Source organism: Indicator indicator, chromosome 23 (genome assembly GCF_027791375.1).
Source record: "Indicator indicator isolate 239-I01 chromosome 23, UM_Iind_1.1, whole genome shotgun sequence".
In the NCBI taxonomy this organism is placed as follows: Eukaryota; Metazoa; Chordata; class Aves; order Piciformes; family Indicatoridae; genus Indicator; species Indicator indicator.
Window position 1 is genome coordinate 436,317 of NC_072032.1, and position 139,398 is coordinate 575,714.

General features: G+C 50.1%; 4 protein-coding genes across 5 annotated transcripts; 2 read left to right on the top strand and 2 right to left on the bottom strand.

The window, feature by feature from the left end:
- Positions 1-10,083: 10,083 nt before the first annotated feature.
- Positions 10,084-41,149, top strand: KDM3A (lysine demethylase 3A). The gene is made up of 26 exons (XM_054391703.1): positions 10,084-10,170; positions 10,479-10,667; positions 13,138-13,293; positions 15,381-15,491; positions 16,557-16,659; positions 17,308-17,432; positions 17,918-17,990; positions 18,075-18,160; positions 20,279-20,430; positions 21,447-22,012; positions 23,197-23,398; positions 26,507-26,721; positions 29,915-30,067; positions 30,257-30,352; positions 31,277-31,404; positions 32,950-33,136; positions 33,555-33,724; positions 34,489-34,725; positions 35,417-35,588; positions 36,479-36,569; positions 37,117-37,247; positions 37,932-38,051; positions 38,146-38,285; positions 39,486-39,662; positions 39,745-39,879; positions 40,558-41,149. Exons 2-26 carry the CDS (start codon positions 10,497-10,499, stop codon positions 40,636-40,638), a joined length of 3,978 nt encoding a protein of 1,325 aa, XP_054247678.1. The 5' UTR covers positions 10,084-10,170; positions 10,479-10,496; the 3' UTR covers positions 40,639-41,149.
- Positions 41,150-43,529: 2,380 nt separating this feature from the next.
- CHMP3 (charged multivesicular body protein 3) lies at positions 43,530-60,738 on the bottom strand. 2 transcript variants are annotated; one of them, XM_054391399.1, is made up of 6 exons: positions 60,658-60,738; positions 55,601-55,661; positions 50,347-50,456; positions 46,542-46,613; positions 45,485-45,599; positions 43,530-44,025 (listed from the first exon to the last, which is right to left on the bottom strand). In XM_054391399.1, exons 1-6 carry the CDS (start codon positions 60,700-60,702, stop codon positions 43,892-43,894), a joined length of 537 nt encoding a protein of 178 aa, XP_054247374.1. In that variant the 5' UTR covers positions 60,703-60,738; the 3' UTR covers positions 43,530-43,891. The 2 variants fall into 2 exon arrangements, with proteins under 2 accessions (XP_054247374.1, XP_054247373.1); XM_054391398.1 differs by having other exon boundaries at positions 46,542-46,663; positions 50,277-50,456.
- Positions 60,739-73,826: 13,088 nt separating this feature from the next.
- On the bottom strand, positions 73,827-92,603 carry RNF103 (ring finger protein 103). The gene is made up of 4 exons (XM_054391411.1): positions 92,378-92,603; positions 89,431-89,570; positions 77,369-77,484; positions 73,827-75,363 (listed from the first exon to the last, which is right to left on the bottom strand). Exons 1-4 carry the CDS (start codon positions 92,601-92,603, stop codon positions 73,827-73,829), a joined length of 2,019 nt encoding a protein of 672 aa, XP_054247386.1.
- A 7,277-nt stretch (positions 92,604-99,880) lies between these two features.
- Positions 99,881-130,733, top strand: RMND5A (required for meiotic nuclear division 5 homolog A). Its single transcript, XM_054391493.1, has 9 exons — positions 99,881-100,022; positions 104,883-105,025; positions 114,768-114,902; positions 115,038-115,138; positions 121,125-121,291; positions 122,528-122,693; positions 125,050-125,152; positions 127,337-127,491; positions 130,088-130,733. Exons 1-9 carry the CDS (start codon positions 99,881-99,883, stop codon positions 130,149-130,151), a joined length of 1,176 nt encoding a protein of 391 aa, XP_054247468.1. The 3' UTR covers positions 130,152-130,733.
- The last annotated feature ends 8,665 nt before the right edge of the window (positions 130,734-139,398 follow it).

Sequence of the window (139,398 nt, forward strand, 5' to 3'; positions counted from 1 at the left end):
TTCTCCTTCTGCAGAGGGCCCACACGTCCCCTGGCCTTCCTTCTATCACCCACCTGCCTATGGAATCTTTCCTTACTGCCTCTGATGTCCCTGGTCAGTTTCTACTCCAGCAGGATTCTGCCTTTCCTAATCTGCCCCCTGGCTGCTCAGGCAGTTTCTCTGTACTCCTCCTAGGCTTGCTGTCCTCGCTTCCTTTTTGTGTTTGAGTTTCTTCAGGAGCTCCTTCTTCATCCTTGCAGGCCTCTCACAGGTTTGGCCTGGCTTCTCCATTGGGATGCATTGCTCCTCAGCTTGGAGGAGGTGATCCTTGAATATTAAGCAGCTTCCTTGGGCCCCTCTTCTCTCCAGCACATGATCCCTGCCAAGCAGGTCCCTGAAGAGGCAAAAATCTGTTCTCTTGAAGTCCAGGGTGAGCTTGCTTTGTGCCCTCCTTGCTGCTCTAAGGATCTTCAACTCCATCTTTTCATGGTCACTACAGCCAAGGCTGTCCTTGAGCACAGGACCTCTCCTCAGCTCCTCTATCAATCACCCAGAGAAGGAAGAGCAGAGTATGGCTACCATGAGGGGTTTGCAGTCTGTTGTGAGGCTTTTGCAGGTCAAGCTGATTACCAAAGAGCAACTTTCCTCACTTCATTAAACATCTGAGGGGTGGGGGTCAGGATGAAGGGGCCAAGCTCTGGCTGGTGGTGCCCAGGGAGAGGACAAGGAGCAATGGATACAAGCTGGAACGCAGGAGGTTCCACCTCAACATGAGGAGAAACTTCTTTGGTGTGAGGCTGCTTGTGCTGGTTTGGGGCCAGACAGATCCTCTTGCCCCGAAAGGGACAAAAGAATGAGACTCACTCAAGTGGATTGGAGAGTAATGGAAAGTTTAAATGGAAAAGCAATTGGTGAAGCTACAGAGAACTACAAGCTACAAAGCATAGTGACAAAGAGTATCCCAAAGCGTGCAGAACCCCTCACAGAATTCCCAAAGCTTCCCAATCCTTCCCTTCTTCCCACCTGAGGGTAAACCCAAACCCCCCAGGGCTCTTTCTTCCCCCTCCCGCTGCTAGGCAAGTCTCAGGCTGGCCAGGTCTGAGACTGCCCCCCCCTCCATTCTCCTCCTGGCATTAGGCCTAGACAGGCCTAAGAGGCCTTGAGGATACTCCCCCGGCATTACCCGATAAGAGAGGACATCTCCCGTGGGAGCAGAGAGGGAAGAAAGAGGAAGAGAATGACTTTGCAGATGGCCTTATAGGGTGCAGGACTTATGGGTAGAAATACGTCGTTTCCTGTGTCCACCCCTGTGGGTGGGCACCCAGGACACCAGAGGTGTATCTCATGCGGCAGTGGCAGGGGGCACCCAGCCTAAACTGCCACACTGCTGAAGGCCTGGAGCAGGCTGCCCAGAGAGTTGTGGAGTCTTCTTCTCTGGAGTCTCCTTGTTTTGGAGACTCCAACCCCACCTGGATGCATTCCTGGGTGCCCTGCCCTGGGTGCCCCTGCTCTGGCAGGGGGTTGGGCTGGGTGATTCGGGTGATTCTGGGTGATTCAACAGGCACAGGGACAGGGACATGCTAGGGAGACTCCAGTGGAGGCTATGAGGATGCTGATGGGACTGGAACACCTGTCTGGTGAGGAGAGGCTGAGAGCCCTGGGGCTGTTTAGTCTCGAGAGGAGAAGGCTGAGAGGGATCTGATCAATGTCTATAAACATCTGAAGGTACCAGTCCCCTTTCAGTGGTGTCCTCTGACAGGACAAGGGGCAATGGCTGCACACTGGAACACAGGAGGCTCCACCTCAACACGAGGGAAAGCTTCCTTACTGTGAGGGTGCTGGAGCTCTGGAGACTGCTCTGGGTGTCCCTGCTCTGGCTGAGGGGTTTGACTGAATGATCTTCAGAGGTCCCTTCCAAGCCCTACCATTCTATGACGCTATCAGGTGTGCTGGACCTGAGAAAAGAGCTCAGCCAGGAGTGCTGGACCTGAGAAAGAGCTCATCCAGGCTTTCACCTTTTCATATGAGGTGTCCCTGCCCATGGCAGGGGGGTTGGAACTGGATGAGCCTTGAGGTCCCTTCCATTCTATGATTCTAGGGCTCTGCCTGAGAATGAAGACCTTCAAATGCAGAGAAAGGAAAACACAGCACACAGGAGACCTTACACTGGTCAGTATTTGTTGGATCTGCACACCAACTTGTAGCTTGCCTTGGAAATGCAGGGGTGCCTTGAAAAGCAGCCTGCCTGCACCTACCACAGAAAACACCTCCTGAGAACACTCTGCCATGGGAGCTGATGTTGACTACCGGCCCTGCTTGGGGTGAAATGTCCCTTTTGTGCCACGTGCCTGTGACTGGTGACAGCAAATACTTCTAGACAGTGAGTGTCATGGATTGAGTTGAACCTGCTGCTGTTATCCACACCATGCTGCAGTCATGCCAGCTCCAAAATGAAGTGCTGACTGGAGCAAAGTATGGTGGGGCTTGAAGTTCAGATTGCAGCAGGGGAGGCCTCCTGTTCCAGTTGCTGTTTCTGGGTTCCAGCTTCTTGGGTGTGATCTTTCTTTCTGCAGACATGGCAGCAGAAAGAGTGGGAGTTGGGTGGCTGCTGGGTTTGGGTTTCTGTTTTATGCTGGGGTTTCCCCCTGTATTTCACTGCACTGCTTCTGCAAATAGGCTAAGCTAAGGTTATCATGCATTGTATTATTGGATTAATTATATCATTTGCTAAGGTAATTACACATTGTGCTTATGATATCTTATGTTACATTAAACTCTTACCTCTTTATCTCAGCCCTGAGTTGTGTTGCTCTCCTCCTCACTTTTGTGTTGTTAGCCCTTGTGCTGCACCCTTACAGTGGGACACACCCAGGTTTTATTTACAGAGAAGCAGCTCACACGTTTGAGGCACTGCTGGTTCCAACATTGGCTGTAGAGCTTTGTCACGTAGTTTGTTCAGCCCCAGCTGCTCTTCACACAAAGCCTCTGACACTTTTTCCCCTGTCATGCAGAGTTCAATTGCTGCTGTGGCACAGTGGCTGAAAGGAGGAATTGATTCAGGTGTGTTCTGAGTTACTGGTTAAAGAGCTCTGTTTGCAGAGACTGCTAAAGGCTTACCTTTCAGTTCAACCCAGCAGGTAGAGCTGGCTGCATAACACTAGGTTCAAGAGTCCTTGTGGGCAGAAGAAGAGGTTGAAATCTGCTGCTCTGGAGGCTAAGCAGTTCTGCACATTCTGGCGCTGGCTTTGTGCACAGAATCATGGAATGGGTTGGGTTGGAAGGGACCTTCAAGATCCTCCAGTTCCAACCCCCTGCCATGGGCAGCGACACCTCCCACCAGCCCAGGTTGCTCAAGGCCTCAGCCAGCCTGGCCTTGAACATTTCCGAGGAGGGAACATCCACAACCTCCTGGGCAGCCTGTTCCAGTGTCTCCCCACCCTCATACTGAGAAATTTTGTCCTGACAGCCAATCTACATCTACCTCTTTCTTTAAAAACCCTTCATCCTATCACTACACTACCTGAGCAGAGTCCCTCCCCAGCTCTCCTGGAGCCCCTTCATGTGCTGGAAGACTGCTCTAAGGGCTCCCTGGAGCCTTCTCCAGGCTCAACAACCCCAGGTCTCTCAGCTTGCCTCCACAGGACATATGCTCCAGTCCCCTGGTCATGTTTGTGGCCTCCTCTGGCCCTGCTTGAGCATGTCCATGTCCTTATGCTGGGGGTCCCCAGAGATTAACACAGTAGTCCAGATGGAGTCTTGTGGGAGAAGAAGAGGGAGAATCACCTCCCTTGACCTGCTGGGCAGGTTTTTGGATGCGGTTTTGCAGGTACTTCCAAAGGCATTTTGTCTGTCAGATCCAGAGTGAGGTAGCTGCACCTGTGCCATTCTCCCAGGGTTGGGCTGAAAGTGAACTCTGAACATTTGGATTTTCTGTTGCCACAGAGAGTGAGGGTGGGCACAGATACCCACAAACTGTCCAGCAGACATCAATTTTGGGGGAGACTATTGTGAGTGGTGATAAAATACACAGGGAAGAGAAACAGTGGCATTTATTTTATCTGCATTGTATGGTTATAACTCTGGGAAATAACAGGACACAACAAATTCAGAGATGTTTGCAGTCACAAATTAAAGTTGTAGATCTTTGATTTTTTTGATGCAGGACTTCACCTCTAAACCAGAAACTGTAACTTTTCAGACAGCTAGATAATTAAAAAAAAAAATTGCTCCTGATCTAGCTTCTTCAGGGAATGAAGAATCCCAGGGAAGTAAAACAAGTAGCTAACTATCTTATGAGCTTAACATTTAAATACCTCCAACACCTTCAGATATCTGGCTTTGATCACTTCTGCTCTCTCAGGACCAAAACCTTGTTTGTACCTTGAGTGCTTGATTTGTGTCCAGGTTCCTGGCAATTTGCACTCTGTCTGCCTCACCATCTTCCCTTCTAGGGGTGAGAACACACACAATGCTTCTCTTTGACCATATGGCTCTCCTTTGGCCATCATCTCCTACACAAGTTCATTTTCAAGGTCACTCATGGCTATGTCACTGTAAGTATCAACCCTCTGCTTACTCTCTTACTCTTGGCCCTCCAGGCATCTGGGAGCTGCTCATTCACAAAGCCTACTTGGCTGTCTTTCAAATCTCTCCTGACAGTACTGTGTCCAGTGCTGTGTCCAGCTATGGGCCCCCAACACAAGAGAGACATGGACCTGCTGGAGAGGGTCCAGATGAGGCATGAAGATGATCAGAGGGCTGGAGCAACACTCCTATGAGACAGTCTGAGAATTGGGGCTATTCAGCCTGGAGAAGAGAAGGCTCCAGGGAGACCTTAGAGCTGTATTGCAATATCTGCAGGGCAGCTAATGGCAGGCTGGGGAGAGACTGTTCAGAAAGGGCTGTGGGGATAGGACCAGGGGCAGTGGTTTGAAACTGGAGCAGGATAGAGGTAGGTTGGACATCAGGAAGAAGTTCTGCACAGTGAAAGTAGTGAGACACTGGAACAGGCTGCCCAGGGAGGTGGTGGAGGCTCTGTCCCTGGAGACATTCAGGATCAACCTGGATGCATCCCGGTGCAGCCTGCTTTAACTGGAGGTGTCCCTGATGCCTGCAGGGAGTTGGACAAGATGCCCTTCAAGGGTCCCTTTGAACCCACCTGCAATCTGTGACTCTGTAAAGCTTTCTTTTCCTCTGGTGCTAATGGAGCAAACCCCTTACCATTAGGTAACTGGAGTGCTACCAACAGCTTGATCTGCTGCCTCCATTACCACTGCTTCCTTACTGCCTAACCTTGCTCTTCCTGGATGCATTCATCAGCCACCCTTTGAGGCAGGGCTGTGTATGCATCGAAACCAAGGGCTTCAAATAAGGAAGGTATTGGGAGCAGTGACCACAAAATAATTGAGTTTTCAATATATGGTGAAACCAGGAGGGGCAGCACCAAAACCTCCACCCTGGACTGCCGAGGGGCAGACTTTGGCTTATTCAAGGAACTAACTCGGAAAGTTCCTTGGGAAACAGCCCTTAAAAACAAAGGGGTCCAGGAAGGCTTGACTTACTTCAAGAAAGAACTCCTGAAGGCACAGGAACAGGCTGTGCCCATGTGCCAGAAGAGGAGCCGACGAGGGAGACAACCGGACTGGATGAGCAAGGAGCTTCTAAAGGAATTAAGGGAAAAAAAGAGGGTGTATCACCTTTGGAAAAAAGGGGAGGTATCCCAGGATGAGTTTAAGGACATTGCTAAGTCTTGTAGGAAAAAAAATAGAGAGGCAAAAGCCCATTTAGAACTTAGACTGGCCATGGCCATAAAAGAGAATAAAAAATATTTCTACAAATATATTAATGGCAAAAGAAGAGGCAAGGACAACCTCCACTCCTTATTGGATGTGGAGGGGAATATATTAACAAAAGATGAGGATAAGGCAGAGGTACTTAACACCTTCTTTGCCTCAGTCTTCAATAGTGGGACAGGCTGTCTGCAGGACAACTGGCCTCCTGAACTGGCAGATGGAATCGGGGCCAGTATAGTCCCCCTGTAATCCAGGAGGAAGCAGTAAGGAACCTCTGAGCCACTTGGATCCTCACAAGTCCATGGGGCCTGATGGGATCCATCCTAGGGTGCTGAGAGAGCTGGCAGATGAGCTGGCCAAGCCACTCTCCATCATTCATCAGCAGTCCTGGCTCACAGGTGAGGTCCCTGATGACTGGAGGCCGGCCAAGGTGATGCCCATCTACAAAAAGGGCCTGAAAGAGGAACCAGGAAATTCCAGACCTGTCAGCCTGACCTCGGTGCCAGGCAAGGTTATGGAACAGGTCATCCTGAGTACAATCACACAGAACCTGCAAGATGATCAAGGGATCAGGCCCAGCCAGCATGGATTCAGGAGGGGCAGGTCCTGCCTGACCAACCTGATCTGCTTTTATGATCAGGTTACTGTCTGGTGAATGCAGAGCAGGCTGTGGATGTAGTCTGCCTGGACTTCAGCAAAGCCTTTGCCACAAGAAGCTCCTGGCAAAGCTGGCAGCTCGTGGTTTGGACAGATTCACTCTGAAATGGGTCAAGAACTGGCTGGAGGGCCAGGCCCAGAGAGTGGTGGTGAATGGTGCCACTGCCAGCTGGCAGCCAGGCACTAGTGGTGTCCCCCAGGGATCAGTGCTGGGCCCTATCCTATTCAATATCTTTATTGATGATCTGGAGGAGAGAATTGAGTCCATCATCAGTAAGTTTGCAGATGACACCAAGTTAGGAGCAGATGTTGATCTGTCGGAGGGTAGAAGGGCCCTGTAGAGGGACCTGGACAGGCTGGATGGGTGGGCAGAGGCCAGTGGGATGAGATTTAACAAGGCTAAGTGCAAGGTTCTACACTTTGGCCACAACAACCCCAAGCAGTGCTACAGGCTGGGGACAGAGTGGCTGGAGAGCAGCCAGGCAGAGAGGGACCTGGGGGTGCTGGGTGACAGCAGCTGAACAGGAGCCAGCAGTGTGCCCAGGTGGCCAGGAGAGCCAATGGCATCCTGGCCTGGATCAGGAATCGTGTGGCCAGCAGGACAAGGGAGGTTATTCTGCCCTGTGCTCAGCACTGGTCAGGCCACACCTTGAATCCTGTGTCCAGTTCTGGGCTCCTCAGTTCAAGAGAGATGTTGAGGTACTGGAAGGTGTCCAGAGAAGGGCAACGAAGCTGGGGAGGGGTCTGGAGCACAAACCCTATGAGGAGAGGCTGAGGGAGCTGGGGGTGTTTAGCCTGGAGAAGAGGAGGCTCAGGGCAGACCTCATTGCTCTCTACAACTACCTGAGGGGAGGTTGTAGGCAGGTGGGGGTTGGGCTCTTCTCCCAGGCCACAGCAGCAGAACAAGAGGACACAGTCTCAAGTTGTGCCAGGGGAAGTATAGGCTGGATGGTAGGAGGAAGTTCTTCACAGAGAGGGTGATTGCCCATTGGGATGTGCTGCCCAGGGAGGTGGTGGTGTCGCCATCACTGGAGACGTTCAAGAGAAGCCTGGATGAGGCACTTAGTGCCATGGTCTGGTTGATTGCTTAGGGCTGGGTGATTGGCTGAACTGGATGATCTTGGAGGTCTCTTCCAACCTGGTTGATTCTATGATTCTATGTATATAACACCTGTACTGGATGCTGGATGTGGTTTGGTGTTGACCCTTCAGTGCTGGGTCGAGGGTTGGACTGGATGAGCTTGGAGGTCTCTTCCAGCTGGATTCTTTCTGGGATTCTGTGTTGCACCACTCCTGCTACAAAAGCCTAATACCTACAATGAAACAAGAGATTTGGTAGTGTGAGGTACAGCTTGCCTTATAAAATATCCCAAATCCCATTTCCTAGGTCAGCTCTGTATATTAAATATTTAGAGCTGAGAAGGAAATGTGCCTATTTTTCCTCCCAGTGCCAGCTGACCAGCACTTTTTCAGGTCACATGCATTTCCTGAATCTTTAGACTCATTTTCTGTTATTCAGTTTTGCTTGGTTGGTTGGTTGGTCGCCCTGTGAAAATGCTGCACCTTCCCAGGCTGCTAGGAACTAACAAAGAGGACTTGAAGTTTTCGAGGAATTTGGGATACCTGATTTGCATGCATCCTGAAGAACAGGAATCCCTCATTGTGGCACACAGGGAAATGTCTGCCTTTAGATTTCATGCATGAATGTGTTTGCAGCAGCAGAAAAGAGGCCATGGAGACCACTGAAGCAACTCGGTGAGGAAAGCTTTTAAAACACATTTTCAGGACTGGCTCGATTGAGAAAATGGAGGATGAGAAGAGAACGTGGCAGGAACATCCCAGAGAGTGCCCACTGCTGTCTGCTGGGGATTGTTGGAGCTCAGGCAGCTCTTGTGATGGGACCCCAGAGAAAGAAAAGGTGCACACACTGGTTTCTACCAAACTAGACAACTCAAAAGCTGCTTGGCCTTGGGTACTCTATCTTCTTCCTCCTACAGCTGCTAGTAGGAAACTCTCCTGGTAGAAGATGACTATGTGTCTTGATAGACCACTGTAGAACATGTTCAGCTAGCTTGGCAGCACATTCTACCTACCTGGTTGTCTACAGCCTTCCATAAGAGCATGCAGGTCCTGCATGAAAGGAAGCCCTATGAGGAGAAGCTGAGGGAGCTGGGGGTGTGTAGACTGGAGAAGGCTCAGAGTAGACCTTATTGCTCTCCACAACTCCCTGAAGGGAGGCTGTAGCCAGGTAGGGGTTGGGCTCTTCTCCCAGGCAACAGTGACAGAAGGCACAGTCTCAGGCTATGCCAGGGGAGGTTTGGGCTGATGTGAGGAAGAAATTCATCCCAGAAAGAGAGATTGGCCATTGGGATGTACTGCCCAGGGAGGTGGTGGAGCCACTGTCCCTGGAAGTGTTTAAAGTAAGACTGGATGTGAGGCACTTAGTGCCAAGGATTAGTTGATTAGCTGGTGCTGGGTGATGGGTTGGACTTGGTGATCTCGAAGGTCTTCTCTCTGTGATTCTGTGAATGAGGGATCCGACATGGTGGAAGCCATGTGCTTGTAGACAGAACTCCATAACCCAGGTCAACTGCAACCAGAGCTTCCCTGAAGACTGCCAGCCTTGCAAGGGTGCTCCAGCACATCTTTTGGCCGCTGTAAGGCCTGGTGTCACGCAGCAGCCTACCATTCCCTCAGCCTTCAAGGCCACCAAACAAGATGGTGCCCGACAGCACTCCCCGGCCTGGCTCCGCCCATCCGTGGGCGCCGCCGCGCCCCAACACGCAGGCGCAGAGGCGGCGGCGGGCAGGTGCCGGGCACTGCCCTGGCTGCGCAGAAGGCGGCGCGCAGCGCCCCCGCAGGTGCCCGCTGCCGACAGGCGCCTGCGCAGAGGCGCCCGCAGGTGCCCCCTCCCCCTGTGCTATATCTGAGTACGCCGCGAACCGCACGTATAAGGGTCGGTTCACGCCTTTTGCCGCCTTTAGATCCTTCCGCTATCTCTAAAGGCGCTCCTTAGGGCTTAAGGCTGTAGCCGGCCTACGGCAGAACCCTAAGCCTGCAGGCGTGCTTGGGCTCTCGAGCACGCTGGCTTTTGGCCCCATCTTTGGGTTCTTCGTGGATGTGGGCGAGCTGCCGGACTCCTTCACTCGACGCTCTGCGGAAGGATACTTCACTTTTTTTTATCCGCCATCTGCTGAGCAACGGTTTTGGGGCGTGGCCGGGGTGCGTGCACCCTTCCCCCCCCCCCACAGGCCAATCGCAGCGGAAGGCTGGCCATGGGCCCCGCCCGGTTGGCGAGGAGGAGCCAATGGGAGCGAGGGAGAGAGCAGCGGGGGTGGGCTGCCAGCCGGGGTAGGGGCGGGCGCGCGCGGTGAGGGGGTGTGCGCGTGGGGTTCAGCTGTGCGCAGTGGCCGGAGCCGAGGCAGCGCCGTGTTTGCGGGGCTCGCCGACGGGCACCGTGTGGCCGCGGGGTGCGCCGGGGGGAACAGCAGCGGGGGCCGGGGAGACCGGGTGACGGAAGGCGCAAGGCTCCAGGCTGTCTGGGCGGGCGGGAGGGGGTGTGGGTGAGGCGGAGAGGAGTCCGGAAGGAGCTTGGCCCGATCGGCTCCTTCCCTGCTTCGCCTTCAGCTGCCGCCTCGCGCTCCTGCTCCTCGGAGGGAGGAAACAAAGAGTCGGCGGGGGACAGGCTGAGGGCGGCCGACCGGGGTGGAAGTCGCTGCGAGCTGCACTGCAGCAGCTTTTGGTATTTCTTTACAGCCCTCCAGACTGAGGCAATGGTTAACAGGACCGTGGGCAAGGAGGCGTCCTGTGGGTGTTCGAGGGCTCGGCTGGAGCCGCCTGATGAGAAGCGGCGGAGGGAGGCGGGAGGACGGGAAGGAGAAAAAGGAAACACGGCTGCTCCCGCCCGCCTTGGCCCCTGCGGGTCCCTGCGAGGAAAGGCGGGCGCGGGGTGAGTTGCGGGCAGGGTTGGGAGCGCGGCCTGCCAGCTGATCGCCGCCTTGCTGTGTTTTGTTTCTTTCTCTCCTCCTTCCGTCGACTTCCTCTCTGAAGGCCTCCCGATGAGTTAAAATGGTGCTGAGGCTCGAGGGGAGCTGGTCGCTGCTCGTGGGAAAGAAGTTCCTCAGCCTGTCGGAGGAAGACGACAGGCCCTGGGACGTCAGCCGCGTCTTGGAATGGCCCTGGAAGTCAGGCAGGATCCGAGCAGTTTCGCACACGGACATATCTAAACAAGACCTAAAGGTAACAGGCAACTTTCGAAGAGACCTTCTAAAACGAGAGTGCTTACCCTGTGCTCTGGGAACTTGGTGTGCGTGCACACAACTATATATACACGCAGTTGTTGGGGTAGGGAGGCCCTTCTTGGTCAACTTGCCTACTTAACATGCTTGAAAACGTGCACCCCTGGCTAAAGCCCGGACTGTGGTGCACCTAATGCTGGAAACCGCGTCAAACTAATGATAAATCTGCTTCCTTCCACTAGCATTTTGAAAACGTAAGGTTTTTTTATTGTGTCCGTTGTGCCTACCTTTTTATTTATGTGTATTTCTTAAATGGAATTTAAGGTCTGGTCACATGTGAACAGGTTTGTTTTTTTCCCCAGAGATGAAAGTGTAACACTCGTGTTGTTGTGCTTGGTGACCTTTCTCAGCCTTTGGAGTAGCTAGTAATGAACAAGTACTTCAACTGTCTTGAAAGATGTACCAATTCATGTGTGGTGGTGGAGGTATTTTGGACTCTTCTGGTATGGTGGCCACTTAATAATCATTACTAACTGATTTTAAACAATCAGTTACTGCAAGCTTCGTGTAGTTTAACTGTACTTTGGGTGAAAGTCGAGTGATAATTGAGTTGGACCGTGAAGCTCTTGAGAGGCTCCCTGGCAACTGTAATCAGTGAAGCTATCCAGCCATGTCTGGGCAATTACTGTAGTACACAGTGAGCTCTCTAAGGGCATCTTCTGCGTGGTCCTTTTGCTTGTTTCTACAGCAGACTTTAGTGGTAGGCTGTTCTATGACAGCACCATCTTCCAATTAAAATGGTTTAATTGCCCGTTTTTCTTTTTTTTAAGGGAACTCTATGGCCTTTAATTAGCTGAAGAAACATCTGCTCATTGTGAAACAGATATTGTAGGCGTTTCTAACTCCTTTTTGGAAGTGTAACTTTAGGAAGTGTAAACTTTGTTAGGAAGAGTTGTTAGAGGCCGAGCTTCTTGTTGTGGATGTGCGGTAGGGGTGGAGCTTTCTCCGTCTTTGGTCAAAGGGGCTGTCTCTGTGCCGTACTTGGAGTGAGGGGGAGGAGGATAGTGCTGCTACAGAGAGCTCTTCTTAAGGTCCTTCTCTGGGACTTAAAAGGAGAAGCAGCAGATGCGGTTGGAGACTTCACTGTGAGCCTTGGAACTGGTTATGGTTCTGCCAGAAGCCATTGGCTTAATGCATTCCCCAGGAAAAGTGTTCAAGAAGTTGCCAAGTAGCAAGCACATGCCTGCTACTTTCCTCTGGCGCCTTGGGGGAAGACTTAGACCCAAACCACTAATGGATTGGGAGAGGAAAATGTTTCTAGTTAGTCCTTCAAACTTTGCTTTTTGTATATCATCAGGAACAAGCTATAGGACAGAAGGACTGTCAGCTGCCTTTGGAAGTATTTTCTCAACTGTATTGTCCTGCTTGTGCAGTGCTGATGCTACAGACAAAACAAGCCATTCTGGTTCTGGCACTTGCCTTGTTTGCTTATCTCTTTCCTTGTTTCCAGGAACTTCAAAATGACTAATTTCTGTACCCTCCTGCCTGTGGGAACATTCCTATTCATGTGCTTTTACTTGCCTTTCCCCTTAGAGGGAGAAACTAAGCAAGAGATTCACTCAAGTGAGGTTTCTCTGCTGTTAGGGTAAATTAAATAGGTGTGGATTAGACTGTTGCATTTTATGGGAAGACTCGAGTGATTTTAAAAAAAACATACGTACTATTTTTTTAATTATCTTAGTATTCTTTTCCTGAGAAGTGTGCTTTACCAAGATATTCCACTTCCAAAGTTGTGTTTGATCTTTACAAATCCTTTCATAAAGCAGCATGGAAAAATCAGCAAAGAAGGGTAATGCCATCCCAAAGAAACTGGTTGAGTCACCTTAATTTTCCCAAGAGTTGATCATTCCTTTGCTGTTGAAGTTTGTGTAGATGCTTCAGAGTCATAAACACCTGTTACAAGCAGGCAGCAAATGACCTTCTTCACATGATGTTAATGGAGCACTCTGCTGGCTTCCTGTCACTTGTGCTTTCACCAAGTTAACTAAAGTTATATTCTTTGGGACTCTTTGGAAAAATGCCTTGTTTGTTCAAGTGCTCCAGAGGAGAGTGGCAAGTGTGTGGCAAATGCATTGACATTACAGTGTACAGCCCTTGAGAGTTCTGAGGAATTGTGCTGTGGCTTTCCTTAGTTGTAAACAGTGGTGGCAGACTTAAGGCATTGAACTGTCCTTGATCAGCAGACGACTTTTTGAGATGAGAACACTGCAGAATGGAGTGACTGTCACTTATCACATACTAGGTCAGCCTGGGATGCTTTAGTGGTTGTGCTTGACAGAAAGGCAATAATCATGTTCATATTATAAAGAACTTTGATTTCTTTATTTCCAAGAAAATTGTTTATTATTCTTTTTCATGTTGTCTGTGTATTTGATGGTCAGTCACTCCTTCACTTCATTTCCTTTCTGTAGATTTGTATGGAGTTTGATGATGAGCCATGGGAAAAGAGGAGATGGATAGAAGTCTACAACCATAGAATGAAAGCATTCCTGGTGGAGCAAAAGCTGGTCCTGGCTGAAAGAAAATTTCCAGCCACTTCTATGTCTCCTGTCCAGTGGCCTGCAATGGCAAGTATATACTTGGCCTAAATCACTTTGCCTTTGTAGCTGTGTCTTGTAAGGACAGTGTTGATACAAGTGTGGATTTCTGAAGTACAGCTTCACTCCTGTGCTCTTAAATGTGATCTGAAGGGAGACTAAGTATCTTTGTACAGCTAGAGCTAGGCAGAACTTGCCAGCAGTGGAAGTTGGTGTGTAGTGCCTGGCGGTATTATTTGTATGAATTTGCTTCCTTCCCAAGCCACAGTGTTAATTCCTTCTCCCTCTGGTTTCTTCCTGCTTGCATGAAGTTGCAGTTGCAACCAGAGAAAAAGGGTGAAGGACAGGTTCTGAGTATATAGCCAACACTTGTATCTTGAATTCTTGGTTTACTCTGCCTTGGGTACTGTTGATTCTTCAGTGCTTCTTGATCTAAGATAGACCCTTCTGCAATGGCTGCCTGGCACAGGTGATTGGTGGGATTTGGATTTTGTCTATATAAACGCTGGAGCTTCACTGCACAAGGCAGAGAACCAAGCTTTCTGTAAGCACCATGCATGGCTGGCTAGGCAAATCACCTGGCAGAGGTGAACGGGGAGCATTTTGTGCTGTATCTCAGCTGTGTTTGAATACTTCAGATACTACTGCTGATCAGAGTAGTTGTGAATTAAATGGAGATGTAAACTTGCTGGGCCTCAATTATGCTGAAGTTGTGCTGCATGTTTTAATACTCTTCAGCAGGTACAACACGTGCAGTGCTGCATTTCAGCTGAGGTCTTTTCTTCAGCAAAGCTAATCTAAACAGATATTGGAAGTAGGGCCAAATAGGATGGGAGAGGAACTAGAAAGACAAATCCTCAGTTCCTGACCTGTGCATTAGTGTCAGCAGTTCACTGGTAATTTTGCTGGTGCAGTGTTCTGAAAGCCTGCAATTTAAACTTAGCTGTTGTCCTTTTCCAAGTGTCTGAACAATTCTTGCTGGATGCTTTGTGGTGCATTACTGTTCCTTCATGATATCTTTGAAGAACCAGTTCATGCACTGTGCATCTTTAAAAGCTCATCTATCAAGGAGCCACTTAGGCTAAAGTAAAGCACAATACTGGAGCTTGTCTTGGCAAAAAAAATAAAAAAAAGACTTTTCCTCCCTTTAACATCATCACACAAAACAAAAAAGAAGGGGTCCAAAAAGAGGTGTGTGGATTAATTTGTTTTAATCTTGAGCATGTATTTTTGATGCAAGAGAGATGGAAGAGCACTTCTGCCCAGTCACTCCCAGACACTCCTGCTTCTCTTCTGGTGATGCTGCCCCTTTGCCAGTCCTGGTCGTAACTGAAGTGAAAATAGTAAAGGGAAAGGAAGTCTTTGCTTGATCAGTCCTTTGGAAACCCAAGCACACACTCTGTCAGACGGGGGTTTGTTTTTTCCTTTAAATGGGGCACAAATGTGCCTTTTACCCAGGGAGGAGTTCTTGCCACTTGTTCCAGGCTCCTGATGCCTACCTACTCAGAGCTGTTACTGTACGGCTAGACATTGTTTAACTGTGGACGTATTAGGAAGAGTTCAAAGGCTTTTAAAGGAAATTGTTGTTTCTTGTCAGTTCTTACAGCCTTGGGTGTACCCGGGCACAGGTCCATCACTGCATGGCAGTGCTGTAGCGGCTCTGAGGCACAGCTGAACTGAGTGCATTCTTATCTTTGTTACCAGTGTTCCTGAGCTTTGGGAACTTGAGCGTAAGCTGTGCAGCAGGCCTTTCTTGATCTGCTAGTTATTCTCCCAGTCTGCCATGAGGAGGGTGTTTCATTAACATACCCACAATTAGAACTCTTAGCAACTCTTTGTATTGAGATGAATGATTCATGGCAGCCACCTGAACTAAATTCCTATCCTAGCTCATTCTAATAATTAAGGATATGAGTTTCCAGTAGAGTCCAGTGACTCCTTTATTTAGGCCTGCATTAGAAGTTGTGTTAGAAACTTGCTTTGTTGCAAGAGTTGCATGTAGCTGTGGTACATTAGCAGAGGAGATGATGCAAAGCTAGAGTAATTTCTTTAATGCAAATGAGGAATAGTGAGATCTTCTTACTCTAACACAATGCTTTTGCTTTTCACTCTTCTAGACTTACAAATCCTTGGTGGACAAAGCTGGTTTGGGATCAATTGTTTGCGTGCGCTATCTTGGGGAGGAGAGATGTGTTTTCATTTCTAAAGACCTTCTGACACCCATTCAGGTAACCTTGGGAAGATAAATCTTTCATCTTGGGATTTGAGATATGTCAAGTTAATATATTGTAAATGCAGTCCTTCGATGCAGGTTTTCATGGCTCTAACTCATAGATACCAGTTCTGAATGTAATGTGTCTGCTGATTTAAAACCTTCTGATCGTGGTCATTTAAGAGCATTGGGTGAGGAAGTGTGCTGGGGCAATTACTCAGCTCAGGTGTCAGCTGTTGTCAGGTCAATGGTGGGAATAATCTGGAATAGTTTCCTTTTGTTCTTGCCGACACAATAGCCATTGCTATGTGCGGAGTTGCAGGCATGTCTGGAATAAATCTTGGTTTTCAATTAGAACTGCAACACTTCTAATTCTAAACAAATGATGAATTGGGCAGGATGTAAATGAGATGGTTGAATTATAGTCCCTTTATTGAGGAGGAGAAATTGTTAGTGAAAATTAGGCAGAGGGAGAGGTTGGAACAATTGCCCTGGTCAGGCCTTTTGAAAACGAGAATCTACTGATGCTAAAGAATTCAGGAAACTGCTCATAAGAGCTATAAATAGTCTGAATGAAAGAAGTAATGGATGCCCCATGCTCCCAGTGGCATCAGTACTGTTCTGCTTTGACTTTTTAGCAGTCAGTAGATAGGCAAAGGCTCCAAGAAACTAACAAAAGAATCACTTAATGCTAAATTTGAGTTGTAGATTGTTGTCTTGCTTGGGTTGGCCCAGAAACTGAATAGAGATTCCTTTATGTAGAAGCCTTATCTCAGTACTACAGTGTAGAAGATTAATTTTCTGGCATCCTGAATAGCAGTTTCTTGACTACTAGTTCATCAGCCTTCTTTGCGCAAATGGCAGGGGAGAAAAAAGGGGAGAGCTCACTTCAGCTGGACTTCCAGATAGTTGATCCAGATTAGTGGCAAGGAAATGAGTACAAAAATACAATATCCTGGTTGCTGAAGGAAATCAGCTAGGAGAAGCTTGTTGAACTTGAATGAATTGCTGCTGTCTTGCATTATGGGACTTTGTTAATAATTTTCCTTATTAGTTACCTTTTTTTTTGTTTCCTAACCAGGATGTAGACAATTCCAGGCTTCCTCTTAAGGATGATCAAAATGTTAATGAGGAAATTCAGGCTTTGGTTAAGAAACACCTAGATGAAACACGCTTGGTTCAAGGTACATGCTGTGTAGTGGAAAACTCTAGCAATAAATACCCAAAGCAAAAGGGAAGTGGTAACAGTGGTGGTGTAAATGACAGGAATCTGGCTTAGGGATAAAAACTTTTTGAAAAATATTGGTTCCAGTTTCTTTTGCAGCAGTGAATGCTTTACTGAGCAGTACAGAGATTTAAGTTTTGAGTATTACCTTTTGTATGAGTCAGTACCTAATTTAGGCACATATAGGTGGTCTGGCACTTGTGAAAGAGAGCAAATTCCTAGCAGTCATCCCTGAAATTATTTGGAGTTGTTAGTTTCAAGTAACTTTGATTTTTCTTTTAATATTTTTTTCCTGTCTGCTACTTGTTTATAAAACTTCCAAAGTTTTAGAGTTGTCATTTCCAATACTCTAAAGAAAGGAAAAAGTGACATTTAATCATTGAATCTTCATTCCCATGTCACTGAAATCTGGAGGTCAGTCTGGCCTCTGCTCCATGTCTTAACCTCTGAAAAACTTCACTGAACTGTTACAGGAAGGAGGTAGCTGGGACCTGATAGATTTATCACATTCTCTGTTTTGCTTACTTGCACCTTGCATGCAGCACTGCCAGCAATGTCATGTTGGTAACTGAGATGTTCATGTTCACTATCTTTTTTTTTTTTTAAGGAGGGAAAAATATCATTGGTTCAAAAATTAGAATTTATAGCCTAGATCCATCTACTCAATGGTTCACAGCTGTTGTTGTCAATGGCAATCCAGCTACAAGAACCCTAGAAGTCAACTGTCAGGAGGTAAGAATCAGTTGCTGTGGCTTTACAAATGGAGATGGGAATGGGTGAGAACTTGAAATTATATCCCCACCAGCACTACTTTTAATTCTGTCCTTACACTAATAAGCTCATAAAAATGGGGGCCAGTGTAGTGCAGAGTAAAGATTACCTAAAGGGTTTCCCTGTGGTGCTGGTAGAATTGTCAAATCACAAATGGCCTTCTGCACAAAGTGAGGGAGACCTGGAATCCTTATTGGAAGGGTGAGGCAAGCTTCTGATCCTGCTTGCCTTGCCTTCTATGCTGCATAAACAGCACTCTGAAGCAGCATTTCGTGTTTGGGCTTTCATTCATAGACACTGTCACAATAATCTATTGCTAAATTCAGCTTGGCATTCAAAGAGCATAGAAGCAAAGTGTCTGTACCACAACACCTAAGATAAATGTGTCCCAATGGGAACTTCCACCTCTTGACATGGCTCTTTCTGTGTTTTTGTTCTTTTCCAAGATTCCAGCTTTAAAAACTCTGGATCCAGAGTTAATTCATGTTGAAATCATATATGACAACAACGGAAAGTGTGGTAAGAGCTGTTACTCTTTGTCCTTCGGGCACTAAGTAGCATGTTTGTGATGAATGGACTAATCCTGTTCACCTTCTCTTCCAGATAAGTCTAAAAGAATTGGGGCGGTGAAAAGGAAGTCATCTGAGAATGGTGGAAGCATTGATGCAAAGCAGGCCAAATCTTCTGAGGTAACACCTTCCTGCGTTACATATGACTGTTGCATAATGGCTGTGTTACTTCTCAAAACAACCTGAAATGAGGATTAGAAGGAGAGTGGAACAATAAATATAATCCCTTGGAGGGTGTGTTGAGTACTTTGAAACTTGTCTGGGCATGGGTGAAAACATCTTGCCATGTGATAATGGAAGGAAAAGTTACTGAGGCTTGAAGGTCGTTGGGTTGGTTGTTTTCAGTGGTGGTGGTTGGTTTGGTGGGGTGGTGTTTTTTTTTTTAGGTGTGCTTTTTGCCCCCACCTGCTTAGGAGTTAGCCTGCCTGGTCATGTATTCTACAGTGGGAGGAAATGCAAAGCACTTCTCAAGTTTATAACCTTGGCTTTGCACGTTCTTTTAACTGTTTTGTATCTAAACCCAAAAGCTTCAGGCAGCACTCAGGTGTTTTGAGGATCCAAGCTGCACAAGCAGAAGTCTGAAAAAATACTGTTTCAGTACAAAAAATGCCCATGACTACTTTCCTAATACTTCATGTCTACACTTACTTCCTTTGTGAGTGAGCCCCCAAGTATCACTGATATCTAAGAAAACTGTCTCAACGGTCAGAAGACTATCTGGGAAATACAAGCATAGAAATGCAGATGAAAACTAACAGCTTTGCTAAAGAGCAGTACTTCAAACTTGCCCTATCATTTTGCTCCAGTGTTCCAGGCTAGAAATTGCATTTGAGGCAAGAGTAGCTTTCTGGAATCTCTGGAGTGGTGGTGGGGTGGGAAGGTTGGGTTTTGTTTTTTTGGCTTGGTGTTCTTGACCTGTGTGCTGAGGCAGCTGTGTAGATCTGGCTAATTACTGGGTACCATTATTAGCAATTGTTAATGGCTTCTCGGATGCAGTGTGAAGGAGGGAGGTACAGGGTAGGATTCCTCGCTGAAAGGAGTTCTCTGGCTTGCAGTTAGTGCTAAGGAGAAGTGTATCCCACTCAGCATGCTACAGACATATCCTGCTTGTGCTGCTTCTGTAACTCCTGCTTGAGCACCTTGAGTGCCTTTTTGGCTGCTCAGTCACTGTTCTGTAGCCTTCTGCACATTCGACCATTGAGCAGCCTGCTTGATACATGCAAAGCTGCTCTTTATTCTGTATCCTAGTGTCCTGCAGAAGAGTTACTGTGATCTGAATTCATAGCTTTTTTTCCTGCATCATTGATCACTTTTGTTCTCTTGGGGAAGTGTCTTACAATTATATCCTCACAATGGTAAAGTGAGTGTCCTTTCTGATGAGGGTAGCAGCAGGGTACCTGATGCGGGAGGGTTCTGATGAGGGTAGCTTTCCTGGTTTCCATGGCTGTGGAGCCATAAGCCAAAGCCTTGTTGTGTTTACTTAGTCTCTGATTTCTAAGGAGGAGTTAATTCCAGCATTTTTGTGAGAGTTTATCTTGATGCCTGCCAGCTGTGCTCTATCAAAGTAGAAAGGAAATCCTTTGGAGCTGATACTAACAAGTCTGGTTGAGCATGTGGGAGTGGAATATGGGTGATAGAGCTGAGGAGGGAGCCCAGAGAAAACAGGTTTTAAAGATGCTTGCTAACTGGGTAGGTCTCTTGTGTTCCTAAGAACAGTGGCAGATTTGTAAGACTGCTGATTCAGTCAGCACAGGATTTCTTTAGTTAACACTTTGTAGAATCCTAGTACAAGGATTGTTCTTGCTACAGGGAAGTGCACATCTGGAGCTCTGGTGATGTTTTCAGACTATCACCACAGTTTTAATTTTCTCTTCAGAGCTCATCTGAGAATCTTAAAGCTTTTTCCAAATTCTGATTACTGCAGTTATTTTGGAAAGATCATTTCCCTGTCAGTTATGAAGAGCAGAGCTCTCTGTTTCTTCCTTTCCACTTTCTTAATATACCTTTCTTCCCCCCTGCCCAAGTTTAATTGAAGAAAATTAATTAGCATGAGCAGTGTTTAATAGAACCCATAAGGTTTAGAAGGATATGAAAGTCTTTCCATCTTGCAGATTGAGCAAGGAACAGTCTTCACTGCTAAGAAAGGCATTGATGTATTTTTTTTCTGTTGAGCTGATGCCTGCAAAGCAGCATTTCTGTTACCCTGAGTTTTCCTAGCTGTTGAAATCTCTGTTACAGGTTCCTCCCAGTCAGGGACATGTGCAGTCAGTACCAACCGTGTTGGGTGAAGCATTGTTAGGATGTACTCCTGCTAATAAAGACCAAAGGCACCAAGGCCTGCCCCTGCCAGCTAACTCACCACCCAACCTTGGTGCAGAAACACCTCAAGGGTAAGGAAGCAGTTTGCACCTATGCAGACTTATTTTCTTCTAAGAATACCTCCAAACCAAACTCAGGTTGTTTTAAAGATCTGTGGCAAATAATCTGCTGTAATATTAGCAGAGAAAAGTGGTTGACTTAATTGCCCTGGATACATAATTTACTTGCTTATGCCTTACATATATAGCTGCCCTTCACTGTCACAGGCCAATGGCAGAGCTTCACTGTACCCATCTGTAACCTGCTGGCCTGCGTGTAGGTGTGGTGCCTGCTTTTTGCCAAATGCATTCCTCCTCTGCCCCAGGAAAAACACAACACATCGAGGCAGGTGTCTTATACACTGGCTCCTTGCAGATCAGTTACAGGTCCTCAGTTATCTTTTGAACACTGTTGACTTCAAACCTCCGTGTTCCTCGTGATTCTGTTACAAAAATGAACATCATGGTAGAAACAGTGTGACAGGAAAACAGATTTTGTGTATTAGCTTGAAAAGAAGAGGAAGAAGGGATTTTATACTTAGTTTTGCATATGTATATCACAGGATAATTTGAGGGGGAAAAGGACTTTTTTTTAATTGGAGCTGTTTGTGTGGGAGCAGTTTTACTGTCTGCATTACAGACCTAGAGTGCTAGCCAGAAGTTCCTTGAGTGTTAGAACCCTCTTGGGCAGACCTGCAAGTGAACTGTTGGTTGTTGGTTGTGCAGCCTTTCCTGGAGACAGTGAAGCAGGAGCTGCTCACTTGAGAAGGCAGCAAGGCAGCTGCAGTAGCTGAGTTTGTGTGTGTAACTTTAGCATTCTTGCCCAACTCTAAAAAAAAAAATAAAAAATTCAAAACCGAAAAACCACCCCAGAAAACTAAACAACTCCCCCTCAGAACTCCAACACTGAAAATGCTGAACATCAGAACTCAAAGGGCAGGATTAAATTTCTTCTTCCAAGATTCAAATGTTCCTGGATTGAGCAGCCGATGCCCTGATTTGGTGGACTCCTTTTTCTTTGTCTGATTATTGCATCTCATGTGTTTCAGCACATGCAGACGAAGCTTACCAGAAACTCATCCTTCTTGTCTTAGTGCTGGAATGAAACCATTGAAGGAAAACCTGACTGCCTTTCCCAAGGTGGGGTTTGTGTCTAAAGAACAAAACCTTAGCAACCCAAACGCTAAATATACCTCTTTGACACCCTTGAGATCTTCATCTTTGGCTGATTCAGCGAATGAGAAAGGAACCAACCTGAAAAATACAAAAGAACCTCTCCTGAAGCCTGCAACAAACTTTTCAAAAGAATGTGTTTCTGTAAACCAGTTGCAGCACCTAAACCCTTCCACAGCCATACCCAGGGGCAGTAGCGCTGTGGAGCTGCAGCGGACTTTGGACTGTAGACCCTCGACCTCAGATGCTCATCTGCTCCCTTTTGCTGACTCTGGAGTGAGATCACAAAGCAGCTGCCATAGCCAGAACAGCCACAGAGCAAACAAGATAAATGAACTCACAGACATGGAGTTTTTTATTCGAAAGCATTCAAATGAGATTCTTTGTGACAGAAATGAAAACGAAAGCTTTTGGACTGGGAGTGCCAAGGTGCAGGATAACAGTAAGTGTTCTTCACACTTTGTGAAAGTCCTTGCTGCTGTGTGACTGCAGACAAGTAGGTCCTTTGTAATGTATGCAGGATTAGCAGTGTCAGTTGTGAGTGAGTCTTGAATCTGAGTTGTTTGTGGGCTCTTTTACAGAGGCCAAGAAATAAATTTGAAGAAAGTCCTTCCTTGATCAGGGAAAAGGACTCAGTAATTTCTGGAAAGAAGTAGTTACAAAACGCATGCCAGAACAGAACGGCAAAATGAATTACAAATGCAAGGATCTGTTTGGAATGCAAATGCTGAGGGCATAATGAGACAGCTTTTCCAAAAATTAAATTTAAATTTTGTAAGCTAGTGAGATGTTCTCAACAAAGCATTTTTCCAGTGGGGCTGTCATTAAATAACTGTTCTGAAAACAAACAAATACCCCAACTAACAAAAAAGAAACAACCAACAAAAAAAACCCATATCCACCTACTTTCTGGTTTTGTTTTGGGTTTTTTGTGTGGCCCAGTTCCACTTGGTGAGCTCTTCAAGCTGTCCCCATGGGACAGAATGGCAAAGGCTGTAGTTGTTTAAGGAGCTGGGGTCCTGATTTCATGTCTTGTGCATCAGGCATTACAGCTGATCACTCGGAGAGCTGGAAATCTCCTCACACCCCCACATCTTCTTGCTTTCCAATCTCGTGTTGCTTGTCTTGGTTTCCCATCTGCTGTTCCATCATTAACATGGGTACACAGCCAGCTGAGCAGCCACAGTTGTGCCCTGCTGGGGCTCAGCCACAGTTTGGGAGAAGGACGTTTGGCATTTACTAAATGAAGTGCTAAAACGCATTTTGCATCGTGAGACTGAGAAATGGCCAGGCTGCGCTTCTGTCTTTGTGACTTGTGGATCGTGGGCTGCTCATTGCTCAGGTACTGCAGCCCTGAGGGCTCAAGAGCTTTTGTTAAAGCCAAATGCTCTTTCAGAATGGAGGGGAGAAAGAAGTTGTTAAACTTGGCTCCACAGACCAAGACTCCAGTGCAGCTATAGCTTAAGAGTTCTTGCTGGCCTGCTGCACCTGCTTTAACAGAGCTTTGTTGCAGTGTATGTGAGAGTGGCAGGAAAGCAGCTGCACCTCTGTCACTGAAATAGCTTTGCTTGCACTCTGTATGAGAACCTGAAGCCTGTCTCGTTTCCACTGCTCTCTTCCCTTCAGTCATTGTTCGCAAGTCCATTCTAGCGGATGCTTGCAAAGTGAAGAAGCTGCAGCAGAGCGGAGAAGCCTTTGTGCAGGATGGTTCCTGCAACAACATCGCTCCGCACCTGCACAAGTGCCGGGAGTGCCGCCTGGACAGCTACCGCAAGAACAAGGAGCAGAAGGACTCCACTGTCTTCTGTCGCTTCTTCCACTTCAGAAGGTACGAGCAGCTGTGACTCTCTAAAAGCTTTGATCTTCTTTAGAGCTGAATGATGTGCCCTGTGTCCAAGGCAGACCTCTGACCTCTTTGGCTCTTCTGCTGTTAGCTTCCAGCATGGACTTCATCTGCTAGGACAGATGAGAAAACAGTTCCTTAGGTGTCTGCCTCAGAAATCTCAGTGTCACAGTACGTTAGAGGTTGGAAGGTACCTCCAGAGATTGTCCACTCTAAACCCGCTCCCAAAGCAGGATCATGTAGGGTAGTCTGCACAGAAATGCATCCAGGTGGGTTTTGAAAGTCTCCAGAGGAAGAGACTCCACAACCTGAGCAGCCTGTTCCAGTGCTCTGTCACCCTCATTGTAAACGCAATTTACTCCTCATGTTGAGGAGTACCAACATGCCTCATGTTGAGGAGTACCAACAAAAACATTGCTGGGCCTTGGTGTGTAGCTGTTGGTCAGGCTGGCACATCTGGCTTATGAGAGGTTGTCTGTGTTATTTTTAGCCCTTAGAAGTTTTATAACTGCTTGATTTGAGTAGAAGGTATTTTGGCAGGACTCTAAGCTGTTTATTTTGCTACTCTGGACTGAGTGGCAGTGGGATAACGTTAATTTAGTTTGAGTGGTACAAGTCAGTAGTAGTGGAGATAGCAGTGAGAGGCTGGATTCCATGCATGTCTCCTAAAGGTGAGCAGTTGGACACAAAATGTTAGACAAAAGCATGGCTGCAGAAGAGCCGCAGTAAGTGGCCACTGGCTTTTGAATGGAGTCATGGAATAGCAAAGGGCAAATCCATTGTGTGGCTCAGTTCTTTATTCCACTTCACACTCGAGTTTGTACTGCTTCTTGAAGCTCTCCATAGAAGCCTTTAATTGGTACCTGCACTGGGGTTCAGGAGCACAGACGTGGAGGGACAGGAAGGCAAGGCTCAGGAAGCTGAGTTCTGAATGCTGGCTGGTTTTCCAAACCTGATCTGCAGCTTCAGATCTTTCACCCCACACCTGCACCCCCCCCAGAGCCTGAATCTTGGGTGAACACTGTCTTCCAGTGATAAAACATATTTAGTTAAGGCTGTGAGAAACCCTTTCACAGAGGGTGTAAAACTCACCAGGGTGGGTGCTGTCAGACTGCACTGGCTGGCTGGTTTTTAACATATCCTTTTGTTTTCAAGTTGTGTACATTTTTCACATGAACTGTTTGATCTCACATCCAGATGTTGTTGCATGCTTCTTTTTATTTCCCCCTGCACTCATTTAAGCTATAAGGCATGGACTCTGTTATTAAAGAAGCCCCAAAAAGCAGGTTGTGTCAAGGGAGATGGGAAGTTTGCTTCTTCTCATTTTTCCTTTTGATTTTCAGAGGAGTGACTTTCTTCTCAATAGAATAGCAGAATTCATTTCTAAGATTGAGTTCAACCATTGACCCACCACCACCATGGCCGCTATACCATGTCCCCAAGTGCCATGGCCACAGGTTTTTGGAATGCCTCCAGGGATGGGGATTCCACCACCTCTCTGGGCAGTCTGTTCCAATCCCTGACCACTCTTGCAGCAAACAAATTTTTCCTCATCTCCAACCTAATCCTCCCCTGGCACAATTTCAGGCCAGTTCCTCTCCTTCTATCACCTGAGACTAGGGAGAAGAGCCCAACCCCCACCTCACTCCAACCTCCTCTCAGGGAGCTGTAGGGAACAATGAGGTTTCCCCTCAGCCTCCTCCAGACTAAACAATCCCAGCTCCCTCAGCTGCTCCCCCCAGTCCTGTTCTCCAGACCCTTCCCCAGCTTTGTTGCCCTTCTCTGGACCTGCTTCAGCCTCTCAATGTCCTTCTTGGAGTGAGGACCCCAAAACTGAACCCAGCACTCAAGGCGTGGCCTCTGCAGTATTGAGTACAGGGGTATGATCACTGCCCTGCTCCTGCTGCCCACACTCTTGCTGATCTAGGTCAGGATTCTGATAGCCTTCTTGGTCACCTGGGCACACCTTGGCTTATGTTTAGCTGCTGTCAAGCAGCACCCCCAGGTTCTTTTCTGCTTGGCAGTTTTCCAGCCCCTCAGAAAACTGAACAGAAAGGTTACATAAAATCATTGGCAGGGAGGAGACCCTCAAAAAACTCCTCCACTCCTTCACTGGTTTCTTGAGGTTTATTCTTCTGCCACAACACTGTCCCCTTGCATGTTTTGTATCTAGAGGCTTAAAAAAAAAAAGGTAAAAAAAGCTGTGTTACTTCTCTGTTCTTCAACCTCAGAGATTTTACTGTACTCGTTTTGAGATAATCTGACCTGGAAATGGTCAGAAACTTGTGAGACCAAGGTAACAACAGACTGTGCTAATTCATGTTGGGCTGCAGTGTAGCTCAAAGCACCAGAGTCCTTCAGTTTAGAACCTGAAGCTGATGGAACTGCCCCTTTCTATTGACTAGGAAATCTGCAGTGCCCAGAGATGGCATTGGTCTGGTGATACCAGTTGCCAGCATGTGTTCTTACCACAGTTAACTCCATAGTGAGCACACTATCATCAGAGGTCTCCCTCCCTCTACAGCATTTGGAACAAAGATTTCTGAAAGCAGGAGCAGAACTCTGGATGGTTTTTTGTTCAGTCAGATGCTAACAGTACAGGTTTTATTCTTTCCACCTACTTAGAACCACTGAAGAAAGTTTTACTCAAATTTGGCTCAGTTCCTTGGTTTTGGCAGCTTCTTATAAATGAATTGTTAATAGAATGTTTTCTGTATTTCAAGTGGTGTCATTGCACACAATTATAGATGAAATTCTTACTGCTACTGTCTCTAGTTGTGATCCTCAGTGCCAATGCATCTTAAAGATTGTTAACCTCGCTTGGTTTTGTGTGAATAAAAAAGACAAAGCCTTTAGTTAGGAAATCTACCTTACTACAAACAAAACCACCCTGGTTTGAGCCTTTTTTTTGTACCCAAGCAGTACATTAAGCATGCTTAGTGCCAGTGACCAGTGTGCTTGTCACAGCTGTAGTGAGCAGTGAGTTCAACTCACTGGCACACAGCACATTCAGGCATTGCCTCCTTGCAGTGAATGCAGAGTGGAGCAAGATTTGAGATGATGAGTTGTCTCCTTTGCCCCCTCTTCCCACAGGCTGCAGTTCAATAAGCATGGAATATTGCGTGAGGAGGGTTTCCTGACTCCAAACAAGTATGACCCTGAGGCCATCAGTTTGTGGCTGCCTTTATCAAAGAATGTAGTGGGGCTGGATCTCGACACAGCAAAGTACATCCTTGCCAACATTGGAGACCACTTCTGTCAGCTGGTGATATCTGAAAAGGAAGTGATGTCCACCATTGAGCCCCACAGTAAGAGGCATTTCTATGAAAATAATGTGTGCTTTAACAGCTTTATGGCAAACTTTGTCCTCTCACCTGTTTGAAAGTGCACTGCATGCATTTGGAAATATCACACACAGCTTCAGTGTTTGCCTCCTCTCAGGAGAGGTGTGAGCTAGTGTCAGCAGCTCTGCTCACAGCAGGGAGAAAAGGAAAAGTCATTCCACTCTTCTTTGTCAGCAGACTCTCTTCACGTTGCTTTTCCTGTTGCAGAGATTACGATTCTGTTCTGGAAGCAGGTGTGAAACCCATAAATTACAGAGAAGGCAGCTGACAACAGTCTCCTCTTAGCATGCAAATGAAATAAAGCTTTCATTTGAACTTCACAAATTCTGTTAGCTCACTTTGGTTCCATCTTTTGGTTCTTACACCATGGACCTAATACTGCAGTAAAAGGAATCCTTGTCTTCCACCTGGCACTGCCCAGCAGGACTGCTCAGATGCTTCTACAGTCCTGCCAGCAGCAGACCCCCAGCCTTGAGTGCAGGGGGGTGGCCACATCAGAATCTTTCTGCAGCAAACAGCAGCCGACAAATGAGGAAGGCTATTGCTGTGACCTTGCATAATCACTTGTCAGAGCAGAGTGATTTGAAACCACGTTTGGTTTTTGGATTATAGCTGCATGACCAAGATGCAGAAGAGTTTAGAAGACTCTACCCAGTACCTTCTGCCTTTGGGTAGTGTTGACATGCAACATCATATCACATCACCAGGCACTCCCAAGTTGTGGAGAGAAGGAAAGTGAAAACAGGGCTTGAATGCCCTCCCAGAGGGGAGTGAGGACTGGAATACTTAAGCGCTTGTAGAAGGATGAAATTTTGAGTGGAGTTCATTAAACAAAGCGGATGCATGCAGCAGGGTATGGACCTGTTAGCAAACCTACCAGAAGCATCCTCTGCTGCAAAACACAGAGGCAGGTGTGAGTGCTGGAGATGGCTTGAGAGGAGCAGAGTCTTGCGTCTCTCTTTGATTGGTTAATGCCCTGGCTGGTGAGAGTAAGACAGAACTCTCTCATTGAGAGGGAGGATATTTGTAATGCCCTGGCTAGGAAAGAGGCTCTTCACAGTCTAGATGCTCATTTATCTCTCTGAACAGCTCAGTGACAGAAGCCTCACTTGGCTGGCACAGGGAAAAGGCAGATTCCTCTGCCACTGTGATTTGAAGTTAGGGTAAACTTCCCTTGGCAGAGGCCAGTTGCAGTGATGCAGTTTTACAAACACTGACAGACTGACCTTTTCCAAAAGGCAAAAATATTTTGTTCAGGTCCTATTTTTAGAAGGTCATTTATCTTTGAATATTTGTTTACACTCCACAACATGTCTCAGGGTTAGCCCTGCTCCTCTTTTACCAATGAGATACCAGACAAGTAGAGCCAGAAGACAGAGAGGTGTGAGGGAGAAAATTTTGGAGAGCTTCCTTAAATGGAGTCCTTAAGGGCCTAGTGGAAAAAGCAACAAGTGAAATAATCTGTGTAGTAAAAGACTGAGTGTTGAAAGAACAGCTTGTTAGGTCATATTGCTCCTTGGACACCAAGTGCCAAAAGGAGACCTACAGAAAGAGGAGGCAGGATCAAACTGCAGAGAGGAAACATAAGAATAGGAGGAGTGGAAAAGGACAGTGTTCAGGAAACTGAGGTATAAAAGAGAACAGGACCCACTTCATCCTCTTAGGGGAAAGCGGAGGATTAGCCTAGAAAATGGTAAATAAAGTGCATGTTTTCAGAAGGCAAAGGAGAATGGAGCTGGTGGTATTTAGATCTCTGTCTCCTGGAAGATTTTAGAAACAAGCAGTCAAACAGTTTTTATCTCCTACTTAAACTGTGCTGAGCTGTTCTGGTTTTGTTCCACGTGGAGTTAGTGGGCATTCTACAGGGGAAGAGCAACAGATGGCCTGGATCCCTGGGGTGGGTTTTTTAGCATACCTTAGGGCACGGCTGCTTGCAGCTTGCTCTTGAAGTGAAGAAAAGTTGTGGGCAGAAAAGTTACAGGTCTGGGAGGAAGCAGATGTGTGTTTCTGGTCCATTTTCTAGCTGATTACATAAATGAAGGCTAAAACAATCTCCACTCGGGTGAGACCCCACCTGAAGCACTGTGTCCAGTTCTGGAGCCTCTGTTACAGGAAAGATCTGGAGGTGCTGGAAGGTATCCAGAGAAGGGCCTCAAGGGATAAGCAGAGAGCTGGAGCTCCTCTGCTGTGAGGACAGACTGAGACAGTTGCGGTTGTTCAGTCTGGAGAGGAGAAGGCTCTGAGAAGACCTTCTTGTGGCCTTCCAGTAGCTGAAGGGGGCTACAAGAAAGCTGGGGAAGGTCTTTGTAGGGTGTCAGGGAGTGATAGGACTGGGGGGAATGGAGCAAAACTAGAAGTGGGGAGATTCAGATTGGATGTTAGGAAGAAGTTGTTCCCCATGAGGGTGGTGAGACACTGGCAGAGGTTGCCCAGGGAGGTGGTAGAAGCCTCATCCCTGGAGGTTTCTAAGGCCAGCAACCTGCTCTAGTGTGAGGTGTCCCTGCCCATGGCAGAGGGTTGGAACTGCGTGATCCTTCAGGTCCCTTCCGACCCTGACAATTCTATGATAATCTGTATGTAACACAGTCCTGGAAAGGTTTCTACACTGACCTGGGGGAGTGACTTGGGCTGAGGACAGGTGGAATATAATGGGTACATAAGAAACCTGAGCAGCAGTGCTCACTTGATCAGAGATCAACTTGTCGTTCCCAGAAGGTCTGATAGACTCCTCCACACATACAGAAAACTTACTCAGAGCAAGAGAACTGCTTGCTCATCATGTAGTTGGAGGAGGGTAAGGACAAGCTGGTTGGGGCAAGTTAGACGTGAGGCTCAGCTTGACAGTAGAAACTATTGTTTTTTTCTAGGGTAGCTGTGGAATTTGCAGTTGGGAGAATGTCAGCAGTGTGCATGGGAACTTGGGCAAACACATCAGGAGTAGGAGCTGGAGCTGCACAGGAGGAATCAAAATGGTCCCTAGTGCTTAGGCTCACTTCTGGCCTTGCTTTCCTGAATCTGTGAGCAAAGGCTTTGCTTTGGAGCTCTCATAGACACCCAAGCCTGCCTCTTGTGTCACTGAAGTTTGGCTGAGCTCTGTTCAGCATGCAGATCTTTGTTCAGCTTGAGCTCACCCTGCCTGCTGTGTCCGTGCCCACAGGGCAGGTGGCCTGGAAGCGGGCGGTCCGCGGCGTGCGGGAGATGTGCGACGTGTGTGACACCACAATCTTCAACCTGCACTGGGTCTGCTCCAAGTGTGGCTTTGGAGTCTGTGTGGATTGCTACAGGATGAAGAAAAAGAGCCTACATGAAGGTGAGAATGGATGTTGGTACTTGACACAGAGAGGGAAGAGGGGAAAGAACTGTGAAGTCACTAACAAACAAGGCAGTGAGGCTTCCCCACCTGAGCCTGCTGTAGGCTGCAGTGTCAGTGGTGTGGGGAGCTTTGCACAGGAGGCTGAAAGGTGCACTGATACAACCATGGGATGGTTTTGTCTTACAGATGATGACTCAGATACTTTCTCCTGGTTTAAATGTGTGAAGGGGCAGCCACATGAGCCAGAGAATCTAATGCCTACACAAATAATCCCTGGAAAAGGTACTTGGTGTGGGTTGGATTTGCCTCCGGAATATACTTGCCACACCAACTTGGAATTTTGGAAAACAAAATGAAGCTAGCATCACAAAATGGACTAAATAGGAAATTATAAGAGGCAATAAACATATACAGGGTATATTGACATATGTTCAGTTACCTCAGAAATACTCCCTTACACGAAGTCCCCAACTCCAAAGGAGGCTGCACAGAGTTTGCCTCCTTCTCCCTGCCCGCCCCCCCCCCACCCTGCCTTCTCCCTCTCTGGTACCTCACACGGTAGTCAAAGATTATTCCTTCAAGACCAAGTTTAGAGAGAGGCAAGTTGCAAGCAGGCAGAAGCAACAGGGAGAAGAGAAAGAACTATCTGTAGTACAAAATACAAGATTTTCAGCAAACCAATGGGATGGTATAAACTTTGCTTGCATTATTCTGTGTCCAGTCCCTAAAATTGTTTATTTTCTAGACTTAAAATCTCCAGAAAATTCTTATTCTTATTTACAATTAGTGTTTAAGCTAGGCACTAGCTCTAATCTGCAACAGTGTGAAATACTTGTTTGGGATGAAAAAATGCAGCAGACTTTTAAAGTCTTTTTGTGTTGTTGATGATGCTCTATTATGTGAGGAGGTTTTTTGTTTTGTTTTGTTTTTTCCTAGGAATAAAGTTAGTAAAATCTTAGTGTTTCTTGCCCAAAGAGTGGAGCACTTTGTAGTTAGTACTGTTTAATTACCTTGGACCTGGAGCAGCCTGTGTAATTAGTACTGTTGAATTGCCTGGGATCTTTACAGGGAAGTAGCAAAACTTCTCTAGTGATGGGCTGAGTCTTGTGCCATTGTTTACCTGCACAGCATGCCCAGGTTGGCAGTGTTACTGAAAGCTGGATCCTCTGATCACTTGTGAGCTCATTGATGACTCTCTTCCTTCAGCTCTCTATGATGTTGGTGACATTGTTCACTCGGTGAGAACCAAGTGGGGAATCAAAGCAAACTGTCCCTGTGCAAGCAAACAGTTCAAGGCACTGTCCAAGCCAGCTCTGAAGGACGATTCCAAACAGGTATTGCTGCTGTCTCACTGTCTGCTGAGTGCTGGTTTGCCTCAATCTGCTGCCCATATTTGAAACCACTGGTAATGGACTTTGTGGGTCTGCCAATCCTGACCGCTGCTGACAAGCCACCAGCTAGGTGTTTGTCCAAAATCTCTGCTCAACATTCACCTTCACAGGGCACTTATTTTGGGGGGGGAAATCTAATTGTGTCCATTTGACACATGGATGCCTCAGTAAGTGACTTAGCCTTGAAAAATTACTAGATTGAGAATACCCTTGAGAGAACACTCTTAAGGACACACTAATAGGAATGGTTGCAGGGTGTAGCCCATCCCTGTAGGGTCCTCGAGATGTAATTCTTGCAGCAACTCAGAATAAGTAGGGCAGAAGAGCAGTAGAATTTACAAAAGAACTAAACATGAAGAAATTGAGTGCTGGAAGCACTGATCTTTGTGAGTCCTGGTACAAAGCTTGCTGCTCATTATACCCAAAACCAAACAAGCAGCCCCTACCATGTGTTTGTTCAGAAATGGATGTAGTAAGGTTTTGCTTTTGGAAATAGAGCATAAATTAATGGCTTAGTTTTGCATCATTTTGCAAGAACATAGCTGGGTTAGGTAATTGGTTGTATGCTCAGTTGTAAACTTCTTCTGAGAATAGATTTGTTAAGTGTAAAGAGGAAGCTGAGCTTGATGATGCTGTTGGTAATCAAAAGAAGAGATGAAAAATACTGTGAAGTATTAAAAGTGAGGAAGATGGTTACATGATTCATGTGTTAGCCTGCAGCTGACCTAGCTTCAGTCTTCTGTTTGTGGAGATTTCCTCTGACCCTTGACAAACAGCTGCATTTTAATTTGTGTGCCACCCTCTCCTTAAAATCAGGCACTGTGCTGGCTGTGTGAGGAGAAGCTCATTAAAGTTTGGAACGTTTTATACTGTCTTGTTTGGAGTCCTTGCCAAGCATCAGTAGTCAGTAAGAGATGAATTAAGGACATTGCAGCAATCAGACACAGGTGCAGAATCATTTCCCTACTGGAAAGCATTAGAGCAGAGGCAAGAAATGTAGGCAGTTACGGCAGACTCCCAGGGCAGAGCAGTGGTTCAGGTTATTCTGCTTGCTAGGATCTCCAAAGGAGCTGATAAAGTAGCTGTGCAGGAGATGTGGTTTGTGCTGCACCTGCAGCTGTATCTCAGTCCTGGCAGGGGAGTAGACTCTTGCCACTGCCTGATGCTGGTAGCACTGGGGGTTTGTTTGAGTCTGCTGACCTAGACCCCCAGCATAGCCCTGCTCTGAACATCAGCTGCCACTAGAAATACAAGAGAGCTGCTCTGGAAGCTGTGGTTGGTTCCCAGAAAATCCCTCTTGGGAAGCTCTGCCTTCCATGCTTGTCTTGAGGGGCAATGGCCTCTGCCTGCTCTTCAAGCCGGAGATCTGTTCTCTGAGTGACTCAGGGATGCAGTGCTGACCTCTCATGGAGGGCCAGACCCTTGGTTTGCTTGCTTCCCTTTGAGGAGAGTGTTTGTGTCTCTAAATCATCATCTTGTTTTTTTCAGAACTTGGTACCTGGAGAGAGGAGCAATCTCCAACATACCACTTTTGGCCTAAGCTCACAGGTCACTGCACATGATCCTCCTCTGAAGGCAGCAACTGGGAGTAAACAAACTGCCCCAGTAAATACTTCTCCTTCCTTAAGTTGGCTATCAAATCTAACAAGTGGAAATGTGAATAAAGAAAACAAAGGTATGTGCAGAGCCAGTGAAGTGTAAACCCTTTGTAGCTGTTTGTCATGCCAAGAGAGATCAGACTTGGCAGTGTCTGGCACTGAGAAGGATGTAAGCTGCTGGCTGGGATGTGTGCTCAGTGCCTGTCCTGCAGAAGCGGTCCATGGACTAAAAGCTGTCAGGGTTAGCACATTCTGTTTTAAAGACTGGATCAATATCCCAGGTATTCATGAAAATTCTATTGAGGGTTATTTTAGAATTGTGTGATTGAAACTTGGAAGTGTTGCAGAAAGCTAAATGGGAGGAGTGTTTGACCTGCAGGCAGTGGGAGCAGGTTTCTGCCCATGTGCACACCCAGGTGTGCATACAGTGGTGTTTTATCCTATCCAGAGAGCAGGAATCCTTCATTCACAGCTGAACTCTTTTCCTCATTTCAGAGAAACTTGTTGCACCGATTTCCAAGAGTGAGAACAAACCTCTCCAGACACTCCCTAGCCTGGCAAAGCCAACTGCAGCCCTGCAGACCTTCAACAGTGCAATCCTGACACCTGTGAGCAACAACAACACAGGCTTCCTGCGCAACCTCCTCAACTCCTCTGCAGCAAAGGTAGGGCAGAAGGCTTGGGTCACAGCTTTCACAAGGTACCAGCCTTAGGCTGCTGCTCTAGACCTGTGGGCACCTGCCACAGGCATTAGTCACAGTAGGTAAACTTCTCTCTTTGGGAAGAACTTGGTTCAGGTTCTGGGTTGCAGGGCTCCAGTTAGTGCTTTGTAGAGTAATAGTTTGGTGTCAGCAAGTCTTGCCTGGGGAGGAACTGGGAACCATGTGATGGAGCAGACTGATTTATGGAGGCTGGTGCATTGGATGGTATGTCCATTAGACTCAAAAGGTATCATCAAGGAACTTCTAGGTGGAGGGAAAATCCTTCTGTGGTGGGTGGCTGTCTTTGTCCTGCCTCCACAGGCTGGTTCACTTCAGGTGGTGTGGGCTTTGCTCTTCGAGATAGGACCTCAGAGTGGTGGGGTCAGTTACTGGCCTTGAGACTCCCATGCTGAAACTGCATTTCTGTTCTTTAATACAAAGAAAGTCCTGTGCCCCGCTGTGCTCTGTGGCTTTCTGCAGCACTGCTGACATGTCAAAGCACAGCTGAGGCCAGAATGCTGTAGACAGTGTCAGAAATGGCATTGACAGTGATGGTGAGCTTCTGAACAGCAGTGTAGTGCAGACTTCTGTTTCTCTGCACCACTGTCAGCTCAGGTGAAAGATTTTGAAAGTGGCAAATATCTTCTTTAAAGTCTGCAGGCCAAGGCAAGAGACAAGTGCACCAACTTCTCTTTTTGTACTTCTTTTTTCCTTTTGAATTACATTAGGCAGACAACGGACTCAAGAGTACACCCAAAATCCTTGATGACATTTTTGCTTCCCTGGTGCAAAACAGAACCATCACAGACTTGCCCAAGAAGCCTCAAGGCCTGACCATCAAGCCTACCATCATGGGCTTTGATACACCTCACTACTGGCTGTGTGATAACCGCTTGCTGTGTCTGCAAGATCCCAACAATGAGAGCAACTGGAACGTCTTCAGGGAGTGCTGGAAGCAGGGGCAGGTACTGAAGTCGGGGTTTCCATCTTCAGTTCAAGTGCTTTGCCCTTTGGTTGAAGTGCAGGTGTAAGCTTACTGCAGTTCACAGATTGCAGTGGGTTGGAAGGGACCCTCCAAGGCCATCTTGTCCAACCCTCTGCACTCAGCAGGGACACCTCCAGCTACAGCAGGCTGCTCAGGGACATGTCCAGGCTGAGCTTGAATGTCTCCAGGGACAGAGCCTCAGCCACCTCCCTGGGCAGCCTGTTCCAGTGTCTCCCCAGCCTCACTGTGCACAACTTCCTCCTGATGCCCAGCCTAACTGCCCTGCTCCACTTTCAAACTATTGCACTTCAGCCTATCTTCACAGGCCCTTCTGAGCAGTCCCTCCCCAGCCTGCCTGTAGGTCCCCTTCAGGTACTGAAGTGCAGATATAATGACAAGCAACCTTCATTAAAAGGTCCCTCGTGAATGGATAGGTCACAGGACAAACAGGTGTTTATCTTCCTGTTTGAAGTCAGTTTCTAACACACTGCTGTCCTTCTGGCTCTGTAAAAAGCTGCCTCAGTTGCAGTACAGAGCCATCTGCTGTCTGGCAGTGCTCTGGGAAGGCCCACTTCAGATCTCCAGTACATTGTCTGCATTGCCCTGGTCTGATTGCAGCTGGGATTTGCAGTGTTTCATAGTTCTTCACAATAGATTCTTCTTCTTCATAGCCTGTAATGGTGTCGGGAGTGCATCACAAACTAAATGCAGACCTCTGGAGACCAGAGTCCTTTAGGAAGGAATTTGGCCAGCAGGAAGTAGATCTGGTTAACTGCAGGACCAATGAAATCATCACTGGAGCTACTGTAGGGGATTTCTGGGATGGATTTGAAGATATTTCAAGTAAGTGGTGTTATTTGGGATTGGTTGGTGTTGGGTTTGCTTTGTTTGTTTTGTTCCAATAGGTAAAATATTCAACAATAAATTTGTCCTAGCCCAAAGCTGTCATCCCCAGGCAGCATAAAAGATGTTCCAGGCTTTTTCTTTATCCTGGACAATGTCTACAACCACCTATGCTCATGGGATGGTGGACTGCATAGAAATGATTGGCCTGTCTTGGAGGACTGTCCTTCAGGACTGTGGCTGCTTTAGTCTTTTGGGGAAGCACTAAGGAAGTCTGGGATCTTCATAGCAAGCGGCTCCACCTGTCAGCTTTCCTTGCCCAGTTGAGTGAGACACACAAGAGCATATGTAGGGTTGGTGCTCAGAAGGTGGTTGGGTTCTGCTGCTTTGACTGGCAGGTGCCTCCTGTACGTAAGGAACTAAGAGTTAATTGGTCTAAAAATGGGTTCAGGAGTGGTGAACATCAGACTTGGTATTGTCTTCATTGCTAGAGAGAATAAACTTCTTGCAGGAGGATTCATGTCTTGGCATGGAGTTCTACTTCATCTCTTGGTGAAAGAATTTGGTACTGGGGGCACAAGGAGTGGGATCTGGGAGGCTCCATTACACCTTTCTTCTTTGGGTTTGTCTCTAACCCCAAAGACAGAACAGGTGCCTGAGCTTCACTGTAGGAAGTGCTTGGGCAGGGGAGCTGGCAGAGGCCTGGTCTGGAACCTCCTGTCAGCAGCCTTTGTCGTGGCACTGACACCCTCCAGTGGTGTGAGGTCAGCTTGGATGTCTTTGGTTCCGCAGTAGTAGTACTAGAGTCAGGGTGATTTCTTTGTCATGGTTCTTTGGGTTCTGAGCTGTACAACTACTCAAAACTAAGCCCTGTTGCTGTTGGACAACAGATCGCCTGAGAACAGAAGAAGGAGATCCGATGGTGTTGAAGCTGAAGGACTGGCCCCCAGGAGAAGACTTCAGAGATATGATGCCCTCTCGGTAGGAGCTGACACAGCAGCTGCTGAGAGCTCTGTCACACCCCCAGTCAGGGAATGTAGGAATGCTGCTAGGGTTTGACACTTGCTGGAGTTCTGCGAAGCAGCTGCTCACATCCGAAGCCTTTTGTTTCCCACAGATGCCTGGCAGGGCTGGGAGTGCCGAGCAGGGTTTCCAATGGGCTTTTGCCCTGGGTTATTGGTTTAGTTGCTAAGGATTGGTTGGACTTTGGAAGCTTCCTAAAAGCCTGTGTCCTTTTGAAATCCAAGGGTCAGCTGAAGCTTATTCTTTCCCAAATGGTTTTTGAGTGTTCTGACTCCCTCTTTGATGTTAGTGGGGCTGGTGACACACATAAACAGCACTGCTCCAGAGCACTTGAATTTGCTTCTCTGCTGCTCTCCTGTGTCCTGCTGCTTTTGGCTCTTTCTGTGTGCCCAGTAAAGCCCCTGGGGAGAGGAGGCTTCTCCAGGTTCTTGACTGGAGAAAACTTTTGTTGTGTTCTTGTTTGCTCTGCTTTTTCTCAGTTCCTAACACAGCTGTTCTACTTCAGGTTTGATGATTTGATGAAGAATATTCCATTGCCAGAGTACACCAGGAGAGGTGGGAAGCTCAACCTTGCCTCTCGACTTCCCAACTACTTTGTGCGACCAGATCTGGGCCCCAAGATGTACAATGCCTATGGTAAGGAGCTGAAGGTCACCTGCACTGCAGGTTCAGATGGAAAAGTGCTGTCAGCTAACTGAACCCTGCAGACAACTGATCCCATTGATCTGAGAACCTGATCTTGCCTCGTTACCAGTGAGGATGTGATTTTTATTGACTGCTTTCTGTCTGGATGGGTTCAGGCCAACAGCATTTCCTCCCAGCCAGCTTGCTCCAGCTCTGTGTGCACAGCTGGAGCTGGCCACCTGGGTTTGTTGTGCTGCTTCTGGCTCCCTCACTTGTGTTACTTCTCCTTTTGGGGTTGTGTTATTTTGCTTTTCATCTGGAGTTCTTTCCATCTCCTCCTCAGTTCATCTTTCACTCATGGAGAGCTGGTGGCTGCAAGTGCTGTGGCAGCTGCCTTTTAGAGTGAAAAAGAGGGTGTTTCTGAAAATGCTTTCTTCTAAACTGCTAGAGAAGCCTTCCAGCAGGGCTTAGCTGTGGCTTTCTTGTATCAGGCTAGGTGAAGATACAGGTTGGTGTCAGCTTGATGTGGGGGCCTGGCAGCTGAACCCCTGGGAAGACACCAACAGGATGGGCTGAGGTCCTGGATAGAAAGGGTATTGCTGTACTGGGATCCTTGCTGATGGAAGGGAAAGCTCTCTGGTCAGTTCAGGTGGTTCTCCTGAGGGCGGCATAAGGTTTTTCTTTGCTGTTTTTCAGGCTTAATAACACCAGAGGACAGAAAATATGGCACCACAAACCTGCACCTGGATGTGTCTGATGCAGCCAACGTCATGGTTTATGTGGGCATCCCCAAGGGCCAGGCTGACCAAGAGGAAGGTAAAGTGCCTCGTGTCCTGGGGTGGGGGGAGGCTATTCCTGTGCTTAGAGGAAAGGTTCCTTTAGTGTAACTGCTCTTGTTTGCTCCCAACAGAGGTGCTCAAAACCATCCAGGATGGTGACTCCGATGAGCTGACGATTAAGCGCTTCACAGAGAGCAGGGAGAAGCCTGGAGCCCTGTGGCACATCTATGCTGCTAAGGATACAGAGAAGATCCGAGAGTTCCTCAAGAAGGTGAGCTCTGAGCTGCCTGGGGAGCTGCTCCTCTTGTGCTGGGAACAAATGTTACCTGGGCGTGAGTCCTGTGGGATGGGAGGAAAGCAGCGAGCTGAAGCTGCAGTGAAGCTGGTTGTGGATCCTCTGTTCTCTTGTACTGGCAGACATTGCCATGAGCAGAAATGGTTGGTTGAGACTGAAGCAAACCCACAGTTTGATCCTGAACTAGCTCCTTCCTGAAAGCATGTGAGATGCCAGAGCAATGTGTGATGCATAAACCTCTGCCTTGTTCTCTCCCTCCTCCTGCCTCTCTTCCCCATACCTTTGAGGTGCGGATAAAAGCGTGGCCTGAGGTGTTTTGGGTGATGTTTTCCTGGCAGCAGAAGGTTTGGTAGAGAAGTGACAACTGCATCCAGAAGAGGTCATCACAGTAATTAAATTTACCAAAACCAGCTCAGAGCTCTTGGTAGTCTTAATTCTGAAACTTCTTTGGCACTCTGAAAGTGTAGTAGCTGAAGTAGCAGTGCTGGAAAGAATCAGTCTGACTGTCTTGGGAGGGAGGTGAGAGAGAACACTTGCTAAACTGACTTTGATAAGCCTTGGCTTGGAGTTTGGACATCTGTCTCACACCTCTCCTTGGTCCCTTGTGTGCCTGCAGCTTGTCTTGGAGCACAACCAAGCTATCGGTCTGCTCCCAGATGAGCTGCTGGGCTACAGCTGTGGGTGTAAAGGATCACCACAGCAAACTGGATTTATACTGCTACTTCTTGCAGGAATTCTGTCCCCACAGCCCTCATTTCTAAGGCAATTGTCATGCTTCCTATCCTCCTGTCTCCTGAAGATCTAGTTGGGGTCCTCTTTGGTCAGCACACTGCCTCAGGGCAGACACTCACCCAGTTCCTTCCAGTTCCAGGACACCATGGTGTCAGATCTCCCACCTGACAGCGCTTCCTGAGCCACTTAACCCTTCTGCTTCTAATGCAAACAGGGCTCACCCACTGCCCATAGCCACCTGAGCAATGCCGCTGAAGCAAGAGGGGCTGAGCAGTGAGGCAGCCTTGGCAAGCTGAGGACCTTTGCTTGTGTGCCTCCTGCAGCTACCAGCATGGTGCAGGTGGCTCTGCCTGGCATGTGTGTGTGTGTGGAGCACCACAGACAGGCCTCAGGGACCCAGCAGGACTGGCACAGGGCAATAGCTGTTGTCTCATGGCTTTCCAGGTCGCAGAGGAGCAAGGTCAGGAGAACCCTGTGGATCATGATCCCATCCACGACCAGAGCTGGTACCTGGACCGCCCGCTGCGGAAGCGCCTGCACCAGGAGTATGGAGTTCAAGGCTGGGCCATTGTACAGTTTCTAGGAGATGTAGTTTTCATTCCAGCAGGAGCTCCACACCAGGCAAGCACCAGGGATGCTGTAAGAGCCTGAGTGCTTGGGCAGACTGCTGAGCAAGTGTCTAATGCTTGTTTCCTCTCTGCAGGTTCATAACTTGTACAGTTGTATTAAAGTTGCAGAAGACTTTGTATCCCCAGAGCATGTCAAACACTGCTTCTGGCTCACTCAGGAATTTAGGTATCTGTCTCATACGCATACCAACCACGAAGACAAACTGCAGGTAACTCCCTCCTGCCCCCTACAAAACCTTCTCCAGGCCTATCAGGGCTGTGTCCACACAACCCAAGCTGCTTTCATGTGCAGAGCACAGAATCACGAGAATGGGTTGGGTTGTAAGAGACCTTGAAGATCATCCAGTTCCAACCCCCTGTCATGGGCAGGGACACCTCCCACCAGACCAGGTTGCTCAAGGCCTCATCCAACTTGGCTCTCAACACTTGTAGGCAGGGGACATCTACAACTTCTCTGGGCAGCTTGTTCCAGTGTGCTGCCATGCTCAGGGGGAAGGATTTCTTCCTGGTCACTAATGTAACTCTCCCCTCTGGGTTTAAAACATTACGCTGGCCCCATCACTGTGCTCCAGCCAGAGTCCCTCCCCACCTTTCCTTGTCCCTGTGAATCCATGGGACCTTGATGAGGAGTTTGAGTTGTTACAGTTTTTAGTAGTTTAGGGGAAGCCTTCTGAAGCCTCTCTTGAGATTCTTCTGAAATGCTCTCTTGTGTCTTTTCCCTCTTGCTGAGCTTGCAATGCTCTGCTGAGGCCGGAGGGCTCCCATCTGTCCCATCAAAACGTGGCCCTGCAGCTCGGGGTTCCAGCTGAGCTGGGGTAAGCTGTGTAGGTGTTTTGTCAGAAGCTTCCACCCCAAGCCTGAGCACTGCTGGCCTTGTCTTCTCCTAGGTGAAGAATGTGATCTACCACGCTGTGAAAGACGCCGTGGGGATCCTGAGAGCTAACGAGTCCAGCCTGAGCAGACCCTGAGCTGGCAAGCCTTAACCACAATAGGAAACAGAAGTGTTGGCAGCTGTTTTAACTACTCAGTCAGGACCTCTGTGGACTTTTGAGATTCAATGAATGTTACCTCATCCTCCTTCCAGCAGTACCAGGGGCCCATGGTACTCTCTCTGTGTGTGTTCTTCCAATGTTTACAAACCCGAGGTTTAAGTGTAGTGCGGATGGACTGGGGCCTACTGTGAATGCTCAGCTGCAATAGGAGCTCGGGGGAGCTGCTCTCCAGCCTGTACAAAATACCTCCTCTAGAACTGCTGGGAACTATTCCAGATGACTCCTTTGACAAACATTGTCCAAGACCTTGTCAAGCTCCAGTTTTTAGGCTCTCTTGGGGTGGGAGGAAGTCCATAGCCACCCAATGGAATAACCAATTTGCATATGAGGCTGGATGCAGTTCTGGAGTTTGCCATTAACATAGAACTAGCATTTAAAAGTAGCTTTAAGCTATTGTGTATAGTAACATAGAGATGGGGGAACCATCTTTAGGTAAATGTATTTAAATTTCTAAATGTTAAAAAAGAAACTTTTAATCAAATGTCTTCTGTTTGAAACTGTTCTTTACTTTGAACTGATGTTTGATTCTCTGGTTTTTAACACTGAATGGGCTACATAAAGTTCTTCTATTTCAGATCCTGTTCCCTGCCTGCCTTCTTCAGCTGCCTCACTACGCTGTCATTACTGTGAGGCACTGGCTCCTGCCCTCTTCATGGTGGCTTGTGAAGGGTGTTCAGTTCAGTACTCAGCTGTTCACAGCTCTCTTTTTCTACCCAAAGCATGACTTGGCTTGACCACTGCTGCTCAGCCTATGGCAGTCCCAGGACTTTGCACCTTCAGTCTCTACCTGGCATGCTGCTCCAGACTGGCTTAGAGAGGGCCTGAACCTGTCAGAACAGGCAGAGGGGCTGGGAGTGGAAAGGAGCTGAGGTAAAATGAACCTTTGGTGCCTTGGGTGTTCCAGCAGGAACAGCTGTTGGGCTGTGGCAGGCAGAAGGGGAACCTCCTACTTCCAAGTGTCGCTTTTCTGTCCTTGGTGTAACAAATTGACAAACTCTGCAAGTCCCCCTCCCTGCAGTGCTTCACCTGCTGCCCTGTGGTGGCTCTTCTCCAGCTCTCAGCTAGCAGGATTTCTTTCAGAGAAGCTTCCTCTCATCTGTAATTGTATTGTCTGAAGTGGAACAGAGGCTGCAGGGACTTGCAGGGAGCATCTCTTAAGGTAGTATGAAGTGGGCTCAGAAAAGGTTTTATCTGCTGTGAACAGGTCCAGCTGCTGCCATCCTCTCAAAGCTGGGATGAAAGCAGGACCCCAGGACAAAGGGAACAAGCAAACACAAAGGGAAATGCTGTGTGGTCATTGCCTCTGGCCAGGCTGACTGCTCCCTCTGGTCCTGGCCCTCTGTGTCAGACTTGCAGGTATTTAGGTGGTCTCTTCCAGCTCCCTTCACCTGTGCTAAAAGCCACAGGCTGGGGAGGAGTGGAGGCAGTTGTGAGGTGAGGCAGAGACTGTGGTGCTCTCTTGTGCTGGAGCTGTTCTGCTTCACCTGGTGTGTGCTGTGCTCAGAGATGGCCTCCCTCCACCTGCTGAGGCCTCCATCACAGTCTAGGCTGGAGCAGCCTCAGCTGATCAACCCTTGCCTTGGCATGCCCTAGGTGAGCCAGCCAGGTGTCCTTAAAGGCAGTGCTGCAGCTGCCTGTTCTTGCACTTGGGGCTGAAGGCAATGAGATAAAGCACTGAAAGCTTTCCCTGGAGGGGAGGTGAAGTGCAGGTCTCGCCCTCCAGGCAGGAGGCAGGCACCTGCCAGGACCCATCCCTACAGCTGGGTTTGTGCTTTCCCAAGAGGCTGCTGTTCAGGCTGCTCTTACTGGCCCTGTTACCTACCCACTCTCACAGACTCCCCAGCTGCTTTGTTTTTTTTCCTTTCTGATACCTTCTCTGGAGTCTTTCAGACCACCAGACACTCTCCCACATGCCAGTTAGTTGTTATGTTTAGGGTGGAGGTGAAATGAACGTGACAGTTCTGCAGAGCCCTGGAGCAGTAGGGCTGCTGGTATTTGCTACCAGCTGCTGTGAAGGTTAGCAGGCCCCCACTGCACTGGGAACTGGAAGCTGCTGGACCCTCCCCCAGTGTCCATGTTCCTTGTCTGTCCCTCCACCCTTACTGCAATGCCATTATTGATAGGCTTTGTTCTCTTTGGCCAAGGGAGAGTGGTGGCAATGACACAGGTGAGAGTCACAGAGGTACCTGCTTTGCAAGCTGCCTTTTGTGAGTTCCTGCCTCAGGTTAGCCATCACAGTAGATGCCTCTCTCCTCTGACCTTAGAAATGTGCCACTGAGGCAGCAGCTGGCTTGTGCCCACTTTTGGCTGTGGGACAGTGAAGGGACAGTGAAGAGACAGCACCTGGAATGATTAGGAAGATGTTGGGAGAGCTGCAGCCAAAAGTCCCTGTTGGTGCAGTACTGCAGGTGAAGAGCTCTGGCTGGTGCCTGCCTCTCTTCTGGGTTTGCAGGGGAGCAGAGGTGGGACCAAAGGCCACAGCCCTGCACAGGAGTCTGGGGTCATTTCTGTAAGCCTCAAATGACTGAAAAAGGAAATGACAGAGGCCAGCTGATGTCACCTCCAGCACCACCCAGGGCAAAGGCTGCTGCCTCAGGGCTCACCTCCGAGCTCTGAACATCACCCTTGCTAAACAGGGCTCTGCAGAACAGGCACTGCCTGGGCAGAGCTGCTCTCCCTGAAGGCTTTTCTTTTAACTCTGCTGTGAAGGCCCTAAATGTGCTAAAGAAAAAAAAAAAGGTGTTCCAGAGCCAGGAGGGAGCTGTGAGAGGTGGGCACTTGTGACCAGAGACTGAGGTGATGCAGGGAGCAGCTGCTGAGAGCAGCTTTATTAAAATATGTAGTGAGAGAGGCAAACAAAAACCTTATACCACCAACAGGCTTGGGGAGCAGGGTAAGCCAAAGTCCCCTGTAGGGAAAGATGTTTGAAGCTGGGAACAGAGTTCAGGACTCCGTATCTACAGCTACTTAACATTGCACCCCTACTGTCCTGTCAGCACAGCCCCCTGGGCAGAGGACAGCAAGCTCCCCTCTCATCTCCGTAAGAGCCGTTTCTGGAGAACACAACCCAGGGAGAACAAAGGATAGGCAGGACACAAAGTATTCTGGGGGAGTGAGGACAGGACCCCCCTGCAGGCAGGGCCAAGGCCTGCTGTGTGCCGGTGTCCCCTCAGCTGCGCAGTGTGGCCAGCCGCGACTGCATGGCCTCGATGTCGTCCTCCTCGTCCAGCGCTGCTGCTGCCCCCTCGGGCTCAGGCTCGGGCAGAGCGTCTGTCACCTTGCTGGGGGCTTTGCCCAGGGCCCCTGCAACCAAGCACAGCTCGTTAGTGTTGGTGTGTATCTGTCACTGTGCCCGGAGCTGGGCTGAGCAGCGGGCAGCTTTCAGGTGCACCCAGCTGCTCCTGCTCGCTTCTGACAGAGGGGAAGCAGCACCTTGTCACCCCCAAGCCTCTGCTCCCATGGCTGCTGGGGAGCCTGGTGCCAGCTTCCACCACAGCCCAGCAGGGAGGGAGCTGCTCCCACATGTGATGATAGGTTTAATCACATCTGACCACTCATTTGGTTGCTAAGACTTTTCTCCTAGAGATGTAAAAATTCTCTGCTTTCTACTTGGTGAGAGTTTCTTCAAGCGAGGAGCAGAGCCTGGAGTAGGCTGCCCTTCACAGGGGCTCTGCTCAGAGGCATCCCCTCACATCCAGTCAGCGTAGTCACAGAATCATAGAATGGTTGGGGTTGGAAGGAAGTTGTGGAGACCATCCATTTCCTCCCCTCTATAGTGAACAGGGTCACATCCCTCTTATCACTTGGGATAGGACAAGGGGCAATCGATATAAACTCCAGCACAGGAGGAACCTCCACCTCAACATGAGGAGGAACTTCTTCACTGTGAGGGTCCCAGAGCCCTGGAGCAGGCTGCCCAGAGAGGTTGTGGAGTCTCCTTCTCTGGAGCCTTTCCAGCCCTGTCTGGATGCGTTCCTGTGTGACCTGTGCTGGATTCTCTGGTCCTGCTCTGGCAGGGGGTTGGGCTTGAGGATCTCCAGAGGTCCCTTCCAACCCCTGACATCCTCTGATCCTGTGATCCCACTGGGAAACAGGATGGAGAAAAGTCCACCAGGAGGTGAGAAAGGAGCAGGTGAGGACCCAGCAGCCAGGCATGAGGGATCAGCAGGGCAGAGCTGGGAGCTGCCCTGCCTGTGTGCTGGAGCTGAGCAAAGCTCCAGTACCTCCATCTGTCCCAGGAAATGCATGCCCAAGTGCATGCCCAAATGCATGCCCAAGGAGCATGCTCAGCACTACCTGAGCCAAGTAACTAACCCAGCAGATCACTGCTGCATGAGCTGTAGGGCAGAGGTTAGGTTTGGATTTGGGTTTTTTTTACCCCCTCCCCCCCGCAAACTATTCAAAACACTAAGGCAAGAGTCACAACACAGCCTATGACTCATGCTGCAGCTGGGCTTACTTCCTGGCTCCCTTAGGAGCAGTGGATTTGGTCACTCATAGAATGTCACCTCTCACCAGGACCCCTGTGCAGGCCCTGATCTGCCCAAGTTCTGAGCACAGAACTGCACAGACCTCAGCTGATGCAGCTCACTTGGCTTTGCTGAACGCCCCCAGCCTCCCCAGCCAATGCTCTCTGAGGAACCAGTTTGTCAGGGCACTCCTTGCCTACTAGCAGAGGCAGAGGGAGGGCACAGTGCAGTCTGAGCAGGCAAAGCTGTAAACTGCTGCATCCTATAGCCCAGAGCAGGCAGCAGGCACTCACCGGCTGTGATTTCAAACAGGATTTTGTCAATTTCCATCTCAGCTTCCTCTTCCATTTCCTCCTGATCCTCCAGGCCTTCAAAGGTGTCCTCCAGCATCTCCTCTATAATACCAGCCTGGAAGAAAACAAGAAGGCAGTGGATAACTCTCCTGGAAACAGCAGCGTGAGGGGACACTCTTCCTGCTTTGAGATCAGGTGAGGCCATGAGGCACTTCTCAACTGCTTGCTGCAGGATCCAGGCTGGGCTGGGCTGTCCAGGTGCAATCCTCTGCACAGCTGGTGCACAAGCAGTGGAAAATGAGGCCTAGGTACACCTCTGTGCACTCTGAAACCCTCAGGCTGTTAGTCCTTGCTGCTGCAACCCTGCCTGCTCCAAGCATATGGAACCTAACTGCCATGCAGCATCGGCTGCGTCAGTGCTGTACACTCAGTGTCTGACACAGGCTCCCTTCAGTCTCCTGCAGGGCCGGGACACGGCCAAGATGTTCTGGAGCACAATGGTAACAGCATGAAGAAATAAACTGATTTGAACTGAACAGTCTGGAGTGATAAGAGAGGAAAAAGCAAACCCATTTTGGTAGTCAGAAATGCAGCAGCCATGACAGATCAGCAGACTTTAAACTCAGAGCAGCCCAACACAAGGAGACACTGAGCTCCATGCTTTAAACCCTGTACCAGCTGAGCCAGCTTGCCTAAGATAGGGCTTCCAGCTTCCCACTCCACAACAGGCTGTGAGGGTCTTCATTAGAGAACATTTTCACCCTGAAAGCAGAACTCAGTCTCTCCCAGAACAGACACTGGGCACAGAGTGAATCCTGTCATGAGCCTTGGTCTGCACTGGCACTAGGATGCCCAAGCTGCAGCTGCTCTGTGCAGGGCCTGCTTTAGTGCAAGCTTCACACCAAGCCTGCTGCAGCTGTTCCCAAGTCAGAGCTCTCCCCAAACACAGCAACTTGCTGGACCATCCCCAGCCATCAATGTGCTGCTCATCAGAGCTCTCACAGCCCTCTGCACTGCATGCCAGGGGTCACCACTCCTTCCCTGACACAGCTCTTACCTTCATCATCTCCTTGGACAACTCCCTCATCGTTGCTTGGATTTCAGGGATTTTGACTAGATTTTGCATAGCCTTCATGACTTCTGTGCTCTTCTGCAAGGAACCTGCTACTCTTAGGACAGCTGTGAAGGAAAGGCATAGGAAGCCTGAGCGATCCCTGCACCACCAAAAGCAGAGATTACATCCTCCCTATACGGACAGAAACTTGGCTGCACTTAGACAATGTCACTAAAAAGAGAAAGGGACATCCCACTCCTTCATTCCTGTCTACCTTCCTGGGCAAGCTCAACTCTACCCACATCAGACTGGACACTGGTCCTGTATGGTTACCTGGAGCAGTCCAGGTTGCCTGCAGAGAGCCTTCAACCCATTTGCTCTCCAGATCACAGAGACAGACCCCTGAGGAGCTGTGCTCTTCAGCAGCCAGGGGTCTTGCTGAGGGTTTAAGGAGCAGGGCTACAGCCCAGCTCCAGTTCTGACTGCTGACCAAAGTGGTGACCTTCTGCCTGACATTGGGCAGTGGAGGCTGACTCTGGCAGTAGCTCTAAGGGTGATGGTTTCACAGCCAACAGTAAGCTAGAAAATCAGTCCTGGAGCAGATAAGCTGGCAGTAAGGGCAGTCTGAACTGAACTGAACAATGCTCTTTCCAGAGGCTTTCCTCACAACACAGCCTAGAAGCTCTTCTCACAACTGAGCAAAATGTAACAGCTGGGGGTGCTCTGAGGTCCTTGAATCGTGCCACCTAACCTTGCACCTTCCCAGTCCTGGAGAACTTACCTGTTTAGGTACAAAATGGTCACTCCTTGGGGAAGCAAAATGAAGCTACAGCAGAGATTATTGTTCATTGTAACACTTCATTGCTTTCAGAACATCACAAGTGTGATGGCAACAAACTAACAGAAACCTTGCCTGGAGATCCATCACTTCCCCAGATTGAAGCAAGCTAATACAAACCTGAGGCTGGATTGCAGATCCCTCCCTGTTGCTTGGGTGAGCATATCAGAGCATTCCCAGCACTGTGAGGATGCTGGCAGGCAGGGAGGAGGAGGCTGCTTTGACTTTTCCCTCACAGGACACCTCAGGCCCAAGGATGGTCCCCACTTCCCCTCCCTGAATGGGGTACCTTGGAAGCCATGTTGGACCTACTGTGGGAGTTAGGGACTAACTGTCTGTGGGAGCCATGCTGGACCTGCAGTGGTAGGTTAGGGACTAACTGTCCCTGGGAGCCATGTTGGACCTGCAGTGGTAGGTTAGGGACTAACTGTCCCTGGGACATTGGAGCCATGTTGGACCTGCAGTGGTAGGTTAGGGACTAACTGTCTGTGGGAGCCATGTTGGACCTGCAGTGGTAGGTTAGGGACTAACTGTCTGTGGGAGCCATGTTGGACCTGCAGTGGTAGGTTAGGGACTAACTGTCCGTGGGAGCCATGCTGGACCTGCAGTGGTAGGTTAGGGACTAACTGTCCCTGGGAGCCATGTTGGACCTGCAGTGGTAGGTTAGGGACTAACTGTCCCTGGGAGCCATGTTGGACCTGCAGTGGTAGGTTAGGGACTAACTGTCCGTGGGAGCCATGCTGGACCTGCAGTGGTAGGTTAGGGACTAACTGTCCCTGGGAGCCATGTTGGACCTGCAGTGGTAGGTTAGGGACTAACTGTCTGTGGGAGCCATGTTGGACCTGCAGTGGTAGGTTAGGGACTAACTGTCTGTGGGAGCCATGCTGGACCTGCAGTGGTAGGTTAGGGACTAACTGTCTGTGGGAGCCATGCTGGACCTGCAGTGGTAGGTTAGGGACTAACTGCTCTGCATAGAGACAAATTCCTCCCAAGGAGCAGAGAGTGCCTGGGGGCTGCTGGTCTGCACCAGAGGAAGGCCAGGACACTGTGACCTGCTGCTCCACCCCATACCCTGCATCTCCCTGTACAAGCAGACCTCAGGGGCAGTTTGCTCTCCCTCACCGCTCTCCTCCAAGTGTGTGCCTGCTGCTCTCTCTTTGGTTTGTGTGGTACTGAAGGCCTTGCTGGCCAAGCTATTTTCTGGCTGCACAGCTGAGCCCTAGTGGGCCTAGCCTAGGGGGGGCAGTGAGGCCTAAGACCGGGCCTGGTGGGCCGGTCTTGGTGGCAGGGCAGTGAGGCATACTCAGGCCTAGTGCTGGGGGGGGGCAAGTTTGACTGGCTGAGGCCTGGCTGAGGCTGGGAGGGGCCAGCTGGAGAGACTGTGTAAAGAGATCCTTTTTCCTGAGTGTCTTTTGTAGTTTTGTATGTTTTTGTAAACAGTATTTCTATTTAACCTCCATTTCTGAGAGAGTGCTTGTGGTTTACCCCTTTGGGGCAGCCCAAGCCAGGACACCTTCCTTCAGTTACACTTGTGGCACTCTTCTGGAGTTAAGCCCTGCTGGCAGCTGGGCTGGGTCACGCTGCAGGAGGTACACTTTGGCATTTCAGCACCAGGTTAATCTCCAGCAAGTCTCTCCTCATCTTCAATGCTTTCTGCTCTGCTCTGGTTAGAGGCTGAAACACTCTGAGGTATGGGACATACTGCAGCAGGTCCATCACAGCACACTTCTGATGTGGACAAAGAATGAGCAACAGGCGCTGGTGCTGGGGGAGCACCAAGGAGGGCCTACAGAATGCTGGGTGTAAGCCAGAGGGTAAACTCACTCAATCCACTCAAACACAGGAGGAACTCAAATACGGCCTCCTCTTCTCCATTCAGGACTTGGTGAGAAGCACTGCTGCCCAAGCTGAAGGGCATTCCACTGAAGGCAAGGACCCTCCTCTCACAGGTCCTGCCAGAGTCAGCAGCCAGCACACAGGCACCAGGCACACTCAGTGCTGAGCAAGGCGCCTAGAAACGTGCCCCAGGCTGCTGGAAGGGAGCTCTGCTACAGAGCCCATGGCTCCTGTGTCACTGCAGACAGGCTGAGGAGAGGTGCTTGATGATCTGCTAGGCAGAGGAGACACAGAGCGCCAGCCAGGATCTAGGGAACAATGAAGCTCCAGGACGCTAACTGGGAGCTCCCGGAGTACTCCAGGCTGGGAAACCTGCCCAGGAAGAAACCATCTCCAGAGCATGCTTCAGACCAGTGGTTCTGTTGCGTACAGGGATAGAGGAGGCAAGGCAAAGAGTCTGTCTGGGCTCAGGGAAAGCTTGTTACAGGTCTTTAAGGTGACTGCAGGAGTGCAAGAAACTTATTATGGGATGCTTAGGGGAACAACCAAAGGAAGGGAGGGATCAAGGTGGACCAGGGAGACACACAGACCTCAGGTGCCTACATGACCAGAGAGCAGCTCAGGCAGAGGAAGAGAGCTGGGGCCAGTTACCCAGCAGCTGGTCAGTTTAGACTGGGTGCCTGAAAATAGCTACTGAAACAAGCCATGCATTATGTGTATGCTGCTCCTGGCCCTGACTCCTCCTCAGGTGCAGAGGAAGGCCAGGTCTGAAATGTCAGTGCTGCCCGTGTGCCCACTGTGCTGTGTTTACAGAGTGCTGTAAAGTCACTGCTGGGGGGCGTGGGGTGAGTGTGCCTCCTGGGAATGGGTGCTCTTCAGGGCTGGGAGTGGGGACATGAAGTTACAGCAGCCTCACACCTCTGGGGCTGCCAAGGGAGGAACTTCCCCCAGTGTCTGAAGCCCACTAGGAGCAGCTGCTTCTCACGGCTTCAAGAGTCAAGCTCTACCCACACTTGACCCAGAGCTCCCCTCTAAGGCTAGAAGCACTCAAAAGTTGTTCTTACCAAGCTGGTTCTTCATGCCCATGAGAACAGAGTTCATGTGGGCCTTGGATGCATACAGCTTGGCCACGGCCCGGCGGGAGTGGACCAGCTCCTTGGCCAGGATCACGCACACGTCCCGCTGCCCCTTCTTGGCCGCCTCCTTTATCGACCGCTTCACCTTCTCCTCCTCCCTCTGGATATCTGGTGTGCAGGGAAAGCACAGCGAGAGGTGATGACCTGCTGAGGGCTTCAAGAGACACCAGACACTGCTTTGGGGCTGTTCAGACCACAACTAACCTGGTTCCACATTCCCATGGCTGCTCAGAGGCCTTGCCCTTGGCACACCTTAGCTGATTAACTAATCCTAGCAGGAAATCAGAATCACAGAATCATAGAATCAGTCAGGGTTGGAAGGGACCACAAGGATCATCCAGTTCCAACCCCCCTGCCATGGGCAGGGACACCTCACACTACAGCAGGCTGGACAGAGCCTCATCCAGCCTGGCTGCAAACACCTCCAGGGATGGAGCCTCAACCACCTCCCTGGACAACCCATTCCAGGCTCTCACCACTCTCATGGGGAAGAACTTCTTCCTCACTTCCAGCCTGAATCTCCCCACTTCCAGCTTTATTCCATTCCCCCCCGTCCTGTCACTACCTGACAGCCTAAAAAGTCCCTCCCCAGCTTTCTTGGAGCCCCCTTCAGATATTGAAAGGCCACAATAAGGTCACCTTGGAGCCTTCTCTTCTCCATACTGAACAGCCCCAACTCTTTCAGTCTCTCCTCATAGGAGAGGTGCTCCAGCCCTCTGATTATCCTCATGGCCCTTCTCTGGACACCTTCCAGCATGTCCAGATCCCTCTTGTAATAGGGGCTCCAGAACTGGATGCAGTACTCCAGGTGGGGTCTCAGCAGAGCTGAGCAGAGGGGGAGAATCACCTCCCTTGACCTGCTGGCCACACTTCTCCTGATGCAGCCCAGGCTCTGGTTGGCTTTCTGGGCTGCAAGTGCACATTCACAGCTCCTGGTGAGCTTCTCATCCCCCAGCACCCCCAAGTCCCTCTCCTCAGGGCTGCTCTCCAGCCAGTCCCTGCCCAGCCTGGATTTGTTCTTGGAATTTCCTCGACCCAGCTGCAGGACCTTGCACTTGGTCTTGTTGAACCTCATGAGGTTGGCTTGTGCTCAGCTCTGCAGCCTGTCCAAGTCCCTCTGGATGGATCCCTTCTCTCCAGCCTGTCTCCTGCACCACACAGCTTGGTGTCATCAGCAAACTTGCTGAGGGTGCACTCAATGCCTCTGTCCATGGCACCAACAAAGATGTTGAACAAGACTGGTCCCAGGACTGAGCCCTGAGGGACTCTGCTTGTCCCTGGCCTCCACTGGGACATGGAGCCATTGACAGCCACTCTTTGGGTGCAGCCATCAGGCCAGTTCTTTATCCATCTCGTGGTCCACCCATCAAGCCCATGTGTCACCAGTTTGGAGACCAGGAGGTGGTGTGGGACAGTGTCGAAGGCTTTGCTCAGGTCCAGGTCAATGCCATCAGTTGCTCTCCCCTCAGCTATTGATGTTGTGACCTTGTCACAGAAGGCCACCAGGTTTGTCAGGCAGGATTTGCCCTTGGTAAACCCATGCTGACTGTACCCAATCACCTCTTCACTATTCTTCTGTCTCAGTAGTGTCTCCAGGAGGATCTGCTCCATGATCTTACCAGGCACAGAGGTGAGACTGACTGGCCTGGAGTTCCCTGGTTCTTCCTTCTTCCCCTTTTCCAGTCAGTGGGGACTTCCCCAGACTGCCAGGACTTTTGGAATATACTAGAGAGAGGTTCAGCAACCTCCTCTGCCAGTTCTCTCAGTACCCGTGGGTGTATCCCGTTGGGTCCCATGGACTTGAACACTTTCAGGTTCTTCAGGTGATCACCAACCTGATCTTAAATTCTCACCAGTAAACATCCAGCTCCGCAATTTCCTTTGCACAAAGCTCAGCTGAGCTCTTAAGGAGCAAAAAAGGTTCCGTAAGAACAAAGCACTCCAAGATGGCTACCTGACTTACAGCTTCAGAGTAACTTCCTAACAAAGCAACCTGATAGAAATAAATACATATATATATATATATATATATACACCCCTAGAGTATACACAGTGACAGTTTAAGGCTGCTGTGCTGATCTGCTGCATATAAAATCACATCTTCTGTGGCCACCACACCAGCCCCACTTCTGCAGGAAGGAACAGAGCTGGCACAAAGAGGTTACAATCTGAATTCTCGGCAGATGGGCATTTTACTCACAGAAATACTTACCTGCCAGGCTACACTCAGAGCTTAACCTGTCTGCCCACCTTCTTTGGGTGCACCTGAGGATAATGTGGGCAAAACTGTCCTCACCATTTCAGGAAGACTGTAGAAGGGGGAAAATCACCCCCCACACACCTTCTGCAGTGAATGCCTCTGGGTGCACTCACAGCTTTGAGAGTTACTCAGAAACAGATTAGTTAATTACTGCCTCAAAAGAGCCTTCATGCCTGCAGACAGGCTTAATTATTCCCCTCCTCAGGCACAACTCACTGAGCATTAACTGGATGTTTAGCCAAGTCTACTCTTGTACTTCAGGAGTTAAGGTCCTGAGTCCCTCCTGCTCACAGTAGTAGATGGCACTTTCAAACCCAGGCTGGCTGCCGCCACAGCCAGGGATCACTTACCAGCAAAAAATCAAGGTGGTACTAATGGTGATGCTAGATCTGATGGGATGTTCATGCCTCTGCCTTGCCAGACAACCCTGAGGCCGAGGACCTCAACAAGCTCAGGGTAAGAAAGACAGGAGCAAGCAGAGGCTAGATGAAGCCCTTTCCTTTTCCAGACTCAGCAGTGCATAAGCCACTGCTGAAATGTGGCTCTAAGCTAGTCTGTAGGAAAAAAGTTCTCCTCAAACCCAGAATTCAGACAGTAAGGGTTAGACACACTCCCCTGCACAGGCCTGAACCACAACTACAGCAATTTCTAGCAAAGGCTTTGCTCAAGTTCTGTCCAAGTTGTGTTGATTTCTGCCAGACAGAAGTCACACAAAGGCGAGGCTCAGAAGCTGCTCTTTTATAAAAGCAAAGGCATCCACACACACTTCCTGGCACAGCTCAGCTTGGAAACTGATGCAGCTTCTCAGGTGGGAGGTAGTGAGCCCTGCACTCAAGATTAGTCATCCTCTCAGTATCATGCCGCAGCACCTTCATCCTAAAGGGCTGGCAGAAAGCTGCAGGATCATCACTAGAACAACACACTCCCTGCTGTTGCCCCACTGCTACTTGCAAAAAGGTCACAAGCCTGAAGACATCTCTGTGTCAGACTGGAGTGAGCCGAGTCCCAGGCACACCAGAACAGGTAAGAAGCAGCTGAAGCGGTGCAGCAGAGAAGAGCAAGCCCCAGGAGCACTCCAGCAGCACTGAGCAATGGGGACAGGCTAAAAGTACAGGCAGCAAAGCTGTGTTCTGTATCCAAACCAGGGCAGGTGGGCCTGAGGCTCCACTGAACGCTTTCAGTTGCCTGAGCAGCTGGTGAATACGAAACTAACGGCATAAAATATGCAGGAATGGGCAGCTTCACCTCTGAAGGTCACTGCTAGCTATGCACCTCCAGTGGACCAAGTCCCTCTGCAGCATTACCAGGCACAGGAGAGGCACAAGGCAGCCCAAAGCACCTGTGAGGACTTGCAAGCTCAGTAAAGCACACACTTTGCTGTATTGCTCCAACTACATTAACCTGAAAATTCAGTTCTGAAGTCACAAGGACACCTGCCATCTCTTCAGACCTTCCAAGCTCTCCAAAGCAGCCTGCTGCAAACAGAAACCAGGGCAAGAGCCAACAACAGATGGATTCAACAGAGTGTTCCTATATTTGTAACTGCACTGCCTGGGCAAACCAAGTCCTTGAGCCATCCAAACCTACTCAGTGCATCCCAGGTGGAGCTGAGTCTTGCCATCAAAGCACATCTAGCACAGCCTTCCCCAGGCAAACTGAGGCCAGTCCCAGCTCAGCAGCTGTACTCAACGCTTGCAGCAGTCTACAAGTGAAAGGACAACAGGAGGCAGAACACAGCTGCAGTGAGCAGTTCCTGAGGAAGCCCTCAGTGGCACCTGGATGCCATCTCCCAGCAGCAGCCTGCTGGCCTGACAATGTTCAGCAGAACCACGAATTTTCAGGCTGCCACCCAGCCAGATGTGATATCCCAACACAGGGAGAGCATTATAAAAATACCAAACTGAACTTCAGTGGGAATTGCCAGAGCAGCAGGTGCTTGGTGGCTACCTGAAGCTCTTATGTGCTGAACTATATGTCTGAATGTCACACTGAGACACAGCCAGCCATGGCTAGAGCTGGTGCAGTCATGAGGTTTATATCCACGTCAGAGTATCAACTGCCACACAACCCAGGATCTGCACAGGCCATAAGGAGCACCAAGGCCTGCATAAGGGTGAGAGAAACCCAGGAAGCATTTCATACAGCTCATAGAACAGGTTGGACTGGAAGGAACCTCAAAGATCATCCAGTTTCATGGGCAGGGACACCTCCCACCAGCCCAGCTTGCTCAAGGCCTCATCCAGCCTGGCCTTGAACACCTCCAGGGAGGAGGTAGCCACAGCCTCCCTGGGCAACCTGCTCCAGTGTCTCATCACCCTTACTGCAAAAAATTTCTTCCTCATTGCCAGTCTCAATCTGGCCTCTTCCAGCTCAAAGCCATTGTCCCTCATCCTGGCACTCCCAGGCCTTGTCAAAAGTCCCTCCCCAGATCTCCTGGAGCCCCTTCAGATCCTGAAATGCTGCTCTAAGGCCTCCCTGGAGCCTGCTCTTCTCCAAGCTGAACAGCCCCAACTCTCCCAGCCTGTCCCCATAGCAGAGGTTCTCCAGTCCTCCTCTGATCATCTTTGTTGCCTCCTCTGGACCCTCTCCAGCAGCTCCAGGTCCTTATTGTGCTGGAGGCCCCAGAACCGGAGGCAGTGCTGCAGGTGGGGTCTGAGCGGAGCAGAGCAGAGGGGCAGAATCCCCTCCCTGTGCTGCTGGTCACACTTCTGCTGATGCAGCCCAGGCCATAGCTGTTCATGGCAGCCAAATTCATCTTATCAAAAGGGATTTCACTGCATCCTGTCTTACTGGAAGCAGACAATGCTTCCAGGGACCTCAGGTCCCTTTGAAAAAGTTATTTGGAGCACTTCACAGCAATGTCACTTTGTAAGTCAGCCCAGGTCTGGCCCCTGGACCACACTGATCTCCCTCACAGGCTCCCCCACTTAAAGCAAAACCCTTGAAGGCAGTGAGGGAAAAGAAAAACAAAACATGAGAACCAAGTACAAACCTCTGATCTGTCTATCAATCACTCTCATTTCTTTCCTTATCTTCAGGGACCACTCATTGACCTTCAAAAGAGAAAGTGAGAGTTACTGGAACATCCAGCCTTAAACCCATGCAGAAGCCCTTCAGGGTGCACAAGCCGTAAGTGAGGAATGTTTAAAGGTTTCATTATTCAGAACCCCCCAAACCACTGCAGACATCCCATCAGCTACTGCAGCCCTCTGAACAGCCAGGCAGAGAGTGAAGGAGGCCACCATTTGTGACAGGGAGACCCCACAGCCTGGGCTCACCCCCTGGTCACAGCAACTTGCCACAGGACGCTGCAGCGTGAGGGAACACAGGATGACAGCACCAAGAGTGCCTTGACTCACCTCAGTCAGAAGGAACCTCGCCAAGCCAACCTCCTGCTCAAAGCAGGAACAAGCTCAGAGTTCAGGCAGGTTGTTCAGGGCCTCATCCATTGAGTTTTGACATTGTCCAAGGCCAGAAATTACATGGCTGCTCTGAGCAGCAGCTCCAGCACTTAACCACTCCTGTCTCTGGGCTCACCCATTAGAGGCAGTGAAAGGCTTTAGATTCGTGTCCTTCACCATCCCTTCTCCAAAGGAGAATGAACCCAGCTGACTCAGCCTCTCCTGTGTCATGGGCTCCAGCCATCCACCATCTCAGTGGCCCTCTGCCAACCTCTCCCCATTCTTGCCCTGCCTGCTCAAACTGGGACACTTTGGCAGATGTGGCCAAATGCAGCAGAGCAATCAATGGCCTGTCTGTCCCAACATGATGGTTCCAGCTGCTCAGTGCTGCCCACTTTGCCCTCACCACTATGAGGGCACACTGCTAGCTCACGCCTATGGCCCACGGGAAGCCCAGGTTCTTTCCAACGGAGCTGCTGCCCAGCTGGCAGCAGGCTGCACACCCCCACCTGCAGGGATGGTTGTCCCACCTGCACAACCTTGCCTCACTCACCACTAGAGGTTCCTGCTGGTCCATTCCTCCTGCTTGCTCAGGTCCCTCTACCCGGCAGCTCTGCCCTCCAGTTTCCTTCCCCTGCCTTAGGTTAGACTCAAGCACAGCCACCCCATCATCAGCTTCCCTCCCAGGAACCACCAACATCTCTCTATTGCCTCCTGCACTCCTGGCTCCCCCAACACAGAGCATTGAAGGAAGTGGAGAAATTGTCCAACCCCCCCTGCAGATCAGCACAGACATCAGACAGGCAGCAGCTGCCAGCCATCCAGCTGAGCACTAGTAGCAGATACAGGCTTACAACAGCCGGGTCCAGAGTGGGGAGCTGACACCAGCACAGCAGCAGAGGAAGCTCTGATGCTACTTTTATTACTATTAGCAGCACAGGTTTTGCCCAGTATCTGAACCCCTCAGGTATGAATCCCAGAACACATCTGGTTGGAAGAGACCTCCAAGCTCCTCCAGGCCAACCCTCCACCCAGCACTGCAGGCTCAGTACCAAACCATGGCCCTAAGCACCAGCTCCACAGGCTGCTGGAACACCCCCAGGGATGGGGACTGCAGCACTGCCCTGGGCAGCCTCTGCCAATGTCTGAGAACCCTTCCAGTGCAGAAAGATTTCCTGAGAGCCAGCCTGAGCCTCCCCTGATGCAGCTTGGAACCATCTCCTCTGCTCCTATCCCTTGCCACCAAGGAGCAGAGGCTGTCCCCTCCTCACTCCAACCTCCCTTCAGGGAGCTGCAGAGAGCAATGTGGTCTCCCTCAGCCTCCTCTTCTCCAGCCTGCACACCCCCAGCTCCCTCAGCCCCTCCTCTAGTCCAGGGGCTCCAGGCCCTTCTCCAGCCTCGTTGCCCTTCTCTGGACAGGCTCCAGCCCCTCAATGTCCTTCCTGCAGTGAGGGCCCAGAGCTGAACACAGCACTTGAGGTGTGGCCTCCCCAGTGCTGAGCACAGGGGGATGGTCACCTCCTGTCCCTGCTGCCCACCCTGCTGCTGATCCAAGCCAGGATGCCATTACAGCAGCTGCAGATGAGCCCTGATTCACAGATGCAGCTGCACACTGCACATGTCAGTGCTCAGGCCACTCAGGAGGGACAGCTGGCTGGGAATAGTTTCATGTGAAAATCACCCTGATTTGGATGTGACTTTTTAAACACTCAAAGCTCTCTCAGCCTGAACAAGCTTTGTGACAGAGCTGTGAGAGCACTCTGCAGTGCAGGAGCCCAGCCGAGCAAACAGATTCCTAGACTTGCACTGGATTCAGAAGAAATGCTCCCAGCCACAATAAACAGCCCTGACTTCACTACGGACATCAGCTAAGCACAAAAGCTGCTGCAAAAAAATCCCCAAACATCTTGCAGAACTCTCTGTGAGCACATCATGGCTGTGCAGAAGTTCTGAAGGGGCTTCAGAAAGCTCCTGTAGCTTCAGCTGATGTTTTATTACAGGGAAAAAAACTCAGGATGAATCCTCACAGGACTGACTGCAGCCTCCCCTTTTGCTCTTCAGAACAGAGCAGAAAACCAGAGACTTATGGAATGGGTTGAGTGGGAAGGGACATTTCAAGGCCATCCAATCTAACCCCCCTGAAGGCATCAGGGACATCCTCAACTAATGCAGGCTGCTCAGAGCCTCATTCAACTTGACCTTGAAGATTTCCAGGGCTGGGCATCCACCACCTCTCCAGGCAACCTGTGAGAATTTCCTCACCTTCACTGTAAAAAAATTCTTTTATATCCAGTCTGAATCTCCCTCTTCTAGTTTCAAACTATCCTCCCTTGTCCTGTCACAACAGGCCCTGCTCAAAAGTCTTTCCACAGTTTTCTTATAAGACCCTTTAAGTACTGAAAGGCCTTTAGACCCTTGCTTTAGACAGGCTGAAATGCATCAACGGCTCCTCCAGGGACTGGAGGTGTTTGCCTCGCATCATTCACAAACAATCCTCTTCCATCAACAGAGCACACAAAGGCACCCAGGGCAAATCACTGCCATTACATAACTCAGCCTCTTCCCATCAGCAGCCACCCCCTGTGGCTGTGCTCAGGTTGCTCTCTAGCCCTGCTCAGGAACAGGACCTTCTGCACAGCTGCTGGCAGACACAAAGTCAGCAGTGCTGCTTCCCCATCGTCTAGTATGCAGAAATAACTACTTCCTTCTCCTAAATCTACAATTACAAACAGAAGAAAAGAAGTTTCTTGCTTTGAATGGGTTTCTCAATATTGCTGTTCCAAGCTGTGAAGTCATCATGCCAGCCTGCCAGCCAGAAGCTCATTCCAGCAGGCTGGATCACATCACTGCTCCCTAGGGGTGAGACATGCATGCTTCCTACTGCCTCTGCAGCTGGCCTCCAGACAGCTCAAAGAGGGTCCATGCTGCTCCCTGGAAACCCTGGCAAGCTTGGCAGCTAGGGAAGGGGCAAGCTCAGTCAGCAGGTGTGTCAATTCATCCCAGCACTGAGAGCAGCAGCCTCCAAACCTCAGCTCTTTCTGTGGTATCTTCCAACACCGCTTTCAAACGGAGGAAACTCCAAGCAGGCTGCCTGGTGCTCAGGCACAGAGGAAGCACTCTCAAAGGGCTGCCCCTCACCTGCCACCCAGCCAGCAGCAGCCACAGCCTGCTCCCCTGGGCTTCACCTGCTACAAAGCAGCAGGGAGGGCCTGTGACACCACAGCTCTTCTAAGACTTCAGCTTCACCTGTTATCTTCTCCCTGTTCCTTTCTTATTACCTCTAATGTATTTGATCTTCCCTGCTGCCAAATAGCAATTTTTTAATTAAATGTCAGTAGTGATTTACGAAAGGCAACTCTGAAACTTGTCAGTATCTTATTTCATTTCACTGCAACATTAGAAATCCACAGGTAGAAGTCAGGCTTACACAGGGTGACTGCAGACTCAAAACAACCCCAACTTCCAACTTTTCAGGTACTCATACTTTTAAGTCTCTTTGCAACAGCAGCTAGTAGTCCCCAACAAAGCCGAGAGCTAGCAGCTATGGAAAACAGCTAAGCGTAAGCCAAAAATTCAAGAGTTTCTTTGGCTACTGTTTTTGTGGCCATAAGTGGCCCTCTCACAAATCTCTGCACACCCCCAAGGGCAGGAGCACTTTGACAGCAGAACAAAGGCACTAAGAAGCTGCTGCATTTCAGAAGAAACGAAAAAAATGAGCATGGGTACCCCAGCCCATTTGGGGACTTCACTGTGCTGGCTTTGGTTGGAGTAAATGTCTTCAGAGTAGCTGACATGGGGTCATGTTTTGGATTTGTGCTGAAAATAGTGCTGGGAACACAGGGATGTCTTCAGTATTGATAAGCAGTATTGATTTTCTGTCCCTCACAACTCCCCACCAGTGAGTAGATTGGTGGTGTATGAGAAGTTGGAGAAGATGCAGCTGGGGCAGCTGACCCCAGTTGACCAAAGGGATATCCCAGACCATCACACTCAGCACACAAAGCTGGGGGAAGAAGGAAGGAAGGAAGAGATGTTGGGAGTGACAGCATTTGTCTTCCCATGTAACCAGTACTTGTGCTGCAGCCCTGCCCTCCTGGAGATGGCAGAACACCATAAAGGAAGTAGTGAGTAAGGGCCTTGCTTTGCTGTGATGGTTTGAAACTGTCTTTTTAATTTTGGCGGTGGGGGGGAGAATTTCAGCTCACACTGACACATGTGCTTAGCAGCTTTTGCTTTACCTATTAAACTTTAATCCCACCCCATGAGTTTTCTCACTTCTACCATTCCCATTCTCTCCCCCATCCCACCGAGGGAAGTGAGCGAGAGGCAGCGTGGGGCTGATCTTCTGCCCGAGGTCAAACCACAACCCTCACCTGCTGCAGAGGCGCAGTCGCCACAGCGATGCGCTGGGGTAGAGCTCAGTGGGGTACCCGCCCGCACCGAACTCTCCTCCCCTAGCCATACCGACGCAGACTCGCTGCTCCCGGCTCAGTGCCGGGCCTCGCCCGGGCCGGGGAAGCCCCTGCAAAGCCCCCGCCACTGGCCATAGCAACGCCATACATCTAGACCGCTGTCACTGCCTCTGAACCACCCGCCCCCACCGCCTCCCGACCTCTGCCTGAGGCGGCACCGCCAGCAGCGGCCTCACCATCTCCTTAGGCGGCTTCTCGGGGGTCTTCCCGAAGAGGCCCATGACGGCAGCCGCCTCGCGCCGCCGGCCCTTCCGGGTGCCAGGCCCGGCCCCGCCCCAACTCCTCCCTGCGCATGAACACAAACTAGCCAGCAGCAGTTCCTTCGTGCGCATGCGCACAGGGCAGCCGGCCCGACTCCTTCCAACACATGCGCACAGACCGACCACCCTGAAATCCTTCTTGCGCATGCGCATAAACGCGTCACAACTCCTCCCTGCGTATGCGCAGAGGTCAGAGCCAGCTTGCCCTCGCCCCTTCCTCTGCGCGCGCACGGCCCCAGCCCCTCCCCGCGCATGCGCACAGCCTGTCAGCCCGCACTGGCCGTGCCCCGTCGGGGCGGTGCTGGTCCTCGGCCTGGGTCCGGCGAGCAGCGCCCTCGCCAGCTTGGGTCCCTTCCACAGCCACATACCCGTCCCACAGCCTCACGGCACTGACCTGTTGGAGTGGGGCCACAGCAATGCTGGGAGGGCTGGAAGGCCTCTGCTGTGAGGCCAGGCTGAGAGAGTTGGGGTTGTTCACAGAATCACAGAATTGTCAGGGTTGGAAGAGACCTCAAGGATCATCCAGTTCCAACCCCCCTGCCATCGGCTGGGGTACTTTCCACTAGAGCAGGTTGCCCAGAGCCACATCCAGCCTGACCTTAAAAACTTCCAGGGATGAGGCTTCCACCACCCCCCTGGGCAACCTGTTCCAGTGTCTCACCACCCTCATGGTGTAAAACTTGTTCCTAACATCTAATCTGAATCTCCCCACTTCTAGTTTTGCTCCATTCTCCCCAGTTGAATCACTCCGTGACACCCTCCCTCCCCAGCTTTCTTGTAGGCCCCTTCAGATACTGGAAAGCCAGAAGGTCTCCTTGGAGCCTTTTCCAGACTGAACAGCCCTCTGCTCATCCTTGTGGCCCTTCTCTGGACATGTTCCAGCACCTCCAGATCCTTCTAATACGGGCTCCAGAACTGGATTCAGTACTGTCATGAAGGTACCCTGTGCCCAGAATTATGCCCCCAAATACCAGCAAACTTGTTCCAATATGTTTGGGCAAATTCCCCTCTTCCACCCTCCTTTCTGGAGCGAGGAACAAAGGCCCAGGCATGAGCCTGTCTCCTTAAGGGGTAAACAACTCCGTGCACCCATCGCATGGCATGCTCATGCTCTTTCCATCTAAGGGCATAATTCTAGCTTCACTTTCTATAGGCTAAAGCAGGTTGTTGACAAGTGTGCCCATTGGCCAGATCCAGCCTCGAGACATTTATAACTACCTGAAGGGAGGTTGTAGCCAGGAGGGGGTTGGTCTCTTCTCCCAGGCAACCAGCACCAGAACAAGAGGACACAGTCTCAAGCTGCGCCAGGGGAGGTTTAGGCTGGAGGTGAGGAGAAAGTTCTTCACAGAGAGAGTGGTTGGCCATTGGGATGTGCTGCCCAGGGAGGTGGTGGAGTCACCATCCCTGGAGGTGTTCAAGAGGGGATTGGACGTGGCACTTGGTGCCATGGTTTAGATAGTCATGAGGTGTAGGGTGACAGGTTGGACTCAATGATCTTTGAGGTCTCTTCCAACCTTCTTGATTCTATGATTCTATGATAAGGATTACCTCGTTTGTTTACAGCTTGCTTTCTCCTTCTGCTCCCTCGCTTTCCCTGAGCTTGTAAGCTCGCAGCACTTAAGCTCATTGCCTGTAAGTCTTCTCACTCCCACATGCAAGCATACTAGCGGCCTCAGGGCTGCTCTCAAGCCCGTCCCTGCCCAGCCTGTATCAGTGCTTGGGATTGCCCTGACCCAGATGCAGGACCTTGCACTTGGTCTTGTTGAACCTCATGAGGCTGTCATAGGTTCATCTCTCCAGCCTGTCCAGGTCCCTCTGGATGTATTCCTTCCCTCCAGCCTGTCTGCTGTACCACACAGCTTGGTGTCATCAGCAAACCTGCTGAGGGTGCACTCAATGCCTCTGTCCATGTCACCAACAAAGATGCTGAACAAGACTGGTCCCAGGACTGATCCCTGAGGGGCTCCACTTGGCCATGGAGCCACTGACAGCCACTCTTTGGGTGTGGCCACCAAGCCAGTTCTTTATCCACTGAATGGCCCAAACATGAAACCCAGACTGCACCAGCTTGGAGACCAGGATGTGCTGTGGGACAGTGTTGAAGGCTTTGCTCAGGTCCAGGTCAGTGATGTCAGTTGCTCGACCTTCATCTATTAATGTTGTCACCTGGTCATAGAAGGCCACCAGGTTTGTCAGGCAGGATTTGCCCTTGGTGAAGCCCTGCTGACTGTACCCAATCACCTCTTCATTATTCTTCTGTCTCAGTAGTGCCTCCAGGAGGATCTGCTCCATGATCTTACCAGGCTCAGAGGTGAGACTGCCTAGTCTATAGTTCCTTGGGTCGTTCCTCTTTCTCTTGTTGGACGTGGGGGTTATATTTCTCCTTTTCCAGTCAGTGGGGACCTCCCCAGACTGCCAGGACTTTTGGAATATAATGGAGAGTAGTTTAGCAACCTCCTCCCCAACTCCCTCAGCACCTGTGGCTGTATCTCATCAGGTCCCATGGACTTGAACACTTTCAGGTTCTTCAGATGGTCATGAACCTGATCTTCACTCCCCATGGGCAGTTCCTTCTTCCAGCCCCTGCCATTATCTTCTGTTACTCCAGGAGTGTGGCTGGAGCCCTTGCCAGTGAAGACTGAGGTAAAGAAGTCATTGAGAACCTCAGCCTTCTCCATGTCACCTGTCACCAGCTCCCCTGTTTCCTTTCTGAGGGGGCCCACACCTTCCCTAGGCTTCTTTTTACCATCAATATACCTATAGAAATGTTTGCTGTTCCCCTTGCTCTCCCTGGTTAGATTGAATTCTAACTGAGCTTTAGCTTTCCTAAGCAGGTCTCTTGCTGCTTGGGCAGCTTCCTTACCTGCCCCCATTCCATCTGTCCTTTTTTCTACTCCTTGTAGAGTTTCTTTTTGTGTGACAGTGTGTCCAGGAGCTACTTGCCCATCCAGGCAGATCTCCTAGCATTCTTTCCTGCTTTCCTCTTTGTGGGGATACTTTGCTCCTGGGCATGGAGAAGGTGATCCTTGAACACTGAGCAGCTGTCCTGGGCCCCCTCTTCCCTCTAGGGCTTTGTCCCACGGTACTTTGGCCAGCAGATCCCTGAAGTGATCAAAGTCTGCATGCCTGAAGTCCAGGGTTGTGGATGTGCCCTCCTAGTTGCCCTGAGGATCTTAAATTCTATTGCTTCATGGTCACTGCAGCCAAGGCTGTCTCTGAGCCTCACATTGGTCACCAGCCCTTCCTTGTTGGTGAGAACAAGGTCCAGCATAGCACTTTTCTTGTTGGTTCCTCTACCATTTGAAGGAGGAAGTTGTCATCTATGCATTCCAGGAACATCCTGGATTGCTGGTGCCTTGCTGTGTTGTCCCTCCAGAAGATGTCAGGGTGGTTGAAGTCCCCCACGAGGACCAGGGCTTGTGCCCATGAAGCCACTTCTGTCTGCCTGTGGAGGGCCTCATCTGCTTGGCTCTGCTGGTCAGGTGGCTTGTAGCAGACCCCTACAGTACATCTCCTTCCCCAGTCTTGCCTTTAATTTTAACCCATACACTCTCAACCAGCTCTTCATCCTTCCCCAGGTGGAGCTCCACTGATTCCATCTGGTCCCTGATATAAAGAGCAACACCTCCTCCCTTGCCTATCCTTCCCAAAGAGCTTGTACCCATCTATCCCTACATTGCAGTCATGGGAATCACCCCACCAAGTGTCAGTCACAGTCACTGTATCATAGCATCCCAGCAGCACAGTGCCCTTAACTCATCCTGTTTGCTGCCCCAGCTGTGTGCATTAGCACAGAGGCACTTCAGCTGGGCTGGCCCTGGCACCCTCTGAGCTGAATCCCCCTTGACTCCCTTGGGGTGTCCCAGTGCTTCATCCTTGGCTTGCCTCAGGGCAACAAGATAAGAACCCTTGCTAGCATCCATCCCTCTGCGCCTGGTGAGCTGCCCCAATGTTTGTCACAGACAAGCATGAGATGAACAACCCCTTCCCCCTCCCAGTCTAGTTTAAAGCCCTATCAATGAGCCCTGCAAACTCCTGCCCTAGAATCCTTGTCCCCCTCCTGGGACAGGTGCATCCCATTGGTTGCTTGCAGCTCTGGTGCCCTGTAAACTGTGCTGGAATCAAAAAAACAAACCCCTGTCGATGACACCAGTCCTGGAGCCATGAATTGATCTCTTGGCTCTCCCTAAATGTTCCCTCATCCATTGCTGATGTCAGAGGGATGGAGGAGAACACAACTTGAGCTCCTGATCCCTTTACTAATTGCCCCAGGGTCCTGAAGTCTCTTTTAATTGATTGTGAGCCTCTCACTGCTGCATCACCTGAAAAAACCAGAAATGGGTAATAGTCTGAAGGACTCACAGGGGAGGGAAGTTCACCTGTGACATCCTTTATCCAGGCCCCAGGGAGACAGCAACCTCTCTATGAAGGTGTTGGGTCTGCATATTGGGCCCTCTGCTCCCCTCAGCAGGGAGTCACCTACAACAATGACCCTTCCATTTTCTTTTCAGAGTCAGTTTTTATGGCTGGCCTGAGGTGAGTCATCCTCAGTGGCACTTCTGGCCCTTGTGGCACTTTTGGCCTTTGTGAGCCCTCGTCCTTGCTCACAACCAGTTCCTACTGCAGAGCCTCCTACCTGTTCTGCAAGGGCACTGTGGGTGGTGTGCTTCTTAAAGGAGAACATTTGCTCCATTTGCATTGTTTGTTTCAATGGCCTGTTCCCATGGCCCCTGCACAGATGAATTACTGCAGTTACTACAGGAGGGCTGGGGGCTTGCTGATGAGAGGATATCGACTCCTCTGCTCCATTAAGAGTTGACTCCTGTTCTGTATTTGTAAAGATCAGTTTGTGAAAGTTATCAATTTCCTTCTCCCTCTCCCTGATGCTTCTTACTCTACTCACCTCTTCCCTGAGCTCCATCACTTCATCCTGGAGCTGTGCCACCTGGCTGAGCAGGTCAAAAACCTGCTCACATCACACACCCACAGTCAGTGTTGCCCCCTGTTGCCTGTGAAAGGCTGTGGCATTCCTCACAATCTATGGTCTGGATGCCAATATCCATTTTGGTGGGTGCAGAGAGCAGTCTTCCTCCTCCAAGTACCCACCATTGTGCCTTCAGTAAAATTGCAGCACCTTGTGTCCTGCCCCCACGCCCTGCTCGTGCCAACTACTGACCTAATTCAAAAGGAGCCCCTGGGGCATATTCAGTCTCTATTTGCTCTCCCTGTGCCTGTTAGCCTGCCTGTACCAATGGCCAGGTGCTCTCAGCTGTCTGACCAGGCCTCCTCCCTCTCACGCCCCACTCGCTGGGTTCCAGGGAGCAAGGAGGCTGCTGCCTGCAGCTCACAGTCTGAGAGCCTGTGCCGGTTCCGCTGGTTCTGAACCTCCAGCGGCTGCTCCAGGAAGGCCTCCAGCCACGCCGCCCTCTCAGGCACCCTCGGAGAGACACTGAGTCCTGCTGGGTCGCCTCACCCCTCCCCTTCTCTCTCAGTCTCCCTGTCTCTGGGAGCCCTCTTTTTTCTTCTGAAGATCTCAGCACAGCACACAGCTAGCCGGTGCTGATGCAGTTCCCTCCCAGCTTGCAGTTCAGCCTGGAGAGGAGAAGGCTCCAGGGACACCTTCTGGTGGCCTTTCAGTACTTAAAGGGTCTTATAAGAAATCTGGGGACAGACTTTTTGAGGGTGAGGGAATTCTCACAGGTTGCCCAGAGAGGTGATGGGTGCGCATCCCTGGAAATCTTCAAGGTCAGGGAGCCTGGAGCTTTGAGCAGCCTGCTTTAGTTCAAGATTTCCCACTGTAAGGATGTAGACTAGATGACCTTTATAGGTCCCTTCCAACCCAAACCATTCTGTGACTATGGAATTACACTTCATATCTTTCCCCTGCAGCCCAGGAAAGACCCACAGGAAACCCAAAGAGAAAGAGAAGCAGCTGCTAGCACAGAATGTTACCTTCCCTGACTTCAGCTGCCAGGGCTCTTTCAGAGATGCCCCACCAGCAAGGCCTGGCTCATCTCCACCCTGTGCCATCCCCTCTGCAGCAAAAGGCACGCAACCTGGCCAAAATCAACAGAGAGCTTGCAGCCCCCCTGCTGCGTGCTGCAGAGTGAGCTCCAGCAAGTCACTCCATCTCCTTATGCCCCAATGCACAGGCTGAGATGCAGAGGACTAAAAATAATCACCAATGCACAAAAGAGTTCAAATTCTTAGGAAGGAAAAGGTCCTCTTAGCTTAATCTATTACTTTACAATTATACTTACTCTCATTGTTACTTCCCAGGGAAAGACATTTTAATAGCAATTACACAAACCTGGAGTTCACCTTTGTCTTTTTTTCCTTCCAAAAGCTAACGCAGAACAAAGAGAGATCCAAAAATGCTTTGGAAAGGAGAGCTTTCCTTTTGGGCTGGGTACCAGCAGCGGGAAGGCCTGAACCAAACTGTGACTGCTGAGAGTGGCAAAGACCTTCAGAGAGAATCTAAATCCACCCCCTCTGAACAGCAGCACAAACCACTCATCAGCCTCATTAAACCTCCTGAAGGAAGCAGTCTCACAGCAGTGGTTTGACATTTGTTATTTGCAGCTGGCTGCCAGCTGTCAGGCAGGAGATGTCAGAGCATAGAACAGATGAAGAATGTTCAGCCCGTCAGTTAACTCAGACACCTCACACATGCCAGCACAACCCATCCTGGGTAGGCAAAACCAGGCAGCAGAGAAACTGCTCCCTGCTCCCAGGCACAGGCCTGGCTCTCTTCTGTCAGTGCACTGGGCAAGGGCTGCCTGAGCTGCTGCACTCCACAGAACACAACCCTACCTGCATGCTTCTGCTGCTACAGACACAGCACTTCCTGCAATAAGCACATCCAACTGCTGCTTCTTTTCCTCCTGGGACTACCAATGCACCACACCAGCTGCTGTGGGTTTGGAAACAGACACAGGCCCAGGAACTGCATCACAAACCATTTATGTAACACAGGCTAAGGGCCACAAGGGGACCAAGCCTCAGTCACAGCTACCTACTGCTCATAATGATCTGCTGACAAGGATGTGCCCTCTGCAGCCCTTCTGCTAATTAAACAGCAGTTTGTGACACTTAGTGAATGACTTGGACTAGCAGAGCAACTGAGGCCATTGCAGCAAGGCTTCAGCTGAAGTGCACAGGTGCTGTGCAGAGAAGGCTGAGCCTGTGCATAAGAGAGGAGCTGTTTAGGCCGTGTGTGTCCAGCTGCCAGCAGCAGAGCTGAGCTGCAGCACTGGAGCTGCTCAGGCTGTGTGTGTCCACACCAAGCCCAAGCAGAAATGCTCTTTGCCCTCGTTATGCCCCTTCACTGCTCTGCCAGGGCTGTACTGCAGATAAAGGGCAGGTGCTGACAGGCCTCAGCTTGTAGATAATTACTTTCTGCTGATATTATTCCCTTTTCTGCTTCCTTCTTCAGTACTGCAATAGGTAAAAGGAACCAGAGAGGGAACAAGTCCTCACCATTCAAACTGTCTCTCTGGCTGATCACATGAATACCCTCCTGGCACAACACCTGCTGACTGGAGATGTGAAACATTTGTTATTAGAAATAAGAGTGCCCAGGTAACCTGGGCAGGTAAAACAATGCCGGGCAGCTTTGTGAGTGCCAGCCTGCCAGCTCCCTGTAAAGGCACAGAAACAAAGCTGGATGGTAGCTCAAGAGGGCCCTGTGCTTACATTTCCCATTAGCCCCTTCATTTCATTACCCTCTTTTTACACCACGTGGGCAACAACTAGGAAAGCAAACCAGCAACGAGCCTGTTGCTTCTGCTGGGCCATGCAGAACAACTGGAAAGCCCTTTCTAGTTTGGCCTCCTACTTACATCATCTGACACCTTTCTTTCCACCACCACACCCAACCTCCCCTTTCTTTTCTTTCCCACCAATATTTCCTCTCTGGATTTTCAGCCAGGTGATTTCTGAAAGGTACAGCCAACCCCATGGCTTCACAGTGAAACACGAAGCTACAGACTCCATTTCCATGGCATCCAACAACCATGCTCCATGGAAAAGGAGAAACTTTGTCCCTGTGAGAGTGCTGGAGCAAGCTACCCAGAGAGGTTGTGGAGTGTCCTTCTCTGGAGCCTTTCCAACCCCACCTGGATGTGTTCTGGGTGCCCTGCCCTGGGTGCCCCTGCTCTGGCAGGGCGTTGGACTGGATGAGCTCTGGAGGTCCCTTCCAGCCCCTAACATTCTGTGATTCTCCAAGAAATCAGAAATCACTTCAAAATGCAGCAGTTGGAAACTGGCAGGTTTTACCTTTAGAAGCCACTATTGTTGCTGCATGACAACATTCTGCCACTTCAGGATGATTTGATGAGGTGACAGAAAGCAGCCCTGAGGAAAAGGACTTGGGGGTGCTGCTGGGGGAGAAGCTGGACAGGAGCCAGCAATGGGCACTGGCAGCACAGAAGGCCGAGGGCAGCCTGGACTGCATCCCAAGCAGTGTGGCCAGAGCTGGAGAGAGAGGATCCTGCCCCTCTGCTCTGCTCTGGGGAGACCTCACCTGCAGGGCTGTGTCCAGCTGTGGACCTCTCAGCACAGGAAGGACCTAGACTTGATGGAGAGGGTCCAGAGGAGGCCACAAAAATGCTCAGGGGGTTGGAGCAGCTCTGCTATGGGACAGGCTGGGGGTGTTCAGGGAGACCTAATAGCAGCCTGCCAGTACCTGAAGAGGCTACAAGAAGGCTGCAGAGAGGCTGTTTGCAAAGGGCTGCAGGGACAGGACCAGGGGCAATGGCTTCAAACTAGAGCAGAGCAGATTTACAGAATCAGAGAATTAATCTGTTTGGAAAAGACCTTCAAGACCACCAAGTCCAACCTATCACCCAGCACCAGCTAATCAACTAACCCATGGCACTAAGTTCCTCATCCAGTCTTATTTTAAACACTTCCAGGGATGGTGACTCCACCACCTCCCTGGGCAGCATATCCCAATGGCCAATCTCTCTGGGAAGAATTTCTTCCTCACCTCCAGCCCAAACCTCCCCTGGCACAGCTTGAGACTGTGTCCTTTCCTTCTGTCACTGTTGCCTGGGAGAAGAGCCCAACCCCTACCTGGCTACAACCTCCCTTCAGGTAGTTGTAGAGAGCAATGAAGTCTGCCCTGAGCCTCCTCTTCTCCAGGCTAAACACCCCCAGCTCCCTCAGCCTCTCCTCACAGGGCTCTGCTCCAGACCCCTCCCCAGCTTTGTTGCCCTTCTCTGGACACCTTCCAGTACCTCAACATCCTTCTCGAATTGAGGAGCCCAGAACTGGACACAGCACTCAAGGTGTGACCTAACCAGTGCTGAGCACAGGGCAGGATGACTTCCCTGCTCCTGCTGGCCACACTATTGCTGATGCAGGCCAGGATGCCATTGGCTCTCCTGGCCACCTGGGCACACTGCTGGCTCCTGTTCAGCTGCTGTCACCCAGCACCCCCAGGTCCCTCTCTGCCTGGCTGCTCTCCAGCCACTCTGTCCCCAGCCTGTAGCACTGCTTGGGGTTGTTGTGGCCAAAGTGCAGAACCTGGCACTTGGACTTGTTAAATCTCATGCCCTTGGACTCTGCCCATCTGGCCAGCCTGGCAAGGTCCCTCTGCAGAGCCTCCTACCCTCTAATAGACCAACTCCTGCCCCCAACTTGGTGTCATCTGCAAACTTACTGATGATGGACTCAAGCCTCTTGTCCAGATCATCAATAAAGATATTGAACAGGTTTAGGCCCAGCACTGATCCCTGGGGGACACCACTAGTGCCTGGCTGCCACCTGGCAGTGGCACCATTCACCACCACTCTCTGGGCCTGGCCCTCCAGCCAGTTCCTAACCCAGCACAGTGCTCCTGTCTGAGCTATGGGCTGCCAGCTTGGCCAGGAGTTTGCTATGGCTTTGCTGAAGTCCAGGCAGACTACATCCACAGCCTGCTCTGCATTCACCAGACAGTAACCTGATCATAAAAGCAGATCAGGTTGGTCAGGCAGGACCTGCCCCTCCTGAATCCATGCTGGCTGGGCCTGATCCCTTGATCATCTTGCAGGTTCTGTGTGATTGTACTCAGGATGACCTGTTCCATAACCTTGCCTGGCACCGAGGTCAGGCTGACAGGTCTGGAATTTCCTGGTTCCTCTTTCAGGCCCTTTTTGTAGATGGGCATCACCTTGGCCGGCCTCCAGTCATCATGGACCTCACCTGTGAGCCAGGACTGCTGATGAATGACGGAGAGTGGCTTGGCCAGCTCATCTGCCAGCTCTCTCAGCACCCTAGGATGGATCCCATCTGGTCCCATAGACTTGTGGGGATCCAAGGGGCTCAGCAGGTCTCCAACTTCTTCCTCCTGGGTTACAGGGGGACTGTACTGGTCCCTGAATCCATCTGCCAGCTCAGGGGGCCAGTTGTCCTGCAGACAACCTATCCTACTATTGAAAATTGAGGCAAAGGCAGCATTAAGTATCTCTGCCTTTTCCTCCTCTTTTGTTCTCCTCCATGTCCACTAAGGAGTGGAGGTTGTCCTTGTCCCTCCTTTTGTCATTCATATATTTATAAAAACATTTCTTATTGTCCTTCACAGCAGTGGTCAATCTAAGTTCTAAATGGGCTTTTGCCTCTCTAATTTTTTTTCCTATATGACCTGGCAACCTCCTTAAACATTTCCTGGGTCACTTCCCCTTTTTTCCAAAGGTGATACCTCCTCTTTTTTTCCCCTAATTCCTTCAGAAGCTCCTTGCCCATCCAGGCAGTTGTCTACCCCAGCGGCTCCTCTGCGGGCACATGGGCACAGCCTGCGCCTGCCCCTTCAAGAATTCTTTCTTGAAGCAGGTGCAGCCCTCCTGGGCCCCTTTGTTTTTAAGGGCTGTTTCCCAAGGTATGTTCTGGGTCAGTTCCTGAAGTCATCTGAAGTCTGCCCTCTGGAAGTCCGGAGCAGAGGTTTTGTTGATGCCCCTCTTAGCTTGGCTGCATGTTGAAAACTCAGTTATCTCATGGGCACTGCACCCCAGGCAGCCTCCCAACACAGCTCCCACCAGCCCTTCTCTAGCTGTAAAAAGAAGGTCAAGCAAAGTCTCACCCCTGGTAGGCTCACACAGCAGCTGTGATAAGAAGCTATCCTCCATACACTCCAAGAACCTTCCAGACTGCCTCCTGTCTGCTGTGTTGAGTTCCCAGCAGATATCTGGCAGGTTAAAGTCACCCACAAGGACAAGGGCTGGTGATCTTGAGACAGCCTCTAGCTGCTTATAGAATAATTCATCAACCTCTTCATCCTGCTTGGGTGGTCTACAACAGACTCCAACCAGGATGTCAGCCTTGGTGGCCTTCCCTCCAATTCTCACCCCCAGGCATTCGACTTGATCGTCCTTAATCTCTAGTTCCATGGGGTCTAGAGCCTCCCTAATGCACAGGGCCACCCCCCTACCCCTTCTCCCTCAACTGTCTCTCCTGAAGAGCCTATAGCCATCAATTACTGCACTCCAGCCATGTGAGTCATCCCACCACGTTTCTGTGATGGCTACTACATCATAGCTTTCCTGCTGCACCAAGGCTTCCAGCTCCTCTTGTTTGTTACCCATACTGTGTACATTACAGTACCTGCACTTCAGCTGGGCTGCTGGTTTCACCCCTGACTCCTGCTTACCACCCTCAGACTCTGGAGAGACTGGTTTCAACCCTTTCCCCCTTCAAATCTAGTTTAAAGCCCTGTCAATGAGCCCTGCCAGCTCCCTTCCTGAAAGCCTTTTGCCCTGTGGGCCAGACTACTCTCATGTGCTAGGATCTTTCTCCCCTCTGGGACAGATGTACTCCACCTGTTGCTAGTGGACCCGGTGCCATAGGAAGCTCCCCAAGATCAAAACCCCCAAAAGTCTGTTGGTGGCACCAGCCTCTGAGCCACTTGTTAATCATTCCTGTTTTCCTGTTCCTTTCACTATTCCTTCCTGCCACTAAGGGTATTGATGAAAAAACTACCTGTGCCTCTGATTCCTCAACCAGTTTTCCCAGTGCCTTGACATCCCTTATGATTGCTTTTCAACTGCTGGTCCAAAAGACTGGAATAGATTGGATGTGAGGAACAAGTTCTGCACCAGGAGGCTACTGGAACACTGCAACAGGTTGCCCAGGGAGGTGGTTGAGGCCCCATCCCTGGAGATATTCAAGGTGAGGCTAGACAGGGCAACCTGATCTAGTGGAGGATGTCCCTGCTGGGTGCAGAGGGGGTTAGGCTGGATGAGCTTTGAAGGTCCCTCCCAACCCAGAGCATTCTGTGATTTGTTGAGGTTGTAAAGGAGCTACCTTGAAGTATTCCCAGGTGTCTGCAGCTGAGGTTGCTGCAGAGATGGCTGCCTGGAGAGGGTCTCCATCTGATGAAGCAGTTTGTAGTCACCTGCAAAAACCCTGGTCAAGCAGAGCAGCACCTGGTGCACAGTGCAGGGAGCAGCTCCCAGTGAAGCACAACCATCATCTGCTTGGGCAGGAGCTAGCAGCGGAGCAGTGACCTCCTGCATCACTTAGGAGATGATCAATGAGTCACAAAAAGCTGTGTTATATTTCTTTTATTGTCTTCACAGATAAATCAGACCAGCAAGACATCTGGAACCATACACACAAAATAGTTATCAAAACAATTAACATTACAAATCTCCTTTTAAAATAATTTATTATTTCACTGATTTCATTTGGAAGGGCACTGTCTGACAACATACATCACTCAACAAAGATGTGCTGAACGGACTCCAAAGTAAGAAACACTTCAGTTAAGCAATGAGGATCTGGGGCTCACCCACAGCCTGACGATTGCTGGAACACGCTTCTGGGTGCAGGCTTCACTTCTGTGCTTACAAAAAAGAAAAGAAGATTAAAAAAATGCCTCGAGTTTCTAAGGTGGTAAAAAGAAAAAAGTGAGTGTAGGGCAGGGGTTGGAGGTCAGCAGACAAGGCAACCAGAGGGGGCTGTTAGCCGCAGCGTCAGGTACAGCTTAGCTCACCGCACTAACATCGAAACTAAAACTTCGAACCACGGAATCTCTGGAGGGACTAACATTGACAAGGCAAGCAGGAAGGTCCTGACAGCTCCCCCGGGGAGGGGCGCAGGCACAGCTAGGAGGGGGCCTGGCCCCAGGCCGGCTGCGCATACAGCTGCTTCTTCTTGTAGGAAGGCCACCTGCAGACGGGGCAGCAGTGCCGCCCGCCCGCCAGCCACAGCACGATGCAATTCTGGTGGAAGACGTGGCCGCAGGGCAGGCCCATCAGCATGCAGCCACTGCTGAAGTTTTCTAAACACACCACACACTCTGTACAGTGCAACATCTGGGAGGGCCAGGCTGCCCAGTTGGGCTCGGTGTCCCCCGCAGCACTGCAGGGGTGGTGGGGGCTGGCCCCGTGCCTGCATGGCTCCCGCTGACAGGAGCGGCTCCCAGTGCTGCGCCCCTGCTGCCTGCCCAGCTCATCGTCCTCGGAGCCTTCTCTCTCACTGCTGCAGACCTCTTTGTTGTCACTGTCAGAGTCACTCTCGCTGTCTGGAAAGGTTTCCAGCATCTCCTCATCGGAGTGGCTGCCAAGGCATCTAAACCTCCACATGGGCAAGTTTTTGATATAATCAGTTGGTATCAGAGGGTGAAGCCAGAGGTCAGGGAACGCCAACCGCTCCAGGAACAAGTCTGGGTCTTCATCCCAGTCTGAGTCAAAGGGGAAGTGTTGGAAGGAAGCGATAGGGTGGAACAGGTAGCTGGTGTACCAGTCCCACAGGCTCGACAGCCACTCCAGGTTGTTGGCGTTCACCTCGTCCGCATTGTTGTGGCGCCGTCTCTTCTTCTCAAAGTAATCGATCAGCAAACCGTGACCCAGGTAGGTGCTGAGGAAGAGGGCTGGGTGTGAGGAGTAGAACATCCAGTCGGCCCTCACCCAAGAAGCCAAAGTAGTTGTGTTGGAGTACCTGAAGAGTTTTAAGCTGTACTCATAAAAGCTGTCTAGGTAGGGCAGCTGCAAAAACCCTAAGACAGGCAGCCAGGAAATAATGAGCAGCGAATTGTATGTCCCTAGGGTGCTGATGAGAACCACGAAGCGCTTGATGGTAGCGCCCTGTGTGATGAACAGGTCCATCCAAGCCATGAGATTGACCAGAACTAAGCTCAGCACGAACAAATCGTTGACTTCTGGCTGCAGGGAGCGGAGGAAGGAGTCCATGGCACGCAGGGAGATGAACTCCCCTGTGTTATTGCCATACCTGTACATCCCCTCAGGAGTCCTCAGGATGTACGATGGCGTCTTGTAGACACCGATTTCTGCCATGAAGCTTTTGTTGTCCCAGTTCTCCACGTTCACAAAGATGAACTCCACCCTCCCAGTGAACTTGACGCTGAGTGCAGAGAAGAAGGCAGGGGGCTGGTCCAGGCTGGCAAACAGGTAGATTTTCACCCAGTACTGGTCGCTCCTGTTCCACTCCTCCTTCAGGTGCTCCGAGCTGTAGATGGTTTTGATCCGGGACGCGGCGTGGGCTGTGATCCATTTGAAGATGTGCTCCACCTCCACCCTGCGCCCGCTGTACTCCTTCAGCATCACCTTGCCCTTGGAGGTGCTGGTTTGTGGAACCGACATGATAAGGGTGGACTTCAGCCAGCCTCTCCTCCTGCAGTACCTACAAAGAGAGCAGCAGGTTAGGTCACAGAGCTTCAGAACCCTGCAGCTGCAGCCCGTCAATTGCTGTTATGAGCCCAAAAATGAGCACCTGGGCATCTTCACATGTGCCAGCAGCAAAGAGAGGCATCCAGTGCTGCCTGCCATAGTGTATCTGTCCTTGCAGAGCACTTGGTACCCACCTCACTGAAACACTGTGAGGAGAGATGGAGCCATGGCAGAGGAAGAGGAGTAGTGCTGATGTTCATGGATCATTAAGAGCCCACAAGGCCATACAGTCACCCTCTGTGACTGCATCTGACACATACTCAACAGAAAGCTTTAGTGTCAGAAGCTATTTGACCTTGGCCCTCCAAGCAAGAAGAAAACCACTGCACTGCAGCTCCATGTCCCACATGTTTCCCAAGCCTACAGCTAACTTTCGCAGTGCCTCCCTCTCCTGCTTTTGCCCAGCAGCAAAGCTAACACTGGCCTGCTCACAGCTGATTAATGAGGCTGGCAAGTGTCCACTTCCTACTGGGGCCATTCAGGAGGGATGCAGGCAGGGGAGGTGTGGTGGGAGAGCACAGCACAAAGCTGATGGGGGTGCTGCTGGGTGATCTGGGCTACAGGAACACCACCCCTGAGTGGCACACAGAGTGCTGAGGTGGGGTAACTCCCTATCCATCGCTCAAAGAAGAGGCTCCTTCAGGCCCTGAGTCATGGGTCAGACCCTAGTAACTATGAGACAAGTCTGATGACTCTTGTGCATCTTTCCTACCAGCATCTATGTGCCACCCAGTTTGCCTTGGCCTCCTAGGAAGTGTCTGGCAGGTCTCAATGATTGATGGCCAGCAGCCATGCAAACTGCCTCTGAGCACCCTGAACACTTAAGAGGCCATCAGCCTCAGGCACCAGCCCTCTTACCTACAGCCTCTCTGGATCTGCTCTCTCACCATCTGCTGAGAAAATTACAACTCATCACCTCAGGAACCCAAAGGGAACATACAGAAGGAACTCTAAGGTATTACCTGACCAATAAAAGTATCCTGACAACTGTAGTGTGCAGTCTTCTTCTCAATTTCAGTTGCAACCTGATGAAAACTATTCAATTTACTCAACTCCTCTTTTTACTCAACAAAGCATTTCTTGTATTAGGCAAAAAATCTAATTAATTAAAAAAACCCAAAACATTTGCTGACAACACTAAAACCACTCAGGAGCTGTGAGAAGAGCAACACTGCCAAGGGTTCAGATGTTCAGACACCACTGTTGTGACTAGACAGGATTGTTTTGCATGAGCACTCTGTAGCCTGAGAGTTTTCTCTTCTCTTAACCCTGAGGTGTTTTTCCAGACGTGGCCCCTCAGCTGTGTAGGACACACAGGTACCCAGAGGTGCCACTGCAATTCCAGACACAGCCTCCTGCCACCTGAAGCTCCAGAACGTTCACAGAGCTACTCACAGTGTCTTTGGCTCTGCTCCTCTCCCTTCTTCAACAGCTCAGGCAAACAGGAGAGCCTCCTGCAGAGCACACTGGGTGTTGTCACAGGGTGTGTGCAAGCTTTACACAAACACAGGCCCTTTGTCAGGGACCAGGCCTGGCAGCAAGCCTGAGAAGCAGGGCTCATGCCACCCTGTGCTGCTCCTTTGCAGATGGCACTGTCACAACTCTGCAGCTGCCACAGTCCCCTCACATGGGCTATATATATTTGCCTTTGCCCCATTCTTGTCCCTGAATGCCTGGGCTGTACAGCCAAACTCTTCTGTTCCATCCCTTGCCACTGCTGTACTCACTGCATGTAGCTGAATCTTGCATTTCCCACCCAGTGCTTTAGGAAGCTGCAGGTAAACCCTTGGGATGCTAGCAAACAACATAATGGAGAATGCTGAAGGGATTTCAGCAGAGGTAAGAACATGAAGCCAGCTTCTCTCACAGCCACTTTTACCACACAGCAAGCCCTGCTGCCAGCACACAACTGAGCCTTTAGAGATTCTTGGGATTTAGGTAATCCTTGAAGAATATACCTGGGGTCACTGGAACAGTTAAAGGTGCCAGTACGTATGCCAAATCTTGACACTTTCTTCACCATTTTCTCCCAGTGGACTTTACCCACCAGGGGGCTTCTGTTGTTTGCTATGACCTAGAGCCAAAAGGAAATAAGAATTTAGTACCACAATAAGGTTGCTTCCTGAAACAAAGAGCAAGCTTCATGAAAACAGAGAGCTAGGCACCCTTGACACTGTTTCCCCTTCTCTTAGAACACTATGGGTACATGATCTGGATGGTCTGAAAGGTCTTTTCCAACCAAAACACTTCATGGTTCTCTATGCAAGCAGACATCACAGCAAACGTCTTTGGAGAGTAAAGCTCCAAGACAGAAATGTGGCTTCTGCAAAAAGACAAAAGTACATCAGCACTGCAAGTACCTCTTGGGATAGCAACATCAGTGACAAGAAAACCCTTGGCAGAGGGAACAGAACTGCTGCTGACCAGCTCATAGCAGCACAGGCACGAAGAGAGTGCAGCAAGTTCCCCTTCTGCACAGTACAAGAGCAGGATTTTATTACAAGTCCCAATGAAAAGCTGCCAGATACCAAAGAGGTTGCCTGAGAATGAGGAATACAAGGCAGGTGCCAGAGCAAGCTGCCAACAGCCCCTTCTTCCTGGTACAGAGTGGTGAGTAAGCTCCCAGAGAGTGACCAGAATTCCTGCCTGCCTCCAGCTCTGCCAGTGCCTGCCTCTAGTTCTCTGTGGCTGTTCCCCCTGCCACTGCCAATGGTGGCTCACTGGAACTGTTCTAACCTAGTGTATTACCTGGACACAAGCTTCTGCCCACACAGCTGACAAAGAACCAGCATTCATCCTCTGACTGAGGGGAAAAAGGGAAGAAAAAGCAAAGCTTCCCTGCCTGTGGCTGGCAGGTGCTTCTGAAGGACTGCTCATGTAGTATTCCAGAAGAGGACACAGCTGCTCTTTTGGAAACAGACTCACAGGTTGCATTGGGTTGGAAGGGACCCTCAAAGGTCACCTTGACCAACCCCCCTGCACTCAACGGGGACACCTGGATGCCCAGGGACACATCCAGGCTGATCCTGAATGTCTCCAGGGACAGAGCCTCAACCACCTCCCTGGGCAGCCTGTTCCAGTGTCTCCCCAGCCTCACTGTGCACAACTTCCTCCTGATGTCCAACCTAACTCTGCCCTGCTCCACTTTCAAACCACTGCCCCTGGTCCTGTCCCCACAGCTCCTTCTGAACAGTCCCTCCCCAGCCTGCCTGCAGCTCCCCTGCAGAGATTGAAATGCAGCTCAAAGGTCTGCCTGGAGCCTTCTCTTCTCCAGGCTGCACAACCCCAGCTCCCTCAGCCTGTCCCCATAGCAGAGCTGCTCCAACCCCCTGAGCATTTTCATGGCCTCCTCTGGACCCTCTCTGTCAGGTCCATGTCCTTCTTGTGTTGGGGGCCCCACAGCTGGACACAGATCTGCAGGTGAGGTCTCAGGAGAGCAGAGGGGCAGAATCCCCCCTCTCAACCTGCTGGCCAGACTGCTTCTGCTGCAGCCCCAGGAAGTGCCAGCAAATACCTCACACCTTCTGCAGGTTTACTAGAAATTACTTCAGAAGTATTTTTGAACTATGTTTTTAAACTTCCATTTGTCAGGGATTTGTTAATTCACCATTAAACCTCTCAGTCATTTTCTGACTCAATACCCCTCAAATGCTACCTTTCTCCTGGAACTTTGGTTGTCACCACAAGGAACAGTTCTCTGTGTACAGCCTGAGATGCACACCTGGAAAGTATGTCTGGCTTTTGGGACTGAAAAATAAAATTACCTGATTTGTGGACTGAAAAATAAAATTACCTGCTTTGTGCCTCCTAGGCACTTAAAACGAGAGTATTCACCAAGCAGAATGTTCTACATAGGGAAGTTGCAGCTGACACTGCTGTGCCACCCAGCCCCAAATGTTTAAATAAACCCAGAGGTGACCATCTAAGAACCCTTCTGATGTTCTCCAAACACACCTAGCACATAGAAAAGCCTTTTTGGTTAGCTAAACACAACCGTCAGGCAAAGAATCACTGAGTGCTAGGGGTTGGAAGGGTCCTCCAGAGATCATCCAGCCCAACCCCCTGCCAGAGCAAGGTCTCCCAGGGCAGGGCACACAGGAACACAAGCAGGTGGGGGTGGAAAGTCTCCAGAGAAGGAGACTCCACAACCTCTCTGGGCAGCCTGCTCCAGGCCTCCAGCACCCTCACACCAAAGAAGTTTCTTCTCATTTTGAGGTGGAACCTCCTGGGTTCCAGTTTGTGTCCACTGTTCCTTGTCCTGTCCCTGGGCATCACTAAGCAGAGCCTGCCCCCTTCCTCCTGCCCCCCCACCCCTCAGCTATTGATAGACATTGATTAGATCCCTCTCAGCCTTCTCCTCTCCCCACTAAGCAGCCCCAGGACTCTCAGCCTTTCTTCAGAGCAGAGATGTTCCAGTCCCTTCAGCATCCTCCTAGCTCTCTGCTGGACTCTCTCCAGCACCAAGACAAGCAGCTGTGACAGTCTGCTGTATCCTTCAGGCTTCTTCATATCACCCAAGGTAGCTGAAGCTTTTCCCTTGGGTATTTTAAACTTCTTCTGTCACTTCCTTTCACTAAAGAGGCCATGTTGCTAAAGACACCTTCATGCCCTTCTAATCCTGAGGGCTACTGGGGCACTGAGGGAACTGTTGGTAACTGAGTTACTCTTTGGTACAGGTACTCAGGGACCAGAACTGTGTGTGCACGTTGTGAGGAAGCCTGGCACAGTGCTGTGTGCAGCAGGGCCCAGCCTGCTCAGCTTGCTGCTGTCTGGCCTTACAACATGCCCTGTAAGTATCAAGAGAAGCAGATCTGCTGCAAACACAACCAGCAGTCTGTTGTGCTGCCAGCTGGATGTTTGCACTGCTGGATTTGTTCAGCACCAGTTTAATTTCCTTCCTACCAAGGAGTCTCCTTCTGGAGCAGGTTGCTTGTGCTGAAGGCCAACAGAACTAGCAGTGTGCATTAGTGTGAAACCATAGCAGCTTCAGAACATTTCTTGGGCTCCTTCTTTTTTTCTATTATAGCAAAAAATCCACCCCAAGAAACATGCTGACTGCAGCTGCTCCTTGCAGACAACATCCACTGTTTAATGTTTGTATCACTGCTATAGGCAGTGGGGTCCAGGCACCACCAGCAGTGTGCAGAGGACACCAAGCTGAGTGGTGCTGTCGATACCCCAGAGGCACAGGAGGGCGTCCAGAGGGACCTGGACAGGCTGCAGAGGTGGTGCCCAGGTGAACCTCCTGAGGTTCAACAAGAGCAAGTGCAGGTCCTGCACCTGGGCTGGAACAATCCTCACTGTCAGTACAGGTTGGGGGAGGAGGGGAGAGAAAGCAGCCCTGAGGAGAAGGACTTGGGGGTGCTGGTGGGGGAGAAGCTGGGGATGAGTAATGAGAGCTTGCAGCACAGAAGGCCAAGGGCAGCCTGAGCTGCATCCAAAGCAGTGTGGCCAGAGCTGGAGAGAGAGGATCCTGCCCCTCTGCTCTGCTCTGGAGAGACCTCACCTGCAGGGCTGTGTGCAGATCTGGAGCCCTCAGCACAGGAAGGACATGGACCTGATGGAGAGGGTGCAGAGGAGGCCATGAAAATGCTCAGGGGTTTGGAGCAGTTCTGCTACGGGGACAGGCTGAGGGAGCTGGGGGTGTGCAGCCTGGAGAAGAGAAGGCTCCAGGGAGACCTTAGAGCAGCCTGCCAGTACCTGAAGGGGGCTACAAGAAGGCTGCAGAGAGACTGTTTGCAAAGGGCTGCAGGGACAGGACCAGGGGCAATGACTTTAAAGTAGAGCAGAGCAGATTGAGATTGGATGTGAGGAACAAGTTCTGCACCAGGAGGGTGGTGGAACACTGGAACAGGTTGCCCAGGGAGGTGGTTGAGGCTCCATCCCTGGAGCTATTGAAGGTGAGGCTGGACAGGGCTCTGAGCAACCTGATCTAGTGGAGGATGTCCCTGCTGACTGCAGAGGGGTTGGACTGGATGAGCTTTGGAGGTCCCTTCCAACCCAGACCATTCTGTGATGATATGAGTCACTTACAACAGCAGGAGTTCAGCAGACACAGGTTTTGGACAGCAGTCACCACCTGCATGGATGAAGGAGTCTGAGAGTACTGCAGGTTAAGCAGCCATGATGTCATCCAGTTTGAATTCAAAACAGCTTGCAAACACATGGAACAAGTTTCATTTCAGAAGTGTGAATTTTGATAAGAAATTTAGCTTCAAAACCTGTGAGTGAGGAGGCCAGGAAATGACTGTGGAAGAGGCCTACAAGTTCAAGGTGTTTTAACAGGAGTTTAGATTTCAAAGGGGGAAAAAAGTTGAAGTACTGCACTCCTTCCTTGGAAGCACTTCCAAAAAGAAGTGCTCAGAAGTAGTCTGAGAATCCACAAGGAATGAAAAAGGTCCAAACAAAGAATTAGAGAAGAAAGTTATGCAAGAGATAAAAGAATAAAAATGAGCAGTTAGACCTTGCAAAGGGTTCCATGAGCTGCCCTGAAAGGGTTTTTAGTCACATAAATGAAGTGAGGAAAAAGCAGCAGGATGCCCATCCAGCGGAGGCAGGAGGGAAGTGTAAGGTAATGCTCTCCTGAAAATGGCATCAGTGCTCTGACTCAGCTTTCCATGGGGAGGAGACAGCTGCCCAGGGACAGCTTAGTGAAGCTATTGGAAGAGACTGGGTGAAGGTGGGAACTAAACTGAAGTAACTTAATGCACTTCAAGCAGAACAGGCAATCTGCATCCCAGGGCAATGAGCACAAAAAAAAAAAATCTAAGATCAACCTGATCTCAGGACTTCTAAGAATTCCTCTTAGACTAATTTACATTTTGACAGCAGAATAACGAGGTAGTAAGATGGGGAGCAGCAGGGCATTAGCTAGGGGGATAACAGGTTAGTAAGCTATACATAAGACCTTCTGAACAAAGTATTTCCCCATTTGATCTCAACACTGTGCAAAACTGTTAAAATGCTCAAGGTGCAGAGGCAGTTGAATTTCCGACCCCTTCCAACATGCTGCTACTAAAGCCTAAGCTGAGAGTTAAAAATCCATCTTTTCTTGGAGGAAAAGAACTGAACTTCAGGACATAGGGAATGTGGCAGCCTGCCTGTGGTTTGGTGGAGCACTGTGTAATGTGCACATGGAACACTGTCATGAGAACTAGAGAGAAGCTTTCATAGTGAGGAAGGAAAAAGTTTTGAAGGGAGTTAGAAATTGGCTCAAGCAAGGAAACATCAAACCACCAGAAAAGGTGCCAGAAGAGCTGGTAACAGATCTACCCTGGAGTGCAGTGCAGGGTGTTTGCCTCTGAATGCTCTTCCTGCAGACACCTGTAGATGACATCAAAGTGGGAATACATCTGTTTACCAGAAGATTGTAAGGCCATGCCGGACAGCTGCACAAATCTTGTGATGCAGAGTGTCAGGAGTGGAAGTGGATTCGATAACCAGCAGGACACTGGGGGAGTTAGTCAGCCAGAAATAGCAATGGGAGGAAAAGTCTGAGCCTATCAGCTGGGCCAGAACCAACCAGGAGCCCTCAATACTGACTGGCTGTGAAACAAGCAAAGCCCAGGGTATGTTACACCCACCCAACCAAAGTGTTTGGTTGAGCTCCACACGAGGAACAGGGGCTGGGCATCAGGGGTCAGTGACACTGAAGAGCGATGTCCATGGAAGCACAACAGGAACACACCAGCCATGGAATCACTTAAGGCAGCAGCTTCCAAAAGAACAGTCAATAGGAGCACTGCACTCAGATGAGCATCTAAGAGACAGCACCAAGACACACTGCAGGGCCCAGCAGAGCCGAACTTGCTCATCCAGAAGGTCTCTTTCTGTCACATGCTCGAGTTCAGTTTAAAGAGAGATCAACAGAGCTCCCAGGAGAAGAGGTCTGGGAAGAGAGCAGCTACCACAGCCTAGAAGCAAGCACTGTGTTTAGAGGAACAAACTCATCAAGATTTTCTCATTTTTAGCTATGTTAACAACCTGTAAAATGTCAGGTGTCAGAATGAAGATAACTCAATCCTTTAATTGCCTTCATGGGTTAGAAGAATCCAATAGGATCAAAGTAACCCTACCTTTTAACAAGCCCACATCCCACAGCCTGCTCCCTGACCTGCCCCAGCCCAGGGCTGGCTCTGCCTGCAGAGTCTGAATTGCCCTCTCTGTGTATAGATTCCTGGCTTCTGCTGGAGAAGTCAGGTCCTCACTGAGCATCCAGCCACAATCCTCCTCTCAAGTCTCAGACACAAGCTCCTTCATACTCTGTGAATGTGGGAGGACCATACCACACCCCAGAAGGCCAGGAAATTCCCAACCACTGACTGTGCAATAGTGCAGGTTAAGTTGTGCCAAGATGTGAAAAGTGAAAATGGAAAGACAAGGGTTTGGGGATCTCCTTCATTACTACATGTTCCCATTGAGTTTTCTTGTTTAGTTTCCATAAATGCCTTAAAAGGTGGCCTCCAGCTATCACAGAAAAGAGAATGAACACAGAATTCATCTAGGGACACACAACACTGAAATAAATCCTGACCATCAACAGCCATTTGAATCAGGGTGGCTTTTGCACTGGCAGAGCTCTCCTGCCTTTGAATTAAATAGAAGTGTCCCCAGAGAGGCCAGTCAGGACTGTAATTACCAGAATAATTTTGATCTATGTTAAAGCAGTCATAGTTATGACATTAAAGAAGCAAACAGACCTTAAGAGCAAATGCCCTGAAAGCTATAAACACTTGGAAAAACAGAGCAGTGTCAGCAGGACACTTGGCCTCCCTCACCTAGTCCAAAAGGGAAGTGCCTGGGGCAAAGGCACCACTACTGCCATAAGCACTCCAGAACTGTCATCTATGCTCCTTAACTCCCAGGTATCACTAAGGACTGTTACAAAAAGCACTTTATGAAACCTGCAGTCTTAAAAGAGAAGGAAAAATGTAACAGGAGTTGAAGAGGCTCAAGGACTCTGGGGGGACCTTAGAGCTGCCTTCCAATAGCTGAAGGGATCCTACAGGAAGGATGCAGAGTGTCCCCTGATAGAACAAGGGGAGATGGATTGAAATTAAAGGAGAATAGGTTTAGTTTGGATCTGAGGAAGATATTCTTCACTATGAGGGTAGCAAGACTCTGGAATGGATTGTCCAAGAAGGTTGTGGATGCCCCCTCCCTGGAGATGTTCAAGGCCAGGTTGGATGAGGCCCTGAGTAACTTGGGCTAGTTGAGAGGTGTCCCTGCCCATGGCAGGGGGTTGGAGTAGATGAGCTCTGAGGTCTCTTCCAGCCTAAGATGGTCTGTGATTCTCTGAAGTGCTGCTGGTGCCGAAGGGCTGCTGCAGCAATGCAATATGCACAGCCAGAGTCTGCTTCTGGCAGCCCTGCAGCACTTGACCATGGCATGAGAACAGCCTCACCTCAGCATTCTCCTGCTTCCTATGCATTAAAAGCAGATTTGAGACAGGTCTGCAGAGATTTCAGAATAGGTCTTGGTGACAAGGTTTGGTCTCAGTACTTTCTGAAGCTCAGTCACAACTAGAAGCATTCCAGCATCACAAGGCAAGAGAATGAGTCAGAGATGGACAAATGCAGCAGAAACCCTTGATGGCACTTCAGGTCTAGCTGGGACAGCAGGTGCCAGGGACACCTGCTCACACCAGCAGCACACAACCTTGAACATGCATGAAGAGTCAAATTTGGGTTTACAGCTCAGCCACAAGGACAAGATGTGAGGCTTGATCTTAGGAAGAAGCTCTTCACAGAAGGAGAGACTGCCCCTGGGAATGGGCTGCCCAGGGGGTGGGGTTGATGTCCCTGGAGGTGTTTGAGTGTCTGGATGAGGCCTTAGTGCCATGGTCTGGTTGATTAGTTAGGGTTAGGTGACCAATTGGACTTGATGATCTTGGAGGTCTCTTCCAACCTGGTTGATTCTGTGACAATGGCTCTGAGTGCTCATCAGCTCTGGGCACCACGGCACTGCAACAAACTTGAAGGCGTGGGGAAGAACAGAGCCTGTGAAACAGGAGACTCCATTTGCTGGGGCATACAGCTGTGCAGGTAGGTCTCTGGGGAGCAGAGGACCCTTGGCCAGCCTCAGCAGGCCACAAAGAGCATAGACATTGGAGCTGGACAAACCTGCACCTTTGTGCCAACAGCAAAACTGATTTCTGACTTCAGCGTGCTTGAAAGGCTGCCTGCATGCAAGACCTGCCAATCTGAGACACCCAGACCCCTGCAGGTCCACCAACTCCTCCAGAGTGCCTGCAGAGGGCAAGGGCAGCCTGGTGTTACCGCAAGGAGCCCAGACACTTGCTGGAAGGTTTTTAGGGAGGCACAAAGATAGAAAGGTTCAAAACCTCTGTCTAATACTTAAGCTCCTTATGCACTTTGCATGGAGTCCTTTATAGCCAAGGGCTACATTTCCAACTATCCTCCAAGTTAAAATATCTGGAAAACTCTCAGTTTTAATTAATTATAAACAAACTGGTGAGTTACTTATTAGAAGCCTGGCAAACAGCCCTCTTACTGCAGATAATGTCAGTAAGTTCCTCCATTGCTGTCAGTACTTCCATTAATTGAGACATCTCACACTCTGCTTTCTGTTGGCATTTGCTGATAAAACTGAACTTCCACATCGCTGCTCTTTTCTAAGAGCTCACAACTGCTTCAGAATCCATCCATATGGGGTGAAGATGTTTGGACATGGCCTCTGAGAGAGACCATGAGAAATTAGATCAGAACTGTCAAAGATTGAAGACTACATCCATCAGAGCATGCAAAACTTATCCACCTTGTGGAGTTTCGAATCCTGTGTAGTTTCTCAAGGCAGGTGGGGTGGTGATTCAGGCACCAACCAGAACAGCTCAGTCAAGCTGAGGTGACTTCAATGAGCTTCTGTAATGAATTAAGGTGAACATGCAGTAAACAGGGCAACTATTACACTCCAGTTGATGGTATTCTGCACCCTTGACAGGATGTGAAGACTCCCAAGAAAGATACTGAAAGTTAAAAATCAGAGATTCTGTCACAAACAATCCTGAAGGGCTACCAGAAAGAACAGAAGTACTGCACAATGTATTTGGAAAGAACTGAGTGTTTCTATTTCATTTCCTTAAAGCAAGAACAGCTGATCACCTGGCAAAATTGGATGCCCAAATATGAAAACTACTCATCCTACATGCAGGAAGAACAAACCAACCACCACCAAAACCTCGTAGGCACCTCCCTGTATCTGTGATTCCACCACCTGAAGCAGCTGAGAGCAGAATAGGCTGAAACATTTTAAATCCATATTAAAGGCCTCTGCACCTCTGCGTGAGAGCCCAAAGGTCTGTCCTCCCATTTCCATGCCAGGCAGAAAGTTCCCTTTACTTCCCTCTAGCACTGGGTTACAGTAGAGACTTCAAAAATAAAACCATGTGGTAATTTAGGTTGGAACTTCAAAGAGGATTTTTACCTGTAGATCATTTGCTGCATGCTTTCTGAAAGGTAAAATGACTGCAGTACTTTTGGATGTGACAGGCTTCTAGAGACTCACCAGAGACCACAAGCCACAGCAGAGCCTGCAAAAGCAACACCCTGATGGGTTACTCCTCTACCAACAAGAGAGGCAGCTCCAGAAACTACCACTCACCCTCCTTGCCAGCCAACAAAGTGCACAACAGCAGCTGGCAGGCAAGAAGAAAGGCATACAAGGGAAGGTGATGAGACGGTGAGCCAACAGAAGAAAGAACGTGCTGCTGTCTGTGGCTCTGTGGAAGCTTCACGCAGGAGCAGAGGGCACCTGGGAGCACTGACACCACTGAACAAATGACCACTGGAACTGGATGCTTTGCACATGGATTTGCAAAGCCACAGAACACTGCTTCCTCAGCTTTCTTCAAGCAATGCACCTTGCTGCCTCCGAATGATAAACACACATCTAAACATATGAAGAACTACTGTTTCCCCCTTTGCCTTTGATTCTCTGCAGACAGTGCTGGCTTATCAGGCTGGGCCACCCCAGAGATTACATTTACATGCACAGGAAAGTTGAAATCGTCTTCAGACTCCCAGCTCTCCCACACACCACCATAACGTGCTTGAAACCAACTCCACTAACAGCCACTGTGCCAGCTGAGCCACAACTGCTCCTCTCTTTCCTGCATTCCAGCAGCCCCTACAGAATGGAAATTCAGGCTCAGGATCATGAAAAGGTCATGGAGATCCTTTGTTTCCCCACCAGTAACAAATACAGAGCAGGGGAATGCTCTGACCTTGTCTGGGTGACCAAACCCATCCCCGAGGCATCCTCACCCTCTCACCATCCCCTGCCTGAGCATCGAGCTGATTACTCAGCTGGGAAGTTTCCACAGGATGCCCAGTGGTAAAGGAGAACAGGCAAGGGAGAGGAATCCAAAGCCAGAGCAGGGAAGCAATGATAAAAGGCAGCTTTGGAAGGATAAGGGCTAAGGAAAGAGCACAGGAGAACCTGGGAGAGGACATGAAGGATCCACAAACAGCAGTTATCCAAAGAGGAGTTATGGTGGGGAAGGAAGCCAATGACAACTCCAAGTGAGGAGAAGTCAAAAGGTAAGACTAATCAAGAGAGGCTGGGCATGTCTAGGAAATTTTGTTGTGCACAAACAGACCAACAGTGTTCAGCAAGTAAATCATTCAGTAAATTCCACTTCCTCCCCCCAGCTATTTTGACCAAGTGAATAGCTGTGCAAACGCTCCCAGAAGGATGGCAACATCCATCACACTACAGATCCCAGACCCCAGCCTATCTGAGCTGCTGCTGTGAAGTCAGATGAAATAGATTATCATTAAAATTCTGCAGGCACCAGAGAGCAGAGAACTCTATCAGTCTGGAGCAGCTGGGGAAGAAGGAAGGGTTTGCACAGCAGAGCCAGGCTCGTGTTTGTCAGCTGCCTTGGAGATGTGTAAACTGCCTTTCAAAGCTCTCTCTGCTTGAAGAATGCCCTTCTGTGTGAGCTAAACTTGGAACTTTGATCCACTAAACTCCAAATACTCCTTGCCCCAAACACAAATGCCAAAGGTAATCTGTCTTATCATTGCCTGTTTTGGGGTGAGACCTGATGTAGTGACAGCACAGGTCTAGGAACAGGAAGTCACTAAATGTTGATAATCTATTTAAATAGAAAACACAGAGCGAGGAGACCAGACAAACCAGGCAGGAGAGCTGTCAGCTCAACAGTTAATTTTCTGGTGCAAATTTTGAGTGCCTGATGTGGCTGTTGGCAGGGAGTTTATGCCTAAGAAACCTCTTATCAATAGAGAGGTTCATATAGAAAAGCACATTTCCACTTTGGTCTCAATCATTCACACTCTGAAGAGTGATAAATGGTTTCAGAACCTTCTCTGCCAAAGCCTTCCTTTCAGTCTTCTCTTGTTCTCAAACAGCCCTGGGGAAGCAAGGCTCTAAAATCACTGTACCCACTAGGTCTGAGGCAAGGTTCAGCTATGCTGCTGCAGTAGGTTGCAGAAGCAGCCTGCTAGTCTGGGAAGCAGCACACTGAGATCTTGCCTCTGTGAAGAAACAACAGAGATTTTTAAAAGTGCTCTACCCTTAGACAAACAGAAACCTAAACTGGTTGGGTCTGAGCAGGCAATGCAACCAAAAGGAGGAGCAACACCAGAAGCAGCTCTCCTGTGCCAGCTAGGAGCAATTCACACTTAACACACCTACTTCAGACAAGCTCTTACAATGCCAGGGCCAAGTACTTGCCTAGTCTGTGTACTTAAGTGTGTGCTGCGTGTGCTGCTTCGCTTGTTTTCTGGGTCTGAAGTATCTGGTTTTCAAAAAGCAATCCACAGAACAACAGGGTTTGTCCTCCTGTCTGTCACTTCCAGCCTTTCTTGCTATTTTGAACAGATTTACTGCTCAAGAACTCCCTGATGGAGTTGATCTTTGGAGTCACCATCTCTCTGTTATACATTTTCACTACTGGTTAATTATTCTCACCAACTCCTACTGTGAAACACATTTGGATGTCATAAATCTATAAAAATAAATGATCAAGTTTCCATACCTGTACCAGCCAGATCCCATCTTTTGTGTCTTCCACAAGCTCATAGAAGTGCATTTCACCACTAAAGTTGGTACTGGAAACCGATTCAGAAGCCTCTTCCTCCTTGAGAGCAGAATAAAGCTCTCCTTCCATGAGATCTCCTGAAAGAGAGACAATTGGAGACACTGCATTAAAATGGCACTTGGGAAAGATTGCTTCCTAAGTTCTAGTAACAGTTTAACTAACTGGATTTGGCATGGCTGCTCAGAGAACCTTTTCAGTGCAAAGGTAGCTACACCTTAAAAGTTATTTTAATTCCACCCAGAGCGACATGGCTGTGAACAATCTGACTTCAGCTGTCAGCCCAGAGCAGAGGCTGTGGAAAACGGAGGCGTAGCACATGTGCAGCCGAGTGCACCGAAGGATAAACGAACATCTAAGCCTCATCTCTGGAAGTAAGGCTGCTCAGTGGCTGAGAGCAATTTCAATGTGTGGATTTTCATTTCACAGGGTTGGGGTTTTGGTTTGATTTTTATTTCGGTAGGTTTTTGTTTGTTTTTTTTTTTTCCCAGTAACTTGCTTCTTCAAACTGATCATTCAATCAGACTTCCAAACTTTCGATCAATAGCTTTGTACCAAACCCAGGTGTCGACTGTCTCGCTGCAAGTAAAAATCACAGGATCACAGCTCACAGGATGTTAGGGGCTGGAAGGGACCTCCAAAGATCATCCAGTCCAACCCCCGCCCCTGCCAGAGCATGACCAGAAAATCCAGCACAGGTCACACAGGAACACATCCAGACAGGACTGGAAAGACTCCAGAGAAGGAGACTCCACAACCTCTCTGGGCAGCCTGCTCCAGGGCTCTGGGACCCTCACACTCAAGAAGTTCCTCCTCATGCTGAGGTGGAACCTCCTGTGCTGCAGTTTCCATCTATTGCCCCTTGTCCTATACCAGGGTGCAACGGAACAGAGCCTGTCCCTTCCCTCTTGATCCCCAGCCCTCAGATATTTATAGACATTTATTAAATTTCCTCTCAGTCTTCTCCTCTCCAGACAAAACAGCCCCAGGGCTCTCAGCCTCTCCTCCTCCAGTACCTTCAGCATCCTGGCAGCCCTCCCTTGGACTCTCTCCAGCAGATCCCTGTCCCTCCTGAACTGAGGAGCCCAGAACTGGATGCAATATTCCAGGTGTAGCCTTAGGGCAGAGTAGAAGGGGAGGAGAACCTCTCTGGATCTGCTGGACACACTCCTCTGGATGCACTCCAGGGCCCCACTGGCCTTGGTCATCAGGGCATATTGCTGTCCCATGCAGAACTTGGCTGTCCAGCAGCACTCCCAGGTTCTTCTCCACAGGGCTGCTCTCTAGAGCAGTTACTCTAAGTTACTCTGCTCTGGTAGAGTAACTTAGCTGCTGGCTTCTGTTTGAGCAGCTGGAAGAAGTTCCTATGGACTCCAGTGCTAGCAATGTAAAGAGCTCACATGACAATCATCTGCCCATGTTTCCTTTCTAAATCTCATTTCCTTCCCATCATAAACGCTGCTAGTAACAACTAGCGTGCTAGCAACTAATCAGCTAAGCTTGAAGAAACAAAGTCTTGTTCATAAAAGCTATTTCTTCCCAAAGAGAAAATAAAAAAGTGTTACAGCTGAAATCCTTGGGGGGCCATAGGGGGTGAAAGTATTAATAAAATTTAGCACAACAAATCCAAAACAAACAGAAAAACGCTGCAAAGCCTGCTGGCATGAGCCGTGTTTCCATGACATCTGAAGGAGTTGCTCAGTACAGTTTGTTCGGAGTGAAACACTTCCCTGCACTTGCAACCCAAATATCATGACATCATGGGAGCACCTACAGCCCAGGAGGGAAAGCCAGGGGAAGCAAAAGTGAAATCACCTCATGCCTTATAACGTGTCTTACCGTTGGGGCAGCTAAGCAATAAACGACATAAGTAAACAATGAATTACAAGAGCGAATTGGATTTAAATGCCCAGCACGAATATCAAGTACTCAAACCAGCATTTTTAAGGTGATGGCTATCACTATATCCATCTCAACCCTCTTCTCTGAGCTCTCTCGGCCCATCTCCGGAGCAGCAGCCTTCGATCCTCAGTTTAAAGCGCCTGCTCACATGTCCCTGCCTGGCTGGCACCACGGCTATTACATCAGCCCTATCTCCCAGGCCGCGGGGCCGGCTCCCTGCAGCCCTTCCTGCTCACCGGCCTTGCTTTCCAGCCGCTCCTCACATCCCCGCTGCTCTTCACGCTTCGCTCTCCACCACTCCCCAGGAGCCCACTCCTTTCTCTGGACTCTCCCTGCTTCCCAAATGCCTCCCTGCCTTTTTTTCCAAGCCATTTTTTGTAGGTAGGATCTACTTCTTCTCTTCTTCTATAAACCCCGCCGTGGGTGACTGGGTACCTGTCCCCCCTGCGCTGCAGATGGCTGCTGTCCTGATGACTGCTGTCCCGATGGCGGCACCAGGGACAGCCCAGCCTGCGGGCTGGCAGAGGGGCCGGGGGAAGCGCCAGTCCCAGTCCCGAGCAGGCACCCACCGCACGGATCCAGGCCCTTTCCTCCTTTCTCACGGCAGACACCAGCTCCCATCCCTGCGACCACCCCCGAGCCGCAGCCCCGCAGCCCCCCGGCGCCGCGCCTCGGGCAGGGCCATGTCCCGGTGACCCGTCCGCCGCGGGCCTTCCCCGCGGCGTAAACCGCCGCCGAGGTTGTCACGTCACCGCCCCGACCCTCCCCCGCCGGCCTCCATTAACTGCTCCGGCCCTCGGCCGCTGTCGGGGACCTGCCCGCTGCCGGAGCCGGCCCGCAGGAGAGGCGGCAGCGCCGGGCTCCAGCCCAAGGGCGGCGGGAGCCCGGGCGGGGTCACCGTCGATCGATCGCCCTCCGCAGGCGGAGGGGCCGGGGCCCCACCTCTCCCCGCCCTGCCCACGAGTGGGGAACGGGCGAGCCGTACCTGACTTCTCCACCAGCTCCCGCACATCCTTCTTCTCGGGCAGCCCCGAGTGCCCCAGGCCGCGGCACTCCAGGATGGTCCGCAGCTTCCTGAAGCTCAGCGCTACCGGGTCCACCAGCTGCGTGGCGAGGAAGCCGCTCTCGTACCACGCCACGGCCTCGAACACCCGGGCCAGCACGAAGAGCGTCAGGAAGTAAAGCAGCAGGCAGCACAGCTTCACCCACATCTTCCCGCCGGGGCCGCCCGCCGCGGGCCGGGTTGCCGCGCCGGAGGCCGGGCAGGCGCTGGAGGGGAGAGGAGGGGAAGGCAGGGCAGGGCAGGCGTGGGCCCTGTCAGCGCCGCGGGGCCACCGCCCCCCGCCTCCCTCTCGCCTCTGTCCCCGCCCCGGCGGAGCGGCGGCCGCCGGCGGAGACATAACAAGTGACGTGTGCGGGGATGGGGGCTGCCCCGCACCGCCCCCGCACCGCTGTGATTCAGCAGCGCCGCCCCGCACCGCCGGGCTGCGGGGACACCGCCGCTACCGGATTCCCTTGCCAGGGCACCGACCGGTATCCAGCGGCTGCGCTGGCTGCAGTAAACGTCAGACAGGAGTCCTTGCGATATCGGCCGTGGATCCGAGCCCTCCCGCTGTTTTTAACGAGAAACGAAACATCTGCGCAGCAGGAACGGAGCGGATCTGTCCGGGCAGCACTGGGACAGCAAAAGGGACATGGTGTGCTTGGAGCCGGGCTGCGGGGAACTGGGCTGGGGGTGTCGGGAGGATGCCTCCTCTCCTCACTCCACACACAAGCTCTGCTCAAAGCCAATAAAAAAGTAAAAAAGATAGAATCCATTCAGTCTGAAAAGGACTTTTAAGACCATCAAGCCCAGCTGCATAAATCCATCCACATGGATCGAAACTGGGATGCAGTGGCTTTGTGTTGACTTGCAGCTTGTTGTGCTTTAAAAAGGCAGCACAACTTCTGCCAAAGGTTTAATTTGGGTCTGGTGTCACATCAGAAGCACCTAGAGTGCAGTGTGGATCTTCCTTCAAGTGTGTCCACAAATTATCGTCTCCCAGGCTTACAAGTGTCAGGCTGCAAAATAAAAAAGCCTGCTGCAAAAGCTGTACTCAGACCAAGCTTTTTCTTTGAGACAAAGGCTCTTCTCTGAAGCAAACTCAATGTTTCTTTTGTATGTTATTTTTAGAGTCCATAATTTGCATGAGAATTGCCAGCTCATACGGATGAGCACAAAAATAGCACTGCTTCATTTAAAAAACACTGGCAGCCCCCAGGGTGTGCAGGGTGAGGCCTTTCAAGAAGACTCGGTACTGACCAGGAGAAGGCTTAAGCCAGGTTCCTCAGAGCCTTTAAAACCCATTTACAGGGCTCTTGGCCTCCTGATGGGATTTCAGAAGTTTCAAAGCCCAGGTTTGGCCTGGTTTTTGTGCAGCCTCTTCAGGAAGGAAAAACATGATACTTTTCTTCAGCAAAGGCATTGCTTTCTCTCAGGGAAGAGTGGATTGCAGAAGCGGCTGCTCAGGAATGAAGCCCTGATGGGCTGGTAAAGGTGCCTAGCACAGGGCATCACCTACAACTTCATAATGACGTGGGAAAGAATCGGGGAGAGCTGCTGTTTCTGCTCGGTTAGCGCAAAGGGATTTCAGCATCTCAGCTGGCCTTGCAGTTAAGCCTCAGGGGGGACCTGGGAGCTGGGGCAGGGTGTACTAGGGGGGTACCGGAGGCACAGCTGGCAAGAGGCCAGGCTGAAGCTCTGCTCTTGCCTTCAAAGCCACTGCAGTTTGGAAAACTCCCCCTTCACCAGGGCCAGGGCTGTCTCCCTGATGGGACAGTGGCAAAGCATCGATAAGGTGAATTGCTGAGAAAGCCTTAGTACAAAGAGTGACTTTGTTATTGCAATGGGCAGAGCCAGGGGACTTCCAATAAAATCTCTGGGCATCACCTGCCACAAGGGCCAGAAGCAGGCTCTCCCCCAGCCCTGGAAACACCCCCAAGGTACAGCTCTTCCTCAGAAGCTTCCAGAGGGCTCATTTCTTTAGTCATGTGTACAAGGTGCCTGGTTTCTCTGCCTTCTGTTTCAAGTGAGCAGCTCAAGCTGAAGCAATGAGTGAGAGGAGAAAGGAGGTCAGCATTTGAGGAGGAACTTTGTGTGTTTAGCTTCGGTTAGCAAACATTGTTGGGGGCTTGATGTTGGCTGGTTTGTTTTCAGTGAGTGCTGCAGAGCCTCTGCACTCCATCCCTTGTCACTCTTTTGGGGACACCCTTGCTTCCTCTGGCAGAACACCTAGCAACCATTATGAGGCCATGCTCACTGCTAAACAATTTGTGGCACCAACTGCTGGGGAGGCTGTCACCAACATGTCTTTTCCTAATGCTTATGGGCTAAGCTAAATCAACTCTTAACATTCCCCAGTGGTAACTGATGACTGGTCCCCTGCAGAGACGACACTCGTCATCTGCCAAAACTCAAACCTCTGGAGTCCTTTCAGGAAAGTAGAAATGGTTTTTCAAGCCATTACTCCAGCCCCAGATCAACCAAAAGCAAAGCAGCTACTAACACAGAAGCACCCAGCCAAGGAGAGGGGCCAGGACCAGGGCCAGGGCTGCAAATTAAGAGCAGGGATGGGCACAACCAAGAACTGCAGGTGGGCCTGTACAAACCTCAAAAAGTTCAACAAGGCAGAGTGCAGGAACCTGCATCTGGGTTGGGGCAATCCCAAGCACAAACAAAGTCTGGGGGATAAACAGATTGAGAGCAGACCTGAGGAGGATTTGGCAGTGCTGAGACTGAAAAACAGAACACAACTGGCAACGTGCTCTTGCAGCCCAGAAAGCCAATTGCATCCTGGGCTGCACCCAAAGCAGTGTGGGCAGGATGAGGGAGGGGATTCTCCTCCTCTACTCCACTCACATGAGACCTCACCTGGAGTCATCTCCAGCTCTGCGGTCCCTAGCATAAGAAAGACATGGACCTGTTCAAGTGAGTGCAGGGAGGCCATGAAGAGAATCAGAGGCTGGGGAAACCTCTCCTGTGGGGACAGGCTGAGAAAGTTGGGGCTGCTCAGCCTGGAGAAGAGAAGGCTCTAGGGAGACCTTAAAGTGGGCTTCCAATAAAGTGGTCTTATGGGAAAGATGGGAGGGTGCTTTTATCAGGGATGTAGTGACAGGATGAGGGCTAACAACTTTAAACCAGGTAGATTAGATACTAAGAAATTATAGTGAGTGAGAAATTTCTAGAGAGAAAACTGTGAGGGTGGTGAGACACAGGAACAGGTTGCCCAGGGAAGCTGTGGATGCCTCCTCCCTGGAGGTGTTCAAGGCCAAGTTGGATGAGGTCTTGAGCAACCTGGGCTGGTGGGAGGTGTCCCTGCCCATTGCGGGATTGGAACTGTATGATCTTGAAGACCCCTTCCAATCCAAACCATCCTATGATTCTATAATGAGTTGGCCAAAGGCCTTGCAGAGAAAACCCAAAGTTCCCCCCTGCCACAGGCTCTCCAGCCTTCTCTTTCCTCCCTCCTTTTACATCCCTGATTTACTAAACTGCTCCTACCAGAAAAGCTTGTGTTTTCTAGATACAGTCATCATCTGCTGGTTTCCAGCTGCAACTCAGAACCTTTTTGACATGTCACCTGCAAACAATTTTCCAGGTAGCTTTAATTGTCTGGAGGATCTAAATATCTTAATGGTGAATTTGAATTCATTTTGGCTGAAGACAGAGGACACATGCTGACGTTTCCAAAGACTCTGGGGTTAAGTCTGCCTAATTAACAACATTAAATAGTCATCAGTCAGTCAGTCCTGTGCTCAGAGAGCAAATATTACAAATGTGAAGAGAATGAAGACCATAAATTGTGCCTTTAAACCAAAAGCCAAAGAAGGGATCTGCTTTGAAATCATTTTGGCAGTGAAAATATTTTACTGATTTCCAAGAGAATGAGACCAAACCCTGAGAGCTGGGGCAGCCGCATTTTCTTGTCAGACAGCCAAATCTGAAGCCTCTGTTCCCTGTTGATAAATGGCCAGGATTCCCTCTCCTCCCTTAGCTTCTCTGACAAGCTTTTGCTGAGTGCACAGCCTAGGAACATGGACAACAATCCACTTTTCAGGCTTCCAGGGGCACATTATGAAAAGCATTGCCATTTTGAAGTTGGTACAACCAAGGACTGAAAATGGATGTGAGGAACAAGTTTTGTACTGTGAGGGTGCTGGGACGCTGCAACAGGTTGCCCAGGGAGGTGGTTGAGGCCCCATCCCTGGAGATATTTAAGGTGAGGCTGGACAGGGCTCTGGGCAACCTGATCTAGTGGAGGATGTCCCTGCTGAGTGCAGAGGGGTTGGACTGGATGAGCTTTGGAGGTCCCTTCCAACCCAAACTGTTCTGTGGTTCTATGAAAATCTTAATTCAATCCCTTAAGATGTTAAAATATTATCATAACAGTTTTAAAGTTGCCACATGCCACAATAAATTTCACAGTCACAGAAGGGTTTGGGTTGGAAGGGGGACCTTCAAGATCATCCAGTTCCAACCCCCTGTCATGGGCAGGGACACCTCCCTCCAGCCCAAGTTGCTCAAGGCCTCATCCAGCCTAGCCTGGAACACCTCCAGGGAGGGGGCATTCACAGCCTCCCTGGGCAACCTGTTTCAGTGTCTCCCCACCTTCACTGTAAAATTCTTCTACTGCTGTGCACCAGGGTCCAAAGAAGTGACAACAAATACTTCAGAACATAATTGCTCATTTGCCTCTCACAGCACCTCCACTGCAGCATGGCTGAGCCCTGGACCTGCTCATGCACTTGTGTGATGCTCTTCGCTCTCCACAGTTTAACTACAAAACCTGACTCTGGCCTTTTTTTTTTTTTTTAATTATAATGGAAGTTTTAATTTTCTGCACAGCACATACTTGATAAAATCTTTATCATTAATCTGGTGAAGTTTTGCGTTCCAGTAATCAAGTCTCAGATCTCTTTTGCTTAAGGTGTGAAAGCAGCTGATGCAGAAGTTCAGTTGTGCTACTTGGGATTAAATATAAAATGCCAAAGAAACATTCTGAATTGGAAACAGAACTGGCAGGAATTGCTCATGCCAGGGCCTGTCAGTGCTTCAGTCTGATTCTCCAGGAATATGTAGTCAACACTCTTTTTTTCCTCACCATACAGGTGTAAGTTCCTTCATTAATTGCATTTGCAATTATGCTCATATGATCTTCATTTAAGGATAAGTAGCCTGGGTAAGAACGTTCCAGAAGCCCCTTATCTTTGTATCAGCTGGCATGGGAAAAAAAAAAAAAACAACAGAAATACAAACTGTCTAGCATAGTGAAATGTGTTGGCTCTTTCAGCAAACCAATACTGAAACTACAAGTTTCAAAGCCAGATGACAGCAGCCCAGATGGAATTCTAAACTAGGAGATGTTTCCTACCATCTACAAGTGGCCAGACAAAAGCAGGTTTGATATGTAGGTGTTGCTCTGCAATACAATGGCCAACATCTGACACCTTAGCTAAAGCAGCAGCTATTTGGGTGAGGCAACCCTAACATGATCTGGTAGTGATTCATACAGTAGTTGGACAGGACCTCAGGAAGTTCTAAAGCCCAACCTCCTGCTCATTGCAGGTGAAGCTGCAACACCTGAGCAGGCTGCTCAGGGCTTTAAACAGTTTTATCTGAGAGTCATCTCTTTTTCTCATGGCAATTTGTGTTGCTTACAAACATGCAGCAGACAACAGCCCAGAAATGTACATTGGTCAAGGCCGGACCAACTGACAGAAGGAGTTAATTACATTATAAATAATACTATATAGAGAACTGCATTCATTACAGCTTGAGATACGTGACACTTTTTACCAGGCAGTGGTATTTGATTGGTTGTTCTTCTTCCTTTTTTCTTCTTTTTTTTGTAACAGTGAAAAACTATTGCCCTCTGGAGAACATAAAATGAGCAAAAAAACCCTGAGGAAACCTTGCACATCTTTAAACATCACCCTTGATTATAGTAAGAGCAACAATGCAAAAAAAAGCAGCACTTTGGGCATAGATCTGACAGAATGAGTGTCTGGTAAGCACCTACCCAAGTCCTGTACTCTTAAAAGAACTGGAATTTATTGATTTTTGTATCCTGTTCCAGCAGCATGGGCACAGATGAAGCAGCATTGTCCCAGACTCAGACAAGATGCTGGTTTTTCAGTCAACTTTGTCCAGATTTATTTGGGAGCTGTGTTTGTACCATGTTACAGTCACAGACACGGACAAGTACCTGGCTCATACTGCCATTTCAAATACCGAAGCTGGAGCATGCTAAGCAAGTGGTATTCGAGCTGAAACATTTCTTTTGAGCACACTTTTGTGCTTGCCAGTCAGATGCATGACTTCGGTCTGTGAGACAACGTAAAACTCCAGAGGAAGTTTGCTGGCCAAGAACCTAATGACAGGCTAAATGTTGTTTCCGGCACGCCAGGCTTCTTAATGCAGCTCTGACTGTGCAAAGCCGCTCTTCAGGATGTACTTTTGACACATTTGGAGCAGCTGAGATGAGTTCCCAGCCTGAAGGAAGTGGACCCCCTCCTGCCCCTGGAGCCACACCACTGCGCCAAGCCCCGCACCGCGCTCTGGCGCCGGCCGGGTGTTTACCTCAGCGCTGACACCACCCCCACCCCTTCGGCCCCAGCGCAGGCTTCGGGCTGCCGCTTCCCACCCCATCGACCCCGGCGTAGGCTCCAGCCTGCCGCTTCCCAGCTGTTGCGCGCCACCAGACGCCGACCCAAGCATCAGACACCGGCCATTCGCACAGGCCAGCCCTGAGTACCACAGGGGCCATCCCGGCCCTCTGAGGCCTTCTGTGGGGCTAGGATAGCCCCAGGAACTGCCAGCCCAGGCCTGGCCCCGCCGCAACCCCCGACAACCTCACCCGGCTCCTCGTCGCCATAGCAACAGCCCCCGCCCTCAGGCCCTCGCTATTAGCTGCCTGCCTTCCTGCCTGCGCCGTTAACACCTCAGCCCTTCCTCCGCACTGATCTGCCCACCACCTGCCCTACAAACCACCTAACTGAAGAACCTAACTGAAGCGCTGCCCGGGAGCTCCGAAGCGCCCCCGAACCGTGAGGCACCAGTAGAATTAACCCGATCCCTTCAGCGGTCCCGGTTTTGGCCCGCCGGGAGGCGAGGGCTGCTCCGCCGCAGTGCCTGAGCAATTAACGGCCGCTCCTCCCTGCGCGGCCTGCGCTGAGGTCCCCGGTCCAGGTGTCCTCGGCGCTGCCTGTGCCTGGCGCTGCTGAGGTCCTCGCCTGCCCGTGGTGGTGCCTGTACACAACTGCCGCAGCCGGAGGAGACAGGGAAGTTGGGAGCGAGCGGCGCGACGAGCCGGGCCGCATCGGCGAGACGGTGCTGGCGGAGGGCAGCGAGGGTGGGGCGGGCAGGCAGAGGGGTCCGGGCAGAGAGGGGGGCCTGGCAGTGGAGGAGGAGGTGGAGGAGGAGGAGGAGCGCGGCCCGGTGCCGGCCGCTATGGACCAGTGCGTGACGGTGGAGCGGGAGCTGGAGAAGGTGCTGCAGAAGTTCTCGGGCTACGGGCAGCTCTGCGAGCGCAGCCTGGAAGAGCTCATCCAGTACGCAGGCGGGCTGCGCCGGGAGATCCTTCAAACCGAGAGTACGTGGAAACTCCCCTGCGTTCCCCTTCTACCCCTTTCCTGAGGAGGCAGGGCCCAGCTCCTTCTTTTGGGGTGAAAAGGCTCAAAATTTTGGGCCTTTGTGTGCGGAGGGGGATCCCTCTAGGGAAACACTCACCCACTCCCCTACCTCCAGCCTCTGGGCCGAGCTCCTGGGGGGCCGGCCCCAGGCAGCAGGAAAGGTCTCTTCGCAGGGCGAGGGCTGAGCTGGGGGTCTCCCCCCATCACCCTCCCAGAGTCGGAACTTTGTGAGTTTCATGCAGGAGAAGCATTAAAGGTAGGAACGGTTATCGGCCCTCCCTTGCCTGCCTGCTGTGCACTGCTGAGGAGTGTTTGTTCCTGATCAGCAGGTACTGCGTGACCCTGCTCAGCGCATTCCTACCTCATGCGTTTATGTTGAGTTGCAGGGGGGTTAGTCACCCCCAGGGGAAATAAACAGCAGGGCTGTCCTCTTTTCTTTCTATCCCCCCCCCCCTTAAGTCACTAAGTAACTCTTTTGCTGTGGCTGGGTTTGGAAATGCTGAGGGTAAAGCCACTCGGTGGCAGGAAGTAAACAAGGACTCCCCAGGCTTGTCTGTATTTTCCAGCTGATGTTGATCACTTGCGCAGGCGGGCTGGGTGGTCACAGCACGCTGTAAACATGAGACATTTAAACCTTGCGAAATCCCTGAGCCGGAGGTAATGCAGCGTTTGTTGATGGGGTGGGAGGTGATGGTGAGACAGCTGAAGTGATTTACCGAAGGCCGTGCAGGAAGCCAGTGATGGCTCAGGGATTAAAAATGGGAGCTTGCAGCCCAAACTAGAGGGTAAGCTGAGCTGTTTCACTGCTTGGCAGAATCTGCTTTTGTTTGGTTCTGAGAAAAACGTGTTTGGTGTAGTCCTGTACAAATACAGATGCAGAGCTCACTCTGCATGTGTGTGATTCCAGGAACATAAACACCAGTGTGTTGGAGCTGCTGGGTACACAGCAATTTCCATAGAGAGCAAACGTGGAACTCCAGGAGTTCTGAGGCATCAGGATGGAAGAGCATTTGGTCTTCTGGCATTCTTTTGAACTGCATTTCAATAAGTGTATGTTGTGCTGTTTGAGACAGGGTGGACTGGCGCAGAGGGGACAGTTGGTCACGTGGGTCTTCACACACTGAGGGGTGACCTGGCCTGGAAGGCTGTGTGACCTGGCACTGATGTTTGTACTGATCATTGTACGGCTCTGGGGGGCTGTGAGAATCCTGTTGCAGATTCAGAGCTTTTACTTTCTTTGTAATGAAATTAAAGGGTTCCAGCATGCAGCTCCTTCAGGGTCCTCACTAGATTTTCCATGCAGACTTGGGTTAAGGGTTTTGAGGGTGCCCTGTGAAGGCACTGAACATGTCTTCAGCATTTCCCAAGTGAGTGGTGTCCCAGCAGAGTACATCCCAAATGGAGCTTTTTTTCAGCAAGGACTGTAGAATGAATCCAGTGTTATCAGTGCACCCTCAAACATCTGGGCACTCTGCTCAATTTTGGCATCAGAGGGTAAGCTTCCTTTCCATGGAAAAATAGGTGGGGTTTTTGTTGGTTTTGCTTTTGTTTTTTTCCTTAACAACTTTGTAACAAGAACAGGCAGTTGTGCAGACCTTGCACACTGTATCCTGAGTATTTCTGAAAAGTGATGGAGGCGCAAACAGCCAGACCTTTGTAATTTGGGGCTTGTGAGCTGCAGGAATATGTCTGTCTATACAGTTTCAAAGAAAAAGAGGAAAGAAAACCCTCCCTACTGAAGAAGAAATTAATGCTGTAGGACAACTTTTGACAGCAAAGATGTATGAAAAGACCTTAAATAGGCAGTGGATGTAGGAAGGAAGTGGGTGAAGCAACTTCAACCTCTAAACCAGTTTTCTTTTCCCCACTCTTACAGGCTCTTAAAATTTTTGGATCTATTTTCATATTAAAACCTAAATCCAGAACAGCCATGGGGCTGTTACGGGCTTAGGCTTCAATCTGAAAGGCCTGTGAATAGGAAGACAAAGGTTTTCTTCTCTTTTCCCCTAATATATCTCAGCTCTTAGAGTATCCAAGGAAGGATTGTGGATTCTTGGGTTCTATAAATGAATCTGGCTGAGTAAACTTGGCTTTGGCCTCTGCTCTGTGCCTGATGTCTTCTCACTAATGTATCATCTTAGAACTGTAGCTCTAGGTACACAAACCAGGGAGAAGCTGTTGGGCTGTGATGTGCTCTGAACACTGTCTGCAGGCTTCCTTCTTATGAGGAGAGACTGAGGGAGCTGTGTCTAGGTTGGAGCAGAGGAGCCTGAGGGGTGACCCCATTAATGTTTATCAATATGTAAAGGGTGATGGAGCCAGGCTCTGCTGGGTGATGCCCAATGACAGCACAAGGGGCAGTGGTGGAAGTTTCATGGAAACAGGAGTAAAATTTTTTTCCCTGTGAGGGTGACAGAAGACTGGAACAGGCTGCCCAGGGGGGTTGTGGTCTCCCTCTCTGGAGATACTGAAGACCCACCTGGATGTGTTCCTGTGTGATCTGCTCTAGGTGACCCTGCTCTGGCAGGGGGGGTTGGACTGAATGAGCTTTCAAGGTCCTTTCCAGCCCCTCCCATTCTGTGATCCAGTGATTCTGCTGATCTATTAGGAGTAGCTCATGGGGGAAATCCTTTCTCTTGCAGCTCTGCTGGCTTTTCCTTTAGACATTTCCATTGCTTTGCTGTGGTTGGTTTCTGCTGCAGTGTTAAGGGTGAGTAATTCACTTAGCTGCTTGAGGTAAAAGCACATGGAAGTTGTTTGGATTTTAGCTTCATCGCTTTCCTTGCAAGAAAAAAAAAAACACTATTAAGAGTTTATTATTATTGGGGAGTGAGTATTGCCATTTTGTTTGTTGCAGAATTTCTGACTGATACTTTGCCTTGGCAAAAGTCATGACAGTTAATTAAGAGCCTTCAGGTGATTTTAAAGTCTATCATAAGCATTAAATAACAGCCAAGAAGTGACTGTCTTTGAAATAATTTTAGGAGGCAAACTCTGTAATGGTTTAGTGAAACGTTCCATTTTTACACCAGGATGTGTAGTGTCAAACCAGTGAATGTGCAACAGAGAGGCTGTTTGGATCCTCTTACTCCTCGCTCAGTCCCTAGGAAGACTATGGAACCCTGCTAGCCCTTTGCCCAGGAGGTGATGGTTAGATTCAAGGGGCTGGAGGGAGGGTAAAAAGAGAAAACTTTTAGTATTCTTAAAAGCTATGGCTGTTGCAAGGATGCTGTTCAGGCTTCCTCAGCTGGGGCTTGTGGGGATGAACAGGAGCTGTGTACTTTTCTAGGGCTAGTTTTAATGTGTACCACAGAAGATTGGTTTCATGGGTACCAACAGCAGGCTTGGGAGTCAAGATGCATAGAGGTAGGGACCTGGAATAAGTGGCTGGTAAATTCTTACCTACTCCTACAGCTGTTTCCTGGGTTTCCTTTGTTCTCTTCAGGCATATTGCTAAGAGCACACTGAGAGAGGTGCAGTTTGTTTCTGTGGTTCTTGGGTTCCTGCTCTTGCAGCAGCAGTTGGATGTGCCTGTGCTTTGCTCTCCATGAAGTACCAGACATGGACTCTAGCGTGTTGCAGAAAGCAAAGGTGTGTTAAAGTATGACAGGAGAAAGGAACAAGCTTTGAGGAGAATGGGATTGCTTTTCAAGTCTTCCTTCTAAAGAGGTATTTCAGGGATTTTGTTTTTCCATGTGAAGGGTCAGGGTCTGGAATGTGAAGGAAGCATTTCTGGACTGTTCTCCCACTTAAATTAGCTTTCCCTTGCAATTGAAGGCTGTTAAGAACAATTCTTCAGGTGGAATGAACTTGGGAGGAGACTTTCAGAGATAAGACTAGAAAAGAGCTTCCCCTTGTGTTCTGAAATGGAAAGCTGAAAGGAAGCTTGCTTGCTTTGCTGGAGGAAAGCACAAAGGAATGGAGAGGTGGGGGGGTGTTGGTGTTTACAGCTAAAGCTGCTGAGTTGTGTTTGAGTTGAAACATGAAGAATGTAAACTGTTCAGAGCAGTGATATGGTCAAGGGCTTGTGAACCTTTGGTATTTCTTATTTTGGTCACAGAATGGGTTGTGCAGCATTGCTGCCATTGCTTGGACATCAGTTCAAAAATGGCACCGTTTCTAGAGAATAGATCTTGCATAACAAGGAAGTGTGGACCTGCCTGTGACCAGCAGGTCCAGGGCTGTTCCTGGTCCAGTGAGGAGCATTTGAGAGTGGTTGGCTGAACTGTTCAGAGCTGCTCCCTCAGGTCAGGCAGCAGAAGCTTCACACAGCTCAAGTGCAGAGTTGGGTATCAGTGGGGAGCTTGTAAGAGTGAATTTGGTCCTCACTGACTTTGCTGGCACCTTGTTGAAATTACACATGACATTCTGATGGGACCTTTCTGAAAGAAAAGTTCAGTGGCTTCCTGTTATGCCCGGTGAGATGTGTGGATTTGAGTGTTTCTTTGAGATCTGCTGTGCCTGAGACACCTGAGAGCTTTACATGAATTTTAAGCTGTTGCCCTTGCTCAGTGTAATCATGCACCTGCCTGGAGTCATACTTCCACCAGTGAGCAGTGTCCTGTCCACCTTCCTTCATTTCAACTGATGTTGCTTTGCCTGGATAAGTTCCTGCGTGATCTGATGTAGGTGATCCTGCTCTGGCAGGAGGGTTGGCTTGGATGATCTCTTGAGATCCCTTCCAGCCCCTGACATTCTGTGAAACTCTCTGGATTGCATTTCTTTCTTTTAATACCATCTGCCTTTGAATCACTTCCTATGTAACAACACAGAGCTCTTGGTTGGTTTTTCTTAAAGTCGTTTTCCTCTCTTTTCTCTAGATCAAGATGGAGACTTGTCAGGGACAATCTCACTGGTTATGACCCAGTGTTGTAAAAGAATAAAAGACACAGTTCAAAAGCTGGCCTCTGAGCATAAAGACATCCACAGCAGCGTATCCCGAGTTGGAAAAGCCATCGATAAGGTATTTACCTCTGCTCTGAGTGTGGTGCTGTGTGTGTTCTGGGATGGTACAGAGCTGGCATTTAGACTGCAACTCATCTTAACACTTCCTCTCACCTACAGAAGACACTGGGGTGTCCAGTACTTGCTTTCAGAACTTGTATGCCAAGTGTTCCTCTGGGGTAGCTCCATGTCTGAAGCCACAGACCCTCTAGATATTGCTAGACTCAGTGTGCTTTAGTTCAGCAAAATGGGGGCTTCACTGTCTGTCACAATAAGAAATCCTGGGCTATGATACATATATTGCATCCCACTTCAAATACTGCATCCAGTTCCGGTGTCCCCACTGCAAGAGGGACATAGGTCTGTTGGAACAAGTCCAGAGGAGGCCACAAGGATGATCCAGGGGCTGGAACACCTCTGCTATGAGGACAGGCTGAGGGAGCTGGGGGTGTTCAGCCTGGAGAGGACAAGACTCTGGTGGGACCTTTGAGCTGCCTTCCAATAGCTGAAGGGAGTCTGTAGGAAGGCTGCAGAGGGACTTTTTACAAGAGTGTCTACCAGTAGGACAAGTGGAAATGGATTTAAAATAAAGGAGAAGAGGTTTAGATTTGATCTTAGGAAGAAATTCTTCACTATGAGGGTAGCAAGACTCTGGAATGGATTGTCCAGAGAGGCTGTGGCTGCCCCCTCCCTGGATGTGTTCAAGGCCAGGTTGGATGAGGCCTTGAGTAACCTGGGCTAGTTTGAGAGGTGTCCCTGCCCATGGCAGGGAGGTTGGAGTAGATGATCTCTAAGGTCTCTTCCAGCCTAAGCTGTTCTGTGATTCTAGATAATTGTCAGCAAAGAACTTAGAAGCAGCATTTTGGTTTAGAAGACAATACAAACCCAGACATTTTCAAGACATGTCATGTGTATTTCAGGTGTGGTGCTGTTCTTAGGGCTTAATTTTCTAACTCATGGTGTTCTTGATCTCATAATATCTGTGCCTATGCCTTAACAAATATCAAGGTAGGAGAGCTTCTCTTTGGAGCTTTGTGTATGAGACGTTCTTGAACCTGTAATTGATAGAGTATCTGGGATCTGAATATAGTTTTGTAGGGGGACATTAACAATTCTTTGAAAGGATGCTACAACACTCTTGGTGGTGGTGTTTTGTGCTCAGTGGTGTGCTATACATACTCTTTCAGGCCATGTGCCAGTTTCTGCAGCTGTCTGTTCTGTTCTTTTGTATAAAGTAGTTCTGTGTGCCTGGAGCCTTGTAGCTGCTTTTTTTGGGTCATGCTTACGAGATGGAATCCTAGAACGGTTTGGATTGGAAGGGACCTTAAAGATCATCTAGTTTCAACCTCATGCCATGGTCAGGGAGACCTCCTACTAGACTGGGATGTTCAAGGCCCCAGCCACCCTGGCTCAGACTTGGAGCCTCCTCAGCTTCCCTGGGTAGCCTCTTCCAGTGCCTCACCCTCATGAGAAAGAATTTCTTCCCAATGTCTGACCTCGTCCTGTCACTCCATGCCTTTATAAAAAGAGTCCCTCTCCAGCTCTCCTTCAAATCCTGGAAGGCTGCTCTGAGGTTTCCCCTCAGCAGCACTACAGAACACTCCTCCTCAGGGGATCTCAGCTAAATTTGGTTAGTAAGGAAAGTCTTGTCCAGTGCAGTCTAACAGCAGTGTGGTGAAGGACCCAAGTCTGTCCTGCTGTTCGTGGGCAGAGTGTCTGTGGAAGTGCTGATGTGGTGCTTGTATCTCTGACTGACCCTCCTGGAGGGCTCCAGTGTGGCACTAAGAGCTTTAGTCCAAGTGTCACTGTTAGCCAAAGCTTAAGGACACAGCTGGCTCTAATACTTGCTGCTGTATCTAAACCAATTAACTGCAGTAAAATTCCATCCTTATTACTGGTTTGAAGCCTGAAATAAATCTGTGTAATCTTGTCCCAACTTTGAAACTCCCCATTTCTGCCTTAGCAACTGGGCTTTGTACCAGTAAGCTTTCAGGTTTGGTTCTACCTTTCTCATGTCAATTCTCTGAGGTGTAGCAGCTCTAGATCTGACAGAGAGGGTGTGAATACTCAGTGGAAGTTGGGGGGAGTGTTTCTTAGAGGCCAAAGAAAACAACACTTCAAAGCTCAATAAAGTTTAGATGTGAGTGCAGTCTCCAAACTGCTGTTTCGGTTGTCACCTGCATCGTTTTTCCAGTGTTGCTTCTGCCCTGCTGTTTTCAGTTTATCTGCTGATTTTATTTGAAAAGGGATATCTGTAAATCAGAGCATCTTTTGAATGTCAAATGTATGGGTTTGTAAAACAGCAGAAAGGATTCACCGGTAGTCTTCTCCATGGCTGCTGAGTGTCAGAAGGGCTGTTTCAGTGGGAGGTTCACAAAGGAGCTCAACTTGCTGTATTCAGTGTGCTCATTCCCCTGGGGTTTCCATATTCTTTGGTGTCTGTGGTGTTGGCATCAAAAGACCAGGAACAGTGGAAAGGCCATGAGTGCCCAGTGCTGCTCTTGTTGAAGGACTGCATCAAGGGAAGCTCAGAATAGTGGTTGGGGATTGCCTCCTTACATCCCAACCTTCTGTTGGACTCTTTTTCAAATGCAAGTATTTTGAATTTTCTTAATTTTCCCTGTCTCTGGTGTCTTAAGGGAACTGCTTCAAAACTGTGTCCAGTTCTGGTGCCCCCAGCATAAGAGGGACCTGGAACTGCTGGAGAGGGTCCAGAGGAGGCCATGAAGATGATCAGAGGGATGGAGAACCTTCCCTATGGGGACAGGCTGAGAGAGTTGGGGCTGTTCAGCCTGGAGAAGAGAAGGCTCTAGTACCTGAAGGAGCTCCAGGAGAGCTGGAGAGGAACTTTGTACAAGGGCTGGGAGTGCCAGCATGAGGGACAATGGCTTTGAGCTGGAAGAGGGCAGTTTGAGACTGGAGATGAGGAAGAAATTTTTGAGAGTGATGGTGGGGAGAGACTGGCACAGGTTGCCCAGGGAGGCTGTGGATGTCACCTCCCTGGAGGTGTTCAAGGCCAGGCTGGATGAGTCCTTGAGCAACCTGGGCTGGTGGGAGGTGTCCCTGGCCATGGCAGGGGGGTTGGAACTGGATGATCTTGAAGGTCCTTTCCAACCCAACCCATTCTATGAATCTGTGACTGTGTACTTTGAAGCCTTGGCCTGTGTGTCAGCTGAATACATGGAGTGCCCCAGTCCAGGTGGGATTTGATGCTTCCCTGCACGCTGACATTTGGAGGGAATCTTCCACAGGTGCTTAATGTAATTCCACTGTGCTGCTGTAAAATATGCTTGAAACCTGCTAGCAAGGTCTGTGTTGGCATCTTGAGCCCCAGAACCTATGGAAATTACCCTCCCCCATGCCTTCCCCATAATATGCTTAAGCTTAACCCAATAGCAGTGCTGAGGTGTAATTGATTAGTTCATTGATTCTCCCCACATTCTGGGCAGAAGCCTCCTGCTTCCTAAATAAAATGCCTGTTAGAATTGTAAGGAGCACAACCTTTGCCTTGATTCATGAGATGTGTTTCTGTCACACAGATAAATCCTCATTTATTTTCTGGGTGGGTTAACACCTCCACAACACTGTGTATGCTCAGGCACAGATAAATGCAACTCATTATTTTATTGGCTGATCTGAGATTGGGAAACCTGCTAATGCTGCTGCCAGTTTGCTGTGACACATCCAAATGACAGCTCTTGGTAGAGGTAGAACCAACAAACTTCCTCCTTCAGCTTGTGTTTTGCATTCCCTGCTCCTGGCCAATTGCAGGTTCCAGGTCCAGCACTGAGCAGGGTTATACCTGAGTGCAGAGTTCAGCTGGGCACTTTTTAAGTTGGTGTAGTCATTGAGAAGTCACAGAATTGTTTGGCTTGGAAGGGACCTTCAAGATCATCCAGTTCCAACCCCTTGCCATGGGCAGGGACAGCTCCCACCAGCCCAGCTTGCTCAAGGCCTCATCCAGCCTGGCCTTGAACACCTCCAGGCAGGGGACAGCCACAGCCTCCCTGGGCAACCTGTTCCAGTGTCTCCCTACCCTCACTGCCAAGAATTTCTTCCTCATCTCCAGTCTCAATCTCCCCTCTCCCAGCTCAAAGCCATTGTCCCTCATCCTGGCACTGCCAGCCCTTGTCACAAGTCCCTCCCCAGGTCTCCTGGAGCTCCTTCAGGTACTGGAAGGCTGCTCCAAGGTCTCCCTGCAGCCTTCTCTTCTTCAGTCTGAACAGCCCCAACTCTCCCAGCCTGTCCCCACAGGGGAGGTTCTCCATCCCTCTGATCATCTTCATGGCCTCCTGTGGACCCTCTCCAGCAGTTCCAGGTCCTTGTGCAGGGGGCACCAGAACTGGAGGCACAGCTCTAGCTCGTCCAGGTACCTCTGGATGCCATCCTGTCCCTCTGCCATATCAACAGCACCACTCCGCTTGGTGTCCTCTGCACACTGCTGATGGTGCCTGGATCCCAATGCCTATAGCACTGGTACAAGTATTAAACAGCACAGGTACAGACCCCTGCTTTCTGGAAAGCTGAGCTGATAAGCTTGACCTATTCTGGTTGTGGCTCTGCATTGCTGCCACAAAAGGTTATTACCCTTTCTTGCACAGAGCATTTTTCCTTTGAAAAGAATTGTTTGCATCCAGTTTTTCCTTTGTTACTCTGTCATTTCCTCTGCTGCCAAAATTTACCACGTTGTTACCAGGTGCTTCACTCATCTCTCTCCCTGTAAATCAATCACTCTTCTGGAAGGGTTTGGGTTCATCTCAAAGCATGTTTGATGGTGCTAGGGAATGTTCTCTCAGTCCCAGTGGCAGTTAAACACCTTAATTCAGGAAGGTGTAGAAAGTGCTAAGTCTTTTTATTTCTCTTTTCTTGCCCTGAATTTGAAGCTGGTTCTAAATGGCCTTTGTTTTGGCATATCAGACTTCTTTGAATGTAGTGTTTGTTTCATGTAAAATCCTGTGTACAAGCAAACTCAAAACCTGTCCTGGCCAGCATTTCCTTGTGCTGCTGGGAAGAATGTGGCTAGATAAATCCAGAGGCTTTGCAAGTGGAGCCAAGGTCTCAACAGACAGGGCAAACAAATGGATTTTGTTTGTATTTTGGTTCAAAATTGAGAAGGAAGGAGGAACACATAAAGCAAGCTCAGCTGAGAGACTGAGGAATGCACCTATCCTGCATAATCACCATTCTTCGCATCCTGTTGTTACTGGTAACAAAAAATCAAAGAATCATGGAATTGTTTGGGCTGGAAAAGCCGCCAGGATCACCCGGTCCAACCAACAACCCAGCCCCACCATGGCCATCAAACCATGGCCCCAGGTGCCATGGCCACACATTTCTTAACAGTTCCAGGGATGGGGACTCCACCACCTCCCTGGGCAGCCTGTGCCAAGCCCTGACCACTCCTGCAGCAAAGAAATTTTTCCTCATCTCCAACCTAACTCTCCCCTGGCAGTTTCAGGCCATTTCCTCTCCTTCTATCACCTGAGACTAGGGAATAGTGACCAACTCCCACCTCACTGCAGTCTCCTTTCAGGGGGATGTAGAGAGCAAGGAGATCTCCCCTCAGCCTCCTCCAGCTTGAACACCCCCAGTTCCTTCGGCTGCTCCTCCCCAGCCCTGTTCCCCAGACCCTTCCCCAGCTTTTCTGCACTCACTTCAGCCTCTTAATGTCCTTCGTGGAGTGAGGAGCCCAGAGCTGAACCCAGGATTTGAGTGCAGCCTCCCCAGTGTGCCACACAGGGGCACAATCACTACCCTCCTGCTGTTGCTCACAGTCCCACTGTTGCAGCAGTCTCAGTGATGTCCTTCCTGTGGTAGCTTTGGTGTATTTAGCACGTAACATTCTACACTGCAGCCCTAGGCTTAGTATTTAGGCTCTGAAAAACAGGTTTGTTCCTCAGGAATATTATCTGATGCTGCTCTTGGGTTATTTTGTACTGTTCAGGTTTTAACCTTTCTGGAGTTTGTTACTGGTGAGATTTATTTCAGCTTTTGCAGTCTTATCAAAGCCCACGTGCTCTCAGCTGGCACACTCAGCATGTAGAAAGCCAAGCTGAGAGGGGCAGCCACCAGCATCTGCTGTCTGCGTGGCACTGACGAAAGGGATAGGCCAAGGGCAAGCAGGAATGGCAGTGCTGGCATGGGACAGGCACTGCCACCTCCAGTCATGCTCCGGTGGAGGCAGACCCGTAGAATCCCACAGGTAATAAAGACATCAGAAGTCGTTAAAGAAAAAGCAGAAAAAAGAAGTTACTGAAATGAGAACCTGGTGAAGATGTGGCTGATCAGAGAGTGAGAGAGGGAGAGAAAACCTAATTGAAGTGCTCAGGGTGTATGGCAAGATGTGAATCTGCAGCACGTCTAGGGTGGTGTGACTCAGAGTTACTCTTCATAGAATGGGTTGGGTTGGAAGGGGCCTTCAAGATCATCCAGTTCCAACCCCTTGCCATGGACAGGGACACCTCTCACCAGCCCAGCTTGCTCAAGGCCTCATCCAGCCTAGCCTGGAACACCTCCAGGGAGGAGGCATTCACAGCCTCCCTGGGCAACCTGTGCCAGTGTCTCACCACCTTCACAGTTTAGAATTTCTTCCTCGTCTCCGGTCTAAATCTGCGTTCCTCAAGCTTCAGTCCATTGTCCCTCATCCTGTTACTCCCAGCCCTTGACCAGAGTCCCTCCCCAAATCTCCTGGAACCCCTTCAGGGTACTGGAAGCTGCTCTAAGATCTCCCTGCAGCCTTCTCTTCTCCAGCCTGAACAGCCCCAATTCTCTCAGCCTGTTCCCACAGGAGAGATTCTCCAGCCCTCTAATCGTCTTGGTGGCCTCCTCTGGACCCTCTGCAGCAGTTCCATGTCCTTCTTGTGCAGGGGGCACCAGAACTGAAGGCAGTGCTCCACGTGGGAGCTGTTTTTGACGGGGTTTTTAAAAATCTCATTTCCGCTGGCCTCTTGGTCTGGTTCTCAACACACAGAGGTTTGTTGTAACAGAATGTGGAGTTTGTGGAGGAGCTGAGCTGAGTGGCTGTGCCACCCCTGCCCCCAAGCTGTGGGAAGGATGTTTAAGGAATAGATTGAGCTCTAATGGCTGCCCAGAAGGATACAGTTTCTTCTTACAGCATGATACATTCAGCAGGACTTGAAATTGTATGAAAAATAAGGTAGAATATTTGTAGGCTGCTGCCAATTCCCCGGCCCTGTGGCAACGGCCAGCTTTGTGTCCTTGCTGCTGCCTCTGGTGCTGCTGTAATGCACTGCTGAGGGGTCTCTGTTGCCTGCTGGTGGGGTTTGGCCAGCCCCACGAGGCTCAGCAAGGGTGGGGAACCCTAAAGATTTCAAAGGGTTGGCACAAAAGGGGAAATAATTACTCTTCAGAGCGCTGCTTTCAAGATAGAGCTGAATGCTGAGCAGCATGGCAGTGAGCTCACAGGTGGAAATGTTGTTAAATGGGAGCCTGGAATCTACAGCACAGGAGGTTCCACCTCCACAGGAGGAGGAACTTCTTCCCTTGTGAGGTCACAGAGCACTGGAGCAGGCTGCCCAGAGAGGCTGGGGAGTCTCCTTCTCTGGAGACTTTCAAGACCCATCTGGATGTGTTCTTGTGCCACCTGCCCTAGATTCTATGGCCCTGCTCTGGCAGAGGGCTTGGACTCTGATCTGGAGAGGTCCCTTCCAACCCCTAATATCCTGTGAGCCTGTGATCAATGGCAGCGGTGGAAATGCTCATCCTGGGCACCACCTCTGAAAGGTGCAGGAGATGATTTGCTACCTGAAGGTCAATGCTGTAGTGAAAGCTTGGTGAGAAATGTAAGGGAGTGGTGCTTTTGAAGGCATGTGTGCAGGGATGAGAAGGCTGCCTCTGCCCCATGAGGACATCAGGACAGCAGCAGGGGAGATGTGGAGGTGGCTGATAAAGCGAGAAGTGGTGAAGGAAAGGAAGGTGCAGTACTGAGCCGTGCGGAGCGCCGGGAGGTGGCTGGTACCAGCAGCGTGGTCCTTGCTCTGCTGGCTTTGCCAGGAGCATGGCTGGGAGCTGGGTTGGTGTTGGCTTTGCCAGGAGCATGGCTGGGAGCTGGGTTGGTGTTCCCATGCCATGCAGGATCTTCACCAGCACAGCTGAAGCATTGCTGTTGGCTCTACACTTCTGATCTGAGCCATAGTTCCCAGGTCAGTTGGTTGGGCAGCAGGCAGGGCACTGACTGTTTAGTCTTGAGAAGAGAAGACTGAGAGGAGATCTCATCAGTGTCCATCAATATCTGAGGGGTGGGTATCAAGTGGAGGGGACCCATCTCTTTTGGGTGGTGCACAGTAGTAAGGCAAGAAACAACAGGTTCAAGCTCGAGCACAGATGATTTCACCTCAATGTGAGCAGAAACTTCTTTACAGTGAGGGTGCTGCAGCCCTGGAGCAGGCTGCCCCGAGAGGTTGTGGAGTCTCCTTCTCTGGAGACTTTCCAGCCCCACCTGGATGTGTTCCTGTGTGACCTGCCCTGGGTGATCCTGCTCTGGCAGGGGGGGCAGACTGGATGATCTCTGGAGGTCTCTTCCAACCTCTAATGTACTGTGACACTGTGACTGCTGGGCTCTGTTTCTTTTGCAGGAGGTTTGTTGCAGGCAGTGGCTCTCTACCCTGCCCATAAACCATGTTAGCAGCAGCCACAATCCTGTTGTGTGTCCTGCAGTGGAATGAGTGTTGCTCTCCTGCTGCCAAGAGGCTCAGTGCCAAGTGTTACTGAGGAGTCACTGTGACAACCTTTATCCTTATTCCTGGAACATGCCTGTAGGCCACTGGCCTAAAAATATGTGACAGAAGGATCATCAGGGTTAGATCTGTAAAAGACCTCTCAGATCTTTAAAGCTCATCCTGTTGTTGGGATGTTCTGGTCTTCAGAGCGTTGAGTTTCACTGTTCGGGTTGGAGAGAAGTGATGCTTTCCTTTTCCAGCATTGTCTGCCTCTCACCTCTGCAAAACAGAGCTGAGAGAGCTTTTGCTTCTCATTTGGGGTGCTGCAGTGACAGCAGTGCAGCCAGGGTGCTGTTTGGATTGCATTGGGGGCAGTTTTGTTTTCTGTTCTCTTTCTGCAGAATCCTCTCTTCAAAAATGCAGTGGGGTCTGGAAACTGCTTTATTATTTGCCCAGACTTCTTATTTTCTGGCTAGGTTGTAATTTGTCAGTGTCATTTCTTACAGCAAACGATAGTAAGACTTGAATCAAGCAAGCCAAAGATTTCTATGAGGACAGGCTGAGAGAGTTGGGGTTGTTCAGTCTGGAGAGGAGAAGGTTCCATGGAGACCTTCTTGTGGCCTTCCAGTATCTGAAGGGGGCTACAAGAAAGCTGGGGAGGGACTTTTTAGGACATCAGGTAGTGATAGGACAAGGGTAAATGGATCCAAGCTAGAGGAGGGGAGCTTTAGATTAGACTTTAGGAAGAAATTCTTCCCCATGAGGGTGGTGAGACACTGGAACAGGTTGCCTGGGGAGGTGGTGGAAGCCTCATCCCTGGAAGTTTTTAAGGCCAAGCTGGATGTGGCTGTGAGCAACCTGATGTAGTGTGAAGTGTCCCTGGCAGGGGGGGTTGAAACTGGATGATCCTTGAGGTCCCTCCCAATCCTGACAATTCTGCGATTCTTCTGTATTGGGAGCTGATGAAGCAGCTACTGGGGGCATTTCCCTTGGAACCAGAGGTGGCTGAGGGTCAGCTGAGCAAAGGGAAATGCCAGGGGCTGATTTGGTACAGCCTGCTCACTGTGCCTTTGTGCCTTGCAGAACTTTGACTCTGACATCAGCAGCGTGGGGATTGATGGGTGCTGGCAGGCGGAGAGCCAGCGCATCCTGAACGAGGTGATGGTGGAGCACTTCTTCAGGCAGGGCATGCTGGATGTGGCTGAGGAGCTGTGCCAGGTAACCTCGGGGTGGGGGGGGCTGGGTCTTGCTGACTGTGCCAAGTCTCTTTGTTTGAATGATCCAGGCGAAGAGTGAAGCAGTTTAACCCTGCTCCTGTTGTGCTGTACCTAACCCCTGCCTTTGTCTTTGCAGGAGTCTGGCCTCTCAATAGATCAGAGTCAGAAGGAGCCATTTGTGGAGCTAAACCGAATATTGGAAGCATTGAAAGTCAGAGTTTTGAGACCTGCTCTAGAGTGAGTCTGTCCAGGTTTTTTTTTTTAACCCTCCCTTTCTTTGGAATACCTTTACCAAATCCTTAGTTTTTCACTTTAAATGTTGCCCTTAGTGTATTTTGATGTGTCCTTCTTTGTCCTTCAAGCAGTCTGGGTACTGAGTGATTCCCTTCCTCCTTTTGTGCTCTCTGTCTCTCCCCCAGCCCATTTTTTATTTATTATTTTTTTAAAGTTGTGAGAGCTTCAAAAAGCTGGGATTTGGTCTCAGAAGTAAGAAACACAACACAAAACCAGAAAAAGAAAACCCAAACCAACTTTGAAGTGACCTTTTATAAACAGAACCAATAGAATCAAAGAAGATTAAAAATTTCTCTTTCATTCCAGAGCATAATTCAGACAATGCAGAGACCTTTTTTACATGATTCAGTTTAAAACATTTTCATGTGAACAAACATTTTCTCATCTCTTTAACGTGAACCAACACAGCTGTGTTAATTCAGAGCTTGCTAGCATCTAAACCAAGCACAGGAATGGTGTTCATAGATTCATAGATTGGGTTGGGTTGCAAGGGACCTTCAAGCTCATCCAGTTCCAACCCCCTCAGTGCCAAGAATTTCTTTCTCATCTCTAGTCTCAGTCTCCCATCAAGCTTCAATCCATTGCCCCTCTTCATGTCACTCCCAGCCCCTGTCCAAAGTCCCTCTCCAGCTCTCCTGGAGCCCTTCTGGTACTGGAAGGCTGCTCTAAGGTCTCCCTGCAGCCTTCTCTTCTCCAAGTTGGACAGCCCCAACTCTCTCAGTCTGTCCCACAGGGGAGGTTTCCCCAGCCTCTGATCATCTTTGTGCCTCTGGACCCTCTCCATCAGCTCCATGTCCCTCTTGTGCTGGGGGCCCCAGAGCTGGAGGCAGTGCTGCAGGTGGGGTCTGAGCAGAGCAGAGGGCCAGAATCCCCTCCCTGTGCTGCTGCTCTCCCTGCTCTGGATGCAGCTCAGCACACAGCTGCCTGCTGGGCTGCCAGGGACCATTGCTGGCTTCTGGGGAGTTTGTCACCACCTGACACCCCCAAGGCCTTCTCCTGCAGCCTGCTCTGGAGCCACTCCTCACCCAGTTTGTGTTTGTGCTTGGCATTGCCCTGACCCAGCTGCAGGACCTGGCACTTGAATTTGTTTAACTTCATGAGGTTGGCTTGGGCTCAGCTCTGCAGCCTGTCCAAGTCCTCTGGATGGATCCCTTCCCTCCAGCCTGTCTGCTGCACCACACAGCTTGGTGTCATCCACAGACTTGCTGAGGGTGCCTCAATGTCAGTGACACAGATGCTAAACAGCACGGGTCCCAGTACAGAACCCTGAGGGACACCACTTGTCCCTGGTCTGCATTTGTTCATCAACTCAGTCCTGGGTCATGCCTCTAGGCCATGCAGAATTTGACCTGAATAGTTGGTGTTTGAATGTAGTTACCCAGGTTGAAAACTCAAGTGGTTAATTGCTATTGAATTGGCTGATTGGAGGGAAGCAACACTGGAATGTTTGGGGTTCCAGCTGAAGTGGGGTTCACTGTCAGCTCCACAGATTTCTTGTAGTTCAAGCAGCCACAAAGCTCTTGTGAGGGCCACTTTGTGGGGAGCAACAGCTTGCTCTGATGTCCATTCATTTGATGTCCATTCTGAATTAATTTTTTGCTGCAGGTTGCTGGGCTTTAGCCCTTGCTCGTTACAACTGAGCCATATCTTGTAGCTCCTGCCATGTGTTTCATGTTTCCAAGGCCAGGAGAAGGCAAGGTCCTTCCTGCAGAGGACTCTTGCTGCAGAGGCAGCTGGATGGCCAGACAACAGGGTGCACTGTCAGCAGCCTTCGTGCGCAGGGCTCCCTCCCCACCCTGTCTGCCTTCTGGTGATGTTTGTTCATTTGAGCACTTCAGAGCAAGAACTCTCTGCCTGCTGCTGGGCACAGGCAGCTCTCATGTACAGTGAAGCACTGTAGTGTGGAAGCCTTGGTTGGTAGTGAGGAGGAGCAAAACCTGATGGGACAAGGCTGTTTCAGAGCCAACTGATGTCTCACCTTCCCAATTACCTCCAGAGCTGCTGCTGCTAGGGAAGGCGCTTCCCAGAGCAGGGTGTTCAGGAGCAGGGATAGAAACTGCTCCTGGAGGGCCAGCTTCAGTGTGAGAGGAGCTTGGAGGGGTGGCAAAAAGCTAATAAAGGGCTCTAAGTGGTGTCAGTGAATACAGCTTGAGGGGGGCACAAAAGCTGCTCACAGTGGCCCCTTCTGGGCTTAGGTGCTGGAGCAGAAAGCAGCTCTTGCAGAAGGATATTTGACTCCAGAGTCATGAACCAAGATGAGTACAGCAGGGCTGGCTCATGCAAATTCCACAGGCTGGAACCAGTCTCTCTGGCTGTGCCAGTGCCCTGCAGCTGGTGCTCAGCTTAACTCAGTGCTGGAAATGAAGCAAACCGGGTGGTCACTGCCACTGAAAGGCAATTGCCAGATTAATGGCTTCTCAAAGTCTTTCAAAGCCTTGCTGTGGTGGTGGAGAGAAGTTGGTATTCAGATCTGATCTGAAAACCAAACCCAAACCATAACTCTCTCTCTTTCCTGGCTACTCTTACTAACACAAGTTCCAGCACTTAAGTCCTGCACTTCAGAATCAAATCCTGTCAGTTGCCCGTCACAGCTTCCTCTTTTGTGAGGTGTGGAACTTGACTTTGTAGGTGCCCAGTCTGGCCCCGAGCCCTAAGCCCTGTAATCTCTGTACCTCCACATGGTCCCATTCATTTCCAGTGACTTTTTTTCGTTGCAGCTTGGTGGTGGGGGAGGGAAAACCCACAGGTTCTGGCCAGATTCTGGCCATTCTGAGCCCATTCTGAAGGTCTAGTGGGAATGACTGCAGAGTAAAATCTTTTGACTGCAATACCTTGGGGAAGAGCTATTGTCTTCTGTCTGTAAAGCAGCAAGATGCACAGGTCTTGGTGTTTGCTGGGACCTTTGGGGTATAGTTTAAACTCAGTTTAATCTTTGCTCAGCTTTGTGCAATTCATATTCACTCTCTTCCCTGTAGGAGCTGGAAGAGAGCTCTGTGTACCTGTGGTTGGAGTAGTACACTATAAACTTTAAAACCATCAGATGGATTTGAGTCTCAGAAGGGAAAATGCACAGAAAGTATCATTTTGAGACAGGTCTGGTGATTACTGATGGCTGAGTCTGAGAGGTGAATGTTTTAAACCTCCCTTGTTGATGTTTCCTCTTTCCATTAGAAATAGGAACAGCACATCCTAGACCAAACACCTCAGGCTTTGCTCCTGTGGTTGTTTGCTTCTGATAAAAATCTGTGCTGCCACTCAAAAGAGCTAAAAAAGGAAAGCCTGCCTGAAAGCTAATTTGGAAAACCAGAGTGGATCTCAGCAAGATGAAGCAAAATGTCATGTGGTGGTGAGCACTGGCAGGGGCTGCTTTGGTGCAGTGTGGATGAATGTTCCATTCTTGGACCTGTGGGCTAGCTTATTGATAAGAGCCTTTTGTCTTTCACCTGATTATTGGTCTATGGTTGTTGATTTCAGGCTCTTGTTTCCTTAGCTGGCACTGAGCTTTACTGCTCAGTTTAACCCAAGGACATAAATCATTAAAAAGACTCCACACAAAACAAACAGGAAAACTAGGAAACCGCCCCCCCCAAAACCAAACCCACCTGGAGACAGTGAGAGCTTGCAGCCCAGAAGGCCAATCCTGTCCTGAGCTGCATCCAAAGCAGCATTGCCAGCAGATCCAGAGAGGTGATTCTGCCACTTTGCTCTGCTCTGGTGAGACCTCACCTGGAGTGCTGTGTGCAGGTCTGGAGCCCTCAACACAAGAGAGAAATGGACCTGATGGAGAGGGTCCAGAGGAGGCCACGAGAGTGATCAGGGGATTGGAGAAGCTCTGCTATGGGGACAGGCTGAGGAAGCTGGGGGTGTTCAGCCTGGAGAAGAGAAGGCTCCAGGGAGACCTAATTATGACCTTCCAGTATCTCAAGGAGCTACAAGAAGGCTGCAGAGAGACTGTTTGCAAAGGGCTGCAGGGACAGGACCAGGGGCAATGGCTTCAAAGTAGAGCAGAGCAGATTGAGATTGGATGTGAGGAACAAGTTCTGCACCAGGAGGGTGGTGGAACACTGGGACAGGTTGCCCAGGGAGGTGGTTGAGGCTCCATCCCTGGAGCTATTGAAGGTGAGGCTGGACAGGGCTCTGAGCAACCTGATCTAGTGGAGGATGTCCCTGCTGAGTGCAGAGGGGGTTGGACTGGATGAGCTCTGGAGGTCCCTTCCAGCCCAAACTATTCTCTGATCCTATGGTCAGGGGCTGTGCACTTCCGTCCCATGCTGACAGTCTGCTGAGGCTGCTCATCTCAATTAAGGCCTGCAGTCTGGTTCTCAGTTCAAACGCTACTTTTGTCCCTGTCTCCTGTTCCTGCTGTCATCACAGAGCTTTGCCAGTAAACAACAAGTGGAAAGCAGATACCTGCTCATTAATGCAGCAGGCTCCCTTGCTTTGAAAGCTTTACCAGGACTGTAGCAATGCTTCATTTTCTTATTTCAGTCTTCGCGGAAAAGAATCTCAGCCTCTCCAACCCCTTCCTTTTAAGGAGCAGAGACTACCTCACTTCTTTACTGGAAAGTGAAAAGCTCTTTGCTTAATGGGGCCTCCAGAGTGAAAACAGTAGAACTAATTAACACTAATGAGAAGCAGATGTATTGAAGATCATTGAAATCTGAAGTTCCTAAGAGAAAAATTGGATTGATGTAGGCCTGACTAAATTGAATTTGGGGGGGGGAACCTCCAAAAAAACCCCAACAACAAAACCCCCAATCCCCAGCTAGAAAACACAGCAGTAAACCCGACCCAAACAAAGCCCCCAACCCCTCCCCCCAAAAAAAACCCCAAACCAAAACAACCAACCAACCAAGAAAAGGGATGGATAAAAATCTACATAACAAAAAACCTTTTTCTGCAGTGCTTTGACCATGACAGTTCATTTTGTGTATCTAAGAGTGCTCCTTGGGAGCAGGCATGAGCCTTGTCCTGCTAAATGAGCCCCAGGAAAGGAGACAGGTTTGTGTTGGTCAGGTTGACAGCAACACAGAAGACGAAGTTGAAGCAGGATCAAATATGACACTCTGGCTGATTTCCCTTCCCCTTATCCTTCATGGTAAGGTCTTAATCATGTCTGTCTTGGAGGCCCCCAGAGATGCAGTTCCCCTCTCAGGGTGCCCCTCCGCTCTGCGGAGACCTCACCTGCAGTGCTGTGTCCAGATATGGTGCCCTCAACACAAGAAGGACCTGGAGCTGATGGAGAGGGGTCAGAGGAGGCCACAAAGATGATCAGAGGCCTGGAGAACCTCCCCTATGGGGACAAGCTGAGATAGTTGGGGCCTGGAGATAGATCAGCCTGGAGAAGAGAAGGCTGCAGGGAGACCTTGGAGCAGCCTTCCAGTACTTGAAGGGGGTACAGGGGAGCTGGGGGGGGACTTTTGGCAAGGGCTGGGAGTGACAAGATGAGGGACAATGGATTGAAGCTTGAGGAGGGGAGGTTGTGACTGGAGATGAGGAAGAAATTCTTGGTAGTGAGGGTAGGGAGAGACTGGAACAGGTTGCCCAGGGAGGCTGTGGCTGTCCCCTGCCTGGAGGTGTTCAAGGCCAGGCTGGATGAGGCCTTGAGCAAGCTGGGCTGGTGGGAGGTGTCCTGGCCATGGCAGGGGATGGGAACTGGATGATTTTGAAGGTCCCTTCCAACCCAAACAATTCTGTATGACTCCATGAACCTTGCAGTGGTTGCCCTGTACAGCAGCACCAACATCATTTGTGTCACGTGTCCTGTGCAGCCCCATCACTTGAAAAGGGTCTTTCTGTGCTCTGTGTCACTGTCAGGAGTTGAGGGAGCAGTCAAACTCCCCCTGAGATGAGTGGCTGATAATTGCAGTGATTTCATGTGGTGTGGGCTGGCACTTCATGACTCCTGTCACCTCCTCGTTCCTTGCAGGTGGGCGGTATCCAACAGAGAGATGCTGATGGCACAGAATAGTTCCTTGGAGTTCAAACTGCACAGATTGTATTTCATTAGTTTGTTGATGGGGGGAACAGCAAATCAGAGAGAAGCCCTTCAGTATGCAAAAAACTTCCAGCCCTTCGCCCTCAACCATCAGAAAGGTGAGTCTGCAGGCCTGGGAGGGGCACTCCAAGCACTGGTGGGGTCACAAATCATAGCCCAAATGTTTTGCTCCATTGTTGTCATTTTCATAGAATCATTAAGGTTGAAAAAGACCTTTGAGCTCATAGAGTGCGACCTTAACCCAACTACCATGACCACTAAACCATGTCTGAAGCATCACATCCACAGCTTCTTGAACCCCTCCAGGGATGAGGTATCCACCATATCCATGAGCAGCCTGTGCCAATTCCTGACCACTCTTGCAGCAAAGAAGCTTTTTCTCATCTCCAACCTAAGTCTCCCCTGGCAGAATTTCAGGTCATTTTCTCTCCTATCACCTGATGCTAGGGAGCAGAGCCCAACCCCCACCTGGCTCCAGCCTCCTCTCAGGGAGCTATAGAGAGCAATGAGGTCTCCCTCAGCCTCCTCTTCTCTACTCTAAACACCCCCAGCTCCCTCAGCTGCTCCTCACCAATCCTGTTCTCCAGACCCTTCCCCAGCTTTGTTGTCCTTTTCTAGACCTGCTCCAGCCACTCCATGTCTGTCTTGGAGTGAGGAGCCCAAACCTGAACCCAGCACTCAGGTGCAGCCTCCCCAGTGCCACACACAGGCATGATCACTGTTCACCTGCCCTTCAAACCCCTCACCAGCCTCACCGCTTTTCTCTGGACCCCGCCCCCCCAGCATTTGTATTTTCGTCTTTAAGATGTGTAACCTGAGTCCTTACCATCTGAATTATGTCCCATTTATTTTTAAAAGGGAGCACAAAACTCTATTTTAACAGCAGTGCACCTTTGCTGAAGTCGAAGGTTTAAATAATTGGTGATTGACATCTAGAACAGACCTGTTCCAGGCTGCAGGAATGTTCTGGAATAGTCACCTGCTATTTTCTGTTGCATGGGGCAGTGTGGAGAGAAATGAACCTTTTGAGAAATGGGGAAGATGTGAGTCAAGTGAACCACCTCAAGCTGAACCCAGCACAGTCTGGGTTCTAGGGTGCTGTGTGTCAGAGAGCTCACAGCAAGGGAAAGCTCCTTGGGTTTTAGGGTTCTGTGTGTGTCAGCAGGCTGATGGCAAAGCAGAAACTCCTTGCAGCAAGTCACAGCCCTCCAGCCTGTCTGCAGAGGTGAGGCTGTGGTTGGTTTGGGATGTCTGCCTGTTTGCCTGGGACAGCTGGAACTGCAGGCAGGAGGTTTTCTTTCTGGTATCATGTGACTGCTGCTGGTCCCTCTCAGACATCCAGGTGCTGATGGGCAGCCTGGTGTACCTGCGGCAGGGCATAGAGAACTCTCCCTACGTTCACCTGCTGGACGCCAACCAGTGGGCAGACATCTGCGACATCTTCACGAGGGATGCCTGTGCTCTGCTGGGGCTCTCCGTGGAATCACCTCTCAGTGTTAGGTATGCTGCTTTCCCCTTGCCTTTAAGAGCAGGTGCATGGTGCTTTGGTTTCTCTTTAGTTGTTGAGGACAGGCTGCTTTTGAGAAGCAGTCTGACGTGGCCTGTGTTCGGTGTCTGTAACTAGAGTGAGCTCTAACAACATTTGCGTTGCTTAGAAGTCAGAGGCTCCCATGGGCTGGGCTTTACCCTCTACCTTTGCAGCTCAGGAGGGTTCATGGATGGAGTTTGGTTTCCATAGTTTTGACAGCAATGTGAAAGCTGAGGGTGGCAACCAGGCAGTTGTTCCTACAGCACAGGTGTGAAAGCCAGGCCCTGCTCTTTATCTGAAAACCGGGGCCAGGCTTTGCTCAATGTTTGGTCGTTGTGGCTCTTAATCCACATGTTATTTCCCCTCTCTTCTCCACAGAAGAATGCTTAAGAGTTATGGTAGGATTTCAGCTGCTAAACTTGCCAAGTTGTTTGCTGGACCTCATTTGCAAAGGGGAAGGAAGCACTGGCAAGTTCAGTAGCACATCTGACACTGCAAATCTGTAGGAGCTGTGGGAAATGTGAAAGTGAACCAACTTAACCTTCTAGCTTCTCTGGAGATAAACCAGACAGTTCTCCCAGTTAATCTCACATGATGGTTTCATTTTCATTTCAGACATTAAACAGAAAACAAATTGTGGCTCTTTCTGGGCTAGATTTGGTTCTTGGCAGAAGCTTCACTGTCTCTGTCTTGTCCTTGATTTGGCTTTTTCTCCCAAACTTATTATTAAACTTCTGTGCTTAGTTTAGAGCTCTTAAAATGGTCAAAGGTTCTACTTGTGTTGGCACCTCTGTCACAAAGCACAGTAGAAGCAGCAGAGGAAGAGCACTGCCAGATCGTCTTTCTCCAATAAATGTTAGGAGTTTCATAGCTACCTAAAGCTTCATCTCTTTCGTCTGCAGCCCAGTTAACAGCAATCCTTCACATTTTAATTGCTCACACCCTCACCCCAGTGCAGCTGGCCAAGAGGTTGGCAGTGAAGTGGGAAGTCCCTGCTGCTGATGTTTTGGCTGAGGCCTGTGTCATGCCCCGTGTGCCACCACTGGCACTGGTGTGTGCTCTGTGCAGGCAGCATTGGTGCTCTGGTCAGGCTAGGCTGACCTGGAGTTAAACCAGCCTGAAGTCAAAGCCCTGCTCTAACAAAGCTTGCTTACTGAAGCATGAGCACTTTTCTGAAGTCTGTGTGTTTCTCCAGGATTTATCTAACCCTAGACAGGCCTCGTGGTCTGAGTTACTGTATGGAGTCATTGGGAGAACTTGTCCTGGAGAGGTCATGGTGCAGGGTCTGGAGGCCAACAGGACCTTACTTGAGTTGTGACACTCTTGATGTGTTCACACAGAGCCATTAAAGCAGTAATGCTTTTTATTTCTACAAATCCTGTTTGTCTGAGCTTCCTACGGGGTCAGCAGAAGTTACATGCAGGGCTGAAATCCCCTAAGGCCAAAGTGCAAGGATGAAAATGGCCCAGCTGGATGGGAGGGATATGAGTATTTATTGAACTTAGGCAAGAGACCCATAGGTTTCAGGTGGCCCCCTCCCAAGTAAGCTAGCCAGAACATTCCTGCACAAACAAAGCCAAGGATCTGAAGGGTCAGAAGGGAGATGAAGGTTGTGACCTCTGTAGACAGTAAAACTTGCACAAGCAGCAATCTGCCAGAAGACAGAGCAGGATGATACCAAGGCCAAAGCCTCTTTCTGTTGCTGGTGATTTCCAGGCCTGTAGTATTGCCATTAGCCTTAAATCCATCCAAGCACCTGGTGATTGGGAATTCAGTGCCATGTTTCAGAATCCTGTGGTGAGTTCTGGCCATGGGTGACTCCCAGAGCAGGCTGAGCTGTCAGCACACTGCCCTTCGGCTGCATGCTGCCACCCTGCTTACAGGTGGTGGTTTCCTTCCTTTGCTTGCCTTCCTGTGGTTTTTTTTTCTACCTTTGTTCTCCTGATTCAAGGTGCAAGTGGAAGGACACATTTCCTTACCTGTTAACTAGCTGTAATGAAAGCTCATGGGCTCTGTGGAGACTCTTGAGCTGCACGTACGCTCCCCTAGTTGAGAGCAGCCACCTGTGTAAGCCAGCAGCACTATCTTCCTCCTGTGCAGCACAAAGTCAAGGCAGGTGCTGTAAAGATCAGTTCATTGTTGTTTCTAGTCCAGCATGTGGTACCTGATGCAGGGGAACTGATAACCTGCCCCCAGACTCCTGTTGTTACACTTGAAGGGAGCTCAGGAGTACAGGCAAGGGCTGAGGGAAGCAGTGGCAGCAGACCTTTGAAGTCAGATGACAGCACGAGTTGCTTTCCTGTGTGCTAACCTTGCCTCTCTCTGCAGTTTTTCAGCAGGTTGTGTAGCATTACCAGCTCTGATTAACATCAAGGCTGTGATTGAACAGAGGCAGTGCACAGGTGTTTGGAACCAGAAGGATGAGCTACCGGTGAGTGGATGCTGGGCTGGGCCAGGACAGCTTTCTACCAGGGAATGCTGTTCTCAGATGTCCTTCCTGCTAAACCTTAGAGGATGGTCTACAGGCTGCCACCTCCACCAGCTCTGGGGCTTGAGGCTTCCTACTGGACAGAGGCCTTGGGGTCTGTGCCCTGGGCTGAGGGATGTGGCTGCTGCTTCCCATTTATAGGCTCAGCCAGCAGTGAAGCTGAAGAGGAATGGCAGACACCCTTATGCTCCCCAGGACACTGGCACAGCTGGCACCCACAAACAGCAGCTGCATAGAATTCAGTGTTAGAGAGCCATGGGATCTCCCTCCTCGCTGGCTGGTGCAGATTGAGCTGCCCTGGTGAAAGCATACACAGGCTTCTTGCAAGCCACGGCCTGGCCATGGACCCTCAAACACTGCCATAGCACATCTGACTCCTTTAGAGCCCTTTCTGGCCACTCCTCCCCAGTCCCTTTCCCCTTCACATCCCTCCTGCAGTTTGTGAAGTTCTGCTGAATCTCTCCCCTGAGACCTCAGCTTTGCGTTCTTGCCTGCTGCACAGCCCAGGGTTGGTGGCAGCTGCTTGGTGACCAGCATGGCTGACCAGGTTGTTTCTTGTTGCTGGCCCCATTACATTTGTCTGTGTAATGGATTGCTATAGTCTGCTTTTTGCTGCATTTTTCCCCTTCCCTTTTCTCTCCCCCACTGGGTAGATAGTCTCTCAAATCCCACAACCCACCTTTCATTCACTCAGGCCAGAGTGCTGTAGGAGACCTGCTCCAGCTTGAACCAGTGCAGCCTGGCAGGCTTAGAGCTCTCAGGTTGGTTTATTGTTCCCCCTCATCACTTGTTACCCCCTTTCACTGTGACCAAACAAATGCTCCCAGCTTCCACTCAGCTGAACACCTGAGGTACAACTGGAAAGGGAATGCATTCCCCTGGGAAACAGCCACCTCTAGCTAGGCTCCAGCTCTGCTCCTGGGCTGCTTTGCAGTGATTTTGTCAGGCAGATAGGAGAGGAAGGAATTAGTGCTACATCTGAGGACATGGGGACTGAATTGGGATGCAGTGCATTATGCTTCCAGCACTACTGTTTTGTGTCAGCTGAGGAGAAGTTCAGTTGTTCTGAAGCCCCAGCTCCCTTTGTAGCACTCTCCAGGTGTGTGTAGCTCTCCAGTGGCCTGCTCTTCATTTGAACAGCAAACCTGTTCAGTGCAAACTGGGCATGAACTGGGTTAGTTTCTTGGAAGAGATCAATTTAGAGTGTAATTACCTGTGGTGAGATTTTCCCAGATACATTTTCTGTAACACTGAGAATGTCACCTCTGAGTGTGACAGGTTCATGCCCTGCCATCTGGTTAGGGAGCATTTGGGACCAGCTTGCTGTCAGCTGGAGCTGAGTTAATAACACCCTCAGTTAATAACACCCTAATGCAAGCCTCCTTGCATTTCCTCAGCTGGAGAGTTCTTAGCCTGTACTGCTCACGCAGCATTGTGCAAAGAGTGAGATTAAGTAGCATGGAAAGATTATGTGGTCAGGTTTTGGGGAAGGTTAAACCTGTCAGAGCCGGGAGACTCAGGTACAGAAGCTGTGATTTTATTTTTCTCTTCAGTTCTCAGTCAATCCCTGCAGTCACAGACCCATTCTTCTGTGAGGTGTGCCTTTTCTGAAGTCATTCTGTCCTGGGGGCAGAAGTTGTGCCTCAGTGTCTTCTGTGGTGGTACTGAAAAGAAATGAGTCTGCTGCACTTCATCACTGCCATGACAGCCTTGGTAGAGTCTTCCAAGAAGCTGCAGAGCATTAGCAGAGTCAATTCAAGGCTTTTTCTCTCTGCTCTCTCTTTTCACCCCCTTCAAATGAGATTTGTCATCTAAACCCCTTTGGAAATCACTGCACAGGCAATACAGGAAGCCTTGTTGGGTCATCAGCTTGGGTTTCATGCCAGAGCTTAGATCTGCACTGAAATATGCCCTTGGCATAATGTTGTGCTCTGGTGGGGGTGGGAGAAAGCAGCAGGAATCACCACTTCAGGATCACAGTTCAGGTTTTTGGCCAGGGAATTGTCAGGCAGCCACACCATGGATTTCTCTGCCTTCACCTTGAGTGGTGAAATGTCTTGAGTATGAGCCATGACTTAAAGGGATAATTGTCTGAGATAAATTGTTAACCTTAATTTCCTTTCACAGATTGAAGTGGACCTGGGTAAGAAGTGCTGGTACCATTCAATATTTGCCTGTCCCATTCTTCGTCAGCAAACAACAGATAACAACCCACCTATGAAATTAGTCTGTGGTCACATTATATCAAGAGATGCTTTGAATAAAATGTTTAATGGCAGCAAGTAAGTACCATGCTTCTGTTTCAAACAGACTTAAGGGCAGAACACTGTGCTTCAGGGAAACTGAATTCCCAAGTACAGGATTGTGAGAGCTTCTGAATCTTGGAGAGTGACTTAAAAGACAGATAAGCTGGGCTGAGGCCCTGCAATCAGCCCTCTGAGGTAGAAAATGAGATTACATGAAGGAATGCATCCAGCAGGGGATTTCTGCAAGGTGTGACAATGACTCTGTTGTCAGGTGGAGGATTTTCTACAGTTTTTCTTTGGGAGCAAGTTTAGTAATGCACGAGACAGCCCTTAAAACCTCTGGGGCAATGGCTTTTGATTTGAGCAGGTAGCTGAATTATCACAGACTGCTAGGGGTTGGAAGGGACCTCCAGAAACCATCCAGTCCAATCCCCTGCCAGGGCTGGGGCACCCAGGACAGGGCACACAGAACACATCCAGGTGGGGTTGGAAAGTCTCCAGAGAAGGAGACTCCACAACCTCTCTGGGCAGCCTGCTCCAGGCCTCCAGCACCCTCACACCAAAGAAGTTTCTCCTCATGTTGAGGTGGAACCTCCTGGGTTCCAGCTTGTCCCTCTTGTTCCTTTTCCTGTCCCTGGGCACCATCAACCAGAGCCTGGCCCCTTCCTCCTGACCCCCACCCCTCAGCTGTTGATAGACATTGATCAGATCCCTCTCAGCCTTCTCCTCCCCACACTAAGCAGCCCCAGGGCTCTCAGTCTCTCTCCACAGCAGAGCTGTTCCAGTCCCTTCAGCATCCTCACAGCCTCCACTGGACTCTCTCCAGCAGGTCTCTGTCTCTCTTGACCTGGGGAGCCCCAAACTGGACACAGCATTGCAGGGGTGGTCTCAGCAGGGCAGAGCAGAGGGGCAGCAGAACCTCCCTGGCCCTGCTGGACACCTTCAATATCAATGGGGTGCCTCCTGGTTTTTGGGAATGAGGAAATGGCAAACAGTGAGCTGTGCAGATCTCCTTGAGGAAGATCCAGTGGCTCTTTGGGCTGGCTATCTGCAGCTCCGTGGAGGCTGGCAGCCTAATTTGGAGCCATCAGTTGTTTGGCAGAACCCAGTATGGAAATGTTGAGTGGTGTTGCTGTTAGAAAAGCCCCAAGCTATGCCTTCATGGGGCACTTCAGCCATTTAAAGGCACTAGATTTGCTGCTACATTATTCCTCTGCACTGGAAGATAGGGATGGGGAGCAGAATGAAGCTCCCCCTCAACCTAAGAGGAGATGGTTAGTGACCTGCTGCAGCACTTACACAAGTCTGTGGGTCTGCTCCTGGCTTGGGTGGGTGGACACCTCCCTGGGTGAATGATTGGATGGCAAGGCACAAAGTGTGGTGAAGGATGGAGCTCAATCCAGTTGGTGGCCAGTGAGGGGTGGTGTTCCCCAGGGCTCAGTGCTGGGGCCAGCTGTCTTCTCACTCTCTACAACTCCCTGAAAGGAGGCTGGCCTGAGGTGGGTGTTGGTTTCTTCTCCCTAGTAACAAGGGGTAGGACGTAAGGAAATCGTCTCAAGTTGCACCAGGGGAGGCTTAGGTTGGACTTCAGAAGAACCTTCTTGACTGAAAGGCTTCTCAACTGGAACAGGCTACCCAGGTTGGTGGTAGAATCCCCAACCCTGGAGGTGTTTCACAGAGGCAGAGCTGTGGTGCTGAGGGCCATGGCTTAGCCCCAGCCTGGGCAGAGTTAGAGAAGGGTTGGGCCGGATGCTCTGAAAGGCCTTTTCCAACCCAGATGATTCTGTGATTTTATTTCTGTCCCCAGCCATTCATTTCTGATGCTTTCACTGATTAGCTTTAGTGACCTCACAGGTCTGACAGTATTAACTTGGGAGGGGTAGAAGGCCAGGACCTAAAGGTTCGGGAAGATGGACCAATACTAGAAGAAATGCTGTGAGCAGGTATAATTGTGTCAGTGGAGGCCTCGGCAGGGAGGCAAGGCTGAGCTCTGTAGTGACAGCCTGCAGAAGCTGAGCTAAGTGGGTTGTAAAATCCCAGTATTTTGGGAATCTGGCAGTGAAACCCAGGGAATGCCGAGGAATCCAGAGGGAAAGCTCCCAGCCTGTTAAAAATGACTAAAATGCAAAGCCTACCCCAGGAGCAGCAGTGAGGGATGAATCCTGGAGAGCAGTTTCTTGGTAATTAATAATTCAGAGCTGTGTGGGTGAAAGGTAGGAAAGAAGATAATGAGGGGCCTGCTCCCTGGGGGTGTTCAGAGCCAGGCTGGATGAGGCCTTGAGCAGCCTGGTCTGGTGGGAGGTGCCTCTGCCCACGGTGGGGGCATTGGAGTAGATGATCTGTAAGGTCCCTTCCAACCTAATCCATTGCTTGTGCGGTCTCCTCTGGAGCCATTCAGAAACCACCTGGATGTGTTCCTGTGTGACCTGCCTTGGGTGATCCTGGCCTGGCAGGGAGGGTTGGACTGGATGACCTCTGGAGGTCCCTTCCAACCACTAATGTTCTGTGATTCTGAGCTTGGCTGTCCTGGAGCCAAGGAAAGCAGGGTGGCTGTGGTGGTGTTTGCAGGGCGGTGCTGGGAGGGGCCGCCTGTGGCGCTGCTGCGGTTCTCACCCCTTGTCTTTGTCCCCAGGTTAAAATGCCCCTACTGCCCAATGGAGCAGAGCCCTGGAGATGCCAAACAGATCTTCTTCTGAAGGAAAGCTCTGTGGTGCAGTTTGCAAGTGACACTCTGGAGTTCAGGTGCAGCTGGGGAGCATTCAGCCACACTTGTTTTGCCTTCTGCAGCCACCTGAGGACTCCTGCGTCTGTATAAGCTAAATGCTACAGAAACTTTGCCAACATTTAGTATCTACACCCCGAGTGGAAATGCTACAGAAATATTATTACCATAGGGCTTTACTCTACTCTTGGTCTCCATACCTGATCAAGTTACTACACCAGCAGTTGTCATTCGATGCAGGTTTTTGTACTTAACTATATGGTGACTTTTTACTTTTTAAAAGCAGAAATGGATCCAACCCTTCCACCCCAGCCTCCCAATTTGTTTAATATTCTTCCTGCTCTAATCCTGTCATTCTGTTGATAACTCTCACCTTAGAGAATGTGTGTGGAAGATTTTATTTCCTGCCATGTGTACATAAATGAAAGGTAAATACTTCAGAAACCACCCAACCAACCCAATGTTTGATAAATTGAATAGTGGTTATGCAACTGATTTGTATTTTTTTGGCTGAGGAAGCTGTGATATATTCTGAGATTTTTTTTTTTTTTTCCTTTCAAAGGTTTTTTCAAACTTTTGCATAGAATTCAAAGTAAATGTGCATATATATATATATATAAAGTATATAAAAATATATTAGCCTCGAGGGGCTGCCTGTTGAGATCCGTCACTAGGTTCTAAGGGTGATGCTGGAGCAGAGAGGGGAATGGGCAATCCTGTTCCTTTGGGTTTTCAGGCTCCAGAAGTGTTTGTGTAAGAGAACATTCAATAAATTCTGAAGTGGAACTGCCTTTAGTCAATGGCATTTGGCCTTTGTAGTCATGTTCTTTGACCTTTGTATTCAGGGGTAGGCTCTAAGTGTCACATTGCTGTATAGTTTCATAGTCCTTACAGTGTGGTATTTATAAACAGTTATCAAACCAAACCAGTTGTAGCAGTATTCATTGTTCAGTGGGGGCAAAGCATGTTCTGATGCACTCTGCTGACCATGGCTCTGCCCGTGGCAGAACTGAGCCCTACAGCAGTTAATAGCAGGTAGTAAGTTTTCTGTAGCCTGAGAACACTTTGCTTCTAGCCTTGTTTTTGTAGTAGAACCTTGCTGCCACTGCCCTTTTCCTGCTCCATTGACTAGGTCAGAGATGTAGATCCTGGCAGTGAAATCTTTTCTAGGGTGCATAGATTTGTATGTGTTGCTCTGTTCCACACAAGGCATGCACAGCTCCAGAGGAAGTTCTGGTTTCTGTAGTGAAGACCAGCCCCAAGCTGAGCTGCTTGGGTTGGGTGCTGCCAGCATGGCTGCTCACTGGCACAAGGCCCTTCAGGGAAGACCACCCCGAGACAACTTTGTGTGCCACCTGAGCTGAGAGACTGAGTGGGGCTTTGTCACAGCACTGCCAGTGGACAGCACTAAGGAGACACAGAGGAGGGAGTCAAAGCTCACCCCAGTGAAACTTCAGAGGTATTTGATAGCTGTGAAGGATGCAGGGCTGTGATTTTCTGCACAGCTTCCATTGTATCCACCCTGAGCTCCCAGCAGCTGTGCTGCCACGTGCTGAAACTGACAATAAATGGGTGAAGAGATTATTTTCCACCCAGGCTTCTTAGTCCTGCTGAAATTGCTTTTAATCTTTTGAGTAGAGTTTTGAGTTCTGCCCTGCTGAGACCACCCCTGCAATGCTGTGTCCAGATTGGGGCTCCCCAGGTCAAGAGAGACAGAGACCTGCTGGAGAGAGTCCAGTGGAGGCTGTGAGGATGCTGAAGGGACTGGAACAGCTCTGCTGTGGAGAGAGACTGAGAACCCTGAGGCTGATTAGTGTGGACAGGAGAAGGCTGAGAGGGATCTGATCAATGTCTATCAATAGCTGAGGAATAGGTGTCAGGAGGAAGGGGCCAGGCTCTTTCTGGTGGTGCCATGGTTTAGCCCCAGCCTTGGCAGAGTTAGGGAGTGGGTGGGCTGGGTGATTTGAAAGGGATTTTCCAGCAGGAGGAATGGCATGAAAATCTGGGCTGTTCTCAGGAGCCCAGATTGTTGACTTGCAACCTGCAGTGCAGAAGCTCCACCAGCAGATGATGCCAGCAGGTTAATGCAGAGTGCTGCTGTGCTGGCAGCCATGGGCTGTGCTCCTGGGCCTTTGGGACACAGTCCTGCGTGGTTCCAGCCATCCACTGTGCCTTGGGCTGATGTAGGATGACTACTACAACACTCCATAGCCTTCTGGTAACTCAGAAAGTGCTTGCACAGGCAAAAGGGAAGAATGCTTTGAGTTTTCCATGCCTCATGCAGTACCTGCTGCATGCATTTCCTCTGATAGGGGCAGAAAAAAAGTGTTTGACATTTGAAGCTCTGGTGGTATCTGAGGTTTGTCTCTTATTACAGCTGTGGACCAGACTTGAAGCCTTTACCTGATCCCTTTGTGCACAAGGCTGTTGCATGGTGAGAGTGGAGAGCCTCAGCACATTGACCTCTGCATCCAGATCACTTCTGTGTACTGCAGCTGGCAGCTGCTCTTTCCCCGCTCCTCCGCAGTGTGGCACAACAGCAGTGCAGTGGTTCCAGCTGCTCATGTGTGCCACAGAACCATGGAGTAGTTTGGGCTGGAAAAGCCCTCTGAGATCATCCAGTCCAACCAGCAACCCAACCCCACCATGGCCACCAAACCATGGCCCCAAGTGCCATGGCCACAGGATTCTGGAACACCTCCCTGGGCAGCCTGTGCCAATCCCTGACCACTCTTGCAGCAAATAATTTTTTCCTCATCTCCAACCTAAGCCTTCCCTGGCACAGTTTCAGGCCATTGCTTCTCCTATCACCTGAGACTAGGGAGCAGAGAGCAACATCAGCCTCACCCCAACCTCCTCTCAGGCAGCTGTAGAGAGCAATGAGGTCTCCCTCAGCCTCCTCCACACTGAACACCCCCAGCTCCCTCAGCTGCTCCTCCCCAGCCTGTAGTGAAGGCATCACATGCCCAGAATTATGCCCGCAAATACCAGCTAACTTGTCCCAACATGTTCTGGTAAGTCCCCCCTTCCACCCTTCTTTCAGGAGAGGAGGACAAAAGGCTCAGGCACCAGCCTGTCTCCTAAGGGTTAAACAACTGCAGGCACCCATCTCAATGGCATGCCTATGCTCTTGCCATGTACGGGCATAATTCTAGCTTCACCTTTTCTATAGGTGGAAGCAGGTTGTTGGCAGTGTGCCCATTGGCCAGCTCCAGCCTCGAGAATCTATAAGTATTACTCCATTTGTCTACTGCTTTGCTCTCTCCTTTTGCTTTCACTCGTTATGTAACTCGCGATGCGTAAGCTGTAAGTCTTCTCACATGCAAGCATACTGGCAGCCTCTGCGAATACAGAAGCCAGCCCACCGAGCCACTCGAGGATCCGCAAAGGATGACCCCTTCGCTGATAGAACATCAGCGTCGTATGCCCGAGAGAGGGTGAAATCAAGCCCAGTCAAAAGGACTGAGGAAGCCCCGAGAGAGGGTAAGCTAAAACCCATAAAGGGGAAAGACTAGCCCAAGCCAGGCAGTCCAGAAATGCTGCAAGCTAATTAAGCAACCATAAGCAGAAACGCATCTTGCGTAGCCCCCGCCGTCTGCGGGAGAGAAAGGGAGCCGCCCACTGTAGCCGCTCTGCAGCCCATACCAGGGCGAAGCACCCGGGATTTCCCCGGGGGAAAGAGAGAGCAAAGATAGCCTCTCTGTTGAAGTCAAAGGCAACGACTGCAGTATTGTAATTTAAATGGAAAGCAGTCGCTGATATTCGGCAGTGTCAGCTCGCCGCGAGCCGAGCCGAGGGGGAAGCATCGCTTCACCGCCCCCCCCCCCCCCCCCCCCCCCCCGAAACCTGCCTACGGGAACCGCCCTCGATCGCAAGGGCCGACCACCAAAAGGACCCGGCCCTGCTGAGCCGATCCTCCGGTCAGGGAGCCAGCCCCTCCCTGCAGACCGTGGGAGAACAAAGAAGCCAACGGCCCCTTCCCACAGACCGACGGAGAAAGCAAACCCTGCCCCTTTCCACAGAGCCAGGAGGGAGAAAGAAAGTCACCGCCCGGATATGAGCCCCAGGCAGATAAGCAGCAAGCAGCCAGCGTGACCCAGCAACTTGTCTCGCTGCACAGAAAGACAGAATGTATCTTTCATGTGTATAACATTCAGCAACCTTCTATTCAAAGCGCCCGCATGTAGCCACGTGATATTTCAGCTTAACTTGCCTCGTGATAACATTATAAATATCTCTGTACATAGCTCGCAGCCGCAAGCGTCTTGTCAAGTATCCATCTAGTGGACAAGCGGCGGAACTGCACCCTTACATTCCCTTAATTAGAAATTGACTGTAAATATTATAATTGGGTATAATTGTAAATACTAAATCAGTTATGGTCTATATTATTACAGCCGTGCATCTGAATCAGTATATGGGGTCAGAGTGACTGGAGAGCAGCCAGGTGGAAAGGGACCTGGGGGTACTGGTTGACAGGCGCCTGAACATGAGCCAGCAGTGTGCCCAGGTGGCCAAGAGAGCCAATGGCATCCTGGCCTGCATCAGGCAGAGTGTGGCCAGCAGGAGCAGGGAGGTCATTGTACCCCTGTACACAGCACTGGTTAGGCCACACCTTGAGTACTGTGTCCAGTTCTGGGCCCCTCAGTTTAGGAAAGATGTTGAATTGCTGGAGCATGTCCAGAGAAGGGCAACGAGGCTGGTGAGAGGCCTTGAGCACAAGCCCTATGAAGAGAGGCTGAGGGAGCTGGGACTGTTTAGCCTGGAGAAGAGGAGGCTCAGGGGAGACCTCATTGCTGTCTACAACTACCTGAAGGGAGGTTGTAGCCAGGAGGGGTTTGGTCTCTTCTCCCAGGCAACCAGCACCAGAACAAGAGGACACAGTCTCAAGCTGCGCCAGGGGAGGTTTAGGCTGGAGGTGAGGAGAAAGTTCTTCATAGAGAGAGTGGTTGGCCATTGGAATGGGCTGCCCAGGGAGGTGGTGGAGTCACCATCCCTGGAGGTGTTCAAGAGGGGATTGGATGTGGCACTTGGTGCCATGGTTTAGATAGTCATGAGGTTTAGGGTGACAGGTTGGACTCGATGATCTTTGAGGTCTCTTCCAACCTTCTTGATTCTATGATTCTATGATTCTATGATTAATCGAATATCCATAATAATAATAAATATTTTGATAATTCATATTTTCATAATTCATAATTAATAATCACCATCCTCCATCCCTAATCCCTCTCTCAACGACACAGCCCTGTTCTCCAGACACTTCCCCAGCTTTGTTGCCCTTCTCTGGATCTGCTCCAGTGAGGAGCCCAAACCTGAACCCAGCACTCAAGCTGTGGCCTCCCCTGTGCTGAGTCCAGGGGTACAATCCCTGCCCTGCTCCTGCTGCCCACACCATTGCTGATCCAGGCCAGGCTGCTGGAGGCCTTCTTGGCCACCTGGGAACACCCTGGCTCATGTTCAGCTGCTGTCACCCAGCAGCCCCAGGTCCTTTTCTGCCAGGGAACTTAGCAGCCACTCAGCCTGGAGTGTTCCTGGGGTTGTTTTGACCCAGGTGCAGGACCCAGCACTTGGCCCTTTTGAACCTCAAACAGCTGACCTTAGCCCATCCATCCAGCCTGGCCAGATCCCTCTGCAGGGTCTTCTTCCTACCCTTAAGCAGATCAATGCAGTGCCATCTGCAAACTGAGGGTGCCCCAGATCACTGATAAAGACATTAAAGAGAACTGCGCCCAGCACTGAGCCCTGGGGAACACCACTGGTGACTGGCTGCCAGCTGGAGTTAACTCATTCCCCAGCACTGCCTGGGCCTGGCCTCAAGCCAAGGATTTTTTGACCATGTTTATATAAAAGGCTTTAGCTTTTAGGTGCTCAAAAATTAATGGGTGCTCTAAATATGGTTTCCGTAGCAGTGGCTTTTTGTTATTTCTGTGTCTGTTAGTGGAGATATTAACTCTATTAATGAAGTTTTGCAGTAAAAGTCTAAAGTAGGAAATCTCTTGTGATATGTTCTCTTGGGGTGTCAAGACTGCCTTGTGGTGTAGAATGTAACCAGAGCTTAGAAACAGGTAGTAGAAAATGGGAGGAATGCAGAGGTAGCCTGATCCTGAGGCTCCAGAGGCACTGATGCTTTTCGCAGCACTGTGGCTGCTGGCAGCACAGAGCTGCTCTATGTCCTCCTCTGCCTCCCTGCTCTCAGTGATCAGCTGCTCTTTGAAGCATTGCTGAGTTCAGGAAAGGCTTTCCCTGCACTGGCTTCAGCACTGCAGAGTGCAAGCAGACGTGGCTGAGCTGCCCCTCTGCCCTGCTCCAAACCTCTGCTTCTCTGCTGAGCTCCACTCTTGGCTTTTCTGTTCCAGGTGGGAGTCAGGCTAATGAGATCTGGAGAAGCTGCAGTGCAAGCCCTGTGGTACAAGTGATCAGCTTCTGATCCCTTGTAACTGAGACCTGTCCACATCCTGGTGCTTAACACTTTACAGGATGGCTGCTGCTAAGTTAGGGCTGAGGTTGTTCAGGAGTGCCTGGAGCTGGCTCGGCAGGTTCCAAGCAGGGAGTTTGGGTTTCCTGTGAGGTTTGGTTGCCTGCTGCCAGACACCCTTTTGCTTGAGGTGTTTATGGCAGCAGAGGTTGATTTGTCTCGGGGGGGAGGGGCGGGGTGTGTGGAACGTTCCTGCTCCTTAATCTGTCCCACCTCTTGCACTGGTGTGCTCAGCAGGCTGCAGTGAGGGAAGGGAGTTTTGAGAGCAAGACACAGTGCTGAGTGGCAGCAGTGATGTGTAGTGAGTGCAGCTGTAGGGCAGTGTTACATGGCTGCTCTGAGCTGCATTCAGCCCCAGTAGAGACACACAGCCTTCAGGGATTCATACAACGGCTGGTTGGAGGGGACCTCAGGGATCATCCAGTCCTTTATAAGTGAGAGAACAGAGACTGAATATTCCTCTCTGACTTGCTATTGGCATTAGCTCAGCAGCCCTTACAGGGAAACTGGAGCAGATTGCAGCCTGCCCTAAGCTCTCACTGATCCTTGGCAGCTCACCCTGACCTGTGGGAGTTCTCACAGGGCAGCTGCAGCTGTGTTCAGATGCCAAAGCCTTACTGCACTTCAGAGGCAGGAGCTTGTCCCACTCCAGAGGGTTGTTTGGGCTGTAGCCAGCCAGCACAGTGCCAGTGCATCCTGAGGCTTGTGGGTGCTGTGCCCCGGGCTGGGCTGAGCACCCCTTTGCACTGGATGTCGCTTTTGGTCTTGCATTCCCTCTGCTTGGTGTTTTCAGCCTTAGTGATGCTGCTGACGCCTTCTTCCTTCTTAGGAGTGGCACACTGGTCACTGAGGGTTTTCCTTTCTTTTGGCTGAAGAGGCAGAGGGAAGGGGAGGGTGCAGAGAGTGTCTCAGTTAAAATCTTGAGCATCACCCCTGAGCCTTTTGCTCGTGGGGGGAGGATCTAAACACACAAACACAGCTATTTTGCCTGACAGTATTTCCACCTCAGAACTGAGTAAATTCCAATCTTTTCCAAGGCTACTAAATGCCACAGGAAGCTTCCAGGAGCAGAAGTGGATGTGGTTAGGTGTCCTGTAGGAAAAATTGTACAAATTCAATTTATTCAGCACAGCTCAGGGTGAGAATCCAGTGAGGGATGGGTTGTGCTGACCCTGCAGGCCAAACAGATTTGATTGCAGGTGGATCAGAAGGAAGAAACCCAGTTACAGGAATTTCACTGTCTGTTAACTCTTCTTCCAGAGATTTCTGCAATTCTTTCCTTATTCTGCTTTTCTCTCTGGAATGGTGCAGGAACTGCAGCAGGGCTTCCCTGGGGTGACTTCCCAGCCCTTGCACCACCCTGGGCTGAGCTTAGCTGCCTGCACAGTGACCAGTGCTGCCTTAGACAGACAAAGTGGCTTTAGCTGACCAGTCCAGTTCCAGGCTCTGCTGTGTTCAGCTGGCCTGCATTCTTTCTCTGGAGCTCATGTAATGGATAGGAATCTCTCTGGAAATAGTTCAGAGTACGTGAGGCACTGGCTGGGGCAGAAGCAGGTGGCTGACAAAGGCAATAACTTCTGGATGCCCCCACAACACAGTGACCATCTTGTACCCCTTTTCCTTTTGTTAGCTGAGGTTATGCTTCATTTCTACATCAGCTCTTGTTCAGAGAATCAGAGAACTGCTGGGAAGGGACCTTAGAGGTCACTTGCTCCAACCTCCCCACTATGGGCAGGGACATCCCTCAAGCAGGCCCAGCTGCTCAAGGCCCCATCCAGCCCAGCCCTGAACACCCCCAGGCAATCTCCCTGAGCAACCTGTTCCAGAGTCCCCCCCCAACCCCTAGGTTAACTCCTAGGCTGTTTGTCTTTAGCCCATCAGCTTCTGGGAGTTTTGATCTACTCCAGTATTAGTTTTGAGCAGTTCTGCCACAAATGATTCCTTCCACTTTGGAATTGGTTCTGTATCTCAAGCTCAGACTCTTGTTTGCCTCTGCCTTGCATTAACTCAGAGCAGCTTCCCAGCCTTTGCTCTTGCACCTGGTGCAGTTGCCTCACCTTGCAACCTGGAACCTCCTCTGGGTGCTGTTAGCTGTGGGATCTGTAGGGCCTGTCCAACACCAGCCTCCTGCATGGAGAAACCAGCACCTTGGAGCTGCTTCTCTAGACTCCAGCTCTGCCAGTCCTCCTCTTTTCATCAGTGCAGGCAGCAGCCCAGGCTCCTTGCCCAGACAAGCACAACCACAAGCACACACTTTGCTCTGACCTTGCTGGATTTGCTGGAGGCATCCTGCTCCATGCTGCCTCAGTCCTTCACCCCTGCAGCAGTGCTGGAGCTGCTCCCAGCTCCTTCCTTTCTCACTGCTGCACCAAAGATTTCCCTCTGGTTAGTAAGGTTTTGGTACAAAAGATTTGGTTCATCTTGCCTGCTGTCAGTGGGGGTGCAGAGGTGAATGAAGGAAATCTGGGTCTTACTAAGCTGATTGCTTAGCTCTAGGTGTAAATGGAAAACTCAGCAAAGCCTTCTGAGCTGTAGGTGTGAGTCTGAGACACTGTACTGGCTACAGCTGCCCTGAGCTGGAAGGGGAATGGAGCTGTGGCAGGAGGAGCTGGTGGAAGAAGCTCAGTCTGGCTTTGGAGAGCTGTGCCTCTGCTGGGGGCTTCCTGCTGAGGTCACTCTGGTGGTGTGAGGCAAATGTCCCAGAGGTGTTGCTGCCCATGAGCTGTTCCCCACTTTGGGGGCC

Excerpts from the sequence above, each read along its gene's own strand:
- RNF103 (XM_054391411.1), bottom strand. The coding sequence starts at position 92,603 with ATGTGGGTGAAGCTGTGCTGCCTGCTGCTTTACTTCCTGACGCTCTTC. Across the intron at positions 89,571-92,377 it reads GGAGCTGGTGGAGAAGTCAG|GAGATCTCATGGAAGGAGAG; the intron begins GTACGGCTCGCC and ends TCTCTCTTTCAG. Across the intron at positions 75,364-77,368 it reads AACTGTTCCAGTGACCCCAG|GTACTGCAGGAGGAGAGGCT; the intron begins GTATATTCTTCA and ends CTCTCTTTGTAG.
- RMND5A (XM_054391493.1), top strand. The coding sequence starts at position 99,881 with ATGGACCAGTGCGTGACGGTGGAGCGGGAGCTGGAGAAGGTGCTGCAG. Across the intron at positions 114,903-115,037 it reads TGGCTGAGGAGCTGTGCCAG|GAGTCTGGCCTCTCAATAGA; the intron begins GTAACCTCGGGG and ends TTGTCTTTGCAG. Across the intron at positions 125,153-127,336 it reads ACCAGAAGGATGAGCTACCG|ATTGAAGTGGACCTGGGTAA; the intron begins GTGAGTGGATGC and ends TTCCTTTCACAG.
- CHMP3 (XM_054391398.1), bottom strand. The coding sequence starts at position 60,702 with ATGGGCCTCTTCGGGAAGACCCCCGAGAAGCCGCCTAAGGAGATG. Across the intron at positions 50,457-55,600 it reads GATTGATAGACAGATCAGAG|ATATCCAGAGGGAGGAGGAG; the intron begins GTTTGTACTTGG and ends CCTGCACACCAG. Across the intron at positions 46,664-50,276 it reads GGGCATGAAGAACCAGCTTG|CTGTCCTAAGAGTAGCAGGT; the intron begins GTAAGAACAACT and ends TTTCCTTCACAG.
- KDM3A (XM_054391703.1), top strand. The coding sequence starts at position 10,497 with ATGGTGCTGAGGCTCGAGGGGAGCTGGTCGCTGCTCGTGGGAAAGAAG. Across the intron at positions 38,052-38,145 it reads CCAGGCTGACCAAGAGGAAG|AGGTGCTCAAAACCATCCAG; the intron begins GTAAAGTGCCTC and ends TGCTCCCAACAG. Across the intron at positions 38,286-39,485 it reads TCCGAGAGTTCCTCAAGAAG|GTCGCAGAGGAGCAAGGTCA; the intron begins GTGAGCTCTGAG and ends ATGGCTTTCCAG.